Source organism: Momordica charantia (genome assembly GCF_013281855.1).
Source record: "Momordica charantia cultivar OHB3-1 chromosome 10 unlocalized genomic scaffold, Mcharantia_2.0 BLBB01000010.1, whole genome shotgun sequence".
Classification (NCBI taxonomy): Eukaryota; Viridiplantae; Streptophyta; class Magnoliopsida; order Cucurbitales; family Cucurbitaceae; genus Momordica; species Momordica charantia.
The window spans coordinates 5,949,301-6,061,485 of NW_028275158.1; the positions used below are offsets into that span (position 1 = coordinate 5,949,301).

Here is a 112,185-nt window from a genome sequence, read left to right on the forward strand (position 1 = left end):
GTAGTATATTCGTAAATTAGTTCTAATTACCAACCAAATATTTAATTATATTTAAAATAATATTAATTTATTTATTAACGTATGTGCTATAAATTTTTTTGAATTATTATTTTACAATACTATATATTTTTATAATATAATATATTTCATATTTTTTTAATTAAAGTTTATGACATGATATAATATATTTATCCAAGTTTTTATCATTTTAATATAATTCAACTTTAAAGTTTCAAACTCAAAATAGGAAAACAATGTTGTTTTCAAAATTTCTCCAGTCATTCATATAATCCATTTGATTCAATAAATTTGAAAACAAGAAACAGAATCTAAATTACCCACATTTTTTCAATAACAAATATATATAGTAATAGGATGTTTTACAAGCTCACTGCCAAACAAACTCAAGATGAGAACAAATTTTTCAACTTTACATACACTCTAAAACACAACATTCCTAGGAGACATTTCTGCTCATTTTGCTGCTCATACACACTCAAGTCTTTGAAAAAAGGGAGACATCAAAATAGTTGAAATCTCCTGTAAATGGGGAAGATGGAAGCTCATTCCCCTATTTAATGGCAGCCATTGAATGGAGCAAAACTGAACACAACTCTTTCTCTCTTTAGGGAATTCAACTCAAATCGAACAAACATACACAGTCAAAATCACATAAAGTCATGCAGACAGCAGACGAAGCAGCTTCATTTTTGCCGTCGGGTTGCTGTTAACTCCGGGTCGCCCTTCCTCATCATTGCAACGAATTCGTCATAGTTTATTCGTCCATCCTGGTGTTAAAAGGAATCAGAAATGTTTCATTAGCAAAGAGGCTGGACATCAGACCAGAGTTTTAATGTTGTTTGCAACTGGACTATCATATGAAATAAGTTTCATGGAGTATTCAAACATGCTGTCGAGAGAAAAACCGCGCTTACCATCATGGGAAAGAAGTTTCATCAGTTGAGTTAAGCTAATTCATAGATTTAAAATGTATCGGTCGATATCTCAATGCCAATAATGTAGTAAATAGGAATATGATATGGAGAACACTTGCATTACTATATTCTGATAGGAAATTATGAAAATGCTGATGGAATTTAAAACTACCAGAATCATATGATCTACGAACTACGTTTAAGAGAAATTGATCGGCGACAGACCAAGAGAGAGATGCAGTTGAGAAAGAAACTAAAAGGAAGAAGATAATTGTACATTATCTGTGTCAACTTCTGCAATGATCTCCTTTATTGTTTTTTCATCTCCCATATTGTACTTCTTAAGGGCAGACTCCAACTCCTCCATTGTGATATATCTAAATGAGAGCAAGAGGAATAGCAAACTCAACACGAGGTATGCGTATCCAAAGCCGAAATCATAGACTAAAACAAACCAACAAAGATTACCCGCTCTTGTCTTTGTCAAAGTATTCAAATGCTTTGAATAAGTGATCCTCTCTTTCTACTCTGTTCATGTGCATAGTAGCAGTAATGAACTCGATGTAGTCAATTGATCCATTTCCATCCACATCGGCCTGAAAAGAAGCACAGAAAGCTTTGTAATTGTTTAAGCAGCAAGACTACGTACGGAGTAAGTCAATTAGAAAGCAGAAAGACACAACAAAGGGGGAACAAAAGTAAAAATACCGCTTCCATCAGCTGCCTCACTTCAGATTCGGAAAGCTTTGTACCAAGTTTCGGAAGACCAGCTTTTAACTCCTCGAACGTGATAGTTCCACTGTTATCGGTATCCATCGACTTGAACATTTCCTTTAATCCCACAATTTCTTCTTCAGAAAGATTTTCAGCAATCACCTACAGCAAATGAAACAACATTTTAAGATATCTAGTTGAAGCAATCATGAAACCTTTCTCCATCGTTTTTCTTGTAAGGAGAAAACCAATTTTCAGCTTTCCTCCTTCACCAGTTTTTCTCATGAAAATTTGTGTTTTTAGTAAAAAAAAAAAAAGACTTTTTAACTGATGTCATTATGGAAGATTCTCTCACCTTTAGAGCTACTTTCTTGAGTTTGTTCATTGCTCTGAACTGTTTCATTCTAGTCAAAACAGCAATATCAAGAGGCTTGTCAGATGCTTCCCCATCTTCTTTCATCCATGGATGATCTGCATGTTATAACATTTGAATATCAGAAGTTGGGTATCATAAAACAAAACAAATGAAAAATACCTATTATTATTGAAAGTATACATTTTTCATTGCCTTCATCAAAAGTGCAACTAAATTATCATCACTTCAGTTTCATTTGCAGAGGCAGTGTGGCCAAACAATATGAGTTTTGCTTGTCCAAATATAGCATATTTTCGAGCAAAACAGAAAGAGGACGGAGATTTAAACCCAAGATTGTGTCGGAGACTGCCACTAAGGGTGGGCCATATCCAAACAATATCAGCAGAAGATTCATCTGATCAAAATGTCTCCATTTATTTTGCAGACAAACTGACCAGCATGTTAAATCCTTTTTTCTATTAAAGCTCCAAATATGGTACATTGTTTTGGAGATGGAAACTTACTTAGGGCTTCAATGGATGATAATCGCTCTTTAGGATCAGAATGCAAGAGCTTCTTAACCAGATCTTTGGCACTGCTGGATATGGAAGGCCATGGATCCGACGAGAAATCGATATGTCCCCGAAGAACAGCATCAAAAATACCCTGATCATTCTCTGTAAATGAAGAGAATCAAAGAACTCTGAGGACCCAAAACCACTGGATTGCTGATAATGATATTATGCAACAAAAAAATTGGAACATCCTAAAATCTTGCTCCAATTACAACATTTTTTTATTCATGCCATTTGGAGAACTGCCAGACATTGTACTATTTAGACAAGATAGAGAAACCAAGTCTGTGTCCAAATGGCATAATCACCAAAAAGTGCTTGATGTTGAGAAAGAGATATAGGAGGAACCTGCCCAGAAAGGGGGAACACCACATAGTAGAATGTACAGTATAACGCCAGCGCTCCAAATATCAGCCTCGGGTCCATAATTTCGGCGAAGAACTTCTGGAGCTACATAGTATGCACTTCCAACTAGATCTTTAAAAACATCACCTGTATCCTAGCATGCAAAATCGTCATACTCAAACCAATCACCACCAATGATCTTCAACATATCCAAGTCAACAATTGAATAACTCTTTATCATACAAATGATAGAACTTCAAAGTGAAAAGTGAGAATTCACTATCATCATAACAACTGAGTTATAGATTTTCTATATATAATGCAATTCCTAACAAAGGATGAACCTAGTGCTTTACTCGTTTTGTTTATAACTCATCCTGCTGCAACTTCATTTATTGTGTTAATTTAATCCTCCTAATTTGTTTATCTGTTCTTGTTTTTTGTCAGTTTAAAAGCTCAACCATAAGTGACTTTGAAATAGTAACTCAACTAGAAATGAGAGTAAAAAGTGGTGGTAGCCCATTAAAAATACTTTTCAAAATTCTTATAGTTAAATAATTAAAAGTGACTTTAAAAAATCTTAAAAACACTAAAAATCCTTTCAATATAATTAAGTTGAGCTTCACCTTTTCTGAATAATCATCTCTCAATATACTTAACAAGAGTGACTTGTGAGTCACTTTCTAAATAATCATCTTAAGAGTGTTTTTTCAAAAATTGTTTTAAACCACTCTATATTTTCTTAAATACCTTTTATTTATTATTAAATACCATAGATTTTTTTAAAAGACCTTTTAGTTATATAAAATCACTTGGGAAGTTACACTAAACACCCTCTAAATTAGTCATTCTTCCGAACAACAGTTTAAAAAGATCTCAAACACACACTTGGTGCTTCTTTCAAAAGTGCTAGTAAAAATTTAATCTTTTTAGAAACCATCCTAAACTCACCCTACAAATAACTTAAAATATACAATTGATCGACTGAAGAAGCAATTTCTAAGCTAATTACATGTTTTTTTTTCCTTTTTGAGTACAACATTAAACAAATTACATTAGTTAAGGAAAAAAACAGAACGAAAAGATCGCAGAGACCTGGTTTGAAGAACACGGAAAGGCCGAAATCCGTAGCTTTGAGAGGCGAATTCTCATCAGTGTTCGAAAACAAGAAGTTCTCGGGCTTCAAGTCCCGGTGCATAACTCCCATGGAGTGGCAATTATGAACCACCGTCACAATCTGCCGGCAAAGGGAGGCCGCCGTGCATTCCGAATAGTGGCCCTTGGCAATAATCCGGTCGAACAATTCTCCGCCGGCGCACAGCTCCATAATCAAATTCACATAATGCCGGTCTTCGTACACTTCTTTAAGTTCAACAATGTGGGGGTGGCCGGTGAGGTGGTGCATAATCTGAACCTCGCGCCGAACATCTTCAACATCGTCTTCAATGATCAATTTTCTGGTGGCGATTGATTTGCAGGCAAATTCCCGCTTCGTTTCCTTGTGTGTGACTAAGTAAGTCACGCCGAATTGGCCGCGGCCCAGCTCGCGGCCGAAGGAGTAAACTGACCGGATGTCGGAGAACGGCCGGCCCAGGACACGGCCGACGCCTGGCAGCGCAGAGGAGGAAGAGGAAATTGGTTCCGGAAGGGGGGCAGGTGGGGAAGGGTCGGCATCGGAAGGGAGGACCTTGACGACGCCGTTAGAGGGAGGGCAGTGGTCGGAGTCGGCCTGATCGTGGGGTTCGCCGGTGGAGGTTTGGCCGGCCGGCAGACCATTACAGTTGCCCATTTTTTGATGGGTCAATGGAAGTCAGATGGAGCATGTGAAAGTTGAGGTACTTGAAGAAGTCTTTGTCGGAGGAATAGCGAGGCTGAGCTGATGGCTGGAACAGTGAAATGACAGTAACGGGCTTTGGCTTATTGGTTCTTCAAATTATCTCCTGAGCACCCCCACGATCCAAATAATTATCATTGTGTAAAGATGTTATTTTTATCATGATAATTATCCAAGTAACGGGCTTTGGCTTTGTTTTCAAGATAAAAAATAACATCTTTACGCCATTTCCAATGTGCTATTTCTTGGATGAGCTCTTTAGGCCCAAATGAAACAGGCCCAACACTTCCTCAACAAGATCTCTCGGCCCCCATCTCCTTCTCTCTGTGCGTCGTCTTCTTCAGCTCCAGCAAGCAAAAAAAATGAACAGGTATGTCACTATTCTTCTTCCACTCTGCTTGAAGAAAATGAAATTCCCTCGATTTAAGATCGTATGGATGATGGGTGTTATTCAATTTATGTTCCGTTTGTTTCTGTGGAGAAGAGTTAAACATTTTTGTTCTTTATCTTTTCACTTATGTAAAAATTCTCCTGGATTGCCAGTTCAGTGATGTCCGGTTCTAAAATGTGGCTAAGGATAAGCTATGATTAATCCAATTGATAGTTTACATGGATTGTTTGATTAAGTCTTCCCTCGATTTCATTTGAATCACACTAAATTCTCCCGTTGGTGACCCACGACCACTGCCGTTTCTTCTCTCCGTCGGCAGCTGGCTCTCTGCCCTCCATCCTGGAACACAGTAACGTAGGTGAATAAAAGTTTGGCATCCGTCGGCAGCTGGTTTGGGTGCTCTTTTTTTATATTGGATTTTTTAATCCAATATTTTGCTGTAGATTTTTATCTTGTATAGAGTTATTTTCCCTTTTGTGAAAGAAATGGGCCGTTTATGTTTGCCATCAGAAAAGGGGCTATATTGTGATACATTTTATGTTGAGAAGAATTGATTTTGGCAGAAGCTTCGTAAATGGAAGTACTGATGATGTTGTTTGTATGGGCGTTGAGAGTTGTAGGTGGGATGAAGTTAATAGTTTGATATAATATCTGCTGGAACAGGTTATTTAGAAGAAACCTTTCTGCTAATCTCTATGGATTGAAAGCTCGAGGGAACAATTTCTGCTCTGGTTCAGCTGCTAAAGTTTCTGGCTCAAATGGGGACCGTAGCTATGTAATACTATGTCTGCTAAATGAGTAGTATTGATTTACTTCTTCTCAGAAGATTGACCTTATCAATATCTCAATTTGTGTCACTGAGAAAATTCTTTTATTTGATGCACCCAAATCTCAGGTGCAAGGGGAGAAGCTGCAAGGGGAGAAGCTAAGTTCCACAGACAACTTTCCTCAACATGACATTGCTATAGTTGGAGGTGGCATGGTAGGCTTGGCCTTAGCTTGCTCCTTAGGTAGGTGGTTTTTTGTATGAATAATTTCCTCAACTTTTACAGTGCAGATGGACGAAGCACACACTGTTCATGTCTTCACATTTTTGGGTTCTATATTATTACATAATGAATGGGGATATAGTGAGTTGTTAATATAGGTTGGAGTCAAATGCTGTATGTCTATTGTGTATTTTTATCATCTGCATATTTTATTTTAAACTAAAGGCTCTATTAATATCAGGAGTCTTTTTCATCTTACAATCTCAACTTTAATTGATGAAAGTGAAAAATGGAATATTTATCAGTAAGATCCTCTTTCATGAAGGCTGTAGTCTAATTTAATCCTCCTGTTGTTTGTGTTTGCAGCAAGCATGCCATTGACTAAGCAGTTGTCTATTGCCATTATTGACAGTAATCCAGCATTAAAGGGTGGAGCTGGCTTTAAGAAAGATGGCCCTCCAGATCCAAGAGTGAGCACAGTGACACCTGCAACTATATCTTTCTTCAAAGGTGGTGAATTTATGTAGTTATCATTTTACTTATTCTAAATTCTTATGTTTCTCTCTAGAATCAATATCAAATGATACCATTATTATTTCCTTGGCTAACTTTGTCAGAAATTTGATGCCATATCATTTTTACTTAAAAGTATATTTTTGCTGTACCACTGTAATACACCCGTCATCATGCATCATTTAAATGTTCTTTAACAATGTTGGCTTAGCTTTCATCTTCAACATGATTCAAAAATAGTATAGAATTTAAATAACAGATTTCTTGTTGGCCAGACATCGATGCGTGGAAATATGTTGAACAACAACGACATGCATACTTTGATAAGATGCAGGTATAGACTATACTTTTCAAACAATTCATTTTGCATTGTGATTAAAGAAATATATTGTTTCAGATGAGTTTTTTTTTTATATTATTAGTAGCTCCCTTGTAATTACTAATATCATGTCACAATTGAAAGGGATTGAGTTATTAACTTACTATTAAATTAAATAATACCTTACTCTATGTGCTAAAAAATATATATATAAATAATAATACCTTACTCTTTCCTGCTCTAGATTTTGAAGAAGGTAGCATCTGTGGTCTAATACTATTTTTGGCCTTTTTTCAGGAGATCTTGTGAGGAACCATCTTTTTTAACAGTTTTTTTGTTTTAATAATAAAAAGTAGTTTTTAATTGTCAATACTTGTTTGGAATGATTATTTTTTTGGGCAGTAGAAAGCATGAACAATATCTTGCTACCTTCTCGAGTTTTCTCCGTTGGTTCCTAAAGTTGTTGTTCATATATAATTATTACTTGTTTTTTAAGTATAACTTGATTTAAATATGTTATTTTCTGCCAATGCCATGCATATAATTTTGCCTGGAAAGCATTTTTCATGTTAGGAAAAATTAATTGTTACTAACCTATCATCTTGCATTCTTTGTTAGGTGTGGGACTATACAGGCTTAGGATACACAAAGTACCACGCAAAAGATGTAAATAAAGAAACTTTAGGGTAAGACCTGCTTGCAAAAATGAATGCAACTCAATTAAATAGTTAATGGAGGCGGTACTCATTTGACTTTGGATTCAGCTGCGTGGTGGAGAATAAAGTGCTTCAAAGTTCCTTACTATCGCGCATACAGGTAGTTGTCTACTGTAAATTCTTGTACTGATAAATGCCCTTTGCAATCTCTTGAGTAGCTTATTGAGTCCGGTGTTCTATTTTTTTCACCTTCAATAACTTGTGAAATGTTTCTTTTAAGTTGAAAGCATTTGTAAAATTTTGTTTACTCAATGACTTGTCAAATGTTGGGACATGGAGAGAGGGATGGGAAAAAGGCATTTAGGGACAATTAAGGGGAGAGACATGGAGAGTGAGGAGAACTCTATATTTTAACATTCTCAATACTAAGAGATATCATCATCAAAGGATTCAATCATCGAAGACACGTCATAACTTATTTCATTTATATCATAATTGTCCTTGAACAAAATCCAATGAAAATATTTGAAGGTTTTAAAATATCTTGAATAATGATAACATTTCTTTCTTATTCAACTCGTTACATGTTATGTTACCTTTGGATTCTCCACAATGCTGAATATCTAAATTTCAACAGTGTACAGATGATCAAACAACAATATACTCTTCCAAACTAACCTCGATGAACTTACGCTCGAGCTCTTCACCAACGGTGGCAGCCAACACATCTTCTGGGACAACATCAAATGAGCCAGGACATTTGGCAAAATTGGATCTGAGTGACGGCAGCAGTTTATATGCAAAATTGGTGGTAATAATCTGTTGCTGGAAGGATAAGTTTTTTAATTTTAGTGAATTTGCTTGGCAAATGTCAAAATTTTGCCGAGTTTTCTTGCAGGTTGGCGCAGATGGTTCCAAGTCACGTGTTAGAGAGTTAGCTGGGTTTAAAACAGCGGGATGGAATTACTCACAGAATGCCATTATCTGTACTGTGGAACACACTCAAGAAAACCATTGCGCATGGCAACGATTTTTGCCTTCTGGACCAATTGCACTTTTACCAATTGGGGATAACTATAGTAATATAGTTTGGACTATGAACCCGAAAGAGGCTACCGACCGTAAATCAATGGATCAGGATGATTTTGTGAAGGATGTAAACTCTGCTCTGGATTACGGTTATGGCCCTCCTCCAAAGTCAAGCATATTTGGAAGTCAAAACTTTTTCTCGTGGCTGAACATGGATGTCACAGTATCAGTGGATGAAGAATTTGAAGTTCCTCCGAAAGTGGTCAGGTTGGCATCTGAAAAAATGGTCTTTCCATTGTCTTTGAATCACGCCAAGAACTATGCTTCAAAGCGCGTGGTTTTAATTGGCGATGCAGCACACACTGTTCATCCTTTGGCTGGCCAAGGAGTTAATTTAGGCTTTGGAGATGCCTTCTCTCTTTCTAAAGTCATAGCTGAAGGAGTCGCACTTGGAACCGACATTGGAGAGGTGCGGTATTTTTTTCTCTCAGTTTCCTTTATTCATCATCTTTGCTGTCGTGTTCTCTATTCATATTTTGGAATTTAGTAATTAGTACTGTCAAGTTATAGTGCTGATAGTAATTTTCTTTCATATTTTCTGAATTGATTTTCCATTAGATTTCTTTCTCCTGGGTCAGCATCTACTCATTTGAATGATATATGATTCTTATAACAATATGAAGGTTCTTTATTTATGTCTCCTATCAATCAAGTTTTCCATTTGGTCACATGGGAGGTTGTATAGTAGCTGGTCTAGCAACTGGTTAGAACATTAATTGTCATCCGACCCATATATTAGGACGATGGATCTAACTTTACTTTTCGATAGTTTTACCTCTGACACATATATAACTGTGAGCATTCATGCTACTTTAAGTTTATGTTACTTGGATCGGTTTTACGGGATAAAGGACAACTACACGACCTTACAACATTTGGTGTCGATGGCTATCGTCATCTGAACACAAAACCTTCAAAGGCAGCCAAGTAAAGTTTACATCTTGCCTTTTGAATCACATGTCATGTCATTGTCAATCCATGTTGGTTCATTTGACCCATTACGTTCCTTTATCTTTAAACTGAAGGATGATGCATATGTCCATTTCTTTAAGTTCTCTGTTACTGGAAGTTGCAAGGCACTCGACCTTCAAGCAATTGACATCTGATCCGACCCATTAGATCTCATAAACATCCACTGAAATTCGACATTCTCGACAACGACTTTGTTTTAGCCTTTTGAAAAACTAGTTCTAAAACACATAAAAGATAAAACCGTTATCAGATGGGCGGTCGGGTCGTTTTCAGTGTCTTCGGGATTCTAAGTCAACTGAATGAATGATATGCAGGTGACACTGATGAAGAAATATGAAGCAGAGAGGAAACCGGCAAATATTGCTATGATGGCGATTCTGGACGGCTTCCAGAAGGCTTACTCTGTGGATTTTGGACCTCTCAACATCTTGCGAGCTGCTGCATTTCATGGGGCAAATTATATTTCTCCACTTAAAAAGAGTATTATTTCTTATGCCTCGGGAGATCGGAGGCTGCCTCTTTTTACTTAAGAAAGAGAAAAAAAGAAAGAGTGGCAATTTTGTAGATATATCAAGATTTAAGCTTTTTTTTTTTTAAATCGAAATTTTTTTTTTTTTAACCCTTTATGCTTTGGAATAAAAGTGGTTCTTTGTAGAGAAATTTCTTGGAGAATTATCAATATCACCTTACGTGACGACATGTCGACCGAGATTGCTAATTTGTGTTGGCTGTGTTTTTTATTTATTTGATGGTATTTTTCAAATTGTAGGAATAGAATCAAATGGGGACCTACCTCAAACTTTGTAATCTAATTTCTTAAAAAGTTGTAATTTTTTTATACCTATAATTTCATTCCTCTCCTAGCACAATTTTATTAATCCCACTATTTACCTATTTATTATAATTAATTTACAACTTTTATCATTTCTCTTTGAGACTCGTTATTTTTTTAATTAATTGTTTTATACCTTTATAATTTTTTTTCATTTATTCTACTAATAATTTTTCTCCTAAATAGAAATTTATACAATTTTTATTAGTTAATGTGATTTTATTATAAAATATTATAAATTTATATTTAATTTTTTTAAAATTTAAATTTTTTTAATACAACGATTTGAGGATATGTGAAATCAAACTTTGGATCTCAAGAGGAGTATATGTCAATTATCGATGGGCGTAGGCTGAGCTATGCCTATGTTGACAAATTTTTAAAATTTTAATTTTAATTTGTCATTATTAATTAATATCAATAGATTTTTTTAAATATAATTCATTATTATTAAATATAAGAATAATGAAATTTAATAATATTCTATATTAAATTATGGTTCTTCTAATAAAAAAAAGTATTTTAGTTAATATCATTTTATTTTAATCATTCATTATTTATTAATATTAAATAAAATTTTATAATAAGGAATATTTACTATCCATGATATAATAATAAAATAAATTATATTTTATAATTCATAATTAAAAAAAAAAAGAATAACACAATAATGTATTTATAATTAACTAAAAAGAAAAAATTAGTATACAGTTATTATTATATATTTTATTCAAATAATTTTAATAAATAACAAATTTTTGGTAAACAATTAATAAGACTCTTAGATTTTTAAAGTGGAGTGGGAATGGGATAAGTAGCAAATTAGTTGGGTGATGGAAGTTGAAATTAACATTAAAACATATATTTTAAAATTTTAAAAACCTAAAAGATCATAATAAACCAAAATGAAGAGTAGGAAATGAGATCTAAAAAGTTATATAAACTATGATTTAATCCTTATCCAATCCAACCAACTACATGGTTTTATTGCATTACCGTTATGGATTGGAGGGTGCAAATCGAACGATCAACTTTAAAACGAGTGAAAAATATGTCATGTCAATTCATAGGGAAGAAAGAGATTAAAAACGACGCAACAGACAGAAACTCCACAATCCATCATCTTCTCCAATCAGCAATCACCAACATTCGTAGAGCTTAATGTCCGCTCGAAGCCTGAAATAAACTTCGCCTTCAAACGCATCCGTCATCAGAGTCGCAATCCCTCTGGCCATGAAGAAATCCCCTGTTCCCCCCACCACCGACACGTCCCTCGTCTTGTTCATCAGCGGGTCCGCGCCGGCGAAGTTCAGGCTCCCTCTGTGCTCCGTCGAATTGAACACGAACGAGAACCCTAGCCACGCCGTGAAGATCTCCTTCTTGTCGTAGATGTAGAACCCCTGCGCCCGCCCCACCGCCGGCGAGTGCAGATTGTTGTCCATCGTAATCGGGTCGTCGAACACCACCACGTCGCCGAAATGGTTCTGCCCGGCCAGAATCGTCTTGTTCCCCCACGCCGGAGCTCCGACGATGGCGGAGGTCGCGTTCTCGGCGTTCTCGCCGTTGTAGATTATGTCGTGGAAGTAGAAGGCCAGTCGCCGGCAGGGGCGGCGGGAGCGGTGTTTCCCGGCGGCGGAGGCGGGGCATGCGCACAATAGGAGGAGGAAAAAGGAGAGAGCAGAAATGGGAGTGGCTGTGCGACTGCGCGCCATTTTAAGTTCCCAATTGGAGAATTAGGGCTCTTATTGGATGGTTCTTATAGAAGGAACAGATTGGAGGAGGAGCAGTGGAGTAGCTGAGTTTTAAATTTGTTTAAAAAATAGAATTGGAAAATTGGGGCGTAACTTAACTTGGTTTGCAAGTGAAAAATTGTGAAGAGAGGAAAAAAAAAAGTTCGAAGGAATTTTGCTTAATGTGTACTGCTGAAACGAGATTAGTTGGACCTGATAATACGGCTGCGGAACCAATAAGTTGGACAAAAGTGGGGATTCATGATGTCACACACGCCCTTTTTTGACTTTTCTTCAAATTTTCAACTTTGTCCTTATTACAACAAAAAATTATCACTTAGATAAATGAAGAATTGGGGCAAGATAGACTTTTGGTTTGAGATTAATGGTCTCATTTGGGCTAAGCTCAGGCTAATTAGCACACCTCTCTCTTGTGACTTCAAATTCTTCAATACCACTCGCTGTACTTAAACAATTTGTGATAAAGTTTATTACTTGTTGTTGACCATTTTTTCTATTATGATCATTAACTACTACCGGTTTCCGACGATTTTTATGTTGTCGTCAAACCCTTCTTTTATCATGAAACGACGTACAAATCTGAGAGAGGGGAGACTCTCCGTCTCTCTTTCATTTCAGAGGTTGGTGACGACAATGACGGTTAGTAAAGATGGAGACATTAATATAAAAATAATAATAAGTTTTTTTTTTCCATAAAATTGAATGACTAGAAAAATAGAGTAATATGGTATGAAAAACATATAGCTCTCTATCGTTTTAATTTTCTTTTTGGTTGTTGTGATTTGTATGTCATATTGTGTCCAATTAAACAAAAGACCTATTTTTTTGGTCATTTAGCCAATAGTGGTATGAGTAGAGATTAGATAAAAGCCATGTCACCTTTGCCTCCTTAAATTTAAGGGGGATATTCAGGCAGTTAAGATTATGTATATTTTGTATTTTGTTATCATGATGTAAATTAGTTGTGATTATATATTTATTTAATCTGTAACAATCTCTAATTTAATATAAAAATGGCTAACACTCACGTAATTCTGTTTTTGTACGTGGAACAGTTGGTACGTGTGAGAATTATGAAATCCAAAGCCAAATTAAAATTTAATGTAAACTGGAAATTGTTTCTAAATTTCTCCATTTTATTAGGTACCTGATTGGTGGGTGAACAAATCCTATCAACTCTTTGTTATAATTCACTAAAAGTCGAACTGGTTTACAACTTTTTCGTTTTTAGTTTTTCTATTTTTTTAATTTATACTTATTTCATGAAAGCAATATCTAACATCTCAGTCTCTAGTCGAGGATGTTTTCACTTTGATATAATGAATTGTAGATTCCCAACGTATTTAAATTAATAGTTGGAAGTGAAGGCTAATTTTTCAAATTATATTTGGATCTGTGACTAAAATATCCACACTGCATGGGTAAGGAATTTAAAACTGTTAGACAATTGTGATTTAAGAAATACCAGCTCAAAGACAGTAAATTATGGCTCATTTGGTAATGTTTTTTGTTTTTAATTTTATTAAAAAAGTTAAACATACGACAACTATTTATGTTTCTTGTTTCTATTTTTTTGTAGCAACATTATAAAAAATGTAAAGAAAGGTTAGAAACAACCGAACCAAATTTATTGTTTGTAGTTCATTTTCTTAATTTGTTCCAAAACATAAATAAAAATATAATTTATAATTCTTGAATCTATGGGTCATACAATTCTATTTTTCTTTAAAATGAGAAAACAAGAAACAAGACATTATGGACCTAATTAATGTTGGATGAATTTGAATTTTAAACCTTAAAAAACAGGCTACAATATTTAGTAAATTAATACTAAATTGCTATGATTTAACCATAGCAATAAACGTAGGCATACTATTTTAATTAGTTTTATATTGATATTTAATATCTAAATTTGTCATAAGGAAATTATTTAAATTTCTATATGATTTAAAATACAAATTATTCTATTTACTCTAGTTTTTGGATGAACATTTAGGGAAACAATTGTCATAAAAAATTGGAATGATCAAAATTTCGTTCCAATCTTAATACAAAAAAAAAATATATAAGATATAGTAGTAAAATTGAGAGCTAATCTCAAAACCAGAAATTTACATGGATTTTGTACTTAAAAAGAACATTAAATGTGAGTTTGTATAAATTAATAAATAATCAATTTTATCAACTTGCTAAACAGATTTTTTTTTTTACAACATGTGTGGTAGAAGATCTAACTCATAGCTTCTTAGTAATTCAAATTCTCTCAGGTTTATTTTTATCTTTGCAAAATAACGCCAACATGCACTTTATTTGCTTTATAGTTCAGCAATTAGGGTATCACCAGCAACATTTGCAAGTGAGTATTTGAATTCTTACTTTTTTTTTTTTTTTTGGTTTTGTAACAAAATTTGAAATCTTACCTTCAAAATAATAACGGCATTTAAATAATATATAATAATCATCACTGCGAATTATGAGTAAAAAATTATTTATTTTCTTACTTTTTTAACCGTTTGTTAGCCCATCAATCAATAGCCAAGCTGAAGTCCCCATGTGAAAAGAAAAAATGCATGTTTTTTTCTTTTTAGTAAAAATATTTAGGTTTAAGCTTTATTTTACTATTTAAAAATTTAATATTTGTATTAAAGAGTTTTAATAGGTATAAATTTAATATTTGTATTAAAGAGTTTTAATGGGTATAAAGTTTGTATTAAAATTTTGTAAATATGAATTAAAATGGTCACAAAGTAACTAAAACAAAAGCAGATGTTTTTTTGAAGCAGTAGAAATCAAAATAAACAATGTGAAATTATATGATAAAACGGAAAAATAAAATAAAATAAACAATTTGAGAGTGTACGGACAAAATTAACAAAAAAGAAACACAATAGTATTTAAACCATTTAAAACAGAGACTGAAATGAGATTTAACCTAAATAAGTTTATAAACTATGATTTAAATTTTAACCCTCATCCAACCGTACAGTAGGGTGTTCAAAAAACTCGATGTCCCAAAAAAACGATCAATCAAATCCTTGGTTGAGTTCAAATAAATGAAAATTCTATGAGTTTGATTGGTTCAAGAGTTCCCCTAAAATAAGTTTGAGACCGAACCAACCCAAACTTATATTAATTTTAAAACTATATATAGTTATTTTAATTCCATTTCATTTAATAATTATGTACCGATTATTTATTCTACAATGACTTTTCAAAACACAATTTTTAAAGCTTTTTTAAGTACTTTTTCACCGTATAAATAAACATCGATTTATAACGGGTCTTGATTTATTGTTAGACAATATATAAATAAATATTTAAGATATTTTATCATTATTACTTGTTTTGTTAGAGAATAAACGACGATCCGAATAAGACAAATCAACCCGACCAAAATATTTCAATGTAGGATTTGAGTTGGATTTATTATTAAAGAAAGATTATTTGTGTTAAATAAATTTACAAAGGAACAATTGAAATTAGGTCTAAAAAGTAGGTGAATTCCATCCAACCTATGAACACCCTAATCCCACGTTGTTTTATTGTGTTATACTCCCAACAACCGAGTCGTAACTACTCCTTTTATTCAAACAATCCCATTTTTTGATTTTGGAAGCTATGGGAAGTGGACTGCAACTTTCATGGTTCTTATAATATCAAGGATTGGAGTTTTGATGGTGTGTTATTTATTTATTTTTAAATTTTTATAATTGAAAATCACGGAAGGTGTGTTTGAGAGTGGTGGTAGAATTAATGATTCTGAAAAAAGATATTTAAGTATAATTAATTTTTTAAAATGGTTAGGGATACCTTAAAAATCAATTTAAATTGATTTTATGTTTTCTTAAAATTAATTTTTAATTTGTCAAACCTAATTAATTTTTTAAAAGGGTGAGTGATACCTTAAAAATCAATTTAAATTGAGTTTATGTTTTCTTAAAATTAATTTTTAATTTGCCAAACCTGATCAATAGAAATGGAAGAAACACGTCCTTACTTTTTTTAGTGTTCCTTCAAATCAATACAAGTGAAAAATTAATTTTTAGATAGGTTGGACTCCTCTAGACCGAGTCGTCGACATGAAAGCGTAAGAACTTTTAGACCAATTATCCAATCATGATAGCTATTTAATTTATGTAAAGAATTTAGAAAAGTGCAAATAATTTACACATTTAATGTTGTTTTATTTATTTATTTGTTTCTACTAAAAGTCAAGATATTTTGAAATTGAAAATTCTACATAATGAAGTTGTCGATAAATTAAACAGATATTCGTCTAAAATATTTGGGATTGGTCAAAAGGTTATCTACCACTTGCTTTCGAGCATGTTATGCCTACCAATATCTATTAGATTAAGTTATTACCAAAAGTGGCAAGACGGAAAAAAAAAACTAAAAAAAAAAAAATCTTGCATGATTATTATATATATATAGATTTTAATTAGGTCTATATGTTTCTCAATCTCTTATTACTTAGGGCATTTGTAAATATGGTAAAGTTTTTTTAATAAAATTAGTAAGTTTTTTTTTCAAATATAACACTTTTTTAAATAGGGATCCAATTTTAAAATGAGAACTTTATCCAAATGATATATGTCTGTAATATATCCAAGTACTCATATATTTATGTGATATACTACTGATATGAGTGTCTGATATACTTGCAATATATATGTTATATATATCTGATATACTACTAATATGATCATTTGTACAATATGAATGTGACATATATCAAATATACTACTCATATAGTAATATATGAGTATCTGATATACAATTAATATAAGTAAAATTTTTGTTATATTTGAAAATTTAAAAAACAGGTGACATAATTTTGAATTACATAAAAGATTTTTGCTATCCACTATAATTTTCCGTTACTTATATGCTTTTAGCAAATTATTGTTCTTTGCTTATCTACTTTCAACAAAGAAAATTAAATAGGTCCAATTTGTAGAATTTATAGAAGAATTGATTGCTATATATTTTTTTCCAACATAAATTTTTTTAACAGTTTTTTAGTTTATAAAATAAAATACATTTCTCTCTTATTGGTAAAAAGGAAATTATAGTTTTTAGCCAGAAAATGAACGCTGACTTATAAACATTTAAATATCTTCATTGCTTAATTAATGTGTTTATTGCGCAATCAGAAGTGGAAGGTGGGGACGGGTGATGAGAAATAATCTTTTTTTTTTCTCTAATTCTTACAACCCCTTCAACTTTTAAATTTAATTTCAAAATTGTGTATAATAAATCTTTTAATTAATATATATATATATATATATATATATATATATATATATATATAATAGATTTCAAGAGTGTACTAAATTTTCATGTATCTGGTAGGTCATATATTTATTCAAAATGTTCCTTACATTGATGGATCTAAGACCTTGACTTTTTCAATTTGATGTTTAATAAATATGTGATTTTAAAAATAAAATTAAACGTTTAGGTAGCTATTAGATATTTTTAAATTTTAGAGACCTACTAGACACAAAATAAAAAAAATAAAAAATTTAGAGACTCGTTAGACACTTCTAAAATTTAGAGATCTATTAGACACAAAAATGAAAGTATAGAGACCTATTAAACACGTAGAAATTGAAGTTAACATGAACTTTGCTCAGTGGAAATTGACACCTATCTCTGATCGAGAGGTCATAAGTTCGAATTATAACGAAAAAACGAAGAGAATAACAAAGTGGAAGCATGAGAGAAACTACTAACAAAGAATCCAACGCATGTTTACACTTGGAAAAAAAAACTTTTAAACACTCCTACAATTCAAATACATATTAGACACAAAATTAAAATTTCATAAATCTATCAAACATTTTTCAGATACTTATCCGATACAATTTTGTAAAAAAATATGATAAAATTAAAATATATATACAATCTTAATATGTTGATCTATACTTACGTTGGCTTAACCTTAACCTTAGTTTTAGTAATCCACACTAACATCATGCCCATTTATTAACTTCTGATATAATAAAATTAAAATATATAAACGAAATTGAAACTTTGTAAAATAATTGAACAAATTTGACTTGACACAAATGTGAAAGGCAGTGACAAAATATAGAAAAAGCCAAAGGTTCTTCAAGTTACGTTTCCACATTCCTTGAGAGAAATTTTACTACACACGTTTTGGTATGAGAGCTCTCGATCTCCTCTTTTTGGGGAGCTAAAATAATTGAAGCCATGTTTCTCCATTATTATATTTTACAGAAATTTTGCTTCACAAGTATTTCCAAATATTTGGATGGAGTAAATGGTAGACTAAAACAAAAAGGAGGGAAGGGTGTCGTTCATTCGAAGTATATAAAGTCCAATTGATAATGTTCTTGTTTTTTGTTTCTCCTTTATTATTTTTCCATCGATACAAATAGAATTGGTGAAATTGTTTCTTATTTTTTTGTTTTTTTAGTTAAAAAAATATTTGATAATTAAAAAATTTAGAGGAAATAAGTTCAAACTACATGATAGCCACCTACGACTTCTTATATGTTTTTTGGACAACCAAATTCAATAGGGTGTCTCGTGAAATCAGTCGTGGTGCGCTTAAGCTAGTTCGAACACTCACGACTATCAGGAAAAAATTAAAAAATTATCATTTTTTGTTTTTTGTATTCTAAAATTTTAAATTAAAAGAATGAAAGTTTTATATGAAAATTAATGTTCCAAATTAAATATTAAAACTTTTTCTGTTATATTTATTAACATTTTATAAGTAAAAAAATGATAAAATAATACTTTTATCTATATTTTTGGAAAAATTGAAAACAGTAATCAAGAAACTTGATTTTGTTATTTAAAACATTTATACACAATTTTTGAAACGTTTCCTATGAAACAATAATTAGCAAATACTTATATTTTAAAGGATTAAAAATGAAAAACCAGAAATAAAAAACGCTCTAACATAGTTGCGACATATAGGAGAATGGGACTAAAGCAAATTAAAATTCAATGTAAAGTAGAAGTTGTTTCTTTCTCTATTTTATTAGGCACCTAATTGGTGGGTGAACAAATCCTATCAACTCTTTGTTATAATTCACCAAACTTCAATTTGTTTAGAAACTTTTTAGTTTGCTAATTGCTAAATCTTTGCTTAACTCCTGTTCTTGGGTCAATCCCTCTCTCTGGACAACCTCCATAATTTATTGAGATTCACTTTCGACTCGGTAACATTTTCGTTTATTGTTTTTGGTCTCTAATTTTTATTGTAAATCTAAATATTTTACAACTAACTTTGTTTCTTATTTCTTCTTTTTCGGGACATTCTCGATTATATACAAATTTTGGAAACAATCCAGACAAGTTTCTTTTTAATTATTCCCATTTCCAATTTGTTCCAAAACATAAATAAAAATATTGTTTTATCGTACATGTATTTTTTAAGGTTGGAACTATATAATACATTTTTCTTCGTTAAAAATGGAAGAAACAAATACCTAGAAAATTGTGTAATTGGGGGGTGGATCATGGTATCATAGTTTACTGCAATAAAGCCATATTTGATATCTTTTACCTTTTCTTTTTATATTGTTTTGATTTTGAAGGAATGTTGGTTCCAAACATCATTCATCAATATTTGAAAGTGAATTTTTAATGCCATGTTTGGTATCTCATCCAAATTTTTATTTTTAGATTTATAATATCTGTTTGGCAGATTTGTTTTCGAAAATTATTTTAGAATTTTATGATTTTCTAACTAAAATTCTTAAAACAATATTTTTATATTTTTAATACTATTTCATATTTTGAATTTGAAACTTTTAAGCATAATTATTCTAAAAACTAATAATAAACTCATTTTATTTTATTTTTTTTAAAATTACAAGAAATGTAAAATATAATATTCTATAAATTCTATAATATTATAAAATAAAAATTATATAAAGTATATAACATATAAGTTAATAAATTAATTAATTTTATTTTAGATTGAACTAAATATTTAGTGGGTAACTATTGCTAGTTTACAAATATTTTACTAAACCTTTCGAATAATTTTTAAAATTGGAATTCAATTTCTAAATCTACTACCAACCACACATATCCAAAAACACTGAAAACGTGGAATACAACTTTGTTTTCACATTTTTGTTTTAACATCACCAACCAAACACACCATATTATTTTTAGATGGATGTCTAAAAATCCACCTGATTCATATTTAAGGATTTTAAACTTCTGTCGTTAGATTCCACAAGGATATATAACTTTATGCTAGGGACTTAAATTTGGATAAAGATAGTTTTGAATACATGAATATATATTTATACTAGTTTATATGTTTTAACATGAATATATATTTATACTAGTTTATATCTTTTGATATTACGTTGGAAAAATTAAAAAAATATTTTAGTTTTTCAAAATAAAAATATATATTTTTAATTTATTATTATTTTTTTTCAGAAAAATATATACATACCAGACCAGTAACAAAAAGAAACGTACAATTTGTCTTCCATGGTTCCAGGACACGACATTGAGTTGACCTATTTATGAATTTTGATGAAGCATTATATACTACTGTCTTTGGGCCGCACTTGAGATCTGTTGTCTTGATTTTCTTTTAACTCTCTGTATTGTTAAGGTTTAGCTTTGGTTATCATGGCTCACCCTTTTATGGTTAGGGATGAACTCACAATATATCTCTTGATTAGAAATAAATGTCAGTTATTATTGAATTATGCTCGTTATTGATTGAGTTATACTCGCTTTTGGCATTACAAGGAATGACAATATATATATATATATATATATATATGTATATATAAATAAAGTGTGTTAATCACATGTTATATATTCTTATTACAAGGGAGTGTAACTAAAGTTCCAAATCGACTAGATAAGAGGAAGATCACGTTTATAAATGTGAGAGACGACATCTTTATTGGTACAAGACCTTTTGGATGAAACCAAAAGTAAAGTCACGAGGGTTTATACCCAAAGGGATGTTTAACGGTTGGTTGACATGGATTTAAAATGGGAACCTACAAATTTTTTTCTGCATTTTCGTCGATTTTGTTTATACCAAAATATATATATTACATTTTTTTGTTTTCAAAATTTATCTTAATCATTGACTGATTTGAGAAAGCTGATTGTTTGTTCATGTGAGATGAGAAGTGAGAGTGAAATTGAGAGAGCTAAGAGAGAATCGTGAGATAGAGAGGTAGTGGGGAGTGAGACTGAGAAAGTGAGAGAGAAGCATAACTAAAAAAGATGAGGCGTGAGATAGGAATAAGAAGAGGGGGCGACATAAAAAATAAATCCTAAAAGTTAAAATGACATATATATAAATATATATTAAATAGTCAGTATCGGTTGATTTTTTATAGGTTTAGATGGATCGACCAACTTATTGATCGATTTTGCATATGAAAAATCTAACACAAATCGATTTAGCTTTAAAACCAATTGACCACCTTTGATCGGTCGGTTTCGATTGGTGAGCTTGGTTTTTGGTTATACTCGTGCACCCCTACCATCAAGGATTATTCAATGATTATACACCAATTTCAAAAGTATTGATATTTTGATTGTATTATTCAATTGCTCATTTTACCGATTGCATTTTTTAAACAACTTCATTTTGGTTAGACAAAAACCAACACGTTTGATGTTACGTAAGAATGATTTTAATAAATCTAAAATCATTAGTATACTTTGCTATAGTGGGATGTCTCGAAGAATTACATGCTTTTATCCCATTAGTTGTTGCTCTCTTAATTTAGAAAAATCCATGCATGTTCTAATAATTTGTTTAATGTATATATTAACAAGGTTCTTTGTTTGAGATTGAAGCGTTACTTTGCCAGAGCGACCTAATGAGATTCTTCTGTCTCTCTCTCTCTTTTTTTATTATTATTTTCATGTTAGAAGTTGAATCTTTTGTGAAGTTAACTGAATATTGATAATGTCTGTTTCAACTTTACTCATCACTCGTGTTGAATATTATAACGAAGACTAAATTTACGAACGATCAACTATTAATTAGTTGCAAAACCTATCTATTCTTTTTTTAATTATTTCTCCACTAAATATATATAACGTTTAACAATTACAATACATTAATTTTTAGGAATGCACTTTAATTTGTTTAACTTACTATAATTTCTAGCAAATACAATATATATACTAAGAACCTACACTAGATATGAGGTTGATTCTGACAGGAGGTTAAAATATTTTTCCCATAATTTTAATAAGTGGTCATACTTTAAAAACAGCTCTTTCCTTCTCAAAAGAAAAAAAAGAAAAGAAAAAAAAAAGCTATTTTAAATTGGCCATGCTGTTAAAAATAAAAAAAAGTTTGTTGGGCTTTTAGGGCCTGAAGCCCAAAATCAGGCGTCACAGCACAAAGCCACAAACTCATCCACTGACCCATCAGCATTTCACTGCCACACCGGTGGCGAAGAGCGACTCCTCTGTTGAGACTCACGGTTCCCGTCGACCTTACCGCCGGCGGCCGGAGCAATCCCATCGTCGTTAGGTTTGTTTTAGTTTGTTGTCGCAGGGGCGAGCAGGCAAAAACCCTGGATAAACCTGCATGGCTTCCGTTCATGTTTTTCCGAAGTCCCCCTCTCTGCCACCGTCTTTGCGGCCCACCATTCGCTTTGCCAGTCCCACTTCTTTCCAAACTTCGTCGTTTTTGCCCTATCGTCTCCGGCGACATCGTTTAATACTCAATTCCTCATCACCGGTCACTGCCACTCCCGTTGCCGCGTCCTTGAAAGTTTGTATTCTTTATACTTCGTTGTTTCGCCGTCGTCTCCTGTCGGCATTTCATATATTTCAATTTTCTCTGTTTATATTCTCACTTTTGGTACAGGAAACATTGGGGTCTGTTCGAAAGACTTGGAGCGATTTTACGAGCATGAATTATTGGGTTGTTCGTGATTACTATCGTCTTGTGAAATCCGTTAATGATTTTGAGCTGCAGATACAGAGCCTCACTGATGAGCAGGTTCACTGATTAACTTGTCAGCTCTTGGCTGTAGTTGTTTTTGATGTCCATTTGACTCCAAAGCCCAAAATATGAAAATAAACGGCTTTATGAATATTCAGCTCACTGCAAAGACATCGGAGTTCCGGAGAAGGCTTGGACTGGGGGAGACGTTGGCAGACATTCAAGCTGGTTGGGGCATTTTATCATTATTATTATCTATCTTTCTGAATTTCTAAGCTTATAATATAATCTAATTTCATTTTCTTGTTATATTCCATTTAATTATTTATTTTTATACTTTTAATCCTTACAGAGGCTTTTGCGGTGGTTCGCGAAGCCGCAAAACGGAAGCTTGGGATGCGCCATTTTGATGTACAGGTATCTGTTTCCCACTCTCACGGTCTTTAGTTGTTCATGCAATTTATTTATTTATTTCGTTGTGTATATGTATGTACATATATTTGGTCTTGAGGTGCTGGTGGTTATCATGGTGATCAGTGTGGCTTTGCTTATATTTACTATAGATTATTGGTGGAGCAGTGCTTCATGATGGTTCCATAGCAGAAATGAAAACTGGTGAAGGGAAAACGTTAGTTTCTACGTTGGCAGCATATCTGAATGCCCTGACGGGTGAAGGTGTACATGGTATGACTTCGAATTTACTTTTGCGCGTGGTATGATCATGGCCTCTAGCAAATTAATTGAAGTCGAGCTGTAGCAATTGGACTTGATTTGTGAACAAATATTATCTAGGAAACAAGAGAGAGAGAAGAAAAAGAAGGGCAGTGATTGCACACATCTAAAATCATAAGATTGTTTTCGTACTATACTATCGTTTTGGAACAAACCAAGTTTGTTGAGACGAAACTAATAGTGATGAACATGATTAATACATTTACCAACTTCCCGAAGCCTGTCGATTTACATGATCATTGGTGGCCTTTATTGTAGATGATGGGGAAAAAAAGAGTAAAGATAGTAGGAGAACACTATTAAGAACATATTGGATGAATTGCACGAGTAACTTAGGTTTGATTCTATAAAGCTTGAAGCATTTCAATTTGTGTTACTAGACATCTAGAGCAAAAAGTGTGCTACCCCTATGTTAAAGGTACCAGTACCAAGTGAATTGCCTTTTGTTAATTCCTAGCCCGTGTGGCTCATAGAGTTGGTTTTGTTACAATTTACAAAGTGATTGCCCCTTTGAATTAGAAAGGAAGTGTATGGGGTCTTTGTTGACATGTGCGTGTTTTTTTGGTTCAAACTCTAATAATACTTCACTTTTCTAGTTGTAACTGTGAACGACTATCTGGCTCAACGTGATGCTGAATGGATGGGTCATGTTCATCGCTTTTTAGGTTTATCAGTGGGTTTGATACAGGTGATTATTAGTTTGCTTGTTGTATTTACTTTCTGTGGTGGCCTTTACAAGATATTTTGTAATAATATAAAAAGTCAGAATCTAAACTACTGATTTAATATTTCAAATACATCTACCATGCAATTATATTACGTTTAATTCCATTCCCATTCTTGATTGGTTTTTAGAGTAGTATGGTTAAATTGTGTAATTTTGTATTGTATCACTTATTGAATTTTCTCCATTTTCTCTTCTCCTTTCTCAAGCCACCTACCTGGCAAGGGTATGAAGCAGGTCCTCCAAGACCTGCTTTGGATAAAATGTTGAGGCACTCGTCCTTTCTGATGAGGCCGCAGTGCTATTTTCTTTGTAGAGGAGCAACAAAAGACCTTTGAGCTGCTACTTTGCCCCTTTTAATTTTTTTTTTTTATGAGAAACACATATTTCATTGATAATATGAAATATTCAAAAATGGAAAGGACCCATAAGGAGAAGAGCTATAAAAATGCCCTCCACTTTGCCTCCTTGTTTCAGGATTACTTTCTTCAGACTTTTGGAGTTTGTTTCGCTCGCCCTAGAGGGTGTTCTGACATGATGTAGGAGGCTCTTCTTTATTCCCGTTTTAGAATAGGGCCATTTTTGTGGTGAACGAGCTTATTAGCTATATTTGGGGGCTGTGGATTGAGAGGAATAACAGGACTTTTAGAGGGGTTGAGGATTCTTGGGAGGAGGTATGGATCATGTTAGGTATCACGTCTCTCTTTCAACTTCTTTGTCCAAAGCTTTTTGTAATTACTCCTTGAGTCAGATCTTGCTTGATTGGAGCACATTCTTTTAGTTTGGCTCCTTTTGTTAGATTGTTTTTTTCTATGTCCTCTTGTAATTCTTTCATCTGTCACAATGAAAGCTCAGTTTTTCATCCAAAAAGGGGGTATGAAGTAGGTTCGCCAAGGCAGGCATCAACTATCCAGAATTATCTTCTGTTCCATAGACATCTCTTTGATGTTGAAGCTGTTGGTTTTGTAGGAGGCATACTTTCCTTTATTCTCCTGGTCAAAACTAAATAAAACCATTTTTTTCTCTATCCTAAACTTCCGAGCTCTCAACTTCCTCATACTTGTTGGGGCTTAAAATAGGGACTCATCAAGGAGCCTGCTATACATAGTCATCAGCGAGAGAGAGAAAACTCTTCCTTCTCAACCTATAGCTTTTTCTATTATTATTACTTATTTTTTCAAGTTTTCTCTTCATTTTGTATTCTTAATTGAATGAGCAGAGGGGGATGACGGGCGAAGAGAGGAGAGGCAACTATAGCTGTGATATCACTTACACGAATAACTCGGTAAGTCTTATCTTAATTAGTTGTTTGTTGCATCTACTGCACTATCAACCATTGCTTCAAGATAATTCTGAGGCTCAAAGTGATGGTTCTTGGAAATGTTCTTACTCTTGTATTAATCTAAAAGATTATGATTAGTGGATGAACTGACATCCTTTATCCATTCCTTTCTTGTTTCTGAAATAGCATAAATCTTGGGCATTTTCAGGAACTTGGTTTCGATTATCTACGAGACAATCTAGCTGGAAATAATGGACAACTTGTGATGAGATGGTATGTTATGACGCAACTTGAAATTAGCTACTATTGCTTTGTTGAACTGCCAGTGAAGTTATTATGTAAATGGACAGGCCAAAGCCATTCCATTTTGCTATAGTTGATGAAGTTGACTCAGTTCTAATTGATGAAGGAAGAAATCCTTTATTAATAAGCGGTGAGGTAAATCTATTTTTACCCTCTGTGTGTCATTTTGTTATTTTTTTGGAAGTTCAGCAACTTAATGGTGCATATAGAAATCTTGTCAATAAGTAGTGCAGTTATATTGTTTTTTTTTTTATAGGAAACAGAAACTTCTCATTAAGAGATGAAATAGAAAAGAAACAGCCTAAAGGCCCGGGGAGAGAGAGCCCTGGCCTGACAAAAGAAATAATGAACGACAGCTTTCCAATTGCAACAAAGTATCGAGAGGCACTGTAATTACAAAAAAAAAATTTCTGTAGTTTAAACACTAAGAAGAGGCAGTATACGCAATGTGAAAAAGAATAAGTAGAACGTATCTTGTTGTGGAAATTTTGTGGTGGGATTGATTCTCTTTTCTTCTTTTTCTTGTCTCTCTCTCTCTCTCTATTTATTTTTTTAAGATGAAATCGGAATATCATTTCCTCATAGAGAGATATAAAGAAGGAAGAACAAGAAATTGTCCTCATAGTCATGGTTACCTTTTCAGAGAAAAGGACAAAGCCACTAGATACATGTTAGGAAAATTCTTCTGTATTCTAAATGGGTTTTAGTACTGCCCAAAGACACCGGAGAGAAAACCTCACCTGGTTTTGTCTCTAGCTTGTGTGTTTGGTGCAAGTCTGCATTGATGCTAGTCATTTATTCTTATTTTGTATGGCTCATTTGGGGACAAACCCTCTGTTTCTTTAATTGGAACTTGCTTTAACTAAGAAGGATTTTCTCTTTCTCTCTCTCATTGAGCATACATTCAAAACAGATGGCAAAAACTTTGGCCTTTGGTTAAACTGTAATTTTACTAACTCTTTGGGACGTTTGAATATAGAGAAACTGAAGATTTTTCCAAGACTTAGAGAAAAATTCGGTGGGCTCTTGGGATCCTATTCTTTTCAACTCTTCTAATTGGTGTTTTCTCTCAATGGATTTTGTAATCATTCTCTGTCATTTTGTCCAATTGAAGAGTTTTTATTATTATTTTTTGTTTCATTCTTCTCTTTGGTTGGCATGGGCGAATGTTTCATTTTTCTCTTTGATTGGAATGGGTGAATTCTGAATCTATCATTTTCGCCGTTTTTTTTTTTACTTTAATGAAAGCAGCTGTTTCCTATAAAAAATAATATTGTCTTTGTTATTTTCTTTCTTAGGCTAGCAAAGATGCTGGACGATATCCAGTTGCAGCTAAGGTAGCGGAGCTGCTTGTGAAGGGAATTGTGAGTTGATCACTTAATTTACTTCTCCTCTTGAACTCTAAGATTTTGAGTATTTTTTGGCTTTTTTAAATAGTTACTAACAAGGAGTACACAGACATATATAATAATAAAAAAATAAAGAAAAACTTTTTTTTTCTTTTTAATTTTTTTTTATTGGGGTGATGGGGAACAAGAATATTCTTTTTAGTGGGATGATATCTCTGAAAAGACAGACACAAGTGTTGTTACTACTTTGTGAATTGTATTTTTTGGTATCAGCATTATAACGTGGAACTGAAAGACAATTCGGTTGAGTTGACTGAAGAAGGAATTGCGATGGCAGAGATTGCTCTTGAAACCAATGATTTATGGGATGAAAATGATCCATGGGCCAGGTAATTGTGCAATCTTTTGGTTTGGATTATATTTGGTAACTATCTTCTGGCATTGATACTTAACCATGAGAACACCTTTTTTTTTTTTTTTTTTAATTTTGGCTCTTTTTTAAACGATTAATGTTTAGCAACTCATGAACCGTGGATCTAGAGGCTGATTAGAGAATTTGGAGTACCTACACCAACAGTGCTGAATATCTATTTTAATTTTGGATCTTTTTGGGGTTGTCTTTTTGTACATTGCTTTTGATAAAAGCTATATATAATTTTTTTATAATTTATTTCATTTTATTAACTTTTAATGTTTTTAAAAATTTGTCAAATGATTTTAATTTTTGTGTACTTTTATTTTTGAGTTATAAATAATATTCTCATTGTTGGTTGATTTTCCTATGGATTCTGAAATCTGAATCTTTCCTTTTTTTTTCTTTGTAAAAGTAAAACATTTGAAGTTTTCAATATTTACCATCCTTAAGTGAATTTTGTGTTCCGTTAACTTTATTATTTTATTTTTTTGTTTTGACTAGTTAAGCAACAGTTAGAAGGACAAATATCAAAGACACTTATCTAATAAATGTTAAATTCTTCTTTTGTGAGCTAAGCTAGGAGTGTGTGAATACGTTGATGAATGGGGTGGCCAATTTGAGATGATAAAGCTTCATGTAGCCTCTTGGAGTTCTCTCTCTAAAGTTTTTAGTAAATTTTTGATTAGTGAGATCAATTCTTGTCGGGGAGCCTTTATGTAATTATTTTTCAGTTAAATCTCTCCAAAGTTGTTAAGGATTCTTGCAAGTATCCGTTGGGTCTCATTTGGTTAGATTGGAGCCCTTTTTTGCTCCTTTTGCTTAGGCTGTTTTTTGTTTGCCCCTTGTGTATTCTTCTCAAAAAGCTTGGTTCCTTTCCAAAAAAAAGACAAAAGAAAAATAAATTTTCAATTATGAGTATTTTTTGCTTTCAATTTGGGGGTATATAGTCTTCACTCCCAAAGGTAGCTTTTAGTATGTAACTTTTCGATTATAGTTGGAAAGTTTGTTTTCCATGTTTAAGAGAAAAACACCAAAATGAAGCATAAGCCTTTGCAGGCACCCACCTGCGTTTGTTTTTTTTTGTTTTGTTTTTTTTTAAACAAAAACCAAGTTTTCTAGTATATGAAAATGAGAAAAAGTTCAAGAATAAAAGCTTCCGAAGGAGTGAGAGGAAAGGAGAAAAGTACAAACAAAATAGAGGTTCAACAAGTAGCAATACAATCAAAATAAGAACAATAAAAGTCAGAAAACCAAGAACATAAGTGACCAAGGAGCTTCATGAACGAGACAGGCTCCCATCTGTCCCCCTTTTCTTGATTGTTTGGGGTCTCTCTTGTATTCCTTTCCTTTTTTCTTTCTCTTTTTTTTTTCCTTTCTTTCTTTTGTCTTTGCTGTATAGCACAAACTTATATTCTCGTAATTCTTAATAGAAGAAATTTCTTATTTATTTATTTTTTAAGTAAAGCTTCCAGCCATTAAGCGCCATTAAAATTTGGCACACACAGATTTGTGATGAATGCACTCAAAGCTAAAGAGTTCTATCGACGGGATGTCCAGTATATAGTTAGGAACGGCAAAGCTCTCATAATAAATGAGGTAAAATTATGTATTATTATAAATTTTGCTTCCTTGCTATTCTACTACCACCATTATTGTTCATCGTTATGTTGGATTCATATTCTATGTTTGTCTTGTGTTAAATAGCTGTGAAGTACATTAAACTCATTCCCAAGTTACGTGGTGGCTTTCCCTGATGCAGATCAACATTTATGTTTTATATAAGAAAAATACGTAAATATCATGTCTAAAGGTATTTCCTTGGTTTACCCACAAGTGGTGTAGGCCCTTTGTTGAAATCTATGGTCATGACTTTAAAATCCCATAAGACTACGTCTGCAAGATCTTATTGGACACTGTATTGCCAGTAATCTCTAGTTTTAAAATTTAGTGAACATTTGAGAGCTTAGGGATGACATGGCTGGAAAAAAAAACCAAGTAGCACATCGTCAATAAAAGTTTCCCAGATGTTGGGAGCCACAACCAGTACTTCTTCACTGGTCCAACTGCTTTACCGTCCAAGGCTCGTTCAAACTATTAATTCACCTTTTATTTTAGTCGCAAAATGCTGCTCTTTAGCTCGATAGTCTGGTGACCTTTTTTCTTCGATAAGAAACAACTTTTGAGATACTGTAATAAGGCCCTATCACTACATGCCATCAAATCTTTTAGCTTTTTTCTGGAGGAGGAAGTGCCCACATAAAAGTTTGCTCAACTGCACCAATCCAACAACTAAAAAATCTACTTCTTCTCCTCTAAATTAGGATGCAGAAGGACCACATGTGGTCTTCATCTTCTAGGGTGGGTGAATGAATTGTGGGAATTTTTAAGGGTTTTATTGGCTTGGGTATTTATTTCGACCCTTGATGTAACTTTTTAATTTTTCTCGATGTTGCTAGCTATCGGCTTGCTCGAATTATACACATTGAAAGAAGGGACAATGTAAACAAGTAGGCTATCCAAGGTTATTGAATCGGAAGTTCTAAAGAGCTTTTAGGCATTGAGGAGATTTGCTTTTTGCTTTGGTTGGTGTGTTGTAGTAATGAGAAAAAGAATTAGATCAGTCTTTTAAGTCTTTTGTGGGGGGGTAGCAAGAGTTACAGACTAGGGGAGATAATAAGCATTGTCCCCTCCTAAGGGGCCGTAGGGGAAGGTCAAGGTATTCATTGGTTTTAATTATGTTTGACTTTCTTAGGTAATAGTAAAGCAATTAAATTGAAGAATTATGCACGAAATAGATAGAAATGTTTTCTTGATGTCTAACATTGTTATCTCCCCCGAAAATACACATCTATTTACGGTGTAATTTTTTCCCTTTTCATCAACCTGTTAGAATAAGCTCGTGATATTATTTTCTTAAAAAAACTTGTTATCCTATAATTTTTACGATCTGAATTGTTATGTATTTCTTGTATCACCCTGGTATTGACTGCATTCTTTTGGAACTTTCAAGCGCGAACATATAGATGACCATATTTAACAGTGTGACATTTCTGCAGCTGACGGGCAGAGTGGAAGAAAAAAGAAGGTGGTCTGAGGGAATACATCAGGCAGTAGAGGCCAAAGAAGGTCTGAAGATTCAGGTATATTATCATTTTGATAAGTATTCTTAGAAAGGAAAGAACAATATATCTTATAAAAAAATGAAAAAAAACGATTTAGTGTTGGTTTAGTCTAATTTTGTGTACTTTTCAGGCTGATTCAGTTATAGTGGCACAAATCACATATCAATCATTATTTAAGCTCTATCCAAAGTTGTCAGGGATGACTGGAACTGCGAAAACTGAGGTGGGCACTGATGTAGATGCATATAATTTGATGTCATATGTTTTTATTTAGTCATTTTGGCAATAAACATTTATTTGTTATTTGATATATCATGCAATATTCTTATATATATCATTTCAGGAAAAAGAGTTTCTGAAAATGTTTCAGACGCCTGTAATTGAAGTGCCCACAAACTTGCCAAACATACGTAAAGATTTACCTATCCAAGCTTTTGCAGTAGGGCTTTAGTACTTTTTAGTTAATCTGTATTCCACCTTCCCATATAGTTCAAAATTTCAACTTGACCTTCTATGATCTTTCTTTTTGCTAGACTGCTAGAGGAAAATGGGAATATGTTCACCAAGAAGTTGAGTACATGTTCAGACAAGGTCGTCCTGTTTTAGTTGGTACCACCAGGTATATTTTTACTGTCTTTTTATTATGGCCAATGTGCATGTAAATATTGGCCCTAATTGGATCACAAATGTATGTTTTTCAAGCAAAAGTCCTCTCGTCTTTGCAATAGAATTTTCATTTTCATTTGTTGCTCCTTGGTAATATACAGAGCTACTAATGCCTACTGTTCATGATCTTTGGCCTTTTAAGATCAATAATAAATAGAGACCACAGAGGTGCCAGATGTTGTATTTCAAGGAGGACCTGGGGAGGGAACCCAAGTGTCTAGCCCTTATTTTTCTTGATAGAAAATGAAAGGCCATAGCGATCAGGTTTATAAATTTGGTCTGTCGTCAGGTCCATTCCTAGAAAAAAGCAAGGAAGATCTTATATTCCCAGAAAGAAGTGACATGGAGTAGAGAATTAAAGAGACTTATCTCCTCTGTGAATTATGAGAAAAATGGTTGCCCTCACACTGTGGAAGGGAGGCTTAGTGCAGACCAATTAAGATTCCCAAAGTGGAACGTCAGGGGCTTTGGGGCTAGAAAGAAAGAAGACACCATAGTGTTTTTTTGATCCAGAGATAGATTTCCTTTAAGAATCCAGGCCTTAGAAGGTGAATAAGAGTTCGGTTAAATTTATGGAGTTCTAGGAACATTGAATGGCTTGTTATTCTTTCGGTTGATATTGCAGGGTGAACCTTAGCTTTGTGGAATGAGAGGTTCATCTTAGCTGTTGATGTTTTGAGTGGGACTTTTTCCATCTCGTTGACTATTGACTTGGGGGACACTTTCAGTTTGTTGGATCTCTCGAGTGTTGGTGCATCGGTGGGTGCGAGAAAATCTCATTTCATTTTGTAACCAAAAGCACGAGGAAGTTCAACCAACCATCCAAGACCTCTCTTGATATTCCTCTTTCCAGTGGGTCCTTGGACCAACATGAGAGAACAACTTGTGTTTCTCTAATTGGCGGACTTGTTCTTTCAAATGACTGAAGTAATAGGTTCATTCATTCCAGATTCTCTAGAACGGGAAGGAATATTGTGAATCTCTTACTATTTCCCTATTCTGCTTGTAACAGGATCTTTTACCCTGCCCTAAGACATTTTGTCTCCCTCATCCAGGTTTTGAGGACTTGATCAAAGATTGGTTGAATTCCTTCGAGGTGAAAAGTTGGGCAATATTCTCTTTGAATAAAATGCTGAGCTGCTGAAAGAAATCTTCAAAAGTGGAATTGCTATGCTTTGGGGATACCTCAATTAGAAGAGCAAGATTGCTCTCTCTATCATGAACCTGGATTTAAAAATGGAAAACGGTGGCCTTGTTGAGGAAGAGTTTAGTTTGAGTATTAAAATTGAAATTGTTTTATGTTCTAGCCAAGGAAGAGGTCAGATAGAGGCAAAAATGCAAGTCTGATTGGTTTAAGCTAGGAGATGAAAATTCCACTCTTTGCCATATAATGGCTAATGGCTGTTAGATTCATTTAGAAATTGAAAATAGTACAAGTAAATGGAGTATTGCAGAAAAAAATGAAGGGGACAAAGGATTCTAGAAAGGATTGGTCATCTTCCTAGTTTTTGACATGTTCGATCTCTAAAAGGTGGTATTAAAGAATTGATAAAAGATTAAATTTAACATAACCTATGAGCCAAAGTCAATTCCTCAACAATTAATGTTATCAAATATGATAACAGGTTCGCAAATTTTTAACCTCACAAGTGAGAGAAGTGTTAAATATTGATAAAATATTAAATTTTAGGTTCAGTGGTGATTTAATGGTGGAGACTTTCAAAGTTATTGATTTCAGGCGCATTAATATGGTTCATGCTGTCTACAAGTAATTGGAAAGGTGTTGGCTAATTGGTTGAATGTTTCTATTAATTTGGTTTGTGGTGTCTTTGTAGATTTTTTTATTTAAATGGTGGAAAGTTACAAAGTACAAAGTACAATACTCCCATTAGGAGTTGATAATATTTCCAATTCAAGAATTAAGCCCAAAATCCTATACGGTTACCAACAACCTTATTTGATACAAAGAAATTCCCCCAATTATATAAATGTTCTGTTATTTAGTGGCGATTGTTTGCAATGGACTGCCTTGAAGATAATTTAAGTGAAATAAATAATGAGGCCAATGAATTATTTGTGCTTTTACAGTCCTAACAGTTAGATAATCAGTAAGTTGAAAATTTTATTTTCTGAGAAATTTTTTTAAAGTTTTACTATCCTCACGTTTTCAGTAGAGAGTTCCTATTTCACTTCTGGAGTGTTATGAGTATATCTACCACAATGTTCTCTCATTGCTTGATGCAGTGTTGAAAATTCTGAATATTTATCTGACTTGCTGAAGGAACGAAAAATTCCCCACAATGTCTTGAATGCACGACCCAAGGTTAATATCTAACTAATGAAAACCTTATTGATTGATGTGTCTAACTTCTATACTAAAACCTTTTTGCCTTCCTGTTTCTTCTATTTTACCCAGTATGCAGCTAGGGAAGCTGAAACTGTCGCACAAGCTGGAAGGAAATATGCCATCACCATTTCAACAAATATGGCTGGCAGAGGCACTGACATAATTCTAGGAGGAAATCCAAAAGTACACGAGTTAATCAGTTTTTTAGTCAGTTTGGGAAACTATCTCCCTTTATACGGAGACAAGTAGCTCTTTTATTTTATTTTTGTTTACTTATTTTAAAAAAAATCCTGTCTAATACTTGAAGATGCTTGCGAAAGAAATTATGGAAGATAGCCTGCTTTCATTTCTGACAAAAGAATCTCTTGATTATGAAATTGATGGTGAAGAAGTTTCAAGGAAGGTAATTAACTATGGTTATGTGATTTTTGTATAGCTGCTTCATGAATTTCATATCTATTTTATCCTTTTCTTATAGGTGTTGTCCAAGATAAATGTTGGACCATCGTCATTAGCTTGGCTAGCCAAGACAGCTTTAATGGGTCTGCGATCTCTTAAAATACCTAGTCTCAAAAATGATTTTAAATGAATGTAATTTTACATTTATTCCAACTTACCAGTGATGCAAACATACTAACTCTGATGCTTTGACTTATGAATTTCCCAGCTAAATATACATGCAAAAATGAAGGTAAAAGCTGGACATATAAAGAGGCAAAATCCATGATCTCAGAGTCAGTGGAAATGAGCCAGTCTATGAATATTAAAGAGTTAGAGAGGCTGGCTGATGAACAGATCGAGACGTACCCTCTTGGCCCCACTATAGCTCTTGCTTATTTGTCAGTTCTAGAGGATTGTGAAGTGCACTGTTTGAAAGAAGGGGCTGAAGTAAAAAGACTTGGAGGCCTTCACGTTATAGGAACATCTTTACATGAGTCCCGGAGAATTGATAACCAGGTTGGCTTTCCTTACCTCTCTGAAATATTTTTTTTATGACCATGACGATTTTGGTGCAAAATAAGAAGTGAGATTCTGTGACCAACAATATGATTTGGTTCATGTGATTAGGTTATGGCTATTTTTCTTCTTTCACGAGGATTTTATTTGATTTCAATATTATAATCACCTTGAATTGTTAGTTTCATGCCAAGCATAAATGTAGGTGTTTTTACATTTTAACTCTGTTTAATTTTATTAGACCTCGTTTGTCTGATCTTAGAACAACTAATATGCACGCAATGGCATGGCCTATATGTAAACAAATTGAATACCGTTGACTTAACAGAATTTGGAAGAAATTCCCTAAAAAAGCTACAAAAGCCGCGGTAACTCTTACCATCTCTTCATACATTTTGACTTTTTAAAAAGGTTTGAAGTTCAATTCTGGGTACATTCGTTCTAAGCTGGTATTTCCTTGAGAGGTTTCCTCTTCCATAATTCAAATGGTTCAAGGTGCATTCTTCAAAAGGAAAGGGAAAGCAGGTTATCTGATCAAAATAAGAAAAAAGAAAAAGAAATTGAGGGCCTATCAATGCCAAAATTGCTGAACTTTGGTCTAAGAATTCTTCCTCTTAGGATTACAGTTTCCGCAGGCCTCTTAAAGATGAGGAATTTGATGAATGGATGGGCCTATCACAGTTACTCGATGCTTTCACCCCTCCCCCTCGTGAAGACTTATAGATTTGGCCCTTGGAACAGAGTAAATCCTTCACTACCAGCTCTGTATTTAAGCACTTGACCATGAATGGAAACCATACCAAATCTTCCCTTTTCTCCAACCTTCGGAAAGGCAAATGTCCCAAAAAGATCAAATTCTTTTGCTGGGAGCTAAGCCATAGGGCATTGAATACTTATGATCGGATTCAGAGAAAGCTCCCTCATTTCTCCCTCTCTCCCGGCTGCTGTCATCTTTGTTACAAGGCATGGGAATCCCCGGGACACCTCTTCATCAGCTGCAGCTTTGCCTCTATCACTACTTTTGGATGGGAGACAGCACCGCACAACAACCCACTCATCTTCCTTGATTGTCTCTTGGTGGGTCATCCTTTCAAACAAAACAGAGCAACACTATGGACTCTTTTCATCAAAGCCTTCCTCTGGAGCTTATGGCTAGAGAGAAACAACCGAGTCTTTAATGATAAATCTCTTCCTTTTGATTTCTTTTTTGACAGAGTTACTGTTTTAACTCTGGATTGGTGTAAAAGTTACTATCCATCTTTCCATAGCTACACCCTCCATAGCTACACCCTGAACGACCTTATCTACAATTGGAAGGTGTTTTTGTAAATGCCCTTGCGGCCTTTTGTATATTTTTCATATCATCAATAAAGAAAAAGAAATTTAGGAATTTTGAAATTTAATGCAGCTTTTTGATGTCCTTGGCAATTACACCCTAAATTTACACCATTTCTTTAGAAAATTAATATATATGTATATATGGAAAACTATTCTTCCATTGGGCATCATGAAATAAAATACAACCTCATACAAAAAATCAGCCTCACAAAAAGAAGTCAGCCCCCAACTATGTAGAACAAAATTTAATCCAAAAGACACCTAGCTAATAATTACGAAAAATTTGAGAAATTGTCGCCAAGAAAGAAAATATTTAGAAAATTAATATTAATATGAGGATTTTTAATCTCATTTTCTTTTCTAGTGTGAGTGGATTTCTGTTTTTCCCTCCTCCCTCAGTACTTTCCCTATTGTTGATAAAAAGTAAGTTTCTCGTTTTTTTTTCTTTTTGGTGATGCCATAGCAAAGGATTTAAAGCAAATTTAACATGTTTCTGAATTATTCAACACTTTATAAAAATGATATTTACAATCAAATATCTTCATGGCATTTTTCATTATCAAAATCTTTTAATTTTCTTTATATAATTTTATGTCCATCAATTATGTCAATTAAAGGAAAAAAAAAAGAAAACTATCAAAATTAGGTTCATATGTGTTCAAGAAGGTTCCAAATGATTATAGTGGCCAGTATGCATCGATTACAGACTAATTAATCAAGCTAGAGTGTCTATGCGTTTTAGGCTTGATTGGTTTGGTGGTGCCACCATAAATGTCATTCCTCAGCATATCTCTGTGCCCTTCATAAATTACATCTTAAACTTAGTGGTATAGTATATATCACGATATATATGCTACTGTTTTTTTGTTCTTCTCAGGACATTTTTACTGTTTCTTGTTTTGTCTATTAATTAATAAATGTGGAGCTCGACATAGGTTGTCAAAAAGTTCTGGCGTAGTATACAAAATAAACATTGGCATTTCCCTTTAGTTTTTTGGTAACTATTTCATCATTGTCTTAATCTTTGAATTCTTAGTTCCTTTTTTTGTCTACTTTCCTGTGGGTAAAGAGATTTCATTTTGGATTTGGATCTTAAATCTAAATGGTCATCATTTCTTATAGCTTCGTGGGAGAGCAGGAAGACAAGGAGACCCTGGATCAACCCGGTTTATGGTCAGGTAGAATACTATCCCATGACACAAAAAAGCCTGTGCACATACCAAGACCCCGTGGTACAAATAAATAGATGATATCTAGTGGCACAATAGCATTCAGCTTGAGACTGAAACTCCAGGATCCCTGGTTTGAATCAATTTTTTTTTCTATTTTCTTCGTCCTTTTATGATAATGTAAGAAATTTGTTCTTAATTGTACAAATCTAGCAGTGCTGGTCTGAGGTATATTGATTGATTTGTAGAACACGTTTAGTCTTTGATTGTTCCTTGAACAATACTAGCTTTTGGAGGCTTAATTATTCAATATCCATAACATATACTCAACAATATTTTAATTCTTGGTTGAATGTGTGAAGTAGAAATCTGATGCACTTTTCTGGGAGCTTGGTATGCTGAAATATTTCTTCAGTTCGTCTCATTGAATACGTTTTCTTCTTTTCTTTCATTCTTTCTTTAGGTCAGTCTACATATGTATGCTTTTCGATACACTGATATGTTTCTTTTTTTAAATAACAATTTGGTAAAAAACATGCTGTTTAAGCTGCAGATATCTATCTAAATAATAAAACATTTACGTCTTAAAAAATTTGAAACTTAAAAGGATGCATATATTATTTTGAATGGTAATGAGCTTGCTCTAGCTAATTTGTGTCCTATAAATTTTGACAGCTTGCAGGATGAGATGTTTCAAAAGTTCAATTTTGATACAGAATGGGCTGTGAGACTCATTTCTAAAATAACTAATGATGAAGATATTCCAATTGAAGGTGATGCAATTGTGAAACAGGTGACAGCTATGATCTTTTTAATCATCCTTTCCGTTAAAATAAAGGATTTTTTTGTTATTAATACTCTCTATTCTTATGATGTTTAGCTCTTGGCCCTACAAATCAATGCAGAGAAATACTTCTTTGGCATACGAAAAAGCCTAGTTGAATTTGATGAAGTGTTAGAGGTAAGTTTGGAATAGTGCCGATACTTTTTAGGGATTTTTTTTTATTAAATAACTAACTACTCCATGTACTCCTTGGAGGATATGAAATGAAATACGGGCTTCAAAGTGACAGTATTCAGTAATACCTTAAGTCATTATCACCAATTAGCCGAATATTTTTGTTGATTTCACTATGCTTATAGTAAAAAAACACAAGATTTGAACTTGGAAACGTGGTTGGCTTGGCCAAGAAACTATATCACAATCTCTTTGTGACTGTTGAAATGTTTTGTTTTCGTTGACCAGGTGCAGCGCAAGCATGTCTATGACCTTCGACAGTCAATTTTGACTGGCGGTAATGAGAGTTGTTCACAACACATATTTCAGTGAGTGTGCTTCTGAACGCAAATGACTATACCGTTGGCATTGCGTCTAATATGTTGACTTAGAAAATGAACTCAACCAATGAATGCATTTTCTAGCTCTTGTTAATTATTTTAAAAGTTGTGAGCTGTAATCAACATTTCTTATCCTTTGCATGCTGGTGGGAATTTGGGCATACACTATTGATAATATAAAAAACTTAAGCTCGAGTAGTGTAAGAAAGAAATAGCAGACAAGAGGAAACTCAAATGTGATTTTGATCTGTTAATATGCAGTACTTAATTGTTTAAAACTAAGGGTTCATGTTCATGTAACTAATAGCTTGTACATTCTCCAACTAAATTTGTCTGCTAAAAAGAATACAGGTTTGGAAGTATGTAAAAGTTATACAATATTATCTATAGCAACTACGAAGTAAGATCATTTTTTCTCAACTTACAGTGTCAGCAAAAACTGCATTTTTTATAGTTAATCAACAACTAGGTGAACTTGAGCAATTCTTGCAGTATATATTTTAGTCCAAGTGATTGAAGCTCAACAGTAACTTGATAAAAGGACGTGGTGGGAAACCTAGCTACCCTCAAATGAACTATCATTTATTTTTTAGTATATATATATATATATTTTTTTTTTTTTGGATAAGAAACCGAACTATTCATTGAGAAGAATGAAAACAAAACAGAATTACAAGGGCATACAAAAACACAGCCCCGAAAAAGGAAGCCAGCCTAGAGAAAGAGCTTCCGATCCAAAAGAATATGACCTAGCTGATAATTATAGAATAAATTTGAAACAAACCCCTATAAAGAGACATCAAACCTTACAAGGTCCCACACAAACTCCCACTCTCTTTCCATCCTCTGAAGATTCTATTGTTTCTTTCCCCCCAAATACCCCACAAAATCCCAAAGAACCACACCCGCCAAAGGAAACTCCCTTTCTTGCAGAAGGGAGAATACAACAACACTTCATCCACCATCGACATCCACTCTCTATGACGAGCCCAAGAAATTTCAAATATCTCAAAGAACTGGCCCCAAATGTTCTGGGAAACTGGCATTGTCGTAAAATATGGTCAAGGTCCTCGGAATCCCGCTTACAAAGAACGCAGCGGCCCCATGTAAGAAGAATGCTTCTGAATATGATCCATGGACCTTCCCAAGTAAGACCTGCCACACAAAATTTTTTATCTTCTTCGGGATTTTCACTTTTACAGCGCGGTAAACACCTGGGCTGCGGGGGAGAAGTAGGGGAACATAAGAGTTTAAAGAAGGAACTAGAAGAATAGTCCTTAGAAGGGTTAGGGGACCAAGCATGGAAGTCCTTCCATCATAAAAGAGAGAAACCGCTAAGAGCAAGAGAATCATTTTTTTTTTAGTATTCTATTTATAGTAGGCATGGATAATCAATTTACCAAGTAGCAACTTCACTTTTTGCAGGTTTGGCTACGGCCTTTTTTTTTTTTTGATTTGAAATTTGTAATGTCAACCTGGGTCATTGTAGTCATTTTAATGAAAGTTGGATGCATACAAATTTAAGATTGCATTTGCTTATAATGAAAACTCTCAAGGACACCTAATTCTTCGGATTACATGATAATGTCTAATGTACGACTTTTTTTTTTTTTGGACGCAAATGTATAATAAATTTAAAGTTGGAGAAGCTAACATGTATTTTTCCTAGAATAACTTAACTTATGGTACGCACACACACACATGAAGATCGTGTTACCTTCCAATATTTTTCCTTGTAGTTATAAATTGGTTTCTTCTTAGTTTTTGCCAATGCCAGTGTTTGCATAGACAATAATTGGTAATTGTTTATAGGTACATGCAAGCTGTGGTAGATGAGATCGTCTTTAATCATGTTGATCCAATGAAGGTGATGGTTATTTTTATTCTTCTTTTGGTCAAAGTTGTATGTTTTTTCTGTAATAATTCCCTCTTCTAAATAAATTTATTTGCGTGCCAGCATCCGCGAAGCTGGAGTTTGGGTAAACTTGTGCACGAGTTTAAGACAATCGGAGGGAAGATATTGGAAGGTAAATTTTAATTTAGTAACGCCATCTGATTCTTATTTTCTCATTGTTATTGAGTTCAAAATAGATGCTCTTCTGAAGACATGGGCGCAGAAATCACTGAGGAAAGGTTATTAAAAGCCATCACAAAATTACATCAAACGGTCTCCACAGATGCTGGTAACTTCGACTTTCCTGAAATGCCAAAACCTCCTAATGCCTTCAGAGGAATTCGCATGAAAAATTCTTCACTGGAACGCTGGCTTTCTATCTGCTCTGATGATTTGACACCGTGAGTATGCTACAAATGACAGGATTCTTAGAATCACTTATGCCACGTTGGATAACCACTTCGTTTTTGGTTTTCTATTTTTAAAAATTAAGCTTAAAAACACTACTTCCACCTATGTATTTTTTTCTTTTGCTTTTAAATTCCATTATCTACATTTTTTTAGTAAACATTTTCAAAACAGAAAATTAAAAGTGACATTGTAATCAAACCGGGTCTTAGTTTTTCTTTCTAAATTTTATTTCCCCCTCCTTCCTACTTCAGAATTGAATTAACGTTGAACCTCAAATGCAGAAATGGCAGGTACAGGATGATTGCTAACCTACTTCGCAAATACCTTGGGGATTTTGTAATTGCTTCGTATTTAAATGTTGTTCAAGAATCTGGTTATGATGATTTATACGTGAAGGAAATTGAGGTAGGATCCTTTCTCCAAGTTTCCCTTTCTGATAGCTCAAATGTTTGATTTAAAGAGTTATATATATATATATATATATATTTTATTTAATTATCTAGTGAGAAACAAACTTTAATTAAGAAGATGAATTAGGGGGAGTACAAATGCTTAAGTTGTGGTAAATAGAAAAGTAGAGGATTACAAAAGAAATTTGAATTAGGAGCCTAAAGGAAAGCATTAATAAGTGAAGATGTCTCTTCACATCATGATATCTAATTAAATGGTATGGGACCGAATGCTCTATTGAATAACAGTTCTCATTTTGTAATGCCTGTGAATCTTTGTTTGAACACAGAGAGCAGTTCTTGTGAAGACTTTAGATTGTTTCTGGAGAGATCATCTCATAAACATGAATAGACTCAGTTCAGCGGTATAGTCTATTTTCTCTTTGTAACTTCAACTTTTTGGTACTGTAGTCTAACAGGGAACGTTTGACAGGTAAATGTGAGAAGCTTTGGGCATAGGAACCCTCTAGAGGAATACAAGATCGATGGTTGTCGATTTTTCATCTCAGTTCTCAGTGCAACGAGAAGACTAACTGTGGAATCACTCTTGCGTTATTGGTCATCCCCAATGGAAACGCAAGAAATATTTTTTTGATTATCCAATAAGATTTTCATGCTATATAGCCTAGCAATTACCTCCTGATTACTGATCTGCCTACCATTATGCTTCTAAACCAAACATTCTTCCCCCTCCCTAATCCAAGCTGGGTTGCTGCAGATTTCTTTTTGATTAGGAAGGTTGATGTTATTGCCCAGCTTGCATTTTGGTGATCCTAGGTTTTGAAGCATTGACTTCCTGAAGATGTTTTCGCTGATGAGTTTGTCAACCACTGGGGCACAACTCGATTCACCATCATCGATCGATTTGTTGTATACTTGTGAAGTTATTTATATTGCGCGTGACTGGATGACTCAGAATAGCATGGAGGTCCGTAAAAGAGTTGCTGCCTAGTAAAAGGAACTCATCTTCTTAATCATGTAGAATGTACATATAAGAGTTTCTAGTGGTTAATTTACTTGTAATGAGGAATATAGAGGTTTAAAGGTTTTATTTTTCTCTGTAACGGTTTTGGGTTTGTCATGTTTTTCCATAGCCATGTAATGTTTTGAAAATGTATTTTTATGTTCAATTATTGAAAAGTATTGTCATATAATGTATTTTCATTATTGAAAAGTTTAATTTGGCGTTGAAAATTGAAATATATAACCGGTTGAGTAAACAATTACAGACCAACTTATTTTTTATGTTCATATTCCACGGAACCTTCCCCTATACCACCAAAACCCCCCTAGTTTCAATCATTTTTTTTTTAATTTTTTAATTTTTTAATTTTATCAATTAAGCCTATTTGTTACTTTGATTCAATTTGTATTTAAATATATGACTATAAATTTATTATTAAAACTGATTTGGTACCTCGACATGGTACTAGAGAATAGATTAGGTAGATAATATAGAGATGGGTGAGCGAAAAATCAAGGGACAAAGTGGACAACAAGGATATTTAAATTCGATATGCCGTTAATAAAAGGCAATATTAAAAAAAATCCAGTATACACTGTCAAACTTGAGGGACTAATTAAATTTAAAATTTAATCAAAATCGTATATATAAAACCAAAGATGATAAAAAATTAAAAAGAATAATGAAAATCGCATGTAGACCCACAAAAAATTAACGATGGATCCTTAATTAATAACAATAGTTGTATTGAAAAAACAAAGTTTGTTCTTTTAGTCCTGAGGTAGGTGTCTATTTGGTTTCTGAAGTTTCAAAATGAACACTTTTGGTTCCTGAGGTTTGAGATAGGTGTTTAATTGGTCACTGAAGTTTCAAATTGAACACTTTTGATTTGAGGTAGGGGTCTAATTGGTCCATGTTTCAAAATGAACACTTTTGATCATTGAGGTTTAAAGTAGGTGTCAACTTGGTCTCTGAAGTTTTAAAATGAACACTTTTGATCCCTGAAGTTTGAGAAATAGTTTTAAATGGTATTTCTTTTTACTGTTAATTAACTAATATTAAAATGACGTGATAAATTGCAATTAAATTGTTTATTATAGTTGCTGATGTGACAAATTATATTAATTAAATAATATATGTGTAGGTGATGGTGCTTTCTCCTTCCTCTCTTCATCTTTTCCTCTCTCTTTCTCTTACTCTTTTGCGGCGACCACCACGTCTTTGCCGCCACCGTCCGCCATTCATACCGGTCATATGTCATTTAATTAATATAATTTGTCACATCAGCAGCTACAATAAACAATTTAATTGCAATTTGCCACGTCGTTATAATATTAGTTAATTAACAGTAAAAAAAATCAGGGACTATTTAGAACTATTTCTCAAATGACTTGTTTATTTTAAAACTTCAGGGACCATACTTCAAACCTCAAGGACTAAAAGTGTTCATTTTGAAATTTGAGGGACCAATTAGACACCTACCTCAAATCTCAGAGACCAAAAATGTTCATTTTGAAACTTCAGGACCAACTAGACACTTAATTCAAACTCAGGGACCAAAAATGTATTTTACCCTAATAAATATTAATTTAAAATTATATATATATAAAATGTAGAAAATAATTTCAGAAAAACGAAAACCAAATACACACAATTTATTCTCATATAAATTAAAGACATTTCTATGTAAATACAACAAATACGCATCAATACATACAAACCACAGACATATACAACCAAAGGAACCTAAGAAACCAACCACAACTCTCATCAAAGATCATCAAGATCTTTGATAAATTTTATTGACCAATCATTTACTGAGCTAATTAAAGTTTGATGGGGTTCGAAAAACAGCTTCTGAATCACCACGAAAAATACTTGCCTGCATACCGATCTAACTTCTAACGTGTATTTTTGAGCTGTGTGGCTCAAAAGTTTAATAGGATGATCTACGTACTCATGATTAATTGGTACTTAGGCAAGCATATTGTTCGAATCACCAACACTCGTAGAATTTGATGTCAAATCGAAGTCGGAAATAGACCTGTCCTTCCAAGGCATCAGTGAAGATGGTAGCGATGCCGCGGTGCATGAAGAAGTCTCCAGTACCGCCAATGACCGAAATGTCTCTGGCCATCAGCTGGGCCAAGTCCGCTCCGACCAAGCTGATGGTGCCTTGATAGGCAGTAGAGTTGAGATTGAATGTGAAGCCGAACCATGCGCTGAAGGCGCTTTTGTCGTCGTAAATGTAAAGCCCTTGAGCGCGTCCTACGAGTTCGGAATAGAGATTGTTGTCCGAAGTGATGGGGTCGTCAAAAACAACTACGTCTCCAAAGTGAAATTGGGGAGTAGCCAAAGTGGTCAAGTTTGCGCCTTGTGGGGCTGCAACTATGGCCGAAGTGGCATTCTGTGCGTTGCTTCCATTGAATCTGAAGTCATGAAAGTAAAGAAGTAACTGTTTGCAAGGCTGAGGTTTTTGTTGGGCTGAGGAGGAAGAAGAAGAAGCAAACAAGAACAAGAAAGCTATTGGAATTATAAAAATAGTGCAACTTTTTGTTGAGGAAGCCATATTGAAAACACACTTCAAAAAGGGATATTTTTGGTTTTTTCTAATGAGGTAGAATTAATTGGTTCCCTCTTTCTTTGCATGGCTTTATATAGAAGGAATGGGAATGGCACTGTTCACCAGAGTTGTAAATTTGTCGTAACTTATTAATAGGATGCTATTTATTCTCGTACTTTCTGGGACGTTTTTCATTTCCTAATGATTTTGTTATTTTCTAGCAAATACTTTTTATTATCAAATATTATATTCTTTGTAATTGTACGGACTATTCACTCTACGTCATTCTTTATCTATCAAATTAAGCGTTTGAGTTAAGTGGTAATTTAATATGGTATCATAACACGAAATCACATGTTATCAAACTTTGTTAATATATCATTTTCTTTCCAATAGATAAACTTAAGCTTCACTGTTTTCGAATTTTGTGATCCAAACAATAGAAATTTTGAAAATGTAAATATATTACTTAAACTCATTTTATGTTTGTTAAAATTAAAACATGTAAAATGTAATATATTCCAAATTATAAAAAATGATAATAAACTAATTAATATAAATTTAGATTAAACTAAAATTTAGTTTGTAATTACTACTGGTTTACAAATATATTACTAACTAAATACACATTGAATGAATAATTGATCAGCTCACCCTAAATAACTCTTCACCAAAGATATTGAAGATATATATCAATTACCGTTGAGCTGCACTCGCTTTGATAGCTAAAGCTCGATTTAGAAGTCCTACAAACCCTCTCACCCAATTTAAAGTCCTCATTACATTATTATAACCCTAAACTATTTTATTCACCTAATTCATGTGTGTGAGGATTGCGGGTAGTTTGGGAAAAAAAAAATAATAATAATTGGTAGTTTGTAATATTCTGAAAAATAAGATGATTTTTATGAATAATTGAATGCTAAAATTGTACGAACTTCATTAAAAAAATGTTGAAAGCAGGACGATGATGATTCTAGACAAGTGTCTTGTTTATTTTATTTTTATTTGTATACTCCATAGAACCTAATTAATTCGCTATATATATACCACCAAATGGTAAGTTTGTACTAAAATCGTAAGTTTGAAGCCTATTTTATTTGATTCAATTTGGAATTTTAACATTATTTCATCATCACATCCATTTCAGTAATGAGATTAAGAAAGTTGAGGATGATGACAATCCTGCACCATTTCAATTTTGTGTTTCTCATCTAAAATTGGGTACCTCCTACGTGTTACTATAATAAAATTGACAAACTAAAAGAATTTAATGCATTTAAGACGAGAGAGAAAATAAAATAAATAACTGTTAATCATTTTTATTATTTTATGGGGTAGGTATGAAGATACCTACTCATCGATAAGCATCTAAGTTTTATCCTACCATTATTAATAGGTTGATTTTCAAAAACTAAGACTTTGTTGTTCTTGTATTTCATTAAAATTAATCCAATAATAATGAATAATGGATGGAATTAATTGTGTGAGTAGTTCGTAATGAAATAAATTTAGTTTTAATCCTCATATAGGTCATAAATATGAACATATACAAAGAAATAACCTATTGTTTTAATTACCTAACCTATTATAATATAATTCAAAATATATATATTTCGTCGAGATAATATTTATGAAAGTCAATCCCGAATGATGGTGGGTGGTAGGAGAATCGATCAACGAAGTCAAAAGTCTCACATTTAGCGGAAGGTATCTTGTGATAGATTAGGTTAATAATGTTAGTCATGTCATAAACACTAAAGCTAAGTGCTCTACTAAGGAAGAATTGGGCAACATATAATTTTCTAGAAGAATTGAAATAATGATAATTGTTACACTTATATTTATCTATTTATTTTAGCATAATACATGTGAGATATCTATCGTGTTAAGCTAATATTTTCAATATATAAGGTAATCATATAGAATTGCAAATGTAATTGATTGCAAATGGATTAGTAAAAAAAATGCTAAAAGAAAACAGTAAAAGAAAAAAAGCAAAAAAAAAAAAAAATATATATATATATATATATATATAAAATAAATGCAAAAACACCAAAAGGGAGGGACATTTTTAACTCTTAAAAAAAGTTCACATGCTTCAATCTCAAGCCTAATCTAACTATAATTAGAGAATAAAATAGGACAGGTAAAAATATACTATATGCAAATTTTTAAAAGTTAATTAAATACTCATCATATATGAATCTCTCTTTTTTTTTTCAATTGAAACTCATATATGATTCTTTAATTTAGAAACACGAGAGAAAAATAAACTAAATAGATACATAAGCATTGATAACCAGCTATATCTTTGACTAATTATTTTTTACCCATTAAAATAATACATTTAACTAAATTTCAAAATATAATAGACAGAGTCAAAGCGAGCATAGTTTAACGGTAATTGACATATTTCTCTAACCAAGAGGTTGTGAGTTCGATCTCCACTTTCACATGTTTCATAAATTGCACTCATAAACTTTCAAACGTAAAAATTAAGTCCTCGAACTTTAATAAGGGAAAAAGAATTGCACCCTAAACTTTCAATTTTAAAAAATTAAACTCTTAATTTAAAAAAAAAATTTATTTTTATTCTCTTTTCTTTTTTCTACTCTCTCTTCTTGGATTTTCCTCACTACTATCTCTCCAAGAGAACTCGTGGTTTCTCCTTCGTCCTTCCTTACCTTCCCAATTCCCCCAACAAATTCTCCAAGATCCAAATTCCAGCATGCCGTTAACCAAAATTCTCTCACCATCGTCACCATGCATGGCCCCCCAGAACATGGGTTACATAAACTTTTTTTTTCTTGTATTGAGAGAATCAATCAAGAGGAGCTAGGGTTTACGCTCTCTTCGATTGAGAAACTGAGGGCTTTTTCAAAACGGAGGAACTAAGGCTTACGCTCTCTTGCTGTCGTCGTTGAGGGATAGGTGGTGAAGGCTGATAGAGATGGCAGAGACAAAAAGAAGAAACCAACCAATTTTCTAGAGAGAGGAAGCAGAGAAAGTAAAAATAAATTTTATTTTTTCATTTATGAGATAATTTTGTTTCATTTTTTAAAATTGAAATTGATGGGTTCAATTTTTACAACTGAAAGTTCGAGGGTGTAATTGCAATAAGTATGATACTTTATGCAATTTACCGTAAAATTTTTATACAATTTTGATAATGTTTCTAAAAAATGAAAAATAATAAATATAAATAGTTGTCAAATATATGAGTTTCTTAAATAAAATCGAAAATGAAAAAAATTAAACAAGAAGTTTAGCAAACGGGTCCTAAGTAACTACCTTAAAGTTTATCTTTGAAGGTTAAAAATTATTTTAACTAATATTTAACCTATGAATTAGGAGTTAGATTCATATTCAAAATTTATCTTAAATCTGTTAAATTTTATTTTTATGTCATTTAATACCTTTTTTTTATTATAACATGCGGGTTGAAGTTCCTTTTATTGAAAGTAGATACCTTAATTAGTTTAGTTAGATTCTGCTATTTAATAGTTTTCTTTTAATATTTTAGGGGTTGATCTTTTTATTGTACCCAAGAATGTTTTTTTTATCCTTTTTAAAAAAATTTATATGTGAGACATAATTAGCTCTTATTATTCATTTAATATGTTTCCTATTTATGGTTATTGATTATATTTTTACTAATCATTATTTACGTGAAATTATCTATAAAAATTTATATTTTTTTTAATCTTTATATCTTTTAAAGTGTCTAATGTATAGAATCCGAGTAAGCTTGAAAATCCATTATTTACATTATGAATAGTACATAGAAAGTGTTGCATGAATTTACAAGCGAATAAAATATATATACATACTACTAAAGAATTACGAAGCTTTCATAAATAAAAATTATACTTATTTTATTAAAATTACCTGTTCCACCCTCACGGATCATTTTGAATTGGCTTTTTTTTACTTTTATATTTATATGTATTAAATATATATGATCAAGAACAACTAAAATTTATAAAATCAAAGCGAGCATAGCTCAACCATACTCGACACATATCACCAATCAATAAGTTGTGAGTTTCTCCCTCCGTCTCCACATATTTTCCTTTGAAAAAAAAAACTAAATTTATAAAACTATACCATTTACTAACCTAACTTAAAAAAAAAAAAAAGGATTGGGATGCATAAATGGGCTGGATAAAAATCATATTAGAAAGGCCCATTTATATTTAGTACTCTGCTGTATTTTCCTTGTAACAAATATATATGTCTAACTATTTTCTCCTTACACTAGTTTCTCTCATTTGGCCTATATACTTCTTTTTAACTATTTTTTTTTAATAAAGAATATAACATTATAAATGTTAAGGTAAAAGATTCAATCTTCCCTAACAGTCAAATATATTTTAACTGGAGGTGTATCTCAATTACCGTTGAGCTATGCTCGCTTTGACTATAGTAATTATATTTTTAATCTTTGGTACTTTTAAAAGTTTTATGCATTGTCGTATCTTTATGATTAAAGCTTACTTCTTAAACAACCTTATTATTAGTAAAGAATAACAAAAATTAGACATAACCTATAGTTGCACTAAAATAGTTTCTCTCTAATACCTTGTTTAATTATTTTTTCTATCTATGCTGTACATTTAAATACTCAATAAAATCAAACAAGTATATGCATTTTGGTTTGGAAGAATCTTTAGCTTAAAAAAATGAGACTGACTTCATATTTCTCCTAAGTTTGAGTGTTCTGTCCACTCAATAAAGTGCAAGAAAAGATCCATAATGAATTATATAATAATCCCAATTAACTTAATTTACATGAAAAAGTTTGCCTTTTTTTCCTCGTTAAATTATGAGGCCATTTTCACATATATAATAATTATAAGTAAATTATTAAAACATGTAAAATAATTAGGTAATGTTTATAAAGTAACATAAAAAGTTGTTATTTTGATCGTTATAAAAAATGTATTCAAACTCTTTTTAAGCCTTTACTCTGGGATGAATTAACATCTGTAAGATCAACCTTCAACACACTTCTCAATAATTTAGAGTAAAAACATCAAAGACTAAGAAAAAAACTTTTATTTGACCAATCATTTACGTATGGTCGACCATTCATCAATGTCCAAAACGAAAAACAAAGTTGATATGTCAACCAAATCAAGAGTCACCAACACTCGTAGAACTTGATGTCAACTCGGAGTCGAAAATAGACTTCTCCTTCAAAAGCATCAGTCATGATGGTAGCGACACCGCGGTGCATGAAAAAGTCACCGGTGCCACCAACAACGGAAATGTCTCTGGTCTTGACCAAGATGGGGTCAGCTCCCATGAAGTTGATGGTGCCTTTATGGGCCGTAGAGTTGAACGAGAACGAGAAGCCTAGCCATGCAGTGTAGGTGTTCTTAGTGTCGTAAATGTAAAGCCCTTGAGCCCGACCGACGGGGTTCGAGTGGAGATTATCGTCCAAAGTGATGGGATCGTCAAACACAACTATGTTTCCAAAGTGAAATTGGGGTGCCAAAATGGTTAAGTTTGAACCTTGTGGAGCTGCAACTATGGCTGAAGTGGCATTGCCTGCATTCTTCCCGTTGTAGAGAATGTCATGAAAGTAAAGAACTAACTCTTTACAAGGCTGAGGTTTTTGTCTCTTTCCCCGAGGGAAGGCTGAGGAAGAAGAAGAGAAGAAGAAGAAGAAAGCTAGAAGAATAATGCATTCTTTTGCAAATGAAGCCATTACAGCACTCTCCAATCAGCTGTGTGTGTGATTGGTTCAAAAGGGATCTTTTAGAAAGATTTCCACTGAAGTTGAGTGAATTTTGCTGGGTGCTTTCATCACTTTATATAGGCAACATAAAACAAGGTAGCGAAGAAATGAGAGAAGTCAATTGTCCAAACAATACTTAGATATTGATCTGTAGTATCTATCTCTCACGAACTACCACTAAATTTTAGTAATGGTCAAGTATTATTGTTTTTAATTATTTCTTATCTTTAAATTAAAAATATTATATAATACAATTGAAATTAAATTTTAATTTTTATATTTGAAAATATTATATATATATAAAAAAGTTAGGATGTAAAAGATGAAAGGAGTTTGCTTATTGGACTTTTCTTCTTGATTGGAGCTTTTGGGAGATCACTCACACCTACTTCTCTCTACTTGTCATCACTTCCATGATTTTAACTTCAAAAGGGTATTTTATTTATTTATTTATTTACTTTGTTCTGTTTCTTTTAGAGCTCAAGCAATTAAGCCTTGACTTTAAGTAGAGCATTTGGGGTGCATTTGGCTCTTGGATTCAATGTTTTATAAGTTTGATCATGAGTGCTTTTAAAATTTTTTCAGTACTAGTTAGAAATTTTGATTAGTGTCGAAAAAGGATGTTTTACGTAAAGTTTTAAATTAATGTTGATGTTGATAGAAATGTCGATGTCTCAATTTTATGGAAATGTTGATGGAAATATCCATAAAATATGGATGCGATGGATGTTTCTGGAAAAGTTATAAAAATAATAAATAAGAATTTATTCTTTCTACATAAGTTAAATAAATACTATTATTAGTGATATTTTGTTCGATATTTTTTCAATATTATAGAAATATCGATTTATCTATCATAATGAGCCGATCAAATCCACATGCCTCACCTCCCCTTCCTCTCATATTTTTGTTAATGATGAATAAACCACTAATAGATTAGATAAATTTAATTCATATATTACTGATGGATTATTTATCATGATATATGAAATTATGTTGCTTTATGCCATCTCTTGGCTTTATATATCTTTCTTTTTTTTTTTTTACGTTGAAAATAATTTCAAAAAATATTGCCCTGTTGTTTTCTCTCGACTTTTTTTTTTTTTTTATCTCACTTGATAATTTCAAAAGTAGCCGCATCAACTTGACATGGTAAATTTATTTGATAAATTAATGTTTTGGTTTTTGGACCATTTCTCCAATCAGCGCTGTTTTTACCCCTCTTTATTTTATCTAATTAACCTATTCTCATGTTGTATTGTGTCAAGTCATTACTATTCGTTAGTACAATTAAATTAATGTATCATATCAATATTTAATAACCGTTTTAATCAACTGAATACTTAATAGAATTAAAATTAAAAATTTAAGAACTAAATAGAGTCCATCAAAATTTAAAAATTAGACTAAATGTGTAGTTTGAGTCAAGGTTTTAAATGTCGATGTCGATGAAAATGTTGAGGTCTCAATTTCATGGAAATATCGATAAAATGTCGATATTGATGGATATTTCTGTAAAAGTTAGAAAAATTAAAAAAAAATCGTAAAAAATATTTAAATGAACAAATTAACATTTTTCTATTTCTAAATTAGTTAAAAATAATTAATCTTAATATTATGTATATATTAGTGACATTTTGTTGATATTTTTTAATATTTTGTCAATTTTCTTGTATAATGATGAAAATATCGATTTACCCTTCATATCGATGTCGAACCCATGAAAACATCGATATGTCGATGAAAATATTGACGTATCGACGGATATTTAAAACCATGGTTCGAGACTAATAAATAATTGGAGCTGGAATATTGCATTTTTATGAGTAAAACACCAGGCAAAGATCCCTACATGTTGGTGTGTGAGCCATTCAACATTTTGACTAGTTTTTTGTTTTACTTTAATTAGTTAATTATTATTAATACACGGACTGCTAGAGGCTTTCTAGCTAAACAATCCATTCAATTATTCAAAAAGTCCGCCCTATTTAAAAAGTCAACAAAGAAAAATAGAATTACATATATAGTTCAAACACCCATGAATTCAAGAATGACAAATAAGAAACAAAAATAGTTACCAAATACAGAAACACGAACGTTACAAAACGAGTCATAAATTATTCTATTTGTTAGAGTTTTATTTATTTATTTTAAATAGAAAAGATTGAATTATTAATCATAATTGGAAGATTGGTGAGAGGTAGGTAAATTAGGGTTTTGTTTTCCAATTGGTGGGTGTGGTGGCCAAACTGTGTTTGTCCAAATTATAATGGTAGGTAAGGAGTTGGCTTTCAATCTATCTTTTTTTTTTTTTTTTAACCATTTTCAAAACCTTTGTTTAATTGCCTCTTCTGTTTTCCAATTTCCCATCACTCAATTATATTTTATAGCTCAAAGACTTTTAGTTCTAACTTTTTGTTAAAGAATTATACGTTTAACATTTTTCTCCATACCAAATTAAGAAAGTATAAGTACAAAGTATTTTTTATAAACCCAGTTTAAAAAGAATCACTAAAACTAAAATCAAATGGAACCTAGTTTTAAACTAAAATAACACATTTTAATTAAAAAAAAAATATAAGTTAGCTCTTATATTATTTTAGTCTTTTCTTTTTAACCATTTGGTCTATATATATATATATATATATATATTTTAAATATAACGATTAAGTTTCCACCATTGAAAAAGTGAGAGGAGTGAGTTTGATTATTTTAAAAATATTTTATTTTATTTAAAATGGTTCAAGTATTTGGAGAAATTTCTAAAGAACTTTGGACTATATTAGCCAAACATCATCATCATGGATTAATTGAGCGGGTTTAATTGGTTACAAGGTAACTAATTTCACTATTCTAAAGGTGGATTTAGATATGATTTTTTGGAATGGTGAAAATTATTCTAAAGAAATAAAAGTCCCCTTTAAATTTTATGGCATGTAGTTGAATATTCTAAATACAATTTTTTTTTTATTTTAATTTCAACAAATATTTGAACCTCTAACCTTTTGGTAGATAATATATGCGTTAACTAGTTTAGTTAGGTTTTGGATGCAATATTAATTCATGTTCTTTTTTATTTAAAATTCACTACCGTTAAAAACATCTCACATCCCACTTAAAAGTCATTTCAAACTTTTTTAAATTAAGAAATGTAGGTGCTTTTTAAGTTAAGAGCTTTTTTTTTTTTTTAAATAAAACCATTCAAATTGGGGATCAAGATGCATGCATGTGCTTTCTCCTAATCAATGTGTTACGTTTTGTTACCTTTAGACAAGTTTGAAAATTGTTAAAAGTCTTCATTATAATGAATGAAAATGAAAAATAGTCTAAGTGGGTGGGTGAAATATGAGCTCTCAATGCCTCATTTTCTTCCTTTTGGTAGGTCAAAAAGAGAAAGGAAAGGATTCTTTGATAATAATTTAATCCATTGCTTGAGATTTCAACCTTGATATTGATGTGATTCAAGTCGGTAAATATATCATATTGTTATTTTCTAAAAACAAAAACAAAATATGGTTAGAAATGTATTGAAATTTTTCAAATTAATGAATTAAATTTTAATTAATTATTTGCTTAATTGATTTTTTGATCGTGTAGATTTAATCATCAAGCAATTTTAATATAACTAAAAGAAATTATTTCTTCACATCCAAAGATTTTGGCCCAAATAAAATTTGACTTGATTTCTCAAAATAAGCACGCGGAATAGGTTTCTCTAACCCATTTATTTTCTTTCTTGTTTGTACTCACCCTCGTTCTCACTTCATGTCTCGTCTTCACTCATTCTCGCTCTTGTTGTTATGTAGCTTATTTTTGATCTCAAAGGTTAGAACAATTTATTTTGAGAAATGAAATCAAATTTTATTTGGGCTTAAATTTTTGGGTCAGTTAGTAAAAATAAAAAAATAAAAGAAAAAAACCTTAAAAGAAATGATATAATTGAAAAAAATTAAAATATTCTATATATTTTTTAAATATATTAAAGATCGAATTATAAAAATGCTCATAGGTGAATTAAAGATCGAATTATAAAAATATTCTCGCTCTTTATATTTCGTTTTCATTTATTCCTTTTACAATGTTTATTTCAAAATATATCACATCTGAACTAAATTATACTCAAAAAAGATAATTGATAATTATATACAAATAGTTAGCTTTAAAAATATCGAGGAAAGCATGCATAAATATAAGATATTGATTTTTTTTTCTCTAAAAAAAATTGGTTTTTCAAAAGATTCATCCGATTGGTTCTCTAACATCAAAAACTACTTTTTCACACAATATGATCTAAATAAGTTTTAAATAATTTCTTTTATTATAACAAAAAAAAAGGGTTGAGGAATTCAAATTTATAATCCCTTAATTAAAAATAGATGCTAATTATCGTGAAATAAGTTGAACATGTTTTAAATAGTTGAAAATGATATTAACATTTTTTAATATTATATTAGTTCATGAAAAAATCATAAATCTCATAGGTGGATGCAAATTATCTCAGATATGTCTTGAAATAATTTAGTTAATAACTATATTAAGAAAATGATGTCTATATATTTGTTGGGGCTTGGATTTGACTTAGAAATGGTTGGTACGTAGGTCCCACAACACCGTTCTCTTTCCATCCCTTTGGCCACGTTTTTAAAAAAAATGCTCGACTAAAATAATTTTTTTTTAAATTTGTATCAATTTAGTCTCTATCATTCAAAATGGTAGTAAGATTAAGGTTTGAAATATCGATGTCGATGTCGATGGAAATGTAGAGGTCTCGCTTTTATGGATATGTCGATATCGACTGATATTTGGGGAAGAATCACGAAAATTGTGGATATTGATGCAAATTTTTTGAATTAGTAAATAAGACTTTAATTGTAGATAATCAACCTATAATTGATAATTTTTTACCATCATATCTAAATATATAAGTAATATACTTATGGAAATGTCGTTGCGATGAAAACGTCAGAACAAAATCATGTATACACACATGAAAATTATTTGAATTTGTAAATTAAAGTTCAATGTTGCTTGATTATGTTGTACTGATATTTTCTAATGCAATTTAGTCTTTAGTTACATAATTGAACAAGATATATTAAATATCGATATATACACACATAAATGATGAAATACTCATAGAAAATAATAAATAAAATTTGAGTGAATTAGAAAATGTATTTAGAAGTTAGGTAAATTTGATTGGAAAATTGGATGAATATTTAAAAATTGTGTAGATTTTAAATTTGAAAAGAAAAGTGGATTTAATAATAGAAATTTTAAAAAGAAGTAAAAAGTTTAGAAAAATGAAAAAGTAAAAAGTAAGAAACGAAAAAGGAAAGTAAAAACGAAAAAGTAAAAAGTAAAAGAAAACGAAAAAAAGGAAAAAGTAAATAGTAAAAGAAAATAAAAAATAAACCGAGAAAGTAAAAAGGAAAAAAAAACAAAAAACAAAAAGAAAAAACATCAACAAGGTGGAAAAAACATCAATATGTCGACTTAGATTAAGATTTAATAAGATTTATTATATAGGTAGTAAAATTATGAGTGGTTAAATAGTCAAAATGGTTATATAATAAGAACCAACAATTAATATTGATGAGATTTTTTAGGGTAGGGATTAAATTTATTATAAATTTTAAACTATAGAGCCTAATTTATTTTGTACTTTCTTAAAGTACGGGTCAAAAGCTTTTTTTTTTTTTTTTTTCATTTTCTTGAATGACTTGTGGAATAGTTAAATAAGAAGATGGCGTCCAAAAATTGGGTAACAAAATAATGAGAGATACTTTGAAAAAAATGTCGAACCCTCTTAAATTAAAATTAAAATTTTAGGGTTCGTTTAGTAACGTTCTCGATTCTTATTTATGTTTGTCTTTTCCTCATTTTCAATAAAGAAAAATAGAATTGCATAACCCAGCACCTATAAATTCGAAAACAAACAATATTTTTATTTATATTTTGAAATAATTTGGAAATAGAAAAAAAAAAACTGTTTCTAAAAATTCTATAGAATTTTGAAAATGTTTATGGAATTTTAAAAATGTTTGTGTAAAAATGAAAAACAAGAAACATGAATAGCTATACAATATATAGATTTTTTAATAAAATTAGAAACAAGAAGTAAGAAACGAAAACGTTACCGAACGAACCTTTAATAATTTAAAATCCTCGTCTCTTGAAACTAATCAGGCGAAGCCTCTCCAAGGACTTGGAGGACAAAACTATGAACACGATACAGTGTGCAGATCGCTCGACACACCGGTTCCCAAAAAACAAAGGAAAAAAGAGTCTGGTTATATTTGGCAAATATTATTTGCAGTTCAAGTAACACAACAATCATATATCAGAGTTGATACCAAAAAGTAGAAAGTTGAGAAATGTAAAACTATGATCCACAAAGATGCTCCTCTTCTTCTCCTATGTGCTACTCAAGAATGTGTAATGTAATGTCCAGTTTTTATTCCACCGGTGAATTCTAACAGCAGCAAGAAGCAAAACTATGCTGATTCTGATTCTCCCTCAGCAGAATATGAAGCCAAATTCACCGGTAAACCGGAGCGATATTGCTGCACCACCAAAACCGATGCTGCAATCGGGAAGTTTGGTGAAGTCAACAGGTTCCCAACTGGACCGAGCTCCGGACAGTCGCTTCTGTTTAAGCCAGAGCTTGCTTTGAGATACGGTGTTCGGCCGATGAGATACAGATTGCAGTTTTTCAACTCCTGCACTGCATCCATTGCTTCTGCAGCACTTTTTATGGTTTTCTCTTCATATGTGATGGAATCACTCTTGCCCACATTTTGCTTGAATTCAGCAAGAAACTCCTCGTCCTGAGAGTCCTGAGAAACGGTCTTCGCAGAAGATTTCCCGAGGGTATCAGCACTGACTATCTCCCCAACAGGCTCAGACTCAACAAAGAAACGTATTACCATCAATCTAATGCCAGGGTGCTCGGCCATGCGAACTCCATAAGAAAGCGCTTCGCGATCATCTCCACCACCAAAGAATAGAACCGTGATGAAAAACGAAACATTGCTCGATGAAACATGGGTTGTTCCACCCAAACCACGATCAACCAATATTCCAACCGAACATGGAGCATGCTCGAGAACATTCTGATTAACGATGCGGATGCTGCTTCGAGTAGTCTCTAGTGAACCATCCACCCTCTGGTGCTTGTGGAACGGAAGAATTATGATTGCAGTTCTTTTCCTTTCAGCAGTAGCGCAGATGTCTTCGTGTATGTCAGACATCGAAGAGATGGCTGTCATCGGTCGGATGAATACTCTGCTCAGTTGTTGGTAAGCTTCAAACGCGACGATAACATGGTTGGAATCTGACCTCTGGCCCTTGTTCCAGAAAGGCAAACCATTTTTCCTCGCCTTATGTACCATTAGAATGGCTGAGGACCTCTCAGACAGCTCCATGAGATGCATTGCATATACACAAAGTTCTTCACCTTTCTCAGTCCCTCTCGAGGCCTCCAGCAGATTTATAATTGATGGAATGTTTCTTGCACTATGGAAACAGGTCAAAATCCTGAGCTGTGTGTTCTTGTTTTTCCGTTCGATTTTCCTGTGCTTATAATCGCCTAATTTGGCGCTCCTCGCTGGCTTGTATACAGCAACGACAAGAGGAGTGGTGATGAAAGTAGTAAAAAGAGCCATTAGAATCATAATTGCAAAGGTCTGATCATTCAAAACCTGCAGAATCATACAAACATGCAAATCAGATCTCCAAGAAAAGGAAAAAGAACCGTATAAAGTGAGAGCCTTATAAGCTACTTTACCTTTCTGTCTTTTCCAATATTGAGAACAATAAGCTCCACCAAACCTTTGGTGTTCATTAGAAATCCTAACGCGAGAGCCTCACGCGCAGGTATTTTACAAAGAACCGACACGATAAAAGTGCCAACGATTTTTCCAAAACAGGCAGTAACTATGACTAAAACTAGAAGACCCCAGGACTGTGCTCCTTGAATTGTGGCTACATTGGTCTTCAATCCACTTGACACAAAGTAAAGAGGTAGGAAAAGACCAGAAACAAGATCCTCTATTTTCTCTACCAAAGCACCTACTAATGGTCGATCCTTTGGAACTAATACTCCTACAACAAAAGCTCCAAACATAGCATGAATCCCAATAAAATCCGTGCAAAATCCAGCGGCTAGGACGATAGCTAATGTGGCGCATATGTAGATTTCACTTACTTGCTCCCCTTGAAAACATTGCTTGGTAATCCATTTGAAAACTGGGGATAAAATGACAATAGCTGCAACGACAAAGGCGCAGCCAGATAAAAGGACCCAAACCGCAGTTAGGGGAGATTTATCAGAGCCAGATAATGCGATGGCAAGAGCAAGGAGAATCCAGGCAGCTACGTCGTTCACTGCTGCAGCAGACATGGCCAGCCTACCGACGTCAGTGGTTAGAAGTTTAAGCTCGGCAAGAATACGAGCTAAGACAGGAAATGCCGTTATTGAAAGTGCAACACCCATGAATATGAGAAACGCAGAAGCATTTACACCTTTGGAAATGGTTCCTCGGAGGACAAATGATGATCCAATTCCTAATACAAATGGAAGGCATATTCCAGTAATGGCAATGCCAAGGGCCTTCTTTCCGGTACGACGTATTGACTGTAGATCTAACTCAAGACCCACAAGAAAGAGAAAGAATAACAATCCAATATTTGCTATAGTATCTAACAGTGTTATACTATTTGGTGGAAATATCGTATGAAGAAAGTTTGTGTTACGTCCAAGAGCAGATGGACCAAGTAGTATTCCTCCCTGCAAATTTAGCAATAAGAGATAACTCAGAAGGGTGTTCTCTAGCACTTAAAATAAAGCAGCATCTCAATTCCTAGCGGTTTTAAATTCAAGAGCTAGTTGCATTCCCCTCAAAGAACCAAAATAACAATATGAAAACTTTATCAAACTTGTGTATGCAACAGTCTATTACTACAAACAGATGTAAACTAAAAGTATTCTAATCCAACATGATCAGTTTTAGCATCAAAAGAACAAAGAGACTTACAATAATTTCTCCAATCACTCGTGGCTGCTTTAACGGCCTGAGAAGAAAAGCAAGCCCGCGAGTAAGTACGACTACCAAACATATTTGCAGAATGACAAGAGGGAGAGCAAAATCAAGAGGATGATCGCCCTGGAAAATGCCGTTCGATGTTGCTTTCATTGGAGATGGACATTTAGTCACTGCTGTAGTATTCGACGAAGCCATTCTGTCACCCGAAAATTTTACAGAGAGCAGCTTACTTAAATTTCAGTTCCTGTTCAAAAATAGACTTCCTTCTCAGGGTGAAATTCTTCTACAAAACGAGGACCTAGAACTATAAAAAGACCAGAATCAAATAAAGGAACTTTCAACATATGTTTTGACCAGAAACTGAAATTCCCCAGTTGAGATCTTGCAACCTTGTATGCACTCTCCACTGTATTGACAATATAGCCGATCTAATTACTTTATACTAAAGGAAAACGTCACCCACCAAACTGCAGCTTATATAAGAATTAAAGCAGAACCGCACAAAATGAATAAGTTAAGGAAAGAAAAGTTTGCTTTTTATCAGGCGCTGGTATTGAAGGAATAAAATAAACTTTGGCTTTTTCATGTGGGGTCATCAGTTCAGACCATAAAATTTCTGGGGAAGGAGAACGGCGGGGGAAAGCGAAGGAATCACTGTTTAAAGTACAAATATATATATATATATATATATATATATATATTCTCTACAATTTCAGACGTCAATTCTCAAGTTTCGTTAGTAGTAAACTTTAGAAAGAAAGGGAAAGAAAGGTATTCTAAAGAATCAAAATCTTGTGCAGAAATCGCATATATTCCAAACCAAAATTCCGATCATGCAAAACGAAGTCATATAACCGCACAAATGAGGAAAAAAACAGAACAAAATCCAGAAACAAACATCAGGAACCCCATAAACAAAAAAAAATCCCAAAATTGACAGAAAGAACCGTTTGCAAACAAACCGAACCAAATCGAAAGGGGGGAACACAAGAAGCAGAGAAGAGAATCAAAATAGATCACTCACCACTCACCAGCAGTAGAATGCCCAGAACAGAGTAATGATCTTAAACGAAACATCCGGGGCTGAAAATCGAAACGAAACCCATAATGCAACACAAGAAAAGGGATTCGAAAAGTGGAAAATTAGCCCATTAGCTATCTGGGGTTGTTGCTGTTAACTTCGTAGTACTGGATTGGGGCAGTAAAAGCAAAAACAGAACAGGGGATTAATGGGAGAAGTGTGTCAATGCATTTACAAGTGGCGGCCTTTACGGCGGTCGAAATTGCATCCCCAGTTTCTCCGGCTGCGTTTCTGCGCCTCGCTGACCTTGGAATGGAAAATAACAATAAACTACGAATGTGGGCGACGTGGGACCTGATCCTATGAGGAAAACATCTCCACTGGCGTTTGAGTTTTGGAGACAAAAGTATCGGCGCGTTTGTATGCTCTCCAAATTCAGTTTTTTGTTTGTACACTACAATTCAATGAATAAACTAAAATTTTGGTATTATTTGGTAAGTCAAAAAAATTTAACTTTTTGTCAAATAATTTATTGAATTTTAAAAAAATGTCTTATAACTTTCAATTTATAAATTCTTGATTTCGAAGGGAAATTAGAAAAGAAAATTTGGTAGGCAGTATTATTTTAATTTGTAGCAACTCATGAAATATTATAATGTTATGTAGTTTTATAATTGACAAATTTTAATATTCATTAACAGTGATGGTATAATTGAAAAATTCTGAAACATAAATAATTAAATTGAAGCTTTTTTAATATCAGGGGATTTAATTAAAAAACTAATCTAGTATTAGGGATCACTCTTAAAAAAAGAAGTTCTATAAATAAAATTACTTGATACTTTAGTATTTGAATTTTTAGCTTTAGTTTATTTTTGTCCTTGTACTTTCGAAATCCGTGTATCTTTAAAAAGTTATCATTTTATTTCTTGTTTTTAAAATTTTAATACAAATTCTACATATAATGGAAATCATTTAATATAAAGTAATGGAAAATATATTGATGGTAGTATTGTGTTAAAATTATGATAGAAAATGTGATTAAAAATAAAATTAAGAAAACAAAATGGTAACTCTTTTAGAATACAGAAACCAAAATAAATCAAAACTATGAAAAGATCAAAAATATTATTTTAACTCTAAAAAAAACTACAAACACACTTTTGCTCTAAAATTCACTTTTTAAAATAATCACTTATTAATGATGATCTAAAAAAAATAATTTGGATGTTGTTCAAAGTGCTTAAATTAAATATAAAACTAACACCCACAAAAACGCCACTTTCAAAAGAATCGAAGGGGAACCACACAAAATAAATAAGCTAAAAGGAAAAAGAAAAAGTTTTGTAGCTCGGGAAACTCTAAAGATCCCAAATTAAAAATGACTTGTGAATTGATTTTGAGATAAAAATCTCATAAATATTAATACGATATCAAATCTCAAAAGTTCAAACGAACATCCAGTTCAAAAATAAGATCCGATTAAGATTGTTAACCCAAGAGAGGCACTATCTAAAGGGTCACATCGAAAATGAACTACTCCTCTCATTATCAATTGGTATTAAGATGTAATCTCATAGATATTAATAATTTGGTAATAAAGGTACAAGTGAGCAAGTTTTGGTCCGATCGTTTAAAATTTTGCAAAAAAGGATCAAATAGACATGTTTTTTAAAGTACGAAGACTCCAAAATGGAATTGAAAGTAACGGTACGAAGAAGAATAAGATGGGTTGAAGCAAAAGCGAGTGGGGAAATGGAAGGAAACAATAGATAATAAAATTAAAGGCAGAAAAGAATTAATGATGAGTCGCAAATGTAAAAACAAAAGAAACCCAATATGATAAGTAGAGAATAAAGAAAAGGAAATGGAATAAGATCACTGACCGAAGAGAAGAGTCGAAGCACAATGAATATCAATTCATGATGGAAATGAAATGCAAGAGAATGAACAAGTAAATAAATATGGAACAGTTTACTCAAAATAAATAAATAAGAAAATAATAATAATAAATAAATAAATAAATATGAAAGAGGCACAGAATTCAACTGCAACTGGATTCGAAGTCGCATTCCCACTTGCGAGGGGGTGGGATCCATGTAAAAAGAAAAATAATGAATTGTCAATTTTTTAATAGTGGTGAAGATGAGTCGTAACAAGCTAAATATTTTTCTAATAAAAAATAACTGGAACCTATTTTAAAAATTTAGAGATTGAAAGTGCAAATAGGTACTTCTCCTAAATTTATATTTTTTTATAAAATATAAAGACCAAAGTGACATATAGATGAGAACTCAGCGACCAAATAGGTACTTCTCCTAAATTTATATTTTTTTTTCGTACATCCAAAATTTTTTTTGTTTTTAAATTCTTGGGATTTTTCAATTCCGTAATCAAGCTATTTAAATCGTGATAGGCTACTTAAACTTTAGGTTTGCCATAAAGCTACCTCTTAAGCACCGTATTAGTATTCTCTCAAAAGCGTCTTCTTTTGTATTATAGTTCTAAACTAGATTTTTATTGTTTATAATGATAAATTTTAAATTTTTAAAAAATATATTTTTATGTCAATAGGAACATAATTTAATATATATGACATTTTTATTATCTTTAAAAAAAGTCGTCGGTCTGAATTCTCACCACTCCCATCCATCATTTACGTAGAATTCATCTCGAGATTATTCAATCTTTAGCACATTTAGTATTATAATTTTTTTAATCTACTTATTATGAATAAGATAGTAACAAATTGTAATTTTGATAACAAACCATGAAAAGAAAATTGACAATATGTTAATCTAAACATAGGAATAAAAAAAATCACAAGATGTTATTAATTTACAATTTCTTGATTATTTGATGTCATATTAAAATCTTGTATCTTTCGTCTATATTACTCTACATATATTATATTATAATAATAAGATAGCTACAAATCTTGACAAGGTAATCAGAACTAATGATTTACTATAATTATTATAATCAAAATCATGTAAAAATTTATATGCACAACAAACTTTAAAAAGAATTGACAATATAAATCGCCACCCATTGAAATTTTTCTTAATTGATATATAAGCTAATCATCTATGTTAATGAATGATATAATCAAATAATTTATTAGTTCTAAAAAGTTACTATATTTACAATTATTTTTTAAAATCATATATTTACAATTACTTTTTAAAAAATATGTATAATACACAACGAAGCTACCCATTAGATTTTCCTATAATAATATATAATTGATCCAATGGTCATTGCAGGCAAACGAACTAGTCTAAGTCAACAGGCAATTTTAACCCTTAACTTTTTATAAGTACACTTAGAATTATTGCATATAATAAAAGAACGACTTTTTAAACATTAAAATAGAGCGTGTAGAACAAATTGATTGAATATATTAAGTGAAACCGTTAGAATGATAAAAATAGTAAATTTAAATAATGTCACGTGTCTTCCTTTGAGCCTCCGAATTCAAAAGTCAAAGAATACAGATAAAACTCCCAACAAATTGAATTGAATATTCAAGACTCTAGAAGACTTAAAAACTTTGAGGATCTTAACACTTTGGAGACATCTGAAGCGTACAAGACTGCAAGACATTGATTGACTCAATCCAAAAAGGTCGACGAGTGTGAAAAGACCACTAAAAGAGATCGACAAGTCCAGAAGACCAATCCAAAAAGGTTGACAAGTTCGAAAGATTGATCCAAAGATGTCGATACAAGTTCGGAAGACCACTCTAAAGAGGTAATTGACAAGCCAAAATGTTGATCCAAAGAAAGAGATCAGTAAGCTAAGAGGTCGATTCAAAGAAAGAGATCAACAGAAAGATCGCTCTAAATTAAAGATCAACTAGTCAAAGAGGAGATCAAAGAGATGGACAAGTCAATTGGTTGATCCAAAAAATCAACAAATCACAAGACCTCACTAGAAATGTAATGCTCAAATGAAGGAACAAGGGTTTGAGGAGTAAAATATTAAAAATTGCATTTACTGCCTAAACTTAATATAAAATCAATTTCAATTCCACGAATTAAATTTCTTTCAGCACAATCAACTATAGGTCAGTGGTTGCCAAAGCGATCATAGTTCAGCCGATAATTGATATACATCTTCAATCAAGATGGTGTGAGTTTGATTCCTTACAAATTTGATTATACAAATTTTTTTTGAACCATTTTTCAAAACTGGTGTAAGATGAAGATGGTTAAATTCATGTACAAAGAAAGAGACCATTAATAATGGATAGTTCCAACAAAGAAAAGGGTAAAAGTAAACGCTTATTTAGTGGTGGTGGACATTTTAAGATTGTTCAAGGAATTGGGACAAGTCTTGTGTCATAATTAATTACTTGTAAAACTCTCTTAACCTCAAATACGTACCATTGCTTTTATCACAAAATAATAACCTAATTAATTTATGTCTTTTCTTTTTACTAAGACCATTTATGGGGAAATGAATTTCAAGGAAAATCTCCAATAACTTGAACCAAATTCAAAGCTTGTGTATTATTTTTCTATTTTGCCCTTTAATTTTGAATTTTTTATCTATTACTTTGATGACAATCTTGGCATTTCTCTCTCTCGAAAATTATACCACTCATTCACATTCCTCCATCTCTTTCTACTACTCTTTTTCTCTAAACGGTACACAACTTTTTCTCAAAATTAACTTCAATTTTTCAATTCTTTTCATCCCACCCATTCACATTCTCCCATCTCTCCACTTTCTTTTTTAATGAATGGTTAATTATTTTCATTATTTAATATGACAAAAGGTTAAAATATAAATAGTTTATCTTGAAAAAAATGAACCAAATAGTTGAAATATATAAAGTTTTATGGGGTAATTTCTATAAATTAATTTTACAAAATTATAAGTTATTTAAAATTTTAATGGATAGGAAAATTTCACAAGATTAGTAACTACTTTGTCTTTCCCTTACTCTCCACATTTTCTTCACCAAAACTCAAACTTCTATTACTCTCATGGATATTTTTCTCTTTTAGTCAACGTCGTTAAAAAATCAATAAAAAAGTGAATTGCGAGATTACGTTAATTTTGTATTTTCAAATATTCTGTTTTGCAATAACCTTTTTTTATTAATAATTTTACAACTCCAAACATTAATTCATTTAAAAATTTATTAATCAAGTAAATCAACAAAATACATCCAAGTAACTTTTTTTAAAAAAACTTTTATGCAAAATTTAGATACTACAAAATAAAAGTAACAATAAAGTTTATAAATCCAAATAGAATTTAAATAAATAAAAAAAATCTCACTTGAGACATAAATTTGATCAAGCTAAATTTCAAAGTTTTTAAGAATTAACAAACTCATAATTTAAATAACCAAACTTAAATACGAAATATAGAAAGAAAAAAGAAAAGAAAAAGAAGACTATACAAACTCACCTAATAATCTAAACAATACTTCTTCTATTCCCTCTTTTTTTGAAGTTTACAATTCTCCACTCAAATTTATAGCTAATCAAATATAATAATAATCTATCAGAAACCCATTTTAAATATATATTATATATATATGCTCTAAATTAATTATTCATCGTCCTCAATCGTCCCCCCTCGTGCTCCTGCTCCTCCTCCGGGTGGCGATTCATGGCGACCTCGAAACTGATGCACCACCAGCACCGACGCCGACGTGGGAAACTCCGGCGACGCCAGGAACCCGCCGATCGGGCCCAACTCCGGGCACTCCAAGTTGTTCAAGTTCAGACTATTTACCAGTTCCACCTCCGGCATCTGCCCAACCAAAATCAGATTGCATTTGCTGAACTCCTTCATCGCTTCAATGCCGTCGGCCCCTTTGCTCATTTCTATCTCTTCGTACTCTACAGACGATAACTCTCGCTCGTCGGCCGCAGATTCGGCGGAATTGGGGGCGAATTCTTTGTTCTCGTTGATGTCGACGGCGACGAATTCGGGGGCGGGACCGGCGGTGGGTTTGAATCGGACAACCTTCAGTCTGATACCGGGATGCTCCGACATTCTTTTCCCGAAGGCCAGAGCCTCGCGGTCGTCCGGGCCGCCGAAGAAGAAGACGGTGACGGCGGAGGAGACGTTGCTGGCACAGACGTGGGAACCGCCGCCGAGTCCCCTGTTTACCAGAATCGCAACAGAGCACGGCGCTTGTTCCAGAACTTTCCGGTTGACCCACCGGTAATCGGTCCTCGTCGTCTCCAGAGATCCGTCGATTCTCTGATGCTTGTGGAACGGAAGAATTATAATGGCCGCCCTCTTCCTCTCCGCGCTGCTGCAGATATCATCGTGCATGTTGGACAGAGCAGAAATCGCCGTCATCGGCCGGATTGAGACCCGGCTGAGTTGCCGGAATGCTTCGAAAGCGACGACGATCCGATTGGAGTCCGACCGCCCTTTATTCCAGAAGGGAACGCCGTTTCTTCTTGCTTTGTGGACCATAAGAATGGCGGAGGATCTCTCTGTTAGCTCCATCAGATGCAGAGCATAAACACAGAGCCCCTCTTTCTTTTCGATTCCCCGAGAGGCTTCGATGAGGTTGATTGTCGCCGGAATGTTGTCGACGGAGTGGAAACAGGCTAGAATCCGGAGCTGGGAATTGGGATCTTCTCTAGAAAGAGTTCTGTGAGTGTAGTTAGATCTGCTCAGTTTTTTCGCCGGCTTGTAAACCGATATAACAATTGGGGTAGTGATGAATGTTGTGAAAATTGCCATTAGAACCATAATCGCGAATGTTTGATCATTCAAAACCTTCCTGTCTTTGCCGATGTTGAGGACGATTAATTCCACCAAGCCTTTGGTGTTCATCAAAAATCCCAAAGCGAGCGATTCCTCCATCGACATTTTGCAGAGAAGGGAAACAGAGAGAGTTCCGATGATTTTCCCGAAACAGGCTGTGAAAATGACGAGAACGAGAAGACCCCACGATTGAGCTCCTTGAATCGTTGCTACGTTTGTTTTCAATCCGCTCGAAACGAAGTACAGAGGCAGGAAGAGGCCGGAGACGAGATCTTCGACTTTCTCGACGAGAGCTCCGGCGAATGGGCCTTCTTTGGGGACGAGAACTCCGACCACAAAAGCGCCGAACAGAGCATGGATTCCGATCAAATCCGTGACGAACCCGGCCGCCAAAACGATGGACAACGTGGCGCAAATGTACAACTCCTTGACCGGTTCCCCCTCGGAGCACCGCTGCGACATCCACCGGAACGCCGGCGGGACAGTGAAGATGCAAAACAGAACAAAACCGGAGCCGGAGAGGAAAACCCAGAGGGAAACGAGCGGGGAGTTGCCAGTCCCGGAGAGTGCAATGGCAATCGCCAGAAGAATCCAGGCCGCCACGTCGTTAACAGCGGCGGCAGACATCGCCATCCGGCCGACATCCGTCGTCAAAAGCTTCAACTCCGCCAAAATTCGCGCCAAAACAGGAAACGCAGTGATGGAAAGAGCCACACCCATGAAAACAAGAAACGCCCCTTCATTAACGCCTTTGGATATCGTCGCTCGGAGGACAAAGGAAGTGCCAATGCCGAGGAGAAAAGGGAGGGTAATCCCCGCGAAGGCAATGCTCATCGCCCGTTTTCCGGTGCGGCGGATGGACTTGGGATCCAACTCCAATCCGACGAGAAACAGGAAAAACAGGAGACCCAGATTGGCCAATGTGTCCAAAACGGTGAGGCTCTTCGGCGGGAAGATTGCATGTAAGTAATCCTTGTTCCGGCCAAGCGCGGACGGGCCCAGCAAAATCCCCCCCTGCAATCGCCATCAACAAACCAGACATTACAACATTGTCAAATTACATACGGAAAAAAAAAAGCTCGGAACAGAGAATCGGATTTTTGAACATACGATGATCTCGGCGATGACACGAGGCTGGCGAATCGGGCGGAGAATGAAAGCGAGGAGGCGAGTGAGAAGAACGACGAGACAAATCTGGAGGATTGCGAGAGGGAGGGCGAAATCGAGGGGGTTATCGCCTTGAAACACGCCGTTGGAAGTGGCCTTCATCGGCGCCGGACAAGCACCGATCACCGTCGCATTTGTCGCCACCGTTGCCATTGGTGTATTGGGATCAAATCTCTGTGTGTGAAAAAAATCGCAATACAAGCTTTGTAATCTCTAATCTTCCTAATCTGTGTCTCTGTCTGTGAAACTTTTTCGCCAAATTCACCGATTTTAATGGCTTGAGAGTGGTTTATAAGTGGTTAAATTTCTTGTTCCGCTAGCTGCTACGAATCCTAACCAGAGAAAGAGAGAGAAGCACAACAGCGTTTGTATTTTTTTCTTTCTTTTTTAATCTTTTTTATCTTTTTTTCCCCAACCAACATAAAGCAGTAATTACTTGCTTATCCATTGCCGTTTCAAATTTTTTCCTTATCGCTGGAAATTAGTGCTTTATAATTAACCTAAGTAGTTTATTCAACCTTATAAATATGCCCTTATCTAATTATCTAAACAATTCAAATTGTATTAGGAGTATGACTCCTACTCGTCTAAGATAATGTATTAATCTTAGGTTTTATCCCGTAAATAAAAGGAAAAGACTCGTAACTAAAGGACACTACAAAATTTTAGTTTTTGCTTTATTTCATATAAATGCAATTCTGAGTGGCTGTGACTAGCACATTAATATTTATATTTTATAGTTTCGATACATCATTATTAACATATAGCGGTGTAATTTTGATAATGGTCAAATTTGTGCATTAACAACTACTTCAAACTGTCCTAACAATGTTGTACTAAAAAAAACTGTCCTAACAAATTTTTAACCTTTCAATCGAGATATTAAAAATCTATTCCAGTCGAGATATTAAACATCAATATCTCCACATGTCCCTAGCTTCGACATCAATGACATTTCCATTATATTGCAAAAAATCAAATATTTAAAAATCAACAAATTTGAATTAATATGGACATAATATTAATGATAAGAATTTTTAACCTATTTAAAAAGGTGAAAAGTTTATTTGTGAATTTAAATATTTTATATGATTTGTTTTTCAGAAATATCATTGAAACAAATATTTCCATCGACATATAAAAGAAATTTAGGCCTCAACATTTTTGCCATCGTGAATATTAAAACTTTGCTCTCAATTTGTATTTATTGTATTTTTAAACATTTAATTTTGTCTCTTTATATATTTTTTATATAATTAAGGAATTTTTATCGAATTGGTAATTTCATTTTTATTTAATTAAAAGTTATTTTTTTATCCAATAAACTTTTTTTAAAAAACGTTATCGAAAAGTTGTGCTCTTTGTATCTTAGAATTTATATGCATCATTCAAATTTCGAAAAACTAGAATAATAATGTACCCATAAAGATATTAAAATATTTGCCAGAATATTTTTTTAGACAATACTTTTATTTGGTCTGGAATAATATAAAAAGTACACTGATAAATATTATATGTTAGTTAAGTATTCATATTCCTTATGCAATTAAACTTATCAAATGAATAACATTTTTTATTTTTATTGATTTTCATTATTTTTGTTCCTAATAGGTAATGAAACCTTTTTTTTTTCTTTTTGGCAATCCAGGTAATGAAACCTTGATATAGAATGATACAACTTATAAAAATTAATTTTCCTTTCATTATCGCGTCAAAATTGGAAATAAGGAGAGTATTGAAAATTTTACATTAATGAACTTTTGTAATTAAGAAATCTAAAATTTAGAGATAACTAATTCAAATATAGTTCTAAATATCCGTCGACACGTCGATATTTTCATCGACATATCCATGGTTCCATGGGTTCGACATCGACATGAGAGATAAATTTATATTTCCTATCATAATACAAGAAAATCCACAAAATATGAAAAATATCAACAAAATATCATTAATAATAAATTAATATTAATTATTTTTAACTAATTTAGAAATAGAAAAATGTTTATTTGTTAATTTAAATAATTTTTCTAATTTTTATAGAAATATCCGTCGACATAGATGATATTTTCATGAAATTGAGATCTCGACATTTACATTGACGTCGACATTTAAATCCTTGATTCAAACATAAAATGCATATATTCTTTTTCTTTCTTTTAATAAGTAAAATGCATATGTTATTCATTACATTGATGTCAAAACCAGCCAAGCTTAATAATAATTGGCATATATATACTAAAAAAAGAAGTTGAATTAGTTATCTTAATTTTTTATTTTCTTCTTTATCTTAATTAGTATATATAGAATTTCAATCAGAAAAAGAAAAAAGAAAAACGTTAAAGTTAAGTTTTCAATTTAAAAAAAAATATATGCCACTTTTTAAAAGAAAATAATTCATTTATCGAGGTTATGTTTGAAAATCAAATTAAAATATGGATTTTTTTTCTTTGCATACTGAATTACATAAATTTAGTTCTTAAAATTTATTTTTAATGTGGTTGAATCTACCTAGTCTATGAATTTTTAAAAGTTACGATTTTATCTTTTGAAATTTTAGTTATAATTAATTCTAACAAGTCCAGGCTATTAATACGAGTATTTTAAATATTGACAGAATACAAAATTACAATTATATATATTCAGATTAGCAGCAACTTAATTGCCAGCATAATTAAGGTCAAAGTTCAAATCTCCAACCTCAATTTTGTTGCAGTAAAAAAGAAAAAATTGCAACCTAACTAATAAGATGATTGATATTAAAATTCCTAATCATAGGTTTATGGTCAATCAAACGTCATTAATAAGGAAGTATCCTAACCGACATTAATTAATAAAAATATATATTTGACTCCAACATTAAATTTGTATAATTCAAAATTAGTTAAGAAGTTGTAAACCTATATCTCAGATGTGAGTATCCTTAGGTTATATAAATTCAAGGGGATGAAATTCCTCTTTTATATTATAAACTGTAAATTTACAAACTAAACCAAGGTTTTAAATGTCGATGTCAGATGAAAATGTGGAGATTTCAATTCCATGGAAATATCGATAAAATGTCGATGTCGATGAATATTTTTGTAAAAATTAGAAAAATTAGAAAACCATAAAAAAAAATATTTAAATTAACAAATAAACATTTTCCTATTTCTAAATTAGTTAAAAATAATTAATATTAATATTATGTATATATTAATGACATTTTGTTAATAATTTTCATATTTTGTCAATATTCTTGTACTATGATGGAAATGTCTATATCGATGTCAAATCCATAGAAACATGGATATGTCGATGAAAATATCGACGTGCTTACGGATGAACTAAACATAATATTACACAAATCTATTTTTTCTTTCAACTTATTAATTTGCAAAATCTAAACGCAAAACTCACCTTATAAGGAAACTTATTAAAATCTCCCTGATTCATATAAGAAAATTATTTATCATAATCCTTTTGATGAGTCATTTCTTACAATTACAAGTTACAAGATGATTCACCTTAGAGACAAACCCAATACAGATGTTCTTTTTCCAATTAGAATTAGAATTCCATTTTTGTGTTAATCGAGACGTTAGTAATTTGTTTCATATACCATCAATGCTTTGAATTTGGTTGGCCACACCAAATATTCAAGTTTGTTCTAAAGTTTATTTGCAACTTTCAAACATTTTGGAGGTTTTCATGTTTAAGTCTTTTGCTTGCAACCTTTGAAATTCTCATTTCACTATAAATGGTTTATTTTGTAATAAAAGCAATTTTATTTGAGCTTATGAGAGTTTCATAAGTCTATTTTAGGGTTTTTTATAATCGCAATTGCATGCGATTCCCTTTTGATCCATGTGGCTCTGTGGCTTTGCTAGAGCGCCACATCACTAGACTGCAACTTGGCCCCTGTCCTAATTTTATAAATCCGTTTTAAACTACTTTATTTATGTCATTTCTTTTAAAAAAATACATTATTTAAAAAATGTCCTATTTTTAGAGGTGATTTTGGAACTTTAATGTTTACTCTATAAAATTTATTGTTTGAATTGTAATATTTTTAAACGAGAATCTTTAAGAATGAGAGAGAATTTTGTATTTTGAGAAAATATATTCACCAACAATCTTTTTAAATTCTAACAAAAAAAAATGTATATGAGAATTTTTCATTACCAATAGCTAATAGTTAATAGTTGAGTGATTATATCTCTCTATGCTATTTTATGTAAAGAAGGAAAAAAAGAGGAAAAAATCCGCTTCAACATATCAATAGATTATTTTTTAAAAGTTTGCTTTTATTTTTGCAATTCTCTCTTAATTGTCAAATATTTAATAGTAGTTAGCATAAGTTACGTCATCACGGACCTAAGTATTTTCTCCGTTAATAATCAAGTTGTGTTGTTATGAAATATCATCTCTCACCACACCATACATAAAAATAATTGAAATTTAGTTGTCATCCTAAGTACTTAGAATTGAAGGTCACCGTCTTGTTTCACAAAGCACGACTTAATTAATTAATTGATCAAAGAAGTACTCTACCCACCTTTTTGTGTGGTTGCTTAATTTCTCCTTGTGCAAGCTCTATTAATTAACCACATAGAAAGTGTAAAATCGCCCCCTCTAACACAAGACCCAACATGTGGAAATCTATCAGTACCATGAACATAGTTTAACAATTAAGGTACATTGCTCGTTTCTTAGAGTTGGGAGGTTCACTTCTCATCTCCACATATGTTATACGCCTCCTCTGATGCCACATTAAATCATCAACCAACTTAAAAACTTGAAGCTGATGGATGGTAGTGATATGTTAGATTTACTTATTAAGTTGTTCTGGCAATATCATCGCTGTGGTGGTGGTGGAGGAAGAAGGCAATAATGGACCACGAAACTGTTGCACCACCAACACTGAAGCACCTATCGCTGACAACTCTGGAAGTGTCGTCAACAAGCTCCCCACCAGGCCTAGCTCCGGACATTCCATGCTCTTCACTACACGAACTGATTGAAGACTCTCCACCACCTGTCCTTCTGATGCCAAACCCACCACTATCAAATTACATCTGCCGAACTCTCTCATTACTTCAATTACATCGCTGCTTTTGCTCACCACTCTCTCTTCATACACTATCGACTCCTCAGTATCACCTGTTTTCTTCATCTTCAACTCCATCAATACCCTCTCATCTGCGGTCATTGAAACATCTTCGTCTTTGTTCAAGTCGATCCTAATAGACTCAGCACCCATGTCGAGGCTTGGAACGAAACGTATTACGTTTAGGGTTATTCCCGGATGTTGCGCCATTCTATGGCCATAAGCAAGAGCTTCACGATCGTCCCGCCCACCAAAGAAGAACACAGTTACGATTGACGAGACATTGCTAGCGCAAATGTGGGACCCACCTCCGAGCCCTCGGTCGACTAGGATCCCAACGGAGCATGGTGGTTGTTCTAGAACTTTTTGATTAACCCATCGAAAATCTGCTCTTCTTGTCTCTAAAGATCCATCAAACCTGTGCATTTCATTACTAACTACGTCAACAATAGTTAAGTGCTTATTCCTTACTAAAACAACACTTAAAATTGAAAAAAAAATACATATTTTTGCATTTTCCAATCTTCACTATTTAATGGTGGTGCTAATCTCAACGCCTAATTAATTTCCCTTTTAAAATATCTATTGAATGATATTCAATACAAATTTTGTAGCTTTTTAATTTTTGGAAAACAAAGAAGATATAGTCTTTTTCTACATATTTTAAACAACGACTATTGACAAAACAAAATTTTCTAGTAAGAATTAAGAAAGTAAAACGGACCTTTGATGTTTGTGGAAGGGAAGGATGATAATGGCGGCCCGCTTCCTCTCGGCGCTGTTGCAGACATCTTCATACATATCAGAAATCGAAGAAATCGCCGTCATCGGCCGTATCGACACCCGACTCAGCCGCCGGAAAGCCTCAAACGCCACCACAATCTGATCGGAATCCGATTTCCCTCCTTTATTCCAAAACGGCAGCCCATTCTTCCTCGCCCGGTGGACCATAGCAATCGCCGACGACCTCTCCGTCAGCTCCATCAAATGCATCGCGTAAACACACAGCCCCCGCCCCTTCCCCTCCGTTCCACGCGACGCCTCAATCAGATTCAGAATCGCCGGAATGTTATTCACCGAGTGGAAGCAAGCCAGAATCCTCAGCTCCGAATTCGCGTCCTCCCGTTCGATTTTCCGGTGGATGTACTCCGATTTGCTCTTCCTCGCCGCCGGTTTGTAAACCGCCATCACGACCGGCGTGGTGATGAACGTCGTTATGATCGCCATCAGAACCAGAATCGCGAATGTCTGATCGTTCAAGACTTTTCTGTCTTTCCCGATGTTGAGGACGATTAATTCGACTAACCCTTTGGTGTTCATTAGAAATCCCAGAGCCAATGATTCTTGGAGCGGCATTTTGCAAAACAGAGCAACGGAGACGGTGCCGATGATTTTCCCGGCGCAGGCGGTGCAAACGACGAGAACGAGGAGGCCCCACGATTGGGCTCCTTTAATGGTGGTGATGTTGGTTTTTAATCCGCTGGAAACGAAGTAGAGAGGGAGGAATAGACCGGAAACGAGGTCTTCGACTTTCTCGACCAGAGCTCCGGCGAGCGGGCCGTCTTTTGGGACGAGGACGCCGACGACGAAAGCTCCGAACAGGGCGTGGATTCCGATCAAATCCGTGACGAATCCGGCGGCTAAGACGGTGGTTAACGTCGCGCAGATGTACAATTCGGCGACTGGCTCGCCGTCGGAGCAGCGGCGGGACATCCAGCGAAAGACGGGAGGCAGAGCAAGGGCGGAAAACAGGACAAAAACAGAGCCGCAGAGGAAGACCCAGAGGGAGACGAGAGGGGAGCGGCCGGTGCCGGAGAGAGCGACGGCGAGGGCGAGGAGGATCCAGGCGGCGACGTCGTTGACGGCGGCGGCGGACATGGCGACGCGGCCGAGAGGGGTGGTGAGGAGCTTGAGCTCGGCCAAAATCCGGGCGAGGACGGGGAAGGCGGTGATGGAGAGGGCGACGCCGATGAAGACGATGAAGGGAGGGCCATGGACGCCATTGGAGATGGTGGAGCGGAGGACGAAGGAGGTGCCGATGCCGAGGACAAAAGGGAGGGTGATTCCGGCCATGGCTATGCCCAATGCGACCTTTCCGGTGCGGCGGAGGGATTTGGGATCTAATTCCAGGCCGACCAGAAATAGGAAGAAGAGAAGACCCAAATTGGCCAATGTGTCCAACACGGTGAGGCTTCTCGCCGGAAACACTGTATGTAGGAAATCCAGGCTCCGGCCGACGGCGGACGGCCCCAGCAATATTCCCCCCTGCCATCAGGAAGAAGAAACCACCAAAAAAGGAAAAAACTCAGAACACAGTTCAAAAGAAAGATGAACATTGATTAATTAGTGCAATAGTAGAGTAGGAGCTTTTATTCTTTAGCCAAATATTGTCCACTCCAAAATCTTTATGAACAACTTTAAAATCAACCACAAAAGAGAGAGAGAGATTATTTTTCTTCCATCTAAAAAATTTTAACCTAACATTTTTGATATATCGGAGAGGGACCTGACTAGTACGTACATAAATAAAAAAAAAATAGATGCTGATTGGTAAGCACTTAAATATTATTTATTTTAATAAGCACTTCTTCTTATAAATATATGTTTATTGAAAAATTGGCAAAAGACAATGTTAGGATGATCAATTTTATGTCATCATGAGTTATGACTCATTAGTCCAAGGAGACCAAAGTAAAACCTAAAAATTAACTTCCTATTTATTTCCTTACAACCAAATACACGAGGGTCATTTTTTCTTATGAAGTTCAAAATTCATGGTGAAAATTTATAAACTTAGCCAAATTAAAGATAAAAGTGACTTACAACAATCTCAGCAATAACTCGAGGCTGTCGAAGTGGACGAAGAAGCAAACCAAGAAGACGAGTGAGAATGACGACCAAACATATCTGAAGTATGGCCAAAGGAAGGGCAAAATCAAGCGGATTGTCACCCTGAAATACGCCGTTGGATGTCGCCTTCATCATCGCCGGACAACTACTCGCCGCGGTCGCATTCATCGCCATTTCTAAGAAAAAATGCACCATTTTGATTAAGCTTTCTTCTTTCAAACTAATAATAATAATAAATAAATAACTTCTTATGACTTCGTTAAATATTAAAATTAAATATACATATCATTTGACTCCTTGGGAATTAACATTGAGGACAAATATTTTCTCTTCTCCAAACGTTGTGGAACATTATTTTTTCGTTCGGGTAATATAAAATATTAATAACTCAAATTATTTTATTGAATGTAATGTGTTTTTGAATGGTCAAATAACGGCTATCATATTGATACTTCATTAAAATTTTCATAAATCGAAGAGTTTTACAAATTTATTAACATGGATTGCATTTGGATGAACTTAAATAAGGAATCTAAATCACCTATTTAGCAAACACAAGTCTACAAAGAAAAAACAATTAACAATAACTTGATTTGAGTGTAATCCAATTAACATTCATTTGAATTTATTAATGCTCTCAAATAAACAATCAACCACAATAATTTAGACAGATATTTTTAATCAAACAGCTCAAATAAATCATCTTGATTATAAGTGAAACCTTAAACAGATGTCTTCGTTGATAAATATAGAAAACAATAGAAATACTTACTTAGCCAAAAATAATCTCTTAATCGCCATATTAAACTTTTAGTTAAATAAGCTGATTTTCTGCCTCGAAGGAAATAATTACTTCAATTTTCAAAATACATAGAGTAGTAGTAATAATAATAATTAAATAACCATTTGAAGTCACACAAAACCAATAAAATAAAGCAAAAAGTAGTGAAATAATCACCTTGAATTTTTGTGGACAAAAGTTCTTGATTGGAAAATGAGATACAATTCTTATCTCCAAAAGAAAAATTCTTGAAGGATATGGAGAAAATGGGATGAAGCAATTTTGGCACTACCACCTCCCTTTTATATTCAAACCACACCTTCATGTGCCTTGTTGGACTAGGGTTTCTTTGGTAATTTTCAAATTCAAATATTCTTATAAGATAGCTACTTCTTCTTATAAATATTTTCCAAATCTTATCCATCCCAATTATGCAAATTATTGTGATAATTCACTATCTTATTAATATAATTAAAATATTTTATTGTCAACTCGAATCTCCGTATGTTGTACTGAAAGAAACAAAATTAAAATACTTTATCTATCTACTTCAAGATTGTGTGCTAAAGCAAGCATATCTCAGCGGTAATTATGTATTAAAAAAATATTTTGTGTGAATTTTTTTTAAAGTTTTTATACCATCCCTAAGTAAAATTTTGAAAACTAAAAAGAATAAAACAAAACAAAATAAAGTAGGGAATGCTTAGAGGGTGTTGCTTTTCAAAAAATAATTATCTGTTTTAGAGAACAAAAAAAAATCCAAAAACTTGTATGAGTCTATTTCTAAAAATTGTTTCTCCTTTAATTTGTTCTTGTAAGTGACTTAATATTCTCGTATTGTTCTTCATTTGAAAATCACAAAATATATATTTTTTTATTATACACAAATTATATTTTTGATAATTAGAAAACTCAAAAAATATATAAAATAAAAAATATTGATTTAATTTTAAAATAGTAAGATTCCTTGACGACTGTTATCTTCAAATTGAAATTATAATGTTGCATGATTAAACATAAAATATAAAATAATTTGCCCAAAACAATCACAAATTTTATAATGGAGCTCTTCACGTCTCATATATATAACAAATACATACATTTGACTATATATAAAAAAAAACGTTATATTTTAAATATTCTAACTTGTTTGCTCACTCTGTCTCGTTAGGCCAAATTTATAGTGGTTGGTAATTACTTTTAATTTATGTTTTCTCATAATTTTTTTCCTTAATAAGCCAAATTTTGTTTCAATTATAATTTTATTTTTTTCAATTAGTCAGAGATAGATACGTTAAAGAAGATGGGATAAGTTAGAGAGATAAATAAGATAACTGTTGGTTCTTTATTTTTAAAAAACATAAATAAAAAGCGTACACGTATAGTTTATATTATTTAAATATAGAAAACTAGAAAATAAAAAACTAAAAACTAAAATAATATTCTGAACTAGATCTTGAATAAATAAAGAAATAAAGATATGGTTTGTGAGTTATCTTATATTTTAAAAATAAAGTCTCAATGAGACGGGCATCACAAAACTTTTCAAGTTTTTTTTTTTTTGTCTATTTGATAAAGTTGTGGTTCTCGTTAAATTTTCTATTTTGGTAAAATTTTATTTTATGACATCATCTCATTAAACTTTTTATTTTGGCAAAAAGTTTATTTTATAAACATTATCTTTTGGTTAGTTTATTCCAAATCTAATTGGATTCTTGTCATCCTGTATTTTGAATTGACTTTTGAATTTTGACAATTTTGTTATTGTGATTTCATTTTAATTGTTTTGATATAATTATAAGGTGGAGGAGAGTGGTTGGTGGAAAAAAAAATGAAAGTGATATAAGAGAGAAGAGATTAGGGGAAATTAGATATAAAATAACGGTGGAAAAAGGAGAAATTTAGTATAAATAATGTTTTAGGGGATGACTTTAAGAACCATTTGAAAATTATCTCTAACTTGATTTTTTTTTAACAACCATATTACATTGTTTTAATTTATATCTTTTGCCCCGCAATTAAATTGGTCAATGTATATATATTTTATATATAAAAAGGAGGTTACAGATTCGAATCTTCCTACGGACTTATATTAAATAAAAATAAATTCTTTTAAATATATTTAGCATCTACATCTATTTAAAGTGGTTACGATTTGTGTGCCTTTTTCTTTTTCTTTTTTATTGTTTCTCTTTGCTTGTTTTTAGTTGTTTACTTTTTCTTTTTTTTTTTTTTTTACATTTTTTTCTTCTTTCTAGAAATGAAAAGTAATGTGTTTATTTATCATTTCTTCACTTATTGTATTCAAACTTGCATTTTATACTTAAAATAAGAATAAAATAATGATTTTACTTATATTGTTTAAGAGCTCGAACAGAAACAAGAAAATAGATTGTCTTTTTTTTTTTTTTTACTTCAACAAACTACAATATCCCACCACTAAACTATGTTTAAATTGATAAAATAAAATAAAATAAAATAAATTTGTGTTTATGTTCCTAAAAAATTAAAAATAAGAAATAAGACTATTACAACCTCTTAATTTCAAAGTTTAAGAAATAAGAATATTATAAAGGTAGTTTTTTTTTATAATAAATATGGAGTGAAGATTTAAATATTTTGACATCAAGAGAAGGTATATAATCATCTTAACAATTTATTTAATTGTTTGCTTCAAATTATAGAAATTAAATATAAGAAATTATTGGAAAACTAATAAGTAAACATTAGGGCTTGACATATATCTCCAACCAGGAGTTCGTGCATTCGATCTCTCATCTCCCATTTCTCATCCCCACATATTGTACTAGGAAAAAAAAAAGAAAAGTTAACGTTGGTAATTCTAATTCCAATCATTAATTTTATTAGAATGATACTTTTAGTGTTAATAACATGGTTAAGTTATCTCTTTCATCCTTGTATTTACTTATTAATATCAATAGTCTCCCATACTTCTTCATGACATTAATTTTCCATTACTTATTAATATCAAAGATGTAAGGATTCATAAATTAAAGTATAAACATTGTTTATACATCCTTATAAATACTATATTGATACTTCTTTTATGTGGCAATGAGTTGATATTTATATTTAGATTAATTTATTAGTTGATTATATGAAAATTTAAAATTAAGTAAAAAAATGAAATAAAAGATGGAATGTTGAGATAGATAAAAGATAGTTTAAAAGTAACTTATTTTTATAATTGTTGTTTAGAGTGCTTATATGCTTGAGAAATTGAGAGTTTCTTCTTTAGCTACGGATTCTTGGTGTTAATTAGTGTTTCCCTCGGTGGCTTTTGGATATTGTAAAGAGAGATTTCCCTTTAATTATTGTTCAAGTGGATTTATTTTAATAAACATATCTTTTCAAACAAACAAATAAAAAAAAAAAAGGGTTAACCCACCTCATCAATGGGAAGGAATCCTAATTCCTAAGGATATGCCAAATAGGGGAAAAACTAGATTCAGTGTTTTGACGAATATGGAAATAGAAATTAATACTTGTTTATGCAACTTTTGGTCAAGGTCGGATTAGGTCAAATGAGATTAATTATGTCCCAAAAGTTTAGGGTGGTTCCTGGGAAAAAGTTGAAAGAATTACAATAATTCTTTTTGAACGATTCGCTAACTACTTGCACAAGAGAGAAGCAGACATTGCCATGCTCAAAATTAGGGGTGTAAATATGTTGGTTTGGGTCGATTTCTATTGAAAACAGACCCGAATCCAACTTACTCGGCTATCCTCAGTTTGGGTACCGGTCGGGTCGGCGTCGTTTTTTTTTCCTCTCTCTTCTCTTTGCGCTGATCACTCTGTGTAGAGCTGAATCTTAGAATATAATCCAAAATGAAATATTAAAAAATATGGGTTTATTAAAAGATCCCAAAAATCGTGCCAATCAATTTACACTCAAATGAAATCGGAAACCTCTTTGAAGATAATCCAAACGAAAAAAATTAAAGAATAAAATAGGTGTATTAGAAGATCCCAAAAGTCTCGCAAATCCCAATTTACACGCAAACAAAATCGAAACTTTACACGCACTAAACCTAACCACCATCGACCTCCACTATTTACACGCAAATCTCGGCCCAGCGGCAACCCCTGGCATCGTCAATTCCAGCAAGAAGAAGGTCGGAACTTCATTGTTGTTGAGACCGTGATAGACTTTTGCCTCATTGCAAACAAAAATCAATCGGAGGATTTATGGGTTGCCACCGCTTGGGCCACCGTCGCTGTTGCTGTCCGTCGTTGCACTACCGTCGTAGTCGATGTCTACCGTTAAGATCGCCATGGGGTATGCTTGTCTCAGATGTTGAGCGGAGGGGTCTAAAGAGTGAGACGGCACACGCTCAATTAGACTAAAAAAGGAAGGATGCCTTGGTTTTGATTAACCGACCCGACCCGACCTAAAGATTTACAAACCGAACTGAAATCGGATTGAAGTAGTTCGGTTCGGTTCAATTTGGTTTCTTTCACCCCTAGCTCAAATCAATTTAAGTTTGACTTTGGTACTAATGAGACCAAGCTAAAATGTGATACCTGACAATGGAATGAGACTCTCTATTTATAAGTTGGATAACGTTCAAGAAGATATTCGACCGGCGATTTCGACTATCAAATAATTCATTAAGGTCGACCTATCGGATGCATAAGGTCCTAAGATGGGTAAGAACTCCAGTTGAGTAGTAGTTATTAGCGTAGTTTCATGATTAAGTCTAGAAGTCTATCATTCTTTCAAGCCTTCAAGTGAGACCCTAGTCCCTTGTGACATTCCTCTATTCTATACATGACGAGGCTATTTTTGGCTCCTAACAATACTAATTAAGTCTTCATTCTTTTTCGGAAGTTCATTTACTAAAGAGAACTTCATATGACTGCTTAAAGCATGTTTAGTTTGGAACAGTTCAAAGTTAAGCGACCTTCCTACATATAAAAATGTTCTAAAACAGATATGTGAGCGAGAATATTGAATATATGTTGAGAAAACGTTTGCTTATAAATAACTCACGTCTTGGTCGTCAAGCCCCTCAATCACTATGAACACCCCATGAAGACTAAGATTTAGGTTTCAGGAGATGCAAGGACACGTCGGAGTATTTAGTTGCGAAATTTGAATTCCAAATCATAGGCATGGAGGTTGGGACGTGTACAAGCCACTTGATTGAGAACATTGATACTCCTCACAAATATAATTCTTTTGTCAAATCAATTAAAGTGTACAAGGCCTGTCAAAAAAACAAATAAAATAAAGTGTACAGGGAAATTCATGTGGTATTTTCCTATTTTGTTAAAGAAGTCCACGTGTCCAGTGTTAACAAATTATTTAAGAATCTTTTAATCTCTTTCTCATTAAAAAAGGGAAAAAAAAATAATGATACATAACTTCTAGTAACTGTTATTCTTCATGGAGGACAGTGGTTGGTGGGAGAAGAAAAAAAAAGATGAAAGTGATATAAGAGAGAACAGATCAGGAGAAATTAGATTATACAAAATAGAAAATATTTTCAACTCATGAAATTTAAGTTTGTCCTTGAAATTTAAGAAATAAATCTAAATGATCCTGAGCCTCGAGGGCTCTTTAACGATTAGTTACTCACCTTAAAATAAATTATTTGACTGTTAAATCGTTGATTTGACAAAAAAATTAAATTAATTTATTATTATAATTGTAGGTTTTATTTTCTTGATCGTTTTCTTTCTAACTCTTTTTTCTCTCATCTTTGCCTTGGTGAATGTTGCCGCCACCATCACCAATCGTTCCTATCTTCGTCAATCATCTAATTGTTATATCATTACCTTCGTCGAAGTCGTTCGAGGAGCTCTCTCTCTACGACGGGGAGAGCTCAACTATTCAAGTGTTGAGAATTATATACGAATATAATATGAGAATTAAATTAATAATAATTAATAGAAAATCGGTGGAAGAGAATCAGCACCACAATCTTTTATGCCTCGAGTTGAACTATTCCAGTGTGCCAATGACGACGTTGCCCTCACTTCTCATGTGTTATGTTTGTGAAGGAGAATGCCCCCAAAATGTAAAAAGTTGAAACAATAAAGCTACGTTATATTGGTGATATGAAAATAAAAGATTTAATGAATAACGCATGGTGTATTCTATATTTTTAGTATATCAAATATATATTGGTAACGGTTTTAGAAATTATCAATTTAAAAATTGTTTTAGTAGTATATTTGATCGGGATATTTAGAGTGTATTTGAAAAGAACTAACTATTTAATTCAAATATAAAGTAATGTTAATTAACTTACTAGCATATGTGTTATAAAATTATTATTTTACAATATTATAATTTATAATATATTGTATTTTACACCTTCTAATTTTAACAAAAATGAAATGGGTTTATGGCATTAAATAATATATTTATCAAAAATTATATAATACTACATTTTAAAATTTTAAATTTAAAGTCTAAAATTATTGAAAAAGATAAAAATGTTGTTTTTAGAATTTCCACTATTTAAATTACAATTAAAAAAAATGCCAAACACGGGTGTTGGAAGCGATTCTCACCTTACACGTGGCATATGTTGATTGAGTGGTGAGGAGTACACGTGGTTCTTAGCTTGTCCATAAGACTGAAATTTCATTACTTCGATTTCGTTTACACGTGGCCTGAGCCGACGTCTTGCGTGGCCGAACCGAACAAGCTCCCTAGAGGTTTATGCTCATCTATTAAGATGAACCGCCTTGCTTTACTTCGGTTCAGCCCCAGACTCCCAGTGCGTCGCGATTCACGGCAACCTTAAACAGCCGTTGAGGTGTTGTAGGGAAAATTGTCAGGGAAGTCGTCTATAAATAGTCCCACCCACCCCATTTTTAGGTACACGAATACTAGATTCTCTCTCGAGTTTAATTCGACCATGTACTGACTTTAGCACTGGAGTATATTCTGTTTTGCAGATCAACCCTCTAGCTCATCCTTCCAGCAATCCTCAGTTCGAACCTAGTAGGGTTGGTCATTTTTCTGATCAAACAAACAACGGGTATGTTTTTTTTTCCCCTCAAAGTAAAAGTGTTTTCTAATATATTTTTAGAAATTTTAAAGCTACTTTTTAAGTTTCAAGTAGAACCAAATAGTGTGAAAAAAAATTTAAAATATTTTTAGTTTAACTAAAAATACTTCTCATATTTTTCGAAATTTTAGTGTGAAAATTTTTTAAAGATACTTTTTAGTTTAGGTAAAAATACTTCTCATATTTTCCGAATGTTATTCCCAACTTTTTCTAAATCACGTAATTAACACTGCAATGAATAATCAATTCCTTTACACAAAAATTTTAAGACAAACCTATAGCTTCACTTATTAATTAAGATATTGGACATCTATCTTAAAAGATCAAGGATTTAAGATTTAAATCTACTATTTACCAGGTATGAACTATCTTTTGCAATCATATATTGTATTTAATCAACAGTTTTAATGACTAAATCCTTAATCAACATTATTGTATGTCATTGATGCATGAATTATGCTCTTCCGATTCCCTTCGAGATCCGCACCAAACCTGATAAGAAGGGAACAAAAAACCTGCAAAACCAATCAAACCTAAACCGGTGTGACTCCAATCACACGGGCTCCAATGCCTAAGTTAGCAAGGAGAGTGGAAGGATCTAGAATTTGAGTCTCAAGAGTCGGCCCCCTTACCTCTAGAGTTCCGTCCATCTTATAGCAGTCCCACGTGAATCCCCATTGATTTTAGACCCGTTGTGGGTGTAATTGCGAAACGGGAGGTATCGCGAAACGGTCAGGCGAGCCGTTACAGTTCTCGGCCCCGGTCGAGAACTACTCGGTGTCGAGGCGCTTGGTCGGCTGAGGTCGATCTGGGTTGGCCCGGGTCGACGTTTTCCGATGCTGACTTGGCCCGTGCGCTTCTTTTCTGGTCTAATCGTTGCTTTTGTTCCCTATAACATATGTTATAAAATTATTTTTGTAGACAACTATTTGTTTTATTTAAATATTATTTTGGTTTATTACTTTCAATTTTGACTCATTTACATACTTCCATTTTGATTCCCTTGCTTTTAGCTTTTGTTCATTTTAGCTAGTCCATGTACTTTTGAAACATTCGTTTCCGTTCTTGTTATTTTAAAAAGTGACTATTTGATCTATTCATTTTTACTTTTATCATATTTTTAACATGATACTTCACTCACTAAATTTATTAAAATATAGACAAACCAAAATAGTCACTTTTTAAAAGTATATATACCAAAGTAGATATTTTGAAAGTACAGAAATCAAAATTGACATTTTGTACCAGATTTGAAATAAACCAAAGCTAAAATTAGTATTCCAACCATTTTCTTTTTGTTTACCATACATTCTTGGAATATTCTCTTTCTAGAATATTTTCTTTAATATCCATGTTGACTACACTTTGGGAATATGTGAATATGTTATGTGTTAGGATTTAATGTGTGCCAAGAGGCAACATAAATTGAGTTGACTTTTCTGTAATTTTTTCTTCAGGGAGCCTTTCCATGTCATACTCCACCTTATTCTCATTCATTAATTTCCATACATGTCATCAGCTATTTTAGTAGACCTACCTACCGACCAATTGCAATAATTCATTAATTTAATCAAGATTGTAATCATACAAAATATTAATTTTATAATAATTTTAAAATATAATTTTACTTCCTAAAAATTTCTAATTTGGTCTCTAAATTTAATCGGTTAAATAACACTTTTGTCCCTGGGTTTAGTTGAAGTAGCGATTTAGTCCTTCAACTCTCAAATTAGTAATAATTTAGTTCTGAAATTTAGAATGCAACAACTTAGTCTCTATTTTGATTTTTTTTGTTAAATTTTTATATATATATAGATCGATAAATGATCAAAGTTATTTATAAATTACAAAAATTAAATCGTTGTATGATAAAAATTGACGCTTAATTTTGATGAGAATTTTCGTTGTAGGGACTAAATTGTTACAAATTTTAAACTATAAAAACTAAATTATTACATATTAAAGTTCAGAGACTAAATTGCAATCAATATGAAAGTACAGAGACTACATCGTTACAATTAAAAATTCAAGGACTAATTTGTTATTTTAATAGAACTAAATGTGTGTTTTTTAACCCATTTAATTTTAGTTTCTAATCCTAGCGGTTAAAAAACATTTTAATAAAAAAGAAGTTTCATGATCTGTTTTTTGGTTATTTGACATCTACTATCTTAAATTATTTAATGAGATTTCTTTTAATCTTTCCATCTCTATCGCTCTCATATATGATTATATTGAACAAATTGTGCCCTTTGCAAGTAACGAATCTAATATGTCCACATTATCATTCTATATAAATAGAATAAAAATGAAAATTTAGAGATCAAATATGATTTAAAATTAAATATATATAAATACATGTTGGTGCTTCCATTCAAGTTATTTGTTCCTTAAACATTTCTAAAATAGTTTTGTGTTTAAATATTTTAAATGTACTTTCTAATGTGAAAACCAAGCATATAATGACAAAAGAGATAATTCTAGAAGAGTTATTTTATAGAAAAACACTGCACATGGAATATTATCAAAATTTTCTTTTTTTCTCTTTTTTTTTCCTTTTTTTTTCCAACTTGTTCTATATAGATGACATGTCATGTTTTACCAAAACGTAGATAAAATTGATATAATATTTATCTAAATGCTCTATACATGTAACCAACATCAATTTAAAGGTCGTTGATTTATTACATAATCTATGCCGTTGAATATTTTTATTTTAAATAAAAAAGTAGTTAGGGAGTCATTTTAATGATCGATCATTATTTCGTAGATTGTAAACCGAAAAGAGTAGGAACAATAATGAAACTCTCAGACGCATTAATATATATATGTGGCTGGTTTGAAAACCCACTTTTAAAAGAAATCTTGTAGGCCAAGTTTATTTTGTGTTCACAAAACGAAAATGTTTGTTTGTGGTAGCCGGTGAAGGATATGTTAAGTGCAAGTGTAATTATAATGGTAAAGACTATATATCCTTGTGATATTACACCATTCGTAGAAACTAGCACTTCGTGGAAGTGCATACAAAAATGATTATAATATAAATTATAATCCATATATAGTGGGAAAAATGATAGTTTTTTTTTTTTTTTTTTTGAGGAAAAAAAAGTGATAGAATTAGTAACTTTATGTTGGTACAAGATTCAGGTATTAATAGAATCATATATAGTGGCATGTACTATTGAGATCCATTAATGTCATGAAGCTTTGACTCACCAAGAACAAATAACAATAATTACTAGAGATTTAAAGAGTTGAATTTCAACTCAAAGATTCTTAAAGAATTTGTTTGACACCGGACACGTGGACTTCTTTACACAATAGAAATTACCAACGCTTTATTGATTTGACAAAAGAATTATATGTTCATAAATAATTTGTTTATCAAGGGTTTATTTGGTTCTCAATTCTAATATATTAAGTGAACATGTATTTGATAGTCTTCAAAAGATTTGTTTCCAAAAATTGTTTTCCGATTTTATGATTCACAAATTTTGAAAACAATATTTTTTTTATGTTTTCAGAGATTTTAAATTTGGAATTTTGAAATAAAAACTTTGATAAATATATTATTTTATGTTATAAACTCGTTCATTTTTTTAAATTAAAACAGGTAAAACATAATATATTATAAATTATACACCATTGTAAAATAATAATTATAACAAAAATATTAATAAATTAATTGATATTATTTTAGATAAATTAAATATTTAGTTGGTAATTACTACTCATTTACAAATATATTACTACACGTCGAAGAGCTTTTTAAATTGTGATTCAAATTTCAAATATGTTATCAAACACATATCTAAAAACACTGAAAACAAAAAATACAACTCTCACCGATTAAACGCACTTATTTTTTCGTCAAGTTGGGTCATAACTAATGTCCCGGCTCTAATGCCTAAGATTTGGACAACATTTTCCTATGATACCTAAATCTATGAAGTAAAATTTTTGAGCTCTACTTTAGACTATCCTTACAAACTCAACATGGGTTTTTGTCAATATGCATCTAATATTCTCACCCAACCATTAAATCCTACAAAATTAATCACGTCTTAATTAAATAACGATACAAAATTCTTTCTCCTGAAAAAGAAATAACACTTTATTAGTATAAATAATATATATCTTGTTTGGTAGGCATGCAATTCAGTATCCATTTTTCACTTTCAAATTCACGTAATCAAATGAATTCAACGAATATATATTACTTGATACTTCCTACATTTATAGAAAAAAAAACGTTTCACCTGAAAAGGCAATTCTATCCTTCCTTCCAAGCTCGATATTAGAATACTGTATCATGTGATGTCATCATTGGATGATTATTGGAAGTTTAATTCCTATAACTTTCTCAAAATATAAGTGACGACAGAAAGAAATATAAATACTAAAATTTTTAATTAGTTGGATAATTATTATAAAACAGCTTACTTAGTTCACTTTTAAGATGTTTATTAAATTTCCTAAGTACTTAAAAGTGAAACACTAAAAATTGCTGGCAAAGCATTTCTTCTAAAAATATTTTTCTCTTTTCGTTCAAGTTGTAAATTAATCAATAATAATGATAGGTTGATCAACCAAAATTTAACCATATGAATTATATTTTGATTAAATTGCTTCTAGTTACGTCCGAATCATCTGTTAAAATGTTATAGAAAACACCTAGTTTGAATAAGGTATAATATTCTAATGACTTGATTATCCTATTTAAAATTGAATTAAGAATAATACTTCATTGATATATTTTAATTAATAATTTCAAGTTGACGGACACCAAATTAGTTTTAACAAAACCTATGAACAATTGGATTTATTCAAGGAAATTTGAATGAGAACAAACTCCTAATAATCTAACTCGAAATCAATATGATTTAATGGCCATCATTTTTATTTCCCACTCAGAAAATGTATTATTTTTTTTTTTAGACTGAGAAATTTAATAATGTCAGACAGAAAAAACATGGAGGAGGAAAAAGAGGGGACAATATATGTGAGAGAAAATTTTATTAAGATTCTTGAAAGCTCTTTCATTGCGTAAATTATTATCAGCCTGAAATTTTGCAGCCAATGAATTGTGTCCAAAACGCACTTCCAAAAAATGGTATTTTTAAGCCACACAGGTTTAGTGATCGTAGGGTTGAGTTGGGGGAGGGGGATGTAAATTCAATCAAGCAGGATGAAATTACTAGACAATTATCGAATCTAACTCAATCCATCATGAAATATTAGATTATATTTGGTTTTGGATTATTTTGATCAATTTGTTCAAAATTTTTCAAAAAAGAAAATAATGAAGTTATAAGACATGTGTTTGATGGGTGATCATTTGAACACACGTATCTAAATTACACAATTAAAGAACATCTTTGCTAACAGAAATTTGTCAAAAAAAAATATTCATTCGACCCAATCTAGAAACAACAAGAAACACAATAATCCATGCATGTTGCATACCAAAATAGGCTTTAAAATTTTATTTTCTTATTTTCTTTCTGCTCACTGTTTTTTGCACATTTTTTTCCCTATTATTTTAGGCATGCATATTTTTTTCCAAATATTTTTATTTTATTTAGTATCATTTTCAAACTCTCCACACATTTTATTCTGCTATCGTCTCTAGAAACACTTTATATATGCTTTTAATAAGCTTGCATGAATTGGTTCCAATTTAAGCCTTTTTTTAGTACAATAATTTGGTGATATAGAAATCGAACTTCCAACCTCGAAAGAAGGAATACATGTATCAATTACCGCTGCTATTCTCATGTTGGCCTTAAATCTCTTTTTGTCCCTTAGCCAAACTATCTCAAGAATAATATTTAAGTATCTTTCTTATCGACCATCATTAAAAAGTTGATAGTTATTTATTTCAAAAAGAAAAAGACAAAAAAATATTGTCTTTTCTTTACATATTCCTCTCTCTATATATATTCTTCTCTCCCCATTGTCAACAACATAATAGTGGTGAGTAGTTAATACATAAATATTATTATTTTACTAATTAGTTTCAAATCAAAGCTATCCTATTAATCAGCTTGTTATGATAGTATATATGAAAGAATACAAATTGATTTTTTTTTTTTTTTGGAATTGATGGGGATAATATTTATTTAATTTAAAACTAGCATATGACAAGAAAAACAAAGCTAGTACAATGAATCCAGACATAATCTAATGTGGTCTTAATTTTTTTGTTTGACTTGTAATGGCTATTGACTATATTAATGGTTTACAATAATAATATGATGCTGATGATAAGGCTTTGGATAAAATTTATGACCTTTTATTACAACTTTTTTGAGAGATTTGCCTTTCATTTTTTAATTTATAGCCTCTAGTCTATGTACTTTGTCTGGGTTATGACTTATGAGTTGAAAGCAAAGCATGTGGTTTCCATTCCACATTATGGTAATAAATATAAAGAAAAAAATAGATGTATCACTTAATTATCAAAAAGAAAATTAAACTAAACTAAATTGAGTTGGTCTATTTTTCTAGTTAAATTGATATTTAATGACTCGTTATTCATGAATTTCGAGAATTCTATCGTTTGGTACTATGAAAGTAGGAACAAAAAAACACAAAAGAGGAGGACAATTTAGTCTTAGATTAAAAAAAATTAATTTTAAAGCTCTTCCTTTAATTTGCTTCTAATTTTCTCCATGACTTTTTATAGTAGAAAGATTTAATATAATTAATCATAATTAATATAAACTTTTGCGCCCCTTGTAAGAATTTCTGATTTCAGTCTTTGTTGCTACATGATAATTACCTAATTAGTGGAATAAGTTTCCATATTCAATGACGAGAATAAATGATGAAAAAATATTTTTTGGTGAACTGGTATCCAAATATAAAATCTTGAGCTGAGAGTAAATTTTCAAACATTTTTTTTAGTTGAACAGAGAGTCGGAGGAGTTGAATCTTTTTAACTTTTAAAGAGATAAGTAATATCCTGATCAATTGAATCATTTGTTCTATACTAATAGTAATTATAATGTTGAGAATATGTGCAAGATAATAGCATTAGTAATATTAAAAGCATAAAACAACATAATAGTTCTCAAAATACTCTTTTTTATCCTTAATTTTAAATTAAAAAATATGATAATTCTTAGAAATAACAAGATATGAAAATGGTGTTTTTAGTTTAACACCATGTGGAGCGGAGATTCATACCTCATACATCTTAGTCCATGATATATGTTATATCAACTAGTTGAGTTATATTCAGATTGCAAGATGTGAAAATGTTAAGTCTTGATTTTTTTTGGATGATAGATCAAACAAAATTATTTAAATAATATTTTTAGGCTCCTAACGTTATGGTAGGAAGGATTTGGGTTTGAAGCTTAAAAATTTTGATTCAATTTTCGATCTTATATTTCAAAATGTATGTATTTATACCTTGAACTTTGAAAAAATAAGTTTATAATGTTTATATTTTAAAATAGCAATTCTTCCAAATTGATAATGTGGATGTTACATACTGTCATAGATATGTATCGAAACCCCATATGTTGATTGAAGTGAATATTTGGTGGATGAATATTAGGTTATATTTTTTTAAAATTCAAAAGCTGAATTTTAAACATTAAAATAATTATTTTTAGGTTAAAAAACTATATAAACATTTAAAAAATGTGAAGACGAGGTAAAATAAATCTATACACGAATAGAATAAAACTAAAGTGAAGAAATTATTTATCATATGACAAATCTCCTATGTTTTAATAACAGCCAGTCCTATCACATCATATGGCAATTCAGAATCACACTTAAAATCAAATCAATTAATATCATTGCTTTTTTCATTTTTCTTGTGTCTAACACAAGCTACAAATTAATCAAATATGTGTCAAGCCAATAAGTTGACACTTATACATTGACTTGACATAGAATTTATTCCGTTTACTATGCATGAATAATGGCATAAATTCCTCTTCTTTTAGATGAAAGATAATACGAGAACGGATTACATGAGATCACGCACCACATTCAAAATCCACGAAAGAAAATAACTATTCTAAAAGTACAAATAAACGATAAAGAATGACACATTTTGACCAATAAAACAACTTGCTTGTTCATAGAACGAGGAAGAGAAACAAATTTCAGTACCACGAAATATCTCCTCCAAAATCACAATATCCTTAATCTCATTCAATTTTTTTTAAGGAGACTCCTTAGTTAATGCAGAAATTTGATCTTTTATAGCACCACTGTTTGTAATGGAAAGAAAAATTTTCCTATTTTTCATCTAACAAAAATAATCCTGTTTTTTCCAATACTTTGAGTAAGTGCCTTCTTTAAGTCTGTTTTTTTTTTCTATCTAAAACTATATTATTTTTATTTCTACTTTAAAAACTATATTATCTAAAACTAACCTAATTGATGGTGGATTAGAAATTAGATAGTGAGTTACATTTGTTAGTAAAAAATGCTCCAAACCAATTAAAAGTACCTTGTATTTGAATACTATTAGGAATAAGAATGTTCTATATAAGTTGGAAATTAAAAATTAAAAAAATCTTAAGTATATAAGTAAAAATAGGTTTAAATCTCATTTTGGTACCTAAAATTTCCAAATGTTTAATTTAATCCATAGACTTGTAGTTTTATTCTATTATATTACTTGAACTTTCAAAAGTATCTATTTTAATCTTTAAAACTTTAAAAATACAAAACTATTTTGATTCTCACCATTATTTTTTCATCAATTATTTAAGATATAGATAACATAACTTATGTGTATTAACAAGTTAGCATGAACATGTGTTGAATTGAAAGCTCCATAAATTATTTACGGCAACAAAAGATTAGGTGCACAAATATTAAATGGAAAAACATTGGAAATGACATAATCAAGTTTCAGAGAATAAAATTGCCATTTTGAAAATTTGAGAACCAAAATATTTATTAGAAAAAATATAAAGACTAAAATAGAAGTTTTGAATTTCATAATAGACCTAAATTGCAAAAATAACATTTCCATTGTTACAAAATTTTGGCAAAATCTAAGAGCAAAACCCTACAAAATTAAGCCCAAAATGTACAAAATAATACAAAGTTGATTGTCCTTGCATATATTTAGTCAAAAGTGCTTTAAGAAATTATATTATAACACTTGAATACTTTAAAGAAAGTGAAACATTACAATAGTAGTCATTCCAACACCATTATACTAAGATTTTTACTTCTGAAAATGCAATAATCAGATCTCTGAGATTAAAAAGAGATTACCTACTATTTTAATGATTTGATACTTCGAACACATAATGAAGGAAAAAAAATGGCCAAAAAAAGCATAACTCATCGATAAATTTGCATCTACTCAAAAAAGCAGAAAAAATGCATACTAATAAATCTATAATTAGGGGTGGTATTCAATTGAGAATCAATGAAAGGAAAATTGATTTATTCAAATATTTCATTTAGCATCAAAGACTAACATTAAAAGGGTACAATGATAAACGTGAATCAAAAAAAATAGACTATGTATTAACCTATTATATTATTTATATAAAATGGAAAAGAACTATGTATACATTTCGACTGTCAAAAAAAAAATAATACCAACTATATTTTACAGTAACAATACAAAAGAAACTGATTCCTGCGTTGAATAAACAGTCAAAAATGTGGGAAGCAGCTCCCATAACACTAAAGGGGACTGGAAAACAAGATATGGTACAACTCATAAGCAAATAGACACCAAAATTGATCATATAATCTTCTAATCTCACGCACCTTAAATATGATTACTCAGAAATCCTCTGAAACTTCATATTGTCTTCATCAAAGTTAGCCATGTTCTTCCTCTTCTTGGATAAAATTGAGTTATGAGACTTGTCTTGATCATTGCTAAATTGAGCAGCTGTTCGGGCCCTCAATTCTTCCAGGCTCTCGCCTTCCTTGGCTTTCTCTAAGACCTGATAGTCACAAACATAAAGAAACGTGTCATTGTTTCGGGATTTTGGCTCAGCTATAACTTTAGCACCACATGAAGTAAAAAGTGATGCAGTGTGTTCACAAGGGTGAGTTGAAGACTTACAAGATGCCGACCATACAAGTGGGTGTTTGAAAGTGCTTGAAATGCATTTTGTGCCTCTTGCTTTGTGATAAACTCCACAAATGCAAAGCCCCTGTGCTTTCCAAACTTCATTGGCAGTCTTAGGCTCTTAATCTGAGAAAAGGCAAATAAATATTAAGAAGAGCAAAATGAAAATCGTGCAGTACAATAAAAGAGCTATTGACAACTCCTCAAGTAGCGTAGTATGACATTTAGATGAACGAAGAATTAAGGTAAAACCATGGTGAGAAGAACTCTGCAAAAAAACCAAGGTTTTCAACCTGAATCTTTTAGTCAGACTACATCAAAACTCCATACATTTGGAAAATCAGAGGGGCAGACTAAAGGTATGAAGTTCCTTTTCCTGAACCAAAAATTGCATGCTTCCTCTAACAGCATTTCAAGTTGTTTTTCAATGCGTTTAGAATTTTCAAAACTGCTTTCATTTATACAACCAAGTACAAGAAAATATGTGAAAGCGTCTTTAGTTAGCTAAAATCACTTTTCCAAACCTAAAAAGTCATGTCAAACTCCCCCTTAAATTTTATGTACAGCAAATGTGGAGGTGGAAATCTGAACCTCTAATCTCAAGAAAAAAAGTAAATGTCTTAACCATTGAACTATGCTCATAGTGGCCTCAAACTCATTAAAGAAGTAAACGTCTTAACCATTGAACTATGCTCATAGAGGCCTCAAACTCATTAAAACTTTTAATGAGGAGAATATTACCACTTGGTTTTAACTTTATAGGAACAATTACAAAATCAAGAGCAATAAAGTCTAAATTAGTATTTTTTAAGTTGACTGATACAGATCCCCACATATGAAAAGAATATAGAGGCAAAAGCCTTTGCCTCATATCCATCATAAAGACTTTGACAGCATCCGATGTTAGAATAAAACTCTCAAATTTTACTTTCTACAAGTTAAAATGCTGAACTATTAACAAAGAGAAGCAAATACCTGTCCAAACGGACTGAACAACTGTCTTAGATCCTTCTCCGTGGCCTCGAAAGCTACGTTTCTTACAAGTAATTTTGTCGAACTCTTTTCCTTGTCTACTTTTCTTTGCACTTGATCATCCTTCTTTACATGACACATTTGCAAGATGAGGGCATGGCCATCCAGAACGGTTCCCTGAAACAAAGAAGGATTAAGAGTTATAATTTATTCCTAAGAAGATATTCGTGCAAAAAGTTGCTTGGAAAAAACAATCACCTGCAAATTGCTGCAGACATTTGTGGCAGTCTCCACTGTATCAAATTCTAAAAATCCAAAACCCATTGAGACCTGCTGTCCTTTTTTTATATGCTTCTTTACCTGAACTTTGCCAAAAAAAAGCTGCATAATTAAATTTCTGGGATCAACAAAATGAATTGCTGAGATCAAGATATTTACCTTGGCACTCAATATTCTTCCCTCTTTCATGTGTTCACTAAAATGCTTTCTCAAACTTTCATCAGTCGTCTTGAAATTAAGGTTCTTGACAAAAAGAGATCGTGACTGAAAAACATAGATTAAAAGTAAAAGCAAGTAAATAGACTGGATAGACAAGATAACTAAGCTCCCATATTCATAAGATTAAAGAAAATGTGTGCATGCTACACGCAACAAGCAAAACTAGCTGACGCTTAAAAGTTACATACATTGTTCCGCTGAATAAATATTACAGACTCATGAAAGCATATACTGAATGATCTGCATATGCTTGTTAACCTTTCCTTAAATTCGAAATGTTTAATTATCTTTTAGAATGTTCAAGTCTTCCTTTATATTTTTTTGGACATCGAACATGTATTTTAAGCCGGAGCAGCCAACCACGTCAATGTTTTAAAAGGCTTTTGAGACTTACGCTTGGAGGCCCGCCTCGAGGCAAGGCTCTAACTTTTAGCCTCAAGGCTTACGCCTTCTTTGGACTATAAGAGGCTTACGCCTCTTTGAAAACGCATTGAGGCTTAAAGTATACGCCTCGTGTAATGATTACAAGAATACTATTAATTTTTCCAATTCTTAAAAAATATCAAGTTTTTTTGTATGGAATCCTAAGCAGGAGTTGTAACAATTCAATCTATTACTACTTTTACTACCTAGACTTTAAAAATATTGAAGACAACAATTTATAGAATAAGTAAGTTCTATTGGTGATAATAGTAGTGATGTTATGATGTTTTTTTAGAATTTTTTTTGAGTGACAACAGGTGGATATTTTGATAATTTTATATAACTATTATGTTTGGTAATACTTGACCACACAAATTTAGGATTGGTTTAATTCTTTTAATTAAAATTGAGGCCTTGAGGCTTACGCCTCGCCTTTTCAAGAGAAAAAGCCTCAAGCCCGCCTTTAGCCTTCTAAAACATTGATAAAGGCCAAGGGAAGAAGCAGCCCTTTGCCCAAGATCAGGGTTGGTTTAACAAAAGGACTCCAATTTAATGAGAATTTTATGTGAAGTATTTCATCAAAAAAAAAAGTTGTGTAAAGTACTCTGATTTGAGATATAAACTATACAAGATCACAAAAACTAACAAAATATTTTTACTTATCGATACAATTCCAATGTTTGTTTCCTTTGTAAGGAGCAAAAGAGAGCTCTAAAAACATTTCAATTTGGATTTTGTAGTAATATTACGTTGGTTTCCTGAAAAGAAAAATTCATGTGAGCAAGTGCACCTCAAAATTGCATTATTAGAGTCGAGCCAGGAATAGCATAGCCATTAGCGGACAGCACGTGTGTGCGCATGTGTGAGAAAGAGAGATGCCAGTGACCTAATTTTTGACATACTATAAGAGCATCATGCTGAGTGGACATATGTAATAAGGGAGCACACCTTTTTGTTAGGCTATCTTTTAGTATGCCATATTGTTTGTTTTCTGTATCCTTTTATTTTTCTCTTGATGAAAGCTCGATTTGAAAAGAAAAAAAAAACAAACAGAGGGAACACACCTCTCTAACATTTAAACTAACTAGATCGATAATAAAGTGGAACCATTATTACATGAGGGATGTCATCCACCATGAAGTAAAAATTGCATGTTCTTGATCGATAACCAGATAAACAATGGGATCACCAATTATTCAATATGTGACAATAAGACAAAACCATCAACAATCATCCATCACAGTAGATAAACAACAATGGAAATAGGGAAAAACAAGAGAAAGTTCCATAAGGACAAACCTCAACTCTATCGGGGTCAAGTTCAACATCCAATAATCCTTCCACTGCCTGCTCTAATAACACCCTCTTAGCATCATTTTCACCAACAACTTTCTCATCCTTCACATTGCCAACCATTGGACTTTGACTAAGAATATTGTCAGGGGCCCATTCCAAATATAACGGAGTATCCCTAGTGAATGCCACAATGAAGAAACATTATGTTTCCAGCAAGAAAAACCCCAACTATTAGTATAGATAATAGTAATTGCTAATAGAAGGGTGGACATGCTCACATGTCACATCAAGAATAAGAGAGTTAAAACTATATTATCGTATTTCAAAATAATTTGAAGGCTAAGACAAATCCAGAAATATCTTTTCTAGAAGATACATCAACTCGTCGTCAATTATACTGCTATAACTTTCATCCCGTATACTCCATCAAGACATCATAATTCAGAAATGAAAACAATACTTCTCCTCTTAATCCGCCCAAACACACAATTATAAAACCTTAAAATGTTGAGTGTGTTTGGTTGGTAATCTAAAAAAAACAAAAATCTAAAAACAAAGAGTTTTTTAAAACAGAGTTGTATTCCACGTTTTCAGTGTTTTCAAATATGTGTTTAGTAGCAAATTTGAAAATTAAATCTCAATTTAAAAAATTGTTCTAACATGTGTTTTAGTAATATATTTTTAAACTAGTAGTACCTACCAGGTAAATATTTAGTTAAATATAGAATATTATTAATTACTTTATTCACATGTTATAAATTTTATATAATTATTTACAATATTATATAATTTGATAATATATTATGTTTAACATTTTTAACTTTTTAAAAAAATAAAATCTGCCCTTTTGCTTACAAAAGTTGGACATTTGTTATGAAAGAGGTGGGTTTCTCCTCTTGTAAGCCTAGGGCAGTAGATGATTGGCTACAAGAGGTTTTCCAAAGGTGGCTGCTTAAGGGAAAAATGAAAATTCTTCCGGGTAGTGCAACTAGAGATCTTCTTTGGTGCCTCTGGAGAGACAGAAATCTACCTGTCTTTAACAACATCAACCATCGCTTCGAATTATTTTGTAGTAGTGTACAAATTACTGCTTCTACATGGTGCTTAAATCATAGAAAATTCTTTTGCAAATTGTAATTACAGTTTATCTATGATCAAGTTGTACTTATCCCTGACAGCCTGCCTTTCTTTCTCAGCTCAATACACGTGTTTCTTATCAAAAAATAATTAATTAATTAAACGAGTTTTTAACATGAAATAGTGTATTTATCAAAGTTTTTTTCCTTTTTAATGTAATTTAGCATTCTAAAGTTTCAAATTTAAAATCTGAAAACACTAAGAACATAAAAATATTGTTTTCAGAATTTCCACCTTTTTAGATCACAAAATCCAAAAATAGTTTTTAAAAAAAATCTATCAAACAAATACTCTCTGAATCCATTTAATCAGAGCACAAGAAATAAAAACCCAAAATCCCTACCAAAGAGGCCCTAAATTAATCTCAGATTTCCCCCATTGTTGAATTCCTAAGGAAAGTATAGTTCCCACAATATTAGAATCTAAGAAATTTATTGTCCTGAGCATCTTAATCCCTACTCCACATATTGTTGAACTCAAAAATCTAAGAAATTTGTTATATGCCATTATTATTTGGGATATTAATTATATTCTTAGCTTGATGCAACATAAAAACACAAAAATCAATCAGTTTCTATCTAAAAAGTGTAAGACAGCACAGCATAATATTCCTTAACCTATGATGGGCACTACAATGTAAAATGCAACTCCATTAAGTACATGCCATAAAATTCCACAGGTGTTTTCAAACATATAAGAAAGGAGAATGAGCTTACTTGTAACGCTTATATGCTAAACCTTTGAAGGCAGCACGGGCTACAGATGGCTCAAGAAAAACGACCTGAATATCAAAACAGAGGAAAGCAGTTCAAAGATTAAATTATAAAGGTTAAAGTAACAGGATACTTTATCATTGACAGTTGAAAAAAAAATGTCAATCCGAGCTCAGTGGATTAAGGCACCTATGTCCGACTAGTTGTGACTTGTGAGTTTGATGTACTCAAAAGAAAAAAAAACAGTTGAAAAAACCATAAACGGTGGATGTAGATGAAATCTTTTATTGTAATATTAATCATGCAAGTGTTATAGAGAAATCATTAAGTCTACGATATATTAACTTAAAGATATATAGAAACAATTACCAAAGCCAATATCTTTGTCGGTGGAAGAATGAGCTTATCTAAACTACCAAATTTCCCAAACATATTTGTAAGTTCTCCTTCCGAAGAACCATAAGGCAAGTTTTTCACGAGAAGAACATGATTGCTCCTTTTGAGTCCATCAGCTTTACCAGAAGCAAATTCCTCTAGAGATGCAACATTTACTCCAGCATTTGTAAGGGCCTTCTTTGTCTCTGCAACTACTTGAGTCTCACCCAAAGCAACCCGTACAGCAAGGTCATCAGCCTCCCGGTCCAGTAATTCACCCTTACTAACACCATATTTTCTAGCAATGTTTTCAACAACCTGTAGACAAAAGAAATCAAGGTGCCTGACAACAAACTCACAACTAAATTTTAATTTTATAAAGATGAAGGTGGTAGGAAATTTTCTTAATAGAATACTGTTCAATGTAATGCTTTTTATGAGATTTTGGACAAGGGGCTAGGACGGACAAGTCATCTAGATCCAAAGATCATCCATGGCAAGCGCCTGCACCTAGGCAATCATGCTCTTTCTGCAATTATTCTCCCAAAAAGTATTATTATGCTAAATCGTATATTTCATATCATGTTAGTATACTCAATATTCCATCTACAATTCTTAAAAAATGTGTCTCATACTCTTCCTTGCAAGGTCTTTTGAATGGACAGCAAAAGACTAATCAGTAATCACCCTGTATCTAGTAATTCTTTCTTATAAAGAAGTTATCGACCCCAGCAAATGGAAAAAGAAACAAAGAAACACACAAGGTTATGTCATACTGTATCAGGGCGCATGAATAAACTATTCCATGCTTTTGTATTGCCACTAGCTTCAGATGCTTTTCTCTCTTCCTCTCTCTTGTGCTTGAAGGATTTTGACCTTTGTTGGTCTCCTAAAATATCTGCCCTGTCCAGTGAGCCACATTCTCCATTAAATTTAAATATATTTGATGAGGAGGGGGGAATAAGGATAGCAGTAACATTCAAAATTGTGCAATCCAGGCACTGGGAACATACACTAATGGAACTTACTCTGTTTTCTCAGAAGTTTTTCTTAGCTGAGCAGGCATGACATGCATTAATCGCCCTTGGAAAATCGAATTATCCAATTCTTCAAGTGCCCTTCAGTAAACAATATAATAAAGTAATTTTCTTAATAGGTCCAATTGTTTCAAGAATGTACAAGAAGCGACAAGAACATAACCAAGCATACTCCCGTTATTTTATTTGAAATTATCTTAAGATCAAAAGAAAGCAAGAAAGAAGAGAGGAGGAAAACCACTATAAAATATTAGTTTTTTCATGTTTCATTTTTTTCCCAAAGATCTCAAAATTAGATCAGTCTTGGAAGGCATGTGTTCAGGTAACACCCCAGAAGCAATTAGAAATAGTTGAGGAGGTTGAGATTAACTATAAATCCCCGATTCAGCCATTGGAGCCACAAGAAACATTATACGTCAGGACAAACAAAGACAAACAGAAGCAAGTAAATCAGTAACACATTCTCATACAAACAAATACCTTTTTGCAGAGTCTGGAAGACTGTAAAGGATATAAGCAATGCCTTTAGACCGTCTTGTATCTTTATCAACAACAATGTGTACCTCTGAGACAGTGCCATATTTTTTAAAGTGCTCTTCTAACTCTTCTTCACTGATGATAATATCCCAAACACAACAATAATAAGGGGAAAAAATCCTTTAAGCAGTGCAGCAGACTTGTTTAAATAAAATATAAATAAAAACAAAAGAAAAGGCACAGTTGAACAATTGCAAAAAGGATTATTACGTTGCTGCATATGGCAGATTACGAACAAAAAGTCGCCCACTCTCAAGAACTTCATCCTTCTTATCTTCTAGAGTTGATGAGGATTTCTCCATGTTTAAATCACCTGTATAACAATGATTGGAATGGTCCTGTCCTTTGACCTTTGTTTCTGGTGGCAATTTGAAATCCTGTATCTCCAATTCTTTCTTTATGGATTCATCCTCTTTTTTAACATCCTCATTGTTGTTTTCATCGTCGCTAGTATCCGAATCCGACCAGTTGTTCTTCACCCTGCTTTTAAAATATTCCATATCTGAAATTTCATCATTATGAGCAGAGTTTTTAACGGATACATGAGTATTGTGCAATGCAGTTTGCATTTCCTCATCATTATCTCCATCAACATTCACCAGCTCCAACTTCTTTCCATCTTCCTTTTTCATTTGACTTGGTTTCTCCCTTCCTTTTCCGTTTTGATCAGCTGCTAGAGCCATCAAACTGTCATTTGCCCACAATTTTGAATTAATCCGAGGTTGTGTCACTTGAAGAAACTCTTGGATTTTAGGGTCATCGTCTTGAATTCTCAAATTAAAATTGTCTCTCCCCTCTTTAGACCCCAAAAGACTTGAACTTTTATTGTCTTCTAGTTTCGTCCCATCTTCAGTGCCCTTTTTTTCTTTAGAATGCTTACTCCAAGGTCGGGGAATTTTTGGATCCCCAACTTTCCATGCAACCTGCAAAAAGAAAAACAAGATTAAGTAATAATAATCAAGTCAACAAATGTATCTACACACCTAATGGTATCAGAGAACATTTCTTCCCTACTTATGCAGTCTAATTAATTATCTTCACGCAAGCAAAACAGTTCACCCAAACCAAAAGCTAATATTCCTAGCTAAAATCTCATAAACAGAATAATAATCAACATACTGTGCAAAATGACCAGATTTGCAACACAATTCGCAGTAAATGTCAACCAAGAAACACTTAGATTAATGCCAATGCTTGATGCCTTCTCAAGGATCAAAGGACATTAAAATGCACCTAAAAGACTCATCTCTACAGAAACAAAACAAGATGGAACCATCAACAAACTGAAAGTGTTTGAGAAGTCATGCTTCTAAACTCTTCTAATCCTGAAACCTTTCAGTTGTTCCCTATCCTTTTAACTTCTGCTAAGAGCATACCTTAGTGACAACTAAAACATTATAACTCTAACTAATAGTTATACTTTTCCACCTTTTTCGTGAGAGTTCTTGATGCAATGAATGAACAAACTGTCCCTTGAATATATAATGATGTTTTAAAAAAGAATAGTAATAAATAATTAAAACATAGCTGAATATAATTACATCCTCTAATTTCCCAAAACAAATAACATCACTCCTTTATTCCATTTTAACAGTTTCATGCCTGATCAATCATTTGATGTTTTCATTCTTCTTGGCTGGAGTGTAGAAAGAGTAAAAGAGAAAATATATACAACTAGTTAGTTGATGTAAACATCAACAATAATGTAAACTACAATAAAAGATAGAAATAAGTACATCGAATATTACAGACCTCACAAGCAATCCTGTGAGTATCAATAAAAGATTTGTTGAAGAATCGTATTGCTTCTTGAGCTTCACGTTCCATGCGAAACCCAATGAAAGCAAATTGCCGGCTCTTACCATCCCTTGAAAATAAAAATTCAAGAAGCAAATAGCATGCTGTTACCAAATTCTATGAAGCAATGTCAACATTATATCTTGTAAGAACCAAAATAACACAACAAAAGGCAGAAACACATGTGTATGGTATGAAAAATACTTGGTACGCATGAGCTTAACATCTGTAATCTCTCCTTTTTTGGAGAAAAGGGTACGAAGGCGATCTTCGTCTATGTACTTGGGCAAATTCTTCACACATAACCTAGACCTGAAAGTAGAAATTTCTAAATCAAAATTTGTTTAAAATACATCGGACTTTGCAATTTTCCATTAAAGAGTTTATTTCTTGCAGACCCTTCGCGGGGGAACATATGAGACTCAACCAGGGAAGAAAAGAGTTAGCTCACGTGATATCAGTCATTGTAACTGTGAGGCAAGTGGATAAACGAGGCTTCTGACTCCCCAAGCGAATCTTACAGGACTAGATGCAAACCTGGACGAAATCATATAAACAAAAATGTGCAAGTCGCTCAATGCCACTAAAAAGCTAAAAGGAAAAAAGCACACACAACACAACATGAAATTACAGATATAGAATATTTCAACATGTTTCAAGGCTGTAACTTGTTGCCCAAAAACGAGAAGGGCACAAAAACTTCATCCAAATGAAGTACGGCACTTTCAGCAAATCAGGGTGTGGTAGAAACTAGAAAGAACCCAATAAAGATACTAACAACCAGAAAAGACTCCACTCTCACTAATTTTGATTGGTTATAATGAACATTTGCCCAGAATAAAGAGAAACGAGCAAGAAAACACTCTGAACTCAGTTCCATAATCAAATATGTAGAATAAGAAAATAGAAATCGAATGTTAACCACCAATCTTGTGTTGGGAAGAAATAATAATTACCCTGTTTCTTCCTTCCTCTGCTGACTGCCAATTCAATCACTACTTGTTCCTTGAGCGGTGCGAGCTCCTCTTTCTAATACTCAATCCGCCGCCAATTCTTCACGGCGCCGTCCACCGAAAACCAAGTCGGGCTCTTTTTTCAGACCTTCGCCCGGCGAGGGGTCCCTAAAAATTGGGGTTTTGGAGCTCTCGAAATGGTCTGTAGCTGAGGGCAGTGGGTCAGCCTTCCACCATTTGGGCCTCTTGCTTCCGCATCGTAAATCCAGTGGGTCTTCTTTATCATTTAGAGGGGCTTTTTGGTAGGGATAATGTACTTTTAAACCTTCATATTTTTTATATATTTTTTTATTGAAATTGTTCCAATGAATCTTAAATTTAAACACTGAATTTAAAAGACCGGTAGATTAAATGACAAGTATTTTGAAAAAACAAAATATAGACTAAATGGCCAAAACGAAAATAAACGAAAATAGATCAGCTGACATATATCTCCAATCAAGAGGTTATGCAATAAACAAATTTGCATTTTCTGTTGGTTAAATATGGTGTATTGACCAATCGATAACACAAAAATCTAATATTAATTCAAGCATAGCTTAGACAAAGCACTAATTATCTTTTTTTTAGTTCAAAAGTTCAATCTTCCACCTCGAACTTATTGTTCTTGCACGAAAATATCCGTCCAAACAATCAGACTTATCCTTTTGGTGAGTCATGTGACCTACAAGACTGATTGAGCAATCTGATAATGGATAAGTTAGTTGTGGCTAGAGAATGCTCAAAAGGAATTCGAACATAACCCGATAATCAGTTAATTATGAATGTCGAGATTCTCACCACATATCTCAGTGGCCATATCAGTGATGGGCACCGACCATAGTCCGTCAAAGATGCATTTTCTTCACACCGATGATGGTGACAGTAGGACGAAGTCAAATTGGTTTGTCCCTCACAGCTTCACTGCATCGCCAGGTCGCCGCACCTCACTCAGTCGGTGACGGTAGGGCGAAGTCAACCTAATTCGTCCCCGCAACTTCACTGTATTGCCAGGTCGTCGCATCTCACTCAATTGCTCAGACACGTGTCAATCCACCCTTTACCCTCGTACCAATTGTTATACTAAATGAAAGTATGAAAGCCCCGAGATTCGATCTAAAAAGTGGTTTTAAAAGGTAACCTAATAAAATTTTATATTTATGTTAAGTTCTGTAATTATAAGCTAAAATTTAATTTTGTAACATTTTTAGTCCCTCAGTTATTTTTCATGTATGATTTCAAATCACTATCCAACGTGCATAATGTATATTTTAAAAGAAATATTTATTTCCTGAGGAAAAAATCGAATTTAACGTTATATTTTCTCAATTTATTATAAGTAAATCGTGTGTATCATATTCATCCTTCATGCTAGGCATCAATATATTTTAATCGTAGGGTGTGTTTGGGGGTGACAGTAGAATTAATGATTTCGTAAAAAGAGATTTAAGTATAATTGATTTTTCAAAATCATATCTGACGATACTTTAAAAATAATTTAAAGTGATTTTAGACTTTCTTAAAATCAATTTCCCAATGTACCAAACACGATCCATGAAAAAAAGAATTGAAAAAGGTGATTTTGGCCACTCCCAAATACACTCGAGACATAAATCATAATAGACCACAAAACATATCATTCTCTCTTTTTATTATTAATTAATGGCTTAGATTTGAATCATACGGATTTAATTTGGAATCTTTTTTAGAATTTAGAGGATTAATATTATATCTTTTTCATTTTGAGGACTTAAATAAAACCTCTGACATATTTACAAATTAAAATATTTTGCCAACAATATTTTATAATTTGCTCTACCTTCAAGTACACACTAAGCTAGGGTTTTGTTTTCAAGAAAGTGAAAAAAGAATCAACATATCACATAATTAAAGCAAGAGAAATGATAAATCCAAATCTTGGGATGAAAAAACAGGATTTGCTTTTCATAAGATTCTTTAATTAATTAACTTGAGATTGTGTACTTAACCTTTGTTTTTTTCCCTTTAGAGTGAAGTGTTCATCTTTTCTGACACCCACTTGCTATAATAAAAATAATATATGTAACCAAATTTTATTCATGGTGTAAATTATACATATATTTTTTGAATCTCTATGCTTTTTTAAAAGAATTAGTTTTTTGAGCAACATAAAAATCTATTTTGACATAAAATTTGAGCAATAAAAACCTTTACAAGTATACATTGTGTACTATATAAAATTTGCATTTTGTAGGATATAATAATTTAATAACAAAAATCAGAAGCAAATTTCAAGAATTAGAATAGAAAAGCTAAAAGTAAAAACATGAAAATGCAACGACAGACACCAAAAAATAATTTAATCAATCGTATTTAGAATACTTGATGTAGTGAAAGTAATCAACTCAAAATGCATTATAAGTACTTCTGTAAATTACACTTTTAGATAATTACTTGTGAGTTTAATTTAATCATTCGAGACAAGAATATTCACTCTTTAATTAAAACTTTCCGATACTATCATGCTATAAGCTAGAAAAAAATAAATAATATTCAATATATTTTATAATCTTAATAAATGAGAAAAATTACTATAATTATGGAACTTCTATAACAGTGCCAATGCGACAAGAAATACAAATAAATATTGTAACATCCAATGAAGTTCTAAATGAATTTTATCTGTGGGAAAAAGAAAAATAATAATGGTGTTAGAAATTAGAGGGAAGAAAAAAACAGAAGTTTTTTTCACTCAAAACTAAACAATATAAATAAAAATTACAACAACTATTTCGGTAATACTTTCATTATTGTTGGAACCAATAGTTAAGATTTGCACTTTGCAGAAACTTTTTCCTTAATATCTAGATAATTTTACAATTTAATTCATATTTATTATCATATTGTTGAAATAGTATCTCACCATAAGTGAACATTAACTTTGACTATTCATAAACTTATGCAGGATAATACTCAATAAATTAACAAAAATTTAAAGTATGAATAGATGTCATCTTGTCCCAAAACAAAAAATGATGTATTTAAAAAAAATTAATTACTCTCTAAACTACTAGCATGATCTACAACCACTCGTAATAGCACTATGAATGAATTCATTTCCAAAATTACAAAAGTTGATTTTTTTTCTTTTATTGAAGGGAAAAAAGAAAAAAGAAAAAAAAGGGGGGAGGGTAATTTGGTAATTGAAGGGAAAGGAGACATGTATGGGAACTTGTTGCTGCAGCCATGAGGGAAATGTCCCCAAGAGAAGGCCACTCGTCGTAATGCGTGTCCCAATTGTCAATAAAAATCTCCACACCCACCGCCCCCACGCCGCCGTGTCTCCGGCCGCCGTCCTCCGCCCTGCATTACGGCTGCTCCAACTACAAATTTCATTACATAGGAATAAGCTCTCCAATGAAGGTTGTTAATTCAAAGAGATTGTACATCAAAGCAAAACCTGCCAAAAGTTCAAGTTCCACAATATAAACATAACAACGGCCAAATTTTCAATAAATTATCAAATTAATAGTTGCCAATTAGCATGAATTTCTTTAGTTAAATGATAATTTAACATGATAATATAATGTCATTAACTCTCCCATTCCATTGATTGTTAAAGGAACCTTGTACTAATTTTCAAACCAACAAACGAGTGTGCTAAGATATCCAAACTTAGAATCGATTAATTAGACACAATCAGATTTTAAAATTTCAATAATTTATTTAGTGTAAGATTATCAAAGATTAAACTAAAGCTAACCATAACTCAGTTGATGAAAGACATATATACATTCATCCAAAAAAAAAAAATCAAAAGTACCACACTCACAGTCACATATTATTGATTATTGAATTCAAAAATAAAACTAAAACAAAAAGGTTAAGAAGTTTATAATACACTTCAAAGCTAACAAACCCTTCACAAGATTTAGGGGCCCTATTAAACACACATTCCTCAAGCTTGAAGAACACTAAACATACAACATATAACCCTACAATTAACATTGAGTATGGTATAGCTTTAATTACAAGAGATCACGCCATTAATTTCCTCCAATGTTCTCTGCCAAAAAAAATGTGATGCAACTCACAATGAAGTTCAAAACAAAAGGAAACCAGAAACGTACCTTTGATGTAAAAATGATTATAACTCATCAGTAATTGATATACATCTCCGATCGAAGAATGATGGGTTGACTCACCCACACCCCTAAATATCATAAAAAAAAAAGCATACCTTTGATGAAGAGTAAGATGATGGATTACTGGAAAGGGAGCTCCCTTCAGTCCAAGAACGGAAGGCTTAAGATTCAATAATCTGTCTCCTGCATCATTCACTCATTTAATGAGCATTTTTTGTTTCCTTTTTCCTCTTAAACTCATTATTTGGATGAATGAGTCAGCAGCTAATTAAATCCCACCACCTCCCATGCTGGACTGAAGAAAGCTCCCTCTTTTGCCACCCAAATCCCTTGCCCAAAATGGCCAAAATTAGAGGCTTCAAATAATTAAATTTAACTATTTTAATTAACTATCAAAGTTCGCAAACAACCCAATTTGGATAGAAGCATTTTGGGTTTTAAATAAATTCTTACCCTCTTTCTGAAAACCCTAGCTTGCCAAGAAATGGTCAAAATTAGAGACTTCAAACTATCAAAGTTACAAACTTTACAAGTTCTAAGTTTAAATATCAAAGTTTGCAAGCAACCCAATTGAGATAAAAGCATTTTGAGCTCAAATTTTTAAATTCAAACTCTAATTAACCCTTCTTCTGAAAACCCTAGCCTGCCACAACCATGGCTTTTTCTAGAGAGGGGAAAAAAACTAAGCCTTCATGCCAACAAAGCAAAGGATTGAACCAAACCTAGATATGAAGTTCTAACTTTAACCCATCAGCCAAATACCCTAGCAATCCACAACCATGGATTCTTCAGACATAGAAAGGAAAAAAAAAATAGAAGCTTTCTAAGGAAGAAGAAGAAGGGAACCGCCATGGCAAGCGGTGGGGGGTGAGTGTGAAGAGGATTAGTATGAGGGGTTTTTATAGGGAAATTAGAAAGAAAATAAATGAAGAGTTTTTAATGCGAGAGGAGAGGAAATGGAAAATTTTAAAAATATTGATGGAAATGTGGAAAAAGGAAGAGAGGGGAATGGATGGATTAATTCATATTCTTTTGTTGCTGCTTTCATGTTGGCATGTAACATTCCCTCTGTACCAATCCCTTGTTTATGGGAAACCCACCCAAATTTAATTGCTTTAATTTGCATATGCCTTCCCACTCCTTTTCAACTTTCTTTTCTCCATTTAATTTGCAATCCCCTTATCAAAATTGTGTGTATTTAGGATTTGTATTTAAAAAACTTTAAATAGGCCACTAAATTTTGAATCATCTAATGCTTGTGCTTTTAAAAATACACTAACAAGTTTTAAACTTTTAATTTTAGATCGAATTGAAATCTCTACCGGTCATTTGTTTAATTATTCTAGTTCGACCTAAACTTGCATGAATAACGTGCTGTCTTTAAATAATATTATTAATGTATCATCTAAGTATTATATTGATAAAATTAACCACAAATATTTAGATATGAAGAAGTGTTGTAAACATGTGTAATGTAACTATTTTCGCGTTTTTTAGATGGGAAAGAAAAGTAAGAGATGGAGCTGTAGATATGGATTCTCTGAAACCTTTGTAAACAACACTTTTTTTCTTTTCTTTTCTTTTTTTTTGGTTTAATTAAACGTAGAGAAGAAGGAATAAGGTGGACGTGAAAGTTAATTAAGGTTTCCGTTTTTGCCGGGGAACATGTTTCTCACGACCACTGCTCATTTTGGACAAACTTTTTGCCATTTTCCTTTGTCCCCCCAAAAAAATCCTTAATAATGCAAACTTGGTCCAAACAAGCTCTTCAATGTCTAAGTCTTAGATCAATTTCATTAGTAATATGATATTTGGTTGATGATATGAGATGTAATATGAAAAATATTATCTAATCTTCTAGGAGGTAATTATATCTTTTGAAAAGACAAGTCAAAAGATACTCTAAAGACAAGCCATGTCTTCAAATTATAAATGAATCTAAAAAAAGTTTTAAAAAATAAATCTGTATTAACTTACCGGGTTATTTGGTAATGTTTATCTTTATTGTTTTTTATTTCCTCTTTTTTAATAGAGAAAATTAAATATGATTTATCGTTCTTCATCTTTTCTATTGAAAAAAAAAGAAGGAAACTTTGATTTCATTAAAAACAAAACAAGAAATAAGAAACCTTTTTTTCCTCAATTTATATGATAAATAAGAAACATAAATAATGGTTAAATGCTTAAATTTTTCAATAAAATAAAAAAAAACAATAAATAATAAATGAAAACGTTATTAAAAGAAGAACCTTTAACGAGTATTTGTGAATTAAGAGTTGATAATCCAATCTAGTGGGGTTTTTATATCAAACAATGTTGTGGTTTTGAGGTAAAATTTATATATCAAATATTGGATTTCCACGTATTTTATGAAGGTAGAAATAGAATGCGTAATTATGAGGTAAGATTTGATAGGTCTTAAGCATTATATAATAAGAGTGTAATATATAAAGCGAATCTATGATCATTTCTTTACAGATGAAAAGACAAGTCAGTGGCAGTCCATGACTCAATCACTATCTCACACTTACACAAGCCTTGTAAAGAGGGTCTCCAAAATAAAATAATTAAAAAAATACCCTCAAACTTTACATAATTAGTAAATAATAGTGGACTATGTCAATAATTTGGTTAGAAAATTAAGAGTGTAATAATTTAACTAGCATGCGAGGTGTACAAAGATACGATACCAGGAGTAACAATGGTGAAAGGTATTTTCGATCAATAAAATAAAAATATTTGTCTAATCAGATAAGGTAGATGTTGGTTCTTTCGTGGAGTTTTCTGGACCAACTTTTTAACTGAATCAATGATAAGGTTCAATGGTAAGTTTGAAAATCTGTGAGTGCAATTAAACCAAAGATAATTTGAGTAACTTTCTAGTTTTTGTTCTCAATATTATTTATATCTAACGTAGGAGTTTATGATCCGTAACCTAAAACATATAAACAATCAAATTTGTCTAGGGTGTTTAAATGCAAAAAAACTTCTACGATGACACTCTTTAAATTAATCTTAACGGCTCCAAAACTACGAGGTAGATCGTGAAAGGGAATGCAAATTCTCGTAATATCTTCCGATTTTTAATCGATCCAGTTGTTCATGGGAGATATAAGTTTAAGTTTACTACCATGATCCACACTACGAACTCATCTCAAAACTAATGTAATATTTAGATTATAAACTTGTGTTAAAAAGTTAAAAAAATCAAATAAAGGGTAAAATGGGGTGGAATTTTCTTGCCTAAAAAGTTATTGAAACCAGAGTCGATGAGTAGTGTGAGAGAAAAGAGGAGGAACAAACAGTGAGAAGTGGGAGAGCAGAAAAGAGCCAGTGGAAAATGTGATGAAGAGAGAGAAAAGGAAAGGGTATTATGATAATTTAACATCACAGATCACAATCTCTTTTTCAAGTTTTGAACAATAAGTGTCAAATCAAAGGAAAAAAAGGCTGCAAAGCGCTGGGTTTGGGTTACCATTTGTC

The 112,185-nt window shown here is 32.4% G+C and overlaps 10 protein-coding genes across 21 annotated transcripts; 2 read left to right on the forward strand and 8 right to left on the reverse strand.

The window, feature by feature from the left end:
* Nucleotides 1-325: 325 nt before the first annotated feature.
* On the reverse strand, nucleotides 326-4,835 carry LOC111008169 (calcium-dependent protein kinase 1). The gene is made up of 8 exons (XM_022280772.2): nucleotides 4,020-4,835; nucleotides 2,928-3,071; nucleotides 2,529-2,681; nucleotides 2,005-2,120; nucleotides 1,644-1,811; nucleotides 1,404-1,531; nucleotides 1,213-1,312; nucleotides 326-788 (listed from the first exon to the last, which is right to left on the reverse strand). The coding sequence occupies exons 1-8, from the start codon at nucleotides 4,711-4,713 to the stop codon at nucleotides 705-707; spliced, it is 1,587 nt and encodes a 528-aa protein (XP_022136464.1). The 5' UTR covers nucleotides 4,714-4,835; the 3' UTR covers nucleotides 326-704.
* Nucleotides 4,836-5,011: 176 nt separating this feature from the next.
* LOC111008170 (FAD/NAD(P)-binding oxidoreductase family protein) lies at nucleotides 5,012-10,405 on the forward strand. 7 transcript variants are annotated; one of them, XM_022280773.2, is made up of 10 exons: nucleotides 5,012-5,128; nucleotides 5,813-5,924; nucleotides 6,045-6,159; nucleotides 6,505-6,648; nucleotides 6,927-6,985; nucleotides 7,589-7,656; nucleotides 7,735-7,786; nucleotides 8,264-8,437; nucleotides 8,525-9,124; nucleotides 10,002-10,405. In XM_022280773.2, the coding sequence occupies exons 1-10, from the start codon at nucleotides 5,121-5,123 to the stop codon at nucleotides 10,215-10,217; spliced, it is 1,548 nt and encodes a 515-aa protein (XP_022136465.1). In that variant the 5' UTR covers nucleotides 5,012-5,120; the 3' UTR covers nucleotides 10,218-10,405. The 7 variants fall into 7 exon arrangements, with proteins under 7 accessions (XP_022136465.1, XP_087974924.1, XP_087974925.1 ...); XM_088118798.1 differs by having other exon boundaries at nucleotides 6,060-6,159; XM_088118800.1 differs by lacking the exon at nucleotides 5,012-5,128 and adding an exon at nucleotides 5,135-5,507.
* A 1,034-nt stretch (nucleotides 10,406-11,439) lies between these two features.
* Nucleotides 11,440-12,301, reverse strand: LOC111008378 (dirigent protein-like). The gene has a single exon (XM_022281055.2). The coding sequence runs from the start codon at nucleotides 12,229-12,231 to the stop codon at nucleotides 11,659-11,661; it is 573 nt and encodes a 190-aa protein (XP_022136747.1). The 5' UTR covers nucleotides 12,232-12,301; the 3' UTR covers nucleotides 11,440-11,658.
* Nucleotides 12,302-22,678: 10,377 nt separating this feature from the next.
* SECA2 (Preprotein translocase SecA family protein) lies at nucleotides 22,679-42,888 on the forward strand. 3 transcript variants are annotated; one of them, XM_022280852.2, is made up of 31 exons: nucleotides 22,680-23,038; nucleotides 23,135-23,269; nucleotides 23,371-23,440; nucleotides 23,565-23,629; nucleotides 23,776-23,896; nucleotides 24,541-24,632; nucleotides 25,888-25,953; nucleotides 26,159-26,223; nucleotides 26,301-26,388; nucleotides 27,552-27,617; nucleotides 27,876-27,991; nucleotides 29,523-29,613; nucleotides 31,074-31,157; nucleotides 31,270-31,362; nucleotides 31,483-31,578; nucleotides 31,673-31,758; nucleotides 34,050-34,128; nucleotides 34,222-34,335; nucleotides 34,460-34,555; nucleotides 34,631-34,694; nucleotides 34,820-35,109; nucleotides 37,570-37,625; nucleotides 38,292-38,409; nucleotides 38,497-38,577; nucleotides 38,863-38,942; nucleotides 40,767-40,821; nucleotides 40,912-40,981; nucleotides 41,060-41,249; nucleotides 41,541-41,664; nucleotides 41,999-42,073; nucleotides 42,142-42,888. In XM_022280852.2, the coding sequence occupies exons 1-31, from the start codon at nucleotides 22,853-22,855 to the stop codon at nucleotides 42,301-42,303; spliced, it is 3,174 nt and encodes a 1,057-aa protein (XP_022136544.1). In that variant the 5' UTR covers nucleotides 22,680-22,852; the 3' UTR covers nucleotides 42,304-42,888. The 3 variants fall into 3 exon arrangements, with proteins under 3 accessions (XP_022136545.1, XP_022136544.1, XP_087974737.1); XM_088118611.1 differs by lacking the exons at nucleotides 22,680-23,038; nucleotides 23,135-23,269 and having other exon boundaries at nucleotides 23,402-23,440; nucleotides 23,792-23,896; XM_022280853.2 differs by lacking the exons at nucleotides 41,541-41,664; nucleotides 41,999-42,073; nucleotides 42,142-42,888 and having other exon boundaries at nucleotides 22,679-23,038; nucleotides 41,046-41,248.
* Nucleotides 42,889-43,992: 1,104 nt separating this feature from the next.
* Nucleotides 43,993-45,346, reverse strand: LOC111008441 (disease resistance response protein 206-like). The gene has a single exon (XM_022281153.2). It carries the CDS (start codon nucleotides 45,239-45,241, stop codon nucleotides 44,669-44,671), a length of 573 nt encoding a protein of 190 aa, XP_022136845.1. The 5' UTR covers nucleotides 45,242-45,346; the 3' UTR covers nucleotides 43,993-44,668.
* A 4,930-nt stretch (nucleotides 45,347-50,276) lies between these two features.
* On the reverse strand, nucleotides 50,277-51,036 carry LOC111008411 (disease resistance response protein 206). The gene has a single exon (XM_022281109.2). The coding sequence runs from the start codon at nucleotides 50,949-50,951 to the stop codon at nucleotides 50,382-50,384; it is 570 nt and encodes a 189-aa protein (XP_022136801.1). The 5' UTR covers nucleotides 50,952-51,036; the 3' UTR covers nucleotides 50,277-50,381.
* Nucleotides 51,037-57,256: 6,220 nt separating this feature from the next.
* LOC111008369 (cation/H(+) antiporter 18) lies at nucleotides 57,257-61,462 on the reverse strand. Of its 4 annotated transcripts, none has more exons than XM_022281044.2 (4): nucleotides 61,060-61,462; nucleotides 60,020-60,272; nucleotides 58,771-59,772; nucleotides 57,257-58,684 (listed from the first exon to the last, which is right to left on the reverse strand). In XM_022281044.2, exons 2-4 carry the CDS (start codon nucleotides 60,221-60,223, stop codon nucleotides 57,479-57,481), a joined length of 2,412 nt encoding a protein of 803 aa, XP_022136736.2. In that variant the 5' UTR covers nucleotides 60,224-60,272; nucleotides 61,060-61,462; the 3' UTR covers nucleotides 57,257-57,478. The 4 variants fall into 4 exon arrangements, with proteins under 4 accessions (XP_022136736.2, XP_022136735.2, XP_022136738.2 ...); XM_022281043.2 differs by having other exon boundaries at nucleotides 61,053-61,462; XM_022281046.2 differs by lacking the exon at nucleotides 61,060-61,462 and adding an exon at nucleotides 60,383-60,450.
* Nucleotides 61,463-66,474: 5,012 nt separating this feature from the next.
* LOC148208448 (cation/H(+) antiporter 18-like) lies at nucleotides 66,475-69,386 on the reverse strand. The gene is made up of 2 exons (XM_088117574.1): nucleotides 68,907-69,386; nucleotides 66,475-68,810 (listed from the first exon to the last, which is right to left on the reverse strand). The coding sequence occupies exons 1-2, from the start codon at nucleotides 69,114-69,116 to the stop codon at nucleotides 66,618-66,620; spliced, it is 2,403 nt and encodes an 800-aa protein (XP_087973700.1). The 5' UTR covers nucleotides 69,117-69,386; the 3' UTR covers nucleotides 66,475-66,617.
* Nucleotides 69,387-73,444: 4,058 nt separating this feature from the next.
* On the reverse strand, nucleotides 73,445-77,967 carry LOC111008117 (cation/H(+) antiporter 18). The gene is made up of 4 exons (XM_022280704.2): nucleotides 77,861-77,967; nucleotides 76,876-77,078; nucleotides 74,777-76,317; nucleotides 73,445-74,470 (listed from the first exon to the last, which is right to left on the reverse strand). The coding sequence occupies exons 2-4, from the start codon at nucleotides 77,074-77,076 to the stop codon at nucleotides 73,774-73,776; spliced, it is 2,439 nt and encodes an 812-aa protein (XP_022136396.1). The 5' UTR covers nucleotides 77,077-77,078; nucleotides 77,861-77,967; the 3' UTR covers nucleotides 73,445-73,773.
* A 16,269-nt stretch (nucleotides 77,968-94,236) lies between these two features.
* On the reverse strand, nucleotides 94,237-104,800 carry LOC111008233 (uncharacterized). Its single transcript, XM_022280864.2, has 16 exons — nucleotides 104,543-104,800; nucleotides 104,038-104,123; nucleotides 103,791-103,898; nucleotides 103,542-103,656; nucleotides 102,000-102,712; nucleotides 101,733-101,864; nucleotides 101,244-101,333; nucleotides 100,992-101,118; nucleotides 100,210-100,533; nucleotides 99,844-99,908; nucleotides 97,994-98,165; nucleotides 96,212-96,316; nucleotides 96,032-96,133; nucleotides 95,777-95,950; nucleotides 94,796-94,927; nucleotides 94,237-94,673 (listed from the first exon to the last, which is right to left on the reverse strand). The coding sequence occupies exons 2-16, from the start codon at nucleotides 104,049-104,051 to the stop codon at nucleotides 94,503-94,505; spliced, it is 2,544 nt and encodes an 847-aa protein (XP_022136556.1). The 5' UTR covers nucleotides 104,052-104,123; nucleotides 104,543-104,800; the 3' UTR covers nucleotides 94,237-94,502.
* Between the last annotated feature and the right edge of the window lie 7,385 nt (nucleotides 104,801-112,185).

Bases quoted from the DNA above. Each gene is read 5' to 3' on its own strand.
- LOC111008411 (XM_022281109.2), bottom strand. From the start codon at position 50,951: ATGGCTTCATTTGCAAAAGAATGCATTATTCTTCTAGCTTTCTTCTTC.
- LOC111008169 (XM_022280772.2), bottom strand. From the start codon at position 4,713: ATGGGCAACTGTAATGGTCTGCCGGCCGGCCAAACCTCCACCGGCGAA. The intron at 1,532-1,643 runs GTATTTTTACTT...GCTTCTTTTCAG, and splicing joins TGAGGCAGCTGATGGAAGCG to GCCGATGTGGATGGAAATGG. The intron at 1,313-1,403 runs GTAATCTTTGTT...GCTCTCATTTAG, and splicing joins TTTGACAAAGACAAGAGCGG to ATATATCACAATGGAGGAGT.
- SECA2 (XM_022280852.2), top strand. From the start codon at position 22,853: ATGGCTTCCGTTCATGTTTTTCCGAAGTCCCCCTCTCTGCCACCGTCT. The intron at 31,363-31,482 runs GTGGGCACTGAT...ATATCATTTCAG, and splicing joins CTGGAACTGCGAAAACTGAG to GAAAAAGAGTTTCTGAAAAT. The intron at 38,943-40,766 runs GTGAGTGTGCTT...AATTGTTTATAG, and splicing joins TGTTCACAACACATATTTCA to GTACATGCAAGCTGTGGTAG.
- LOC111008233 (XM_022280864.2), bottom strand. The intron at 101,865-101,999 runs GTAATAATCCTT...TATTATCATCAG, and splicing joins AATCTGCCATATGCAGCAAC to TGAAGAAGAGTTAGAAGAGC. The intron at 94,674-94,795 runs GTAAGTCTTCAA...TGTGACTATCAG, and splicing joins ACTTGTATGGTCGGCATCTT to GTCTTAGAGAAAGCCAAGGA.
- LOC111008117 (XM_022280704.2), bottom strand. From the start codon at position 77,076: ATGGCGATGAATGCGACCGCGGCGAGTAGTTGTCCGGCGATGATGAAG. The intron at 76,318-76,875 runs GTAAGTCACTTT...TCCTGATGGCAG, and splicing joins GAGTTATTGCTGAGATTGTT to GGGGGAATATTGCTGGGGCC. The intron at 74,471-74,776 runs GTCCGTTTTACT...TGAAATGCACAG, and splicing joins CCCTTCCACAAACATCAAAG to GTTTGATGGATCTTTAGAGA.
- LOC111008170 (XM_022280773.2), top strand. The intron at 5,925-6,044 runs GTAATACTATGT...CCCAAATCTCAG, and splicing joins CAAATGGGGACCGTAGCTAT to GTGCAAGGGGAGAAGCTGCA. The intron at 9,125-10,001 runs GTGCGGTATTTT...AATGATATGCAG, and splicing joins TTGGAACCGACATTGGAGAG to GTGACACTGATGAAGAAATA.
- LOC111008441 (XM_022281153.2), bottom strand. From the start codon at position 45,241: ATGGCTTCCTCAACAAAAAGTTGCACTATTTTTATAATTCCAATAGCT.
- LOC148208448 (XM_088117574.1), bottom strand. From the start codon at position 69,116: ATGGCAACGGTGGCGACAAATGCGACGGTGATCGGTGCTTGTCCGGCG. The intron at 68,811-68,906 runs GTATGTTCAAAA...TGGCGATTGCAG, and splicing joins GTGTCATCGCCGAGATCATC to GGGGGGATTTTGCTGGGCCC.
- LOC111008369 (XM_022281044.2), bottom strand. From the start codon at position 60,223: ATGGCTTCGTCGAATACTACAGCAGTGACTAAATGTCCATCTCCAATG. The intron at 59,773-60,019 runs GTAAGTCTCTTT...CTAAATTTGCAG, and splicing joins GAGTGATTGGAGAAATTATT to GGAGGAATACTACTTGGTCC. The intron at 58,685-58,770 runs GTAAAGTAGCTT...ATGATTCTGCAG, and splicing joins ATATTGGAAAAGACAGAAAG to GTTTTGAATGATCAGACCTT.
- LOC111008378 (XM_022281055.2), bottom strand. From the start codon at position 12,231: ATGGCGCGCAGTCGCACAGCCACTCCCATTTCTGCTCTCTCCTTTTTC.